Below are 110,425 nucleotides of genomic sequence, written 5' to 3' on the forward strand. Positions count from 1 at the left end.
ACAATTTAGCATCTAATTTGTGTCCTGTATGGTTCTGTCTTACTGGCTTTCCAACAAGATCATGAGCTCCTAAGGGGTTTAAACACCATCTGGGACAGTTGCTCCCACCAGTCCTGGCTGTATTATGAATACTGAAAAATCATGGCTGTGTCTTCCCATAGGGATGGCTGATTTCAGAGGCAGAGTGATGAATCCACACCAGGAAGGATGGCCACTGGTGAAATGCTATTGAAGTTCAAAAGACCCAGATAAGGTATGCAGAGCCCTGGGCTGGAAGTGAATTCAACAGTGATGATAACTATGGCTGTGGACAGGTAAAAATACAAAATTTCCTGTATCCCAATAGGAAGAGAGGTTCACAGACGTTGGTGTGAAAATGCAAACTCCTGGCCATCTCTGCACCTCTCTCATTCTACCAAATGCGATTAATCAATAGGTCTGATGCTCAGCAATCTGAATTTTTTTATTTTTTTGAGACAGTGTCTCGGTCTGTCATCAGGCTGGAGTGTAGCGGCACGCTCTGCTCACTGCAGCCTCAACCTCCTGGGCTCAAGTGAGCCTCCTCTTTCCAGAGCAGCTGGGACCGCAGGCACATGCTACCATGCCCGGTTCATTTTATTATTTGTAGAGAAGGGGTCTCTCTACTTTGCCCAGGCTGGTCTTGAACTTCTGGGCTCAATTGATCCTCCTACATTGGCCTCCCAAGGTGATGAGCTTACAGTCGGATTACAGGTGTGAGCCACTGTGCCTGGCCAGTCTGCATTTTTTTGAGACAGGGTTTTGCTCTGTCATCCAGGCTGGAATGCAGTGGTGCAATCTCAGCTCACTGCAACCTCCATCTCCTGGGCTCAAGCGATCCATCCACCCTAGCCACCTGAGCAGGTGGGATTCCAGGCGCATAAAGACGGGTTTTGCCATGTTTCCCAAGCTGGTCTTGAACTCCTGAGCTCAAGTGATCCACCTGCCTCAGCCTCCCAAAGCGCTGGGATTACAGGTGTGAGCCACCGCACCTGGCCTGCATTTTTAACAAGCAGCCCAACTGCTGTGCAGTTGGAGCAGAACCTCAGGTCACAATCAGAAAACCACGCTCCTGGACAGTGGTTCTCAAAATAGTCTCTAGACCAGCAACAACAGCATCACCTGGAAACTTGCTAGAAATGTTAACGTTCTTGGTCTCCCCCAAAACCTATTGAACCAGAAACGCTGAGGCGAGATCTGGCAATCTGATCGCATGAGCCCTCCAGGTGATTCTGATTCATGTTAAAGTCTGTGAATCACAGGCCTGAGAAAAGGTACAATTTCAAATCAGAAGTAAAGGGAGAAAGTTCTTCCAGCTCCTATGGACTAGTCTTCAGTTCCCATCAACACACTGACGCTGGATCCAGCTCCTGCTGTTGGCAGTGCATGTTGGCACTGCAGGGAGGAGAAGGCCCCAGAGACCCGAGAAGGAAGGTAGGGACCGTGGCTTCCTCTTTCTTTATTGGGCGTTTTGTAGATGTCACGCAGGTCTAAAAGTTACACTGCTAAATAATTATTTAAAAACTGACCAGGATGAAGGTCCTGGTCCGGAGCTCCAAACCAGAAGCAAAAAGGAATCGGGGCGGTGGGCTGGGGGTACTCCTCCAACATCACCAAAACCCAGAAAACGAGGATCCTAAGCTCCTCCGCGGGCCAAATCCAGGGCTTGGGCCCTTGGGCTAACCCGCAGGTGCCTCTGACTGCATCACACTCAGAGTAAGATAACCAGCAAGGGGCTGGAGGGAACGGCCAGCCGAGTCCAGACATGGACAGATGTAACTGGAAGGAGGACAGGAAACAGACAGGTACTGTCCAGCTGTAGGTAAGAGAGTGCAGCTAAGGCAGGTTGAGGGGCAGGGGAGAGGCTGGGGGAGCAGTATTGCAGCAATGCAGGAGTGTAGCCCCAGGGTCCTGTCCTGAGCGGCTGGTCAGGTTAGCAGCTGTTAGTTCCCAGATGGAGCTCCTGACCTGAACCCAGGTAGAGGGCTCACACGTTGTGGGTCCTCTTGGTGAGCTGGGGCTCCTCATCCACCAGCTTGGACTTGAGGTGCTCCTTGTAAGCCAGGATGTCTCCAGGCCACTTGGTGATTGTCTGCTTCTCACAGACCCAAATTTCCTGTGCAACCTAGAAAGCAAAACCTGGACTTAATCCTGGGCTAGTCACTGTCCCTGCCTCTGCCCAGCAGACTGTCCTGAGGGGCATCTAGGAAGAAAACTCCGCCCCCCAAACCCATATCCAACTCACTGTCTCACTACTTCTAAGTTATTTGGGATGTTCTAACCCAAGGGTACCATCATCAGGTTTGGAGCCTTCCAAGCCAGGAACTGCTGTGTCACTCCTATTGTCAGCTCCCTGGCAGGGCCTAGATCTATTCAGAGGCTTCACTCTCAGCCTTCTTTTCTCCACCTCTCATCTTCCCCAGAGCTTCAGAGGAATGAACAACAACTTTTTCTCAAATGACTGTGGTAGCTGTCTAATCAAAATCCTCCTTAGAATACTATTTTTGGACTGAAGAATCTTGGGACAGTAGTAAAAGCACCCTGTTTTCTACCCAACTCTCTTTCCCATTTGGGCCCAAAATGCTAAGTTGGTTGACATCTCCAGATAGCTACTGAAGAAATGAAGTGTTTCAGTTAAGGCTTTCTAAGTAGCCCCAAAGAGGCATAAGAACTGGTCCTCACCACCTGTGTCTACACTCTGAGCCCCTTCTCTTAATTCAGTAGGCGGGTATTATGCACCCTCCACATGCCATGACTACCCTACCCAACCCCCTAGAAGCTCTCTGCTGTGCCTCACCCCCTGGCCAGGGCCTCACCTGCTGAATGAGTCTGAAGTCATGGCTGACCAGCATCATACCACCCTCAAACTCATTGATGGCATCTGCCAGGGCGTCGATGGTCTCGATATCCAGGTGATTGGTGGGTTCATCCAGGAAGAGCATGTGGGGGTTCTGCCAGGCCAGCCAGGCCAGACACACTCGGCACTTCTGCCCGTCTGACAAGTTCCGGATTGGGCTCACCTGAGTAGAACCGTGACCTACATATAACTTGGCATTATCCCCGCCAAACAGCACAGCTCATCTCTCCCTCATTTCTCCCTGCTCCTCCATTAGCATCGCCATTTATAAAAAGTGAGGCTCAGAGAGACCCACTAGTCTCTTGAGGCCTGAAAGAGACTCATCCGGAAACCTGAAGCCCTTGCCATTACTAAGCCCACACCTCTCGCTCTCTTGGCAATTAAATCTTAATGAATTGGATCCTTCCAGATCTGAATCCAGAAATTTGTTTTCTAGATTACACGTTCCTTTGCCCTCAAGCACTATGGCACAAGGGCATGTCAGAGACTGGCACGCTATCCTTGCCCCCTCAAAATGCTCCATTACATAACAACCTAGAGTAAAGAAAAGGTAGTAGGTTCTTAGGGGAATCAAATGGAGGAGACTCTGGTTTGGACAGCTTCCAAACCCAGGCTGCCAGGACAGTATCCCCTGACCCACCCAGCCACAGTCTGCCAGCTATCTGGCATCCTCACCACACCCTCCTTTACTGACCTGTTGTTTCCCAGTGAGACCGTATCGCCCAATGATCTTCCTCATTTCTTCCTTCTCCTTGATCTCTGGGTAGCACTTCATCATGTACTCCAAAGGCGAGAGATCTAAGTCCAGCTGCTCTTGTAAATGCTACAGGAAAAATGGAAGCCACCCGGGTGTGACTGCCATCCCGCTTCAAAATAAACCCTACTAGGTAACTTCCTATTTCTATTCCAGGCACCTGTTCTGGGTTCAAGAAGCAGGTAGGAGCCACCTAGGCTGGAATTCCTGCCAGGGGGTGGGGGCGGCTGGCTGGAACTCAGCCAGATACAGCCCCTTCCTATACCCTGGGTAATTCCCCGGATCCCAACCCCAGGCCTGTACCTGATGGTAACGCCCTATCTTGACATGAGAGTGTTTTCGGATCATGCCATCTGTGGGTAGTAGCTAGGAAGAAAAAAGTAGAAACGTAAGCATGAAACAAAGGAAGCCCAGTTAGAAACACAGGCAGAGCAGGCAAACAAACACATGTTCACACTGAACAAGACTCAACTTCCTAAAAAGAATATGTCACCAACTCGCACACTGCTATTCTGGCCACTCTAAAAATATGTAGGAAGATGTACTGAAGCAGATGTTCTCAAGAGGCAAAGATACAATTTAAGTAGTTATGAAATGTCTACTGAATGCACTATGCTGTATAACAAAGGACTTGGGTGTAGGTGCAACATACATTTTCTAAAATTAAAAACAGCTAAGTCCTCAAAGTTGTCACTGTCATCGATAGGTTCTTAGAAACAGAACCTATTTTAAAGTTTCACTTTAAGCGAAACAACATATAACAAAACTAATTTTGCCACAGGCTAACTGATATAAACCAGAATTAGGTTCCTGCAGCATTTTTGGTCACAAAAAAAGATCACCAAACTTCTAAATAAAGATCCAAAGATTCTTTTTTTTAAGAGGGAGTCTCGCTCTGTTGCCCAGGCTGGAGTGCGAGATCTTGACTAACTGCAACCTCTCCGTCCCAGGCTCAAGAGATTCTGGAGTAGCTGGGATTACAGACACCCGCCACCACACCTTGCTAATTTTTTTGCATTTTTAGTAGAGAGGGGGTTTCACCATGTGGCTAGGCTGGTCTCACACTCCTGATCTCAAGTGATCTGCCTGCCTCGGCCTCCCAAAGCACTGGGATTACAGGTGTGAGCCACGGCACCTGGCCAAAAAACCCAGTCACTTCTAATATTCAACATCAAAATACATGTGAGCTATACATACACTTAAGAAAGATTAATAAAAACAAGGTAAGATATTTACCCAATTTTTGGTGAATCAGTGAGTGATGGCAATTGTAAGAGTGGTGGGTTAAACCAAGGAATAAATGTTTGCAAAGGGAAAACTGTGAGGAGCACCTCCTACCACCACACAGTTCAAAAATAATCACGAATGTGGCTGGTTTGCTGACTGCATTTGTATGGTTATCATAAACTTTATGAATTTTTCTTTTACAATATTTTATATTCATTCATTCTATCATTTTCCAACCTGCTTATTCAAGTTTAGGATCATGGGCGGCCGGAGCCCATCCCACAACCCAGGGAACAAGGCAAGAACCAGCCCTGAAGAGGACACCGTTCCATTATAGGATGCACTCACACACCCACACTCATTCAGACTGGAACCACTGAGACGTTCCAAGTAACCTGACAGGTGCAGCTTTGGAATGTGGGAAGAAACTGAAGTACCAGAGAAAACCCATGTAGACGTTAAAGAGAAAGTGCAAACTCCACAAAGAAGGTGGCCCCGGCTGGGAATCATTTCTATTTTTCATCAATATTAATGAAATGACATTACTTGAGAACCTGCAGCATCCCTAAATGCACAGATGTTCCTATATTCTAAATGCTCTGATTGAAAATAGAAACATGAGCCAGGCGCGGTGGCTCACGCCTGTAATCCCAGCACTTTGGGAGGCCGAGGTGGGCAGATCATGAGGTCAGGAGTTCAAGACCAGCCTAATGAACATGGTGAAACCCCATCTCTACTAAAACACAAAAAAATTAGCTGTGGCGTGTGCCTGTAATCCCAGCTACTTGGGAGGCTGAGGCAGGAGAATTGCTTGAACTCGGGGGATGAAGGTTGCAGTGAGCTGAGATCGCACCATTGCACTCCAGCCTGGGCAACAGAGCGAGACTCCGCCTCAAAAAAAAAAAAGAAAGAAAAAAGAAAATAGAAACGTGCTTAAACACATACATGTATTCACACACACACTCTAAGACTCCTCCCTACCTATCCCTGTCCCAGTAAAACAGCCCCCAGCCTCAGCACTGTCCAACCAGACATTCCCCCTCTCCTGTCTGCTGCTCCACCCCTCCAGATGGCTCACTCACCACCAGGGTACTCAGGCCCTCCCAAAGTAGTAGCCCCTGCATCACTCCCCTCTTCCTTAGCCATTGCAAGGCCTAATCTTAGAGGGATCCACGCCCACCTTGGCACCGTACCTCTCCAGTTAGCAGCTTCAGAAGAGTTGACTTCCCTGCTCCATTGGGCCCTACCAGAGCCACTCGTGTGTCAAGGTCAATTCCAAATTCTAGATTATTGTAGATGCAAGGCTGAGGTGGGGATGAGAGAGATGTGGACACAAGGCTAGAATACAGATCTGCTATGACCAGCAGACCAAGCCCGCTGAATTCCCAGTCACCAAGAGAGGAGGAAGGGAGAGTAGCGGGAGGAAGCACTCATAGCAGACCCCGTCTCACCCACTGCCTCCGCCCACCAACCCAGCTGAGTAGTCTTCTTTCCATATACACGAAGAAGGGCCCGCTAGCAGCCTTGGATGAGGCACCCCAGCTGCCACACCTGAAAATCCCCCAGAGCACGTGGGCTAGCAGGTGTGGTCAGCACAGAACAGGAGCAACTCCCATGAGCTGCCACTCACCCTAAGATACACCCCAGCCACCCATGCCCTGCCCTGAACTTACCCCATCTTTTGTATACTTGAAGCTCACATTTTGCACCATAATGACAGGCGGAGGGATCTTGCCACATGGTGGGAAATAAAATGACAGTGTCTAGGAAGAAAAGAGGGCATTTATCAAGTTGGCTCCTTTCTTATCCACCTCACCTTAGGCCACCCAATCACACCCCACCCAATCACACCCCACCTTATCGCTCACGACCCTCTCTGTCAGTCCTGATGCCATCATTTTCTGTAGCGTCTTCTCCTTGCTCTGGGCCTGCCGGGCCAGCTTGGCACTGCCATGACCAAACCTCGCAATGTAGTTCTAAAAAAGACCAAAGAGAGCTTGGAGTATGTGCAGGCGCTCAACAATTCATCTTCAATCCAGGGTAAAAATGGTGATCGTAACTTCTTCCCGACCTCCTCCATCACTACCGCTTCTCGAAATGCCCTCGTCCGAGCCCCCTGCTTCTTTCAGACAGGAGGCCATGAGCCTGACTCTGCAGTCTCCCTACCTTCATGTGTGCAATCTGATCTTGCTCCCAGTGAAACCTCTTCATCTGGTTCTCCTCCAGCTCTAGCCGCGTCTTCACGTACTGATCATAATTACCCTGCATGGAAATGTGCCAGGTAAGGCGGGCAGCTTTAACCTGGGTTTCAATCCTGGATTCTCACTCAGAGTTTAGGGGGATGAGGGATGGCACTAACTTGGCCCTGGCTCTAAGGTTGTGCAGTAAGAAGAGAGGACGTGCATTACAGAAGCATATCCTAACATCAAATCGGAGTCTTTTCAATTCTATGCCCCTCGCTCAGCCCAGCCAGGGCCAGGCTCCAGCACAAATCCTTAGGTTAGCTAGAAAGACACCTGTGGCACTGGGAATAGTCCTGAAAATCATGGTCATACAGACGTCACGAGGCTCAGAGCCTTCCAATACCACCTCCTAGAGGCTGAAGCCCCACAAAAGACTACAAGAGCTGTCTCCAGAGGGGAAAACAGACCATTCAGATTTAGAAGCTGACAAACCCTGCATAAGTGGACTACCATGGTTTCTATCTGCAAACAAAAACTGGACTCAAGCTAAATATCCATCAGAAAGGGCCTAACAAGTTACAGGATAAACACATAACGAAATACTGTGCGGTCACTGAAAAGATTGTGGTTGATTTATATATACTCACATGGAAAGCAGTCCAAAATATACTAAATTTTAAAAAGCAACCTACAGAATGATTATTAAAATTGTAACTGTGGCCAGGTGCAGTGGCTCACACCTGTAATCCCAGCACTTTGGGAGGCTGAGGTGGGTGGATCACTTGAGGCCAGGAGTTTGAGAGCAGCCTAGCCAACATGGTGAAACCCCGTCTCTACTAAAAATATAAAAATTAGCTGGGTATGGTGGCATGTGCCTGTGGTCTCAGCTACTTGGGAGGGTGAGGTGGGAGGATCGCTTGAACCTGGGAGGCAGAAGCTGCAGTGAGCCAATATCACGCCACTGGACTCCAGCCTGGGTGACAGAGACAGACCCCATCTCGAGAAAAGAGAGGCCGGGTGCGGTGGCTCATGCCTGTAATCCCAGCACTTTGGGAGGCCGAGGCAGGCGGATCATGAGGTCAAGAGAGGGAGACCATCCTGGCCAATATGGTGAAACCCCATCTCTACTAAAAATACAAAAATTAGCTGGGTGTGGTGGCACGCGCCTGTAGTCCCAGCTACTCAGGAAGCCGAGGCAGGAGAGTCCCTTGAACCTGGGAGGTGGAGGTTGCAGTGAGCCCAGATCGCGCCACTGCACTCCAGTCTGGTGACGGAGCAAGACTCCATCTCAAAAAAAAAAAAAAAAAAAAAAAGCTGCAATTGTATAAAAAGAAAAAGATTACGTATACATGACATTTTCTACAAATGTGTGCAAGTATACATGAAGTTTCTGGAAGGCTATATTAAAAACTAATACTCCTATGACTATGAATGAAGAGGACATCAATCGTTAGTTTCTTACATGCTTTTTGAAATATAAAATGAAAAGGCAAGGCACAACAGTGGGCTATTGAGATCCTGACCCCCATTCTCCTGTGGTCATGGGAGGTGGGGTAAATGTGTAGACTCCAGTGAAGCAGAGTTAAGAAGGCATTCAAGAAGGCAGAGGGAGGCCTCGTGTGGTGGCTCATGCCTGTTATCCCAGCACTTTGGGAGGCTGAGGCGGGCAGATCACCTGAAGTCAAGAGTTCAAGACCAGCCTGGCCAACATGGCAAAATCCTGTCTCTACTAAATATACAAAAACTAGCCAGACATGGTAGTGCATGCCTGTAGTCCCAGCTACTCAGAAGGCTGAGGTACAAGAATCGCTTGAATTCAGGAAGTAGAGGTTGCAGTGAGCTGAGATCATGCCAGCCTGGGTGACGGAATGAGATTCTGTTTCCAGAAAAAAAGAGGCAAGGCAGATGAGAGCAGGGCCTGCCTGGTCACCGTGAAAAGTCAACTTCTTTGCCACAAGGCAAACATACACCTTGTGTGCACAGGCTGCCAATCCATGGCCTATGGCCTGAAAGCAATGACTTTGGGATTAAAATAAAACAGGTGGTAGGACTCCTTGTCCATATCTTTTTATAGCAATAGGTAGAAAGGAGCTAATAGGTAGGTCTGCTTTTTTTTTTTTTTGAGATGGAGTCTTGCTCTGTCACCCAGGCTGGAGTGCAGTGGTGTGATCTCAGCTCACTGCAACCTCCGCCTCCAGGGTTCAAGTGATTCTCCTGCCTCAGCTTCCCAAGTAGCTGGGACTACAGGCACCTGCCACCACGCCTGGCTAATTTTTTTGTATTTTTAGTAGAGACAGGGTTTCACCATATTGGCCAGGCTGGTCTCGAACTCCTGACCTCAAGTGACCCACCCACCTCGGCCTCCCAAAGTGCTGGGATTATAGGCATGAGCCACCACACCAGCCTTTTTTTTTTTTTTTTTTTTTTTAAAGAGAATTTCAGAGAATTGGTATGCACAGAGATTACCAGAAGCCGAGGCCCACTCACCGTATAATACTTCAGTTTCTTGTTGTGCATGTGAATGATATTGGTACAGACACCATTCAGAAAATCCTGGGAATGGGAGACGAGGACCAAGATGCGCTTAAAACTGTAAAGCCAAAGAACCAATTAGTGAAGAGCTCAACCATGGGAGCTAGCTGACAACAGGTGAACTGAAAGTCAGGCCCATCCTCACCCCTAAGCACCTTTTAGATGTGTTGTCCAATTCCTGGCTGTTAGCAAGCACCTAAGCCACCACTGGACAATCTAACTGTAAGGGTATTTGGACGCCTTTCAGTGTGGCGAGACAGCCTGAGTTTCCTCAATCTTCTGTTCTAATTTTCAACAGAATGGGATGGAGACGGTAGTAACAGTGATAGTAAACAGAAACGTGTATGTACACAAATACACCCACGAATGTATCCAAAACTGTGGGTGGGAAGAACTGGTACAGACACAATAAAAAACAAAATGCTTTACTTTTTGAAAGAAGGTACTAAGTCACTGTACCACTAAAAGCCTTCTTTTAAAATTGGTACAATATTCCAGCTTATTCAGTTCTTTAGCTGTAGGACCATGACCATATTGGCTATATTCTCCTTTGTCACTGCATCATGATCTTAGATGGAAGACCTCTTTTTAGCTTTATACAATTAAGAAAAAAAAAATCTTTAATTAAGATCTTGAATTTGAAATACGGACAAAACCAACAAGGATTTTTTTTTAAAAAAAAAAAGCTCATAAATTTCAAACTAAAGAAAAACAATCAAAAGAAAAGGCCAGCCTTAAACAGCCCTAAAGGTGCTCACTGCTTGTCCAAGAAAGTGAACTCTGTCCTTCCTTCAGTTCCTTTCTCACCGCTCTAACATCAGTGCAGTTTCTGGGCATCCATTTTCTAGATTCCCCCTTTGGGACCTGCCCACTCACATCCCCCATTCCACCCTCTTACGTTTTTAGTTCTTCTTCCAACCACACGCAAGCATCTAGGTCCAGGTGGTTGGTAGGCTCATCCAGGAGCAGCATGAAGGGCCGAATAAAGAGGGCTCTGAAGGACGGTAAAGGAGACAGAAGCACCTCGGAATTATAATGGATGTGACACAGGACGGGACAAACTTGCCTGCTACATGCAATTCTGAGTAGGCTCCTGGCTTGAGTCTTGAAATCAATTTTAGGCTCTATACCTCAGAGGGAAAAGGAGAAGCAGGACAGAAACAAGAGTCGAAGAGAAGAGATTAAAGAGTAGAATACGGGGCTCAGAAGCATATAAGGACAGTTCGAGGCAAGGCTGTAGAAGTCTTTATGAGTTTATGAGCCTTGTGCACTGAAGTTGGAGACTACGGAGAAGACAAAAAAATACAGAGGAAATAAACTGCTAAAACAAATTAGACCTATCTGAAGGTCTGAAGATGGACCTATCTCGTGGGGTGGCCAGAGTCTAGCAAGGGATAGACTCTAAAGCTCTGGTTCCCAAACCAGAAATCTGTGTTTTTAAAAGCTCCTTGGGTGAACCGGAGGCAGCTAATCCTTGCTAGCATGTGGAACCACTGTGCTTATACTCTAAGGCACATGCAGGCAACTTTCTAGAGAAGTATATCAAGTCTTATAAATTCCCTTCACAGAGAATGATGGGGCAAGGAATTACCTGTTTAGTGACTCTGGGGGGATTATTGGGGGAATGCTGGTCTATGGAAACTCACTTTGAGTCCAGGCCACAAGAGAATAAGAACGACAGCTATCATAATAGCCGTCTAACATTTTATCTTTACAGCTGGAATTAGCAGGACCAGAGTACAAAAAGGGTGGAAAGGGAATCCCGGTGGGAGGACAGAAACAGACCTACTCCACCGTTTTACCTAGGACTACCCCTAGGATCTCTAAACTCTGTGCTGGGTGCTAAGAATCCAATAGAAAACTGAGTCACTCTACCACTTCAGCCAGGAAGCTCTCTCTCTAGCCCATACACAACAACCCCCTCCACACTGCAGATGTCCATGTCTCATTTGACACTTACCGCTGACTCCTGTTCCAAACAGTTCCACTGGAGTGAACACTAAACACTGGAGAGATGGGGGAGTTGTGGGGGTAGGGAAGGAGGGAGGGACTCACCTGGCAAGGGCAACCCTCATCCTCCAGCCCCCACTGAAGTCTTTTAGCTTCTTGCGCTGCATGGCAGGTGTGAAACCCAGTCCATGCAAGATCCGCGAGGCCCTCATCTCTGCCTTGTCGGCATCCAGCTCCTCCAGGCGCTCGTAGAGCTCCATGAGCTTCTCACACTCCGCTGTGGACAGTGTATGGCCATGAGGCTCCTGGGGGCCTTTCTGGGAGGATGCCCACCCCTATGCCCAGGTCTGGAGCCCTACCATCCTCATGAGCCAGCCGCTCTGCCTCTTTCTCCAGCATGGCCCGCTCTGTGTCGACTTCCATCACACAATGCAAGGGTGTCTTGTCACTAGGGGGCATCTCTCGAGTCAGATGGTAGATGTCGATGTGCTCAGGGATGGGCACTTCACGCTTCCCAATAGCAGAGAGCAGCATGGACTTTCCTGAGAGAGGAGAGCAGCAGACGCTTGGTACAGTGAACTCCCGTATCCCTCTTCACCACTAGTTCTTCCACCCCAGTCAAACTGGGACCTCATCCATTTTTTTTTTTTTTTTGAGGACCTTTCTTCCCTTCATTCGTTCAAATCTTGCCAGCCCCCATTCTTGGGATTCCTTTCTAACTTTCCTCCAATTCTTGCCCCACCCCTTCTCTGAAGCTTTTTTCACTTACCACAGCTTCACACGCCCCTGACCAACTTCTCCAGCACCTGCTGTAACTACTCATGTGGTACAGGGTGGACGCACCCTAATCTGAAAATCCAAAATGCTCCAAAATCCAAAATCTTTTAAGTGCTCACATGATGCTTAAAGGAAATGCTTACTGGAGAATTTCAGGTTTTTGGATTAGGGATGCTCAGCCGGTAAGTATAATGCAAATATTCCAAGATCCGAAACACTTCTGGTTCCAAGCATTTCAGATAAGGGATACTCAACCTGTACATAACACATACTGCTCTGCGTTGCTAGTTCCTTTCCCCTGGACATAATCTGGTCTCCCATCCCTATTCTAAATGCTTTGCTCTGAACACAGTTGATGCTAAATAAATACTTGTGAGTGACAGATGAGCTAAGGAGAGATACCTCCCACCGCCCCTTCCAAGGCCTCACCAATTCCATTTAAACCAATGAGGCCATAACGACGGCCTGAGTTTAATTCCAGTTTGGTGTCACTGAGCAGCTCTTGACCATGAAAGGTGAGTGAGAGGTTGATAATGTGAACATCAGTACTGTTGGGGTGAGAGGCCAGGACGCCAGTGACAGCTCGAGCAGCAGCTTTCTTCATCTCAAAGTCCTCTAGCTCCTTGGTCAGCAAATCTACTTCTGCGGATAGAAAAGCAGTTTGGGAAGATGGCTGTGAGACAGACTCGGCTCTCCACAAAGGTAAACATCCTGAAGGACCAGGCTCCAATCCTGCTGAGCACTCAGATGTTTCCCAAACTTTACAGAGTGCACAATGACACAGAGCTGCCCCGACACCCTGCTTGCCCTTGTTTTGTCCTCCCATATCTGTTTACTTACTCCCATCACTCATAACTTCTGTCCTCCACTACTGTGGCCAGGAATAAAACTTCCCCACAGCCTGACTTTATTGCTCTTTCTAATCGCTTTCTAACTCCCCCTTTTCTGAACGCCTATCTGTTACAACTTGCAGACTAATTCTCCTTTCCTCTTCAAACATTTACTTAGTGTCTACCTGAGAAGCAAGTCATAAAAAAAACCCAAGACAGGATCCTTGCACTCAAAGATGAAACAATTTAGACAAAGAAACAGGAGATACAACATAAAAAGGTAAGTAACACTAAAAGACAGCAAAAGGGTATAGAGAATGGAAATACTGTGGTCAGGTTTGACTGAGAGACGCTTCACTATCTTGAGCTGGGCCTTGACAGAAATGTCAAATGTAGCTAGCAAAAACATGATGGTATTATAATTCAGTGTGTGAAAGGACAGAGATGTGGTGACTATGCAAGAGATAATAAATAGTCTGGATGGAGCAGAAGGCTGTTTAGGGAGTTTTCAGGGGGCAGGGAAGAGGGCTGGGATTGGACTGCCAAGGGCCTGGAATAGTCTTTACCGCATATGGCCATGTTTCCCAGTCTAGACGGTAAGTTTTTGGAGGGAAGACGGTAGTGCCTCAGTGTATAGCACCATGTCTAGCACTTGAGAAATAATAAATATTTCCCAAAATATAAATAACAGAAAGGGAGCTCTCTCCCAGGAAAAACCCCGTAAAACAACTCATAAGTTACTCTCTTGTAGGTAGAGCCACTGCCCCTGTGAGAGGACAAGCCTACTGTATAATGTAGCAAAGAACCTGGCACATTGGTCACCATGCATAGAAATGCAAACTGAGAAAGGGGCAGGGAACTGACCCCCTCCTCACAGTCTAATAGAGCAGCAAGGCAGCTCAGCAACTCTCACATCCGCTTGCCACTGAGTATGTGAGAACCTCGTCTTCGGCTTCCTTGCGCAATGACAGGGTGGCACAAATTCCAACTCTACTGATTTGATTCATCATGAAAAGTTGCATGACACCAGATACATTCTCCACTGTCCCCAGCATCAAGATTCCAACTCTGGCTGGGGCATGCATTAAGTCTTAGCAACCATCCCCAACTCACCCCTCCCTCAATTCACCTGTGGTCTCTCTGCCATTGGCCTCATTCTTCTCTGCCACCTGTGGTTCTGTGACAACATCTCCATTTTCTTCATGTCCTTTTCTGGGCCGCTGTCGAGCTTTGGCAGCCTCCTTCTTTTTGGCTGCCTTCTTCTTGGCCAGGTCGGAGGGCATAATGATGACCCACAGGGGTAGGTTACTGTTGTTTCAGGGAGCCTGAAGGAAGGCAAACAGATACCCCCAAACCCTAAACTTACTAGTAAGAATGCCTGGGCCCTGCTCCATCCCTCTCAGGAATCTTCGTATCAACATCAAGCCTCTGATGCCCTGGCCTGCCCCCGCCTCGTCTGTTCCAACTTGGTCAGGGTCTCTCAAACCAATGCCGATTCTCAGCGGCTCTTCTAATCTTAACATCTCTTCCCACAGGCACCAGTCCCCCACGGACTGCCTCATTTTGGAAACGCTCCTTCTTTCAGGGCCTCCGGCTGGGGACCAGGTTCTGCCCCTCAGCGGAGGTCTCCGTCTCCGGTTTCCCTACAACTTGGCGCTCCGCACTCAGCTAGCCGCCTCACTTTCCGGGCTTCCTCCTCCCGTCCGTCTCGGGCCTCTTCTCGATCGTCCCTCTCCACATCACCCGGCCGTCGAGCCCAGCCTCTTGCCGGGACGCACTCGTCCTCGCCCGCGTGAGTCCCCTCCGAGTCTCCACGCTCGTCACCCCCGGGTCCTCCCCCACCCCGCCCGTCAGCTTCTCTCCCTTAGCCCTATCTTCCCCCTCGCAGAGCCCTCCATCCAAACCCCGTCCCTGCTTCCTCTTCTAATTCTCTTTCCCCCTCACCGGCGGGGACCCTCTCCCTACAGCTCCCCTTCCCCTAACTCACTGGGCCTCGCTGCTCGGCCTCTGTCGCAACAGAGCTGCTCCTTAGGATCCTCCGCGTGCGGCCGGCTCACCAGCCAATCACGGCCTCGGGTGGTTCTCGGCGCGCCGCCGCGCTGCCTCCTGGGAAGTGTAGTCCTCAAGTTGCAGCGGCCAAGAGTGAGACCCGCCTTGAGGACTACTATGTATCCCAGAGACCTCGCGGGGCCGCGTGACGCCATCAGGATGCGCGAGGCTCGGGGAGGGGGCGGGATTAGAGTCCAAGAGCTCTCTGCTAGCGGGCCCACTTCGGGCGCTGGAAACTGCAAATCCCAGATTGCTCGTCGGATAAACCGGCTGAGCCTTCTAGGCTTTACCCCACCTCTCGAAAATCCATTGAGCTGTTGTGGAGTTACGAGTTTTTAGAGCTACCTAACCGACTCAGGCAGCAGGGCGTGCAACTACACTTCCCAGCTTGCCTCAGCGGGAGTAGGTCGAAACAATGGGAGAGGAGAGGTGGGAGCGTGAGGGGAGGACTAAAATGAAGGGGGCGCTGGGCAGGGGTTCCAGAAAGCGGGGCATCGCTGCGAAGAGGTTGCCAACGGAATTCCTTCACGAAAGAAAGCGCCTTGGTTTCATTAAACCTTAATTTTAGAGGCTGGTTCATTGTTAAACTTTTAGAAGGTGCCAGACGTTGTTTTGGAACCTCGGCCGTTTAGCCTCCCCACTGCCGAATTGTTAGGTTTCCACTGAAGCCGTGCAAGTTTGGTGGAAAGGGCCCCGAGATAAAAAGGCCCCTTGGCTGAGATTTGTTTTATTATTAGTTAGCCATGCTACCGGGCCCGTTACTTTCCCTTTGAGTCTCACTGTTTAAAATCTCTCACATGACATTTTGGGCTGGATGGTTTAAAAATAAATACAATCTCTCACGGACTTCACATTACCTACATTGTAAACTCCAAATGTTTAGCCTCAAGTACAAGGCAGGCCCTTTGTGATCTTTGTTACTTCTCCAGGCTCCTGTGCAGCAGAAGCCTCACCATCAGTGACGTTTGAGGAAGCAAAGGAAGCTATTGCTCCCTGTGAGCATATTCTCCAAATGTGGCACCTTTTCGCCCACAGTCCGTGACTCAAACAATGAGAATTAGTTTTTCTTCTCAAACTCATACTTCAGTAGAACTTACCTACTTAAATAGTTCGGAGATTAAGCATGCTATTTTACACCTGCATGCCTTTGAACATACATTTTCCTAGAATATCCTCCACCAACGAAGTGCCTACTATCTGTCAGGCTCAGATATATGTGCTGGAGTTGCAATGGTGCAAAGTCACTCCCTGACCTCAGGGAGCTCATAATAAAGAAGGAACATGTGAAAAGTAAACAAGCCGGGTGTGGTGGCTCACACCTGTAATCCAAGCACTTTGGAAGGCCGTGGTGGGAGGATCATTTCAGCCCAGGAGTTCAAGGCTGCAGTGAGCTATAATCAAACCACTGCACTCCAGACTGGGTGACAGAACTAGACCCTGTCTCCAAAAAAACAAAAACAAAACAAAAACAAAACAGACCTTGACACCATGAAATTAAGTGCCCTAAAAGAAGTGACTTTCGTGTGTTGCTGGGGTACCTAGGTGGAGACCTCACTTGGCATAGCATAATTAAGAGCATAACCCCAGTTCTACGCTTCATTGTGTGGCCTTGGGCAAAGTACATGTTCTCCTCTGTAAAATGGGAATGATAGTTACAAAAAGAATACAGTTAAATGACTGCAAAACCCTTCTGTATGAAGCAAAAGAGTTATTTATGGGCCGGGCACGGTGGCTCACGCCTGTAATCCCAGCACTTTGGGAGGCCGAGGCCGGCGGATCACGAGGTCAGGAGATCGAGACCATCCTGGCTAACACGGTAAAACCCCGTCTCTACTAAAAATACAAAAAATTAGCCAGGCATGGTGGCGGGCACCTGTAGTCCTAGCTACTCGGGAGGCTGAGGCAGGAGAATGTCGTGAACCTAGGAAGCGGAACTTGGAGTGAGCCGAGATCACGCCACTGCACTCCAGCCTGGGCAAAAGAGCAAGACTCCATCTCAAAAAAAAAAAAAAAAGTTATTTATGATTGCGGATCACATAAAAAGCACTCATTTGGCTGGGTGTGGTGGCTCATGACTGTATTCCCAGCACTTTGGGAGGTGGAGGCAGGTGGATCTTTTGAGCTCAGGAGTTCAAGACCAGCCTTGGCAACATGGCGAAGCCCTATCTCTATTAAAAAAATACAAAAATTATCCGGGCGTGGTAGCGCATACCTGCAGTCCCAGTTACCCAGAAGGTCAAGGCTGCAGCAAGCTGAGATCGTACCACTGCGCTCCCACCTGCGCCACAGAGCAAGACCCTGTCTCAAAAAACAAAACACAACAAAGAAACAGATTCAAGCGCCTGTGCCTCCTGGGAGAAATATGCTTCTCCTTTCCCAGCCTCGTTTAAAAATGTGTGGTTACAGATAACAATATTTATTATGCTTTTTCATTTATGCCATCACATTAAACTCCCCACCCCCAACAAACTCCGAGGTGAGGATTATTACCATTTTACAGATCAGGAAACTAAGGTGACAAGCAGCTCTGGGCAGCTCTGTTGCCTAGGCTGGAGTTCAGTGGCACGATCATGGCTCACTGCAACCTCGACCTCCTGGGCTCAAGCGATCCTCCCACGTTGGCCTCCCAAGTAGCTGGGACTACAGGCAAGCACCACCATGCCTGGCTAATTTTTGTGTTTTTTTTCAGAGATGAGGTTTTGCCATGTTGCCCAGGCTGGTCTGGAACTCCTGGGTTCAAACGATCTGCCCACTTTGGCTTCCCAAAGTGCTGGGATTACAATTCCAGGCATGAGCCACTGCACCTGGCTACAGTTTTTAAATTTTACATAGAGATGGTGCCTTCCTATGTTGCCCAGGCTGGTCTCAAACTCCTGGGCTCAAGAGATCCTCCTGCCTCGACCTTCTGAAATGCTGGTATTACAGGTGTGAGCCACCATCCCTCCCCCTGCCCACCCCGCCCTGGGTTTAGCCAGAGAAAAGAACTCGGGATGAGGGAAGAAGAAATAGGGAAAGAGAAATGGGAAAATGGGGGAGAAAAGGAGGTGAGTAAAGAGAGAGGAGAAAGGGACTGGCTAAATTTGAAAAAAAGCACAGAAGGTCAGTGCTGGAAACAAGAACATTTGGCTTAGACTCTGTTTAAATTATGAAGAAACGGAGACCCAAGGAAGGAAATGTCTCTTGGAGAATTACCTAGGAACTTAGTAACTGAAAAGGATCTGGACCTGCAGTGTTCAGTATGGTAGCCTCTGGCCATATGTGGCTATGGAGCACTTGAAATGTGGCTAGTCTGAATTGAGATTTGCTGTTAAGTGTAAAATACACATTGGATTTCAAATATTCCATATAAAAAAGAATGTAAAGTATGTCATCAATAATTTTTCATATTGACTCCATGTTGAAATGATTGGGATATATCTAATAATACAATAAAATATTAAAATTAATTTTACCTTTTTTAACTCTAAAAAATGTGGTTACTAAAAAATTTTAAACAACATATATGGCTCACATTTGTGGCTTGCACTAGATTTCTACTGGACAGCGCTGGTCTAGAAATCTTCTGACCTTGAGCTAAGTGTATCTGCTGTTTCCCAGAGTCTCTTCCAACAAATCATTTACAGCCTATCATGTGCCAGCTGATGAGAACAGATTCAGTTGCAGTCTAAGGATGAGACTAAAACAGGGGTAACAGGTGCTGGTAGGCAATATCAGTGAGTTCTATCTTATATACTCCTAGAATGGTATCTATAAGGTATACATACAAGATATTCTTGAGTGGTTCTTAACTTTACCAGCCCCAATGTTCCATTTTAATAACATTTTTATAACTCCCCATTTACTATTGTGAAATGAAGTTTATAGATAGTATAGCCTAACTACATACATAATTTCAAAAAAAATTATAGTGTCTGAACCAAAGCAGAAAGAATAAAAGGAAATCCTTTATAATAAGATAATACTTTTCAGTATGCTAGAAAGCATAATTAGTCAGATGCTAGTAGTTATGCATAGGAGCACCTTGAATGTGACAGTACAAATGCAGACTGAACGCTATGAATAACACTGCTATCAGTGACCCAGTTCTCCAAAATGGTGAGTAATTCCTAATAAATTCCTGAACACAACAAAGTATAATCTTCCTTCTGTTAACATGGTGGTTACATTCCTTAAAAATTCAGCACATTTTACACCCCTACAAGATTACTTTGTTTTTTGTATATAAGACACAGGCACATCAGATGATTATAACCAGTTTTTTTTTTTTAACCAATATGAATATTCAGTAGGACATGTGAAAGCTGTGTGGGATCAGGGCAGTTTTCTTGTGTGATACCATCTTGCAATGTGCAAGACACGGAGCCTCCTTGGCTCCTCTCCCCCAATCATTTGACAACAAAATTGCCCCGAACATTTCCAAATTGCTCCTTAGGGAGGGTGCCATTCTGGTTGGGGAACCACTGTGGTGGTCTGAATGCTTTACCTGTTCCCTGTTCCCCAGCCTTACCTTGGGCTGTTCTCCCCTCACCAGGCTCAAAGATGCCCTGGGCCTTCCCAGTTCTTCTCCAAGCCAATCTCTTTCCTCTCTCAGGACATTCTGGTGCTCTTTTCTTTGCCTGGAAAACTGTCCACTTCATGTCTGGATAACTTTTCCTGAACCTTTGGATCTCAGCATTGCCAAATTCCCAGTCTAATTTAATACTTTCTGTTTAGTTTTTCCACAGGACTCTGTGCTTTTCTGCAATGGTACTTATCAGACTGGGATTTCTACCTGTTTTATTCTTGCTATTTCAAGCGTGTTTATTACCTGTCTCCCTCAACTTTCAGTTCCCTGAGAGCAGGGACCATGCCCATCTCGTCCACCGCTTGTTTACCCAGCACTCACGAAGATGCCCGGAACTTAGCATCCTTAGATGAACGTACGTGCCTGGCAAACAACAAACATTTCTTAGGCAACTGAAAGGCTGATGGGATTCCACAGCCAATTGGGAGAAAAGCGCTCTCGAGGGTGGGGGTATGCTTTTTCCAGGGCAGATGGGGTTCAGCCCAAGTTACGGGGCAGCTTTGGTCCACTCTGGATTTGCCTGGATTCGCGTATGTGGGGGCGAACGCGTCTTATCGGGGGGCGGCCGGTTGGGGCCAGGCAGCCCGGATCCCAGCCGAGGAGGTGCGCGGTGCTGAGAAACCGTGGGAGCGACCATAGAGAGCGCGCGGGCGGAGCGAGCGGCCGGATGCGGTCACCATAGAGACGGGTGACTGACAGGCAGCGGAAGAGGAAGCTGCGGACAGGGGCTGTGAGGTGGCAGCGGCTGCAGCGGCGGAGCCGGCGCCTCAGCGGGCACTGGGGTCTGTTCCCCCTTCCCCGTCCCTGCTCCCTGCCAGGCGCGTGCGGGACGCCGCTCTTGGTCCCCACGCCTCCGCCCCGCCCCCTCCCGGGACGCCGGGAGACCCCGGCCGTCCTTTATCCGGTGTCCGCCGGCCCCCGGCCCTGAAACCCGGGCCTCCTCCCCGAGGGCCTTGGGCGTCCCTCCTGGTCCTGCGCTCGCGGCCTCGATGCTGTCTCTGGCGCGGCCTCCGCTCCCGCCGACTGGCCTGAGAACGAGGTCTGTGCCCCAGTCTCCCGGCCGCGACCTCCGACCCCGCCTCGCAGAACGACCCGAGCTGGTCTCCCGAGCCCCCTTCTCAGCAGCCCGGTGACGTGGCCAGTTTATTTCTGTTTTCAGACGAACGGCGAAGACTCGCGTCGGGCCTTCGTTCTAGGGCTAGACTTGGTCTCTGATCGCCGAGAGGTAGCGCAGGGGCTGTGGGCCCCCCGCAGGGGTCCTGTCGGAAGCTGGCCGCGCTTCTGTTTGCGTTCCCAGGACCCTGGCATTGTCTCTAGTTGCTGCTTGTGCTCTCTCTTTGCTTTTGGTTTGCTTCATTTGGCCCCTGGGGCCCTGGTAAAACCAGGCACCGAATCGCTCGCACACAGTAAGAGTTCCAGTCCCCGCCTGCTGTCTCCTCAGCAGCTGGGGTTCCGAGGAGAATGCCCTGCAAGATGGCTCCATCGGCCATGGCGCTCCTGAGAGGCTGTCAGTGCTGAGTCACCGATCTACCTCATTCGGGTGGGCAGAATTTATGTGTGCCATGCGAGTGGCTCCAGACCGCTCCTGAGTGGGAGGAGGGGTTCCTGTAGCCGTTGCGTCTTCTCAAACACGGGGAGCAGAGTAGAAAGAGGCTCTGGCCCCTTCCCTTGTGCCCACCGGGCCTGCCGCAGTGGCTCAGCAGCCCCTTCAGTAGCCCGCCTGAGGACCGATGCCAGAGGCAGGCATTCTTCCGGAAAGGCCCACTGAGGCAGGCTCCGGCTTCTCTGGTTGGGGGCTGTTGTTTTGATGGATCGTGTGTTTTTCCCTTACCTCTTATCGCTTGCTGTCATCTGTTGACTTAGGCCCAGTCTGCAGATGTGTGTAGTGTTCCTTTTTGGGTTAGCTTTGGCAGTATTGAGTTTTACTTCCTCCTCTTTTTAGTGGAAGACAGACCATAATCCCAGTGTGAGTGAAATTGATTGTTTCATTTATTACCGTTTTGGCTGGGGGTTAGTTCCGACACCTTCACAGTTGAAGAGCAGGCAGAAGGAGTTGTGAAGACAGGACAATCTTCTTGGGGATGCTGGGCCTGGAAGCCAGCCGGCCTTGCTCTGTCTTTGGCCTCATTGACCCCAGGTTCTCTGGTTAAAACTGCAAGCCTACTACTGGCCTGGTGCCCATCAATCCATTGATCCTTGAGGCTGTGCCCCTGGGGCACCCACCTGGCAGGGCCTACCACCATGCGACTGAGCTCCCTGTTGGCTCTGCTGCGGCCAGCGCTTCCCCTCATCTTAGGGCTGTCTCTGGGGTGCAGCCTGAGCCTCCTGCGGGTTTCCTGGATCCAGGGGGAGGGAGAAGATCCCTGTGTCGAGGCTGTAGGGGAGCAAGGAGGGCCACAGAATCCAGATTCGAGAGCTCGGCTAGACCAAAATGATGAAGACTTCAAACCCCGGATTGTCCCCTACTACAGGGACCCCAACAAGCCCTACAAGAAGGTGCTCAGGTGAGAGCAACGTGTGTGCATAGTCCCCAGAAACTGGCCCTGTTTTGGGCTGGTGTAAATCCTTGCCTCTGCCTTTCCATTGGCAATCGGCGTCGGGCGACTTGGAGCAATTCTGGCTTACTTTCCATCATGGTTTCTTTCCGTTTTTTCCCTCCTTCTTAGGTCTTAGAAAGTCTCACATTCATTGGTGTTAAATTAGGGTTCGATGTTTTTTGTTTGTTTTTGTTTTGTTTTGAGACGGGAGTCTTGCTCTCGTCGCCCAGGCTGGCGTGCAATGGTGCGATATTGGCTCACTGCAACCTCTGCCTCCCAGGTTCAAGTGATTTTCCTGCCTCAGCTTTGCGAGTAGCTGGTATTACAGGTGCACACCACCACGCCCAGCTAATTTTGTATTTTTAGTAGACACGAGGTTTCTCCATGTTGGTCAGGCTGGTCTTGAACTCCTGACCTCAGGTGATCCACCTGCCTCGGCCTCCCAAAGTGCTGGGATTACAGGCGTGAGCTACCGTGCCCAGCCAGGGTTCGATGTTCTTGAACAGAGTAGGAATTGCATCTAACCTACCTAATCTATCCTTGGTAGACTCCCTCCCCTCCCAAATCAATTCCAGTGTCAGCTACTTAGTGGATACTCAGTTCAGTACCTAATTAATATTGACAAGGAAGGAAGTTTCTCCCTTCTCAGCCCCAACTCACTCCTAGAGGGGGATGTATATTCTGAACAAGCTGGGTTCCTAAAGATTAGGGAGTTGACCCCTGGCACACTGGTCTTTCCACAGGACTCGGTACATCCAGACAGAGCTGGGCTCCCGTGAGCGGTTGCTGGTGGCTGTCCTGACCTCCCGAGCTACACTGTCCACTTTGGCCGTGGCTGTGAACCGTACGGTGGCCCATCACTTCCCTCGGTTACTCTACTTCACTGGGCAGCGGGGGGCCCGGGCTCCAGCAGGGATGCAGGTGGTGTCTCATGGGGATGAGCGGCCCGCCTGGCTCATGTCAGAGACCCTGCGCCACCTTCACACACACTTTGGGGCCGACTACGACTGGTTCTTCATCATGCAGGATGACACATATGTGCAGGCCCCCCGCCTGGCGGCCCTTGCTGGCCACCTCAGCATCAACCAAGACCTGTACTTAGGCCGGGCAGAGGAGTTCATTGGCGCAGGCGAGCAGGCCCGGTACTGTCATGGGGGCTTTGGCTACCTGTTGTCACGGAGTCTCCTGCTTCGTCTGCGGCCACATCTGGATGGCTGCCGAGGAGACATTCTCAGTGCCCGTCCTGACGAGTGGCTTGGACGCTGCCTCATTGACTCTCTGGGCGTCGGCTGTGTCTCACAGCACCAGGTGACAGCTCTTTCAAGTCAGTCCCAGTCCCTGATAAGCTAGTGGGGGATGAGTGATTGGCCTTCCTCCCAGCAGCACCTTAGGGGCCATTGTTCCCCCTTCCTGGCCACTGGCCGCTCTGTGGGCCCTCCGTTGCTCACCTTTGGCAATCTGAGAACCTGGGGCTATCAAAAGTAGTATCTTGTTAGGAACCCGTAAGCAAGACCAAAGGGTGCTCCTACTCACCAGTCCTTCTCCCCTGCCCCCCTGCCCTCCGCACCTCCCCCGACATCCACACTTCAGTTATGGCAGTGTGGGCATGTCTTAGAGATGGCTACTCCCCAGAGAAGTGAGGTGATCACTTTTCCAGCCCAGAGAGCTGCCCTGTTTCTTGTGCTGGAGAAGAGTGGAAGAACCCAGAGGTGGCTCATCCTCTCAAACCAAAGTATTGGGAGGATTTTCTGGCTTGTGGCATTCATTCCCTTGAAGAACAATGGGAATCTTTGGGGGAAGAAAGTATCATTATTATTATTTTTAATATGTTATTTCTGTGATGGCTCCTTGCAGAGCAGGGCTAGCCCGTAAGCAATGCACTGAGAGTAGCCGAGAGTGTCCTTAGTTGCCTACTTGCTTTCTACTTTCCAAAATGTGGGCAGTGAAAGAACTGGGGTTAAGCGAGGTGCTGGAAAGGGTGCCTCTTCTGTCCTCTGTTCTAACGCAGCAGTGCTAACAGATGTGAACACTGAGTATGGTTAAGGGCGGTTTGGGACTGGCAGCTCTTGTGTGTGTCATTGATTGGTCTGATTGTCCCTCTAGGGGCAGCAGTATCGCTCATTTGAACTGGCCAAAAATAGGGACCCTGAGAAGGAAGGGAGCTCGGCTTTCCTGAGTGCCTTCACCGTGCACCCTGTCTCCGAAGGTACCCTCATGTACCGGCTCCACAAACGCTTCAGCGCTCTGGAGTTGGAGCGGGCTTACAGTGAAATAGAACAACTGCAGGTGAGCTGAAGAGGAGCAGGTGGGCAGAGGACCGCAGTCAGAGGGTCAGAGAGAGCCTGAGATGTCCAGGCGTGCAATGAACGAGCAGCTGGCAGTGGGGCTGGGCTAGGCCCTGTATAATGGCAGGGCAGGAAGAGGCCGACCATACTTAAATTTAAAGCAACTACAGGGACAAAGGTCTTTGGGGGTCCAAAGCAATCATAAGGTAAGCTCCCAGCACAACTTGAATGCAGCTAAAGGGGTTTGCAAGTAGACTCTGAGGATCAGGAAGCTCTGCACAGTGTTCAGACAGAATAGTTTTAGCTCCTCAATAGTGCCTGTCCACTGAGGAGGCAAAAACTCTGAAGTTTCTTTACTTCTAGAACTGTCCCAAGAAAGCCCAAGGGTAGAAGGGAGAATTCTCAAGTTGAATGTCGGGCTTGGCAGAGGTGGAGTATAGATGAAAACAAGGGTGTGATTATGAAGAGGATGTGAGTCCTTTGGGTATAGGAGAGAAAGGCTGTTGAGCTTCTATTTCAAGATACTTTTACCTGTGCAAAAAGCACATTTTCCACCTCCTTCTCATGGCATTTGTGTAAGGTGAGTATGATTCCTATTCCATCTGCATTTTAGAGGTGAAGAATAATGTACAAGGGATGCAGTGATTAGCAAGGGACCCCTCACTAAGTGTTGATGGAGTTAGGACAGAGCTCAGCTGTTTGAATCTCAGAGCGCAGGCAGCTGGAGCTGGGTAGGATCCTGGAGCTGGCACTAATGTGAGGTGCATTCCCTTCAACCCAGGCTCAGATCCGGAACCTGACCGTGCTGACCCCCGAAGGGGAGGCAGGGCTGAGCTGGCCCGTTGGGCTCCCTGCTCCTTTCACACCACACTCCCGCTTTGAGGTGCTGGGCTGGGACTACTTCACAGAGCAGCACACCTTCTCCTGTGCAGATGGGGCTCCCAAGTGCCCACTACAGGGGGCTAGCAGGGCGGACGTGGGTGATGCGTTGGAGACTGCCCTGGAGCAGCTCAATCGGCGCTATCAGCCCCGCCTGCGCTTCCAGAAGCAGCGACTGCTCAACGGCTATCGGCGCTTCGACCCAGCACGGGGCATGGAGTACACCCTGGACCTGCTGTTGGAATGTGTGACACAGCGTGGGCACCGGCGGGCCCTGGCTCGCAGGGTCAGCCTGCTGCGGCCACTGAGCCGGGTGGAAATCCTACCTATGCCCTATGTCACTGAGGCCACCCGAGTGCAGCTGGTGCTGCCACTCCTGGTGGCTGAAGCTGCTGCAGCCCCGGCTTTCCTCGAGGCCTTTGCAGCCAATGTCCTGGAGCCACGAGAACATGCATTGCTCACCCTGTTGCTGGTCTACGGGCCACGAGAAGGTGGCCGTGGAGCTCCAGACCCATTTCTTGGGGTGAAGGCTGCAGCAGCTGAGTTAGAGCGACGGTACCCTGGGACGAGGCTGGCCTGGCTCGCTGTGCGAGCAGAGGCCCCTTCCCAGGTGCGACTCATGGACGTGGTCTCGAAGAAGCACCCTGTGGACACTCTCTTCTTCCTTACCACCGTGTGGACAAGGCCTGGGCCCGAAGTCCTCAACCGCTGTCGCATGAATGCCATCTCTGGCTGGCAGGCCTTCTTTCCAGTCCATTTCCAGGAGTTCAATCCTGCCCTGTCACCACAGAGATCACCCCCAGGGCCCCCGGGGGCTGGCCCTGACCCCCCCTCCCCTCCTGGTGCTGACCCCTCCCGGGGGGCTCCTATAGGGGGGAGATTTGACCGGCAGGCTTCTGCGGAGGGCTGCTTCTACAACGCTGACTACCTGGCGGCCCGAGCCCGGCTGGCAGGTGAACTGGCAGGCCAGGAAGAGGAGGAAGCCCTGGAGGGGCTGGAGGTGATGGATGTTTTCCTCCGGTTCTCAGGGCTCCACCTCTTTCGGGCCGTAGAGCCAGGGCTGGTGCAGAAGTTCTCCCTGCGGGACTGCAGCCCACGGCTCAGTGAAGAACTCTACCACCGCTGCCGCCTCAGCAACCTGGAGGGGCTAGGGGGCCGTGCCCAGCTGGCTATGGCTCTCTTTGAGCAGGAGCAGGCCAATAGCACTTAGCCCGCCTGGGGGCCCTAACCTCCTTACCTTTCCTTTGTCTGCCTCAGCCCCAGGAAGGGCAAGGCAAGATGGTGGACAGATAGAGAATTGTTGCTGTATTTTTTAAATATGAAAATGTTATTAAACATGTCTTCTGCTAAACTGTTTTTAGGTCTAGGGAAAATTGAGTAAGGAGAAGAATCCAAGGGAAGGGTATGGGGAGTTGTCCTGAGGGACCCACTGCCTCCCCACCTTCTTCCCTCCCCCTTCCCTCCCCCTCCCCTCCCCAGTTTCCAATGACCACACGGCTGCTGTCAGATGAATGACTTTTAATCCAGCCCCACACCCCAAGGTGGCAGAGGAGTGATGCTGGAGCCCGGGGCAAAATGCTGGAGCCCGGGGCAAAATGCTGGGGCCCGGGACACGGCTGAAAGTTCCGTCGTGCTGCTTATTTTTGGGCTCCTAGGTGTTGCGCACAACCAGCGACTGCTCCAGCTCCTGCCTGCGCTGCTGGATCTTTAGAGGAAGTGAGAACAGGAGCAGGTGTCAGTGTTCTGGTGAGTGATCAGGACAATCCCACCTACTGACACCGCCTGCCCTGAAAGAGCATCTGGGAGCAGGGAGGGCCATTGCATGGTGAGGCAGTGTGGTGAAGCTTTACTGTGGGGAGCTGCGAGGGCTGCCCACGAGCTGAACAGGGAGGTTTCTCTTGGAGTTGAGGATGGGGAAGCCTCAGGGCAAGGGTCCCTGCGTACCTTGCAGTAGAAGTAGCGACTGACGGCCTCCTGGGACCAGGGCTGGTGGTAGAACTCAGCCCGGCGCTCCTCTTCGGGGTTGCCGGCTACATCTGTCATCACCTGGGAGGGAGCGTGGGGTGAGCCCTGAGCCCTGAATCCCCTCACCTGCCCCTGGAGTACAACGTTTACTCTCTTTCCCGCTGTGCTTGTCTTCCACTCCAGTACTCCCTGAGTCTCCCTCTTCACCTTGAGGTCCCGGCTCTGGGAGCGGAGCAGGTCTTGGACATAGCCTTTGGGGTCTCTGGAGAAGCTTAGCATGAAGTCCCTCTGGATCTTGAGCTGGTTTATGGACTCAATCGTCTCATGGATCTGCAGGTAGAAAGATAGATGCTTTCCACCTGGCTGTGGTGATGTGGGAGACGAGGGGAAAGGAAGCGGGTGGGAAGGGGAGGGAGAGGGGGTTTCTTCTGTGAAGGACAACCCCTCAGAGCCCCTGATTTCTCTGAAGTCCCAGGGGAGGAGGGGATGGGCAGAACTAAACTTGGAATGAGGTTCAGCTCCAAGCAGCATGGAAGGGCCATGTGTGTCCCATTGGCCCAGAGTCTGGTCTCTTTTTTTTTTTTTTTTTTTTAATTTAACCCAGACTGCTCATCTGCAACCACACCCTGGTCTCAGAAAAGTCTCCTCTATCATCTCTGGGTTAATGTCCCACTCCAGCTCTGGGCTTGGGCCCCACCTTACTGTCCAGAGCACTGATCTCCTGCTGGTTGGCCGTGGACAGGAGGAAGCTGCTCATCTGCCCCTTTAATGGCTCCTCCACCTCCACGTCAATGTCATAGCACGCCGTCTTCTTCTGGTCTGAAGGGTCCACGCTGCCAGGGAAGTCCAGCCCTTCGTGTCCACAATGCCCCCATACAGGCCCCAGGGCCCCAGGGCTGGGGCAGATCCAACAGGGAGGGAGAAGAGATGGGAGTGGGAGGAGAGGGAGGGGCAGGGAAGGCAGGAACGAGATCATTCCCTGGTCTGAGAAGCAAGCTGGGGCCACCTCACCTGATGACATGGTTGATGACAATTGGGTCAGGGGGCAATAGCAGGGCTGTGAGGCGCTGGGGAATCTCAGAAAACTTCAGCCGGGGACAATCAAAAATCTGAAGCAGGACAATTGGGGAGAGAGAGATCACTCTTCTTGAAGAGATCATCATGCAGCTGTAGATCCTTTTGTTCTGGAAAGGCCACAAGAAGCTGAGAGGAAGTCTGATTCCTCAGTGCGCATGGGGATGGGATTGGGGTGGGCTGGTCTGGTGGTGGAGCCACCGGTATGACTGACAAGGTAGGGGGTGGGTCAGTGTGGGGCAGGGGTTGAGAGTGCGGGCCCTGGGTCAGCCTGCTTATGTATCAGTCCTGCCTCTGCCACTTACTATGCAACCTGGAGCAAGTTAACACCTCAAGGCTCAGTGTCTTCATCTCTAGAGTGGGGATGAAAAGAATACCTATCTCCCAGGGCTGCTGTGAGAAGTCAGTGAACTAATACACATAAAGTGCTTGGGACAGTGCCTGGCACATGGTAAGTGCCCAATAAATATCAACTGCTATTTTTACTCCTCAGGTTTATCTGCCGTATTTATTTTTAAATGCATTAATAAGAATATTCTCTGTTTTGGTGGAATTTTGCTCAATCACTTTTGCAGCAGTTTGATTTTCCTAACTGCCCAGGAGAGTAGATAGGACAGGTATTGTCACTCCACTTCAAAGATAAGGAAACAAGGTTCAGAATCGCTGAGTCACTTACCCAGAGTCCAGACTCAGGACTAGAACCTGGGGATCCTAACTCCAAGTGCCAAGAATATTACATTCCAGAAAGCGGTTGGCTTTGTAGGGTTTCCAGGTCTTCCTAACTTGGGGGGGCTAACATGGATTGGCTGCAGCACAGAGCTAATCCACAGTAGGGCCTGAACTAGAATCCTGGTCGGTCTCTTGGCTCCAAGACCATGACTGTGTACTGCTTCTGCTACTCAGGAATCTAGAAGGGAGGGGTGGTAGTTACCTTGGTAGAGGTACTTCCCCTGCTGGAGAACTCCGCCTGCTCCCCAGATCCCAGGGTTCAGGAGAGAGGTTACCTGCTGGAAATACTTGTCCCCATTGATGTATTCCTTGTCATGGGAGTCCTGCAGCCTGTTGGTCTTCACATACTGCCACAGGGCCTGGACGATGGCTGAGCGGCTCTGTGTGTGCAGCCCCAGCAGCCGGGCTAGGCGGGGATCCAGTTTGAACTGGGGAGGCTGGGAAAAGGGGACTGTGAAAGTTAGACCAAAGGGAGAGAAAGGAAGGAGCCCAGGGCCAGGCCATTCAGGACTAGGGGGATGTGTTGATTGAGGAAACATGCCCCTGGGGAAGGATAGGTTTGGGAGGGGAAGGAGGTCTCTCAAGATGCACCACTTTGGGACCTAGCCCTGCCCTGAGGGCCTTGTGTGGCGTGTATGGGGCAGCATGGCAGGTGCAGACCTGGTAGTCCAGCATGAGGAGCAGCGTGCAGCGCACACTCAAGTCCCCAGGCCGTTTCACCTGGAAGCCATCCGTCTCCTGGGTCGTGGGTGTCCGATGCCACTGTCCAGGAGAGAAGAGCTGTGTCTCCCAAAGGCCCATCTGGAGTGGTGGGGCCCAGGACTCTAGGGTGGTCCCTGACCCAAATCTGTGCTGGTTCTTCAGAGATTCTGGCCTGTGGGAGGGTGGCAATTCAAGGGCGGAGGGGCTCTTGGTCTTACCTCAACGAGGTGGTTGTCAGGGCCGTAAAGATCTTTGTCCAGCTCGATGACCAAACTCTTGAAGAAAGAAGAGAACTTCCGCTTCTGTTTGCTGGGCTGTGGGAGAGCAACAGGGACCATGGGGGCAGAACAAGGACGAGGTGGGAGGAGCAGAAGGAGGCCAAGTTGGCAGCAGACAGGGCAGTGGGCTTAGATGAAATCCTCTGCACTTGGAATGTCTCTAGGCCTGCCCCCCAACCCAGCCTGGGCTGACTCCCTAGCCCTTAGTGCAGACACCTTGTTCTGTTCTCAGTGCAGCCCATGCCCACCCCAGGACACCTGGAGAGACCTGGGCCGGGACGTACATCATCCAGGAGCTTCCCCTCCACCCGTAGCTCCCAGGAGGCAATGCTGCCGTCAGAATCCTCAGCATCAGGCTTCGCAGGGTTAAAAGTGTTGGAGATATAGAGTCGCAGCTTCCGCTTTTGCTGTAGAAATAGAGTGTAGAACCGGGCGAATGCTGTGTGCTCCCACCCCGACCATCCTGCTTCCCCATCCTGGTCACACGACTCTAGAGTCCCCTTCCTACCCCCGAACTAAGGCACCTTCATGGGCCTCTTCAGAGCCTCCTGGATGTCCACCCGCTTCCGCATGATGGTTTGATCCAGTTTCCTCTCAAATGCCAAGAGGTCCATGTAAGCCTGGGACTCGGGGACCAGCTCCCGAATCTGGAGAAGGAGGAGCAGGGCAGGAGTCAGAGGCTCAAGTCCAGGGTTGTACCATGGAATGTATGCATGTTGTACAATCCTAGGGTACAAAAGATGTCGGGGGAGCCATCCTACTTTTGGGCATGTAGCTTTGACAGTGGGAACAGGACGTCTCCCCAGGATGCCATTATCCAGCAGTAGGGGCCTTGCTGTGTAGGGATAACAATTGCTTCTCCCTTTAGGAAGTGCCTTGTGTTTCATCATCGGGGAGGAGGTAGCAACAGTGGAGCTCAGCAAGCACTAGCCTTTAGTCTCCTCATCCTGCCATTGTCCATATCATATGCCTGCTGGGCTTCCCCTGGGCCCCTGCAAAGTGCCTAGTAGGGGCTCAGTCCCTGAGACAGTTGGACAGCGGTGCTTCCTTCTCTGCTGGCACCTTGCTCAGCCCCCACACCTGTCCCAACTGTGCTGTCCCCATACCCAGCTGGACTTGGGTCTCTTTAGGATGCTCAGGATCTCTGGCCACCTTCTATCCCCTTCATTCTGCCTGGCAGCTTCGGATCCCCTAGCTCTTGCCCCCTCCTGGTCCCACAGCTCTATGTCTTAGTACCACTTGGATCAAACCCCCTGACAGGCCCCTGTGTTGTGGCCCCAGTGGCTCTGCTGCTTCCCTCCACCTCACCCCCTCCCTCTGGCCTGCGGAGCCTCACTTATTAATGAGCTTTTTTAAACAAAAAGTGAAAGTGACTGTGACGCTGAAGCTCTGCTTCTGAGGGGGGAGGGGAGGGCGGAGCAGCAAAGGGTGGGGGGTGGGCTGGGGGCTGCTGTGAAAGGCACTCACCCTTTGAGGGAGGATTTTGTCAGCCATCTTCCTCCTCTTGGCACTGTACATTTTTTAAAGAAAAAACCAGGTTACCATGGCGACAGATCTGGGAGTAACGAGGCCACCTGCTAAATTATCCCGACATCTCTGCCCGCCTGGCTGGGGTTCCCACAGCCCACTTGTCTGCCCGCCCAAGGGCTATGACGGTGGTGTGTGGAACTGGTGCTCTGTCCTCTCTCAGGACACAGGAGTGACCCATCCATTCTCTGGCCTGGGAGCCCCCTTCTACCCTGCCACATCCTCAGGGACAGAGAAATTTAGACTTAGGAGGGACTGGCTGGTGGGGGCGGTGCTGCCAAAAGATGCGAGCTGCAGACGTGTTTGAGGAAAGGTGGGGATGAGGGAGGACAAAGGAGAGGGAAGCCAGGTTCTGAAGACCTTTTCTGGAAAGCAGGGGGTGCCCTGTCCAAAGGGGCCTAAGCTCAGAGGGAGGGAGAGAGACGAACTCCTTCCTATCCATGGAGCGGGAGGTGATGGTGTGAAGCTGGCGGGACTTGCACCCCTTCCAGCCACCCTGGGCTTGGAAGACAACACTGATGGGCTGGGGGTACTCATGCCCTGGGACTACCTGGCAACAGGGTGAGGGACATGCTGCAGCCATAGGCGCCCAGAATGTGCATGGGTGTGACTTCAGGCTGAGGCCAAACTGACTAGGCCCGGGGTAGTAGCAGCTGGATGTGGGCTCTTTCTGACCCACTAGCTGCTTCTAACTAACCCAAAAACCCCCAGAAAAACCTTGGCGGGTCAAGAGATGAAAACGCAGCCTAGAGAATAGCTCCATACTGCCCCCGTGTGGTGTTCTCAAGCACTGCCCCCTCCCTATGCAGAAATCTAAGGCTAACAAGCGGATTTCATTAAAGGTCTGGCTTGTTTTAAACAGATTATCTATGTGTAACTCTCCATTTATACAAGATAAATCAGGGAATTACCATTTGCTGTACAAAATGACGATGCACTTTACTAAAGAATTCATCATGGGATTCCTATAAGTGGTGATTTTTTCCCCGATGTGTAAAAAATAATAATGAGGTAAAATTGATATTACACCTTTTATAGAAACCCATCTGTTGTGCACAAAAAGCATGTGTATTTGGCTAAATACTGAAACCCAGAGGGGCACTGCTGTTGCCAGGAGCCAGCAGGGGCTTTGAGGGTGCCACCAGCTACTGGAGGAAAGCAAGGAAATGGGCTGGCCCTGGTGGCTTGAGAGCAGACCTGGGCCAGAGTACCTAAGAATTAAGAGCAGGACTGGGTAGAGACCACCTACCCACAGGGCAAATGCCCAAGCTCCACCCCCATGGTCAGAGAGTCCCATTGAGAAAATCTGGAGTGGCTTTGAAACAGCCCTGGGGCCGGCAGGAAGGCTCAGCGGAGAACCACACTTTGGGGAACACAGTCCTACAGCTCTGCCCTCAGTCCCACTGGAAGCCCCGCCCCCACCCCAAAGACTGAAGCATCACCCAGAACCTGATGGGTGGAGAGAAGGACTGAGCAGGTGACAAGGAGAAGGGTGAGGGGAGCGTGCGGGGAAGCTGTACCGGCTGCCGACGGCCGCAGCCTGTCTCTACCGTGGGCACACAAAAGAATCAGGCCGGTGCCCCCTAAGCCCACCTCCCCAGAGGGCATCCGACCCGGGAAGCCTCGCTCCCTGCTAATCATTCTTCCTCGCCCCTTCCAATCCCCGCTACTCGCTTACCTGGTCCCTGCGGGTCCCCCAGGGCCCGCCCCTGCACGCCCCCTCCGCGCCGGGCCTCCCACTCACCTGCGGCTCCGCGCGGGGGCGGTGGGCACCGGCTGGCCCTGGCTCTGTGCCTGGCTCTGCCCGGGCGGGGGCGCTGCTCGCTTGCGGGCGGGCTCCATGCCCGCGGGGGCCAGGCCGGGTCGCACGGCGGGGCTGCCCATGTACGGGGAGCCCGGGGGGCCCATGGGCGCCCCCTGGTGGGGCATCCGGGCTCCAGACGGCATCCCGGGGCGCTGGGGGTGGGCGGGGGTGAAGCAGAAACGGGCGCCCGTGGGTCAGACCAGGGCCCCCCGCTCCAGGCGCGGTGAGCCGGCGTCTCCCCTCCCCCACCAGACCCTCGGCTGGTGACCCTGAGCGCTGAGCGATGGGTGGGAGCGATGGGTAGGAGGGGCAGGGGCGCCGGAATCTGCGCGGCTCTGGCGGAGGGGCTTGGCGTCTGGCTGCAGGAAGCTAACTGAAGCCAGGCACCGCACAGGGCATTGCGAGCCTCGGGGCTGCGGAAGGTACCGCAAAAATGAATATTAATGGCGCCTTTCAACCTTTCAAAGATGTTCACATCCACATGCTCCTCTGCAAGACAGCCTGAGCAGGTCCTTTCATCCCCACTTGACGGATGGGGCCACTGTGGCTCAAGGAGAAAAATGACCTCGCCAAGGTCACACAGCTCATCCTGGCCCAGGCAGCCCCTGAAGGGCTGCCTCCTGGGGGCCCAGGGCTTTGCTCTCTGCGGCTTGGTTGAGGTCCGGTACCCGGCTCCCTGCTCCGACTTCTGCTCCTCCTCCTGCTCCTCCTTCTCAGGCTTCACTTCTTGGGCGGTTCTGCCTGGTACTCACTAGCTCATCTCAGCCACTCTGCTCCCTGTGTCCCTGCTTTTGACCCTTGGGTCCCAAACCCCACTCCCCTCGGCTGACTCCAAGCCCTCACATCCAGGGTCTTCGCTGACCAAGCTGCCCCCATAATTTGCTCCCAGGGTGAGGGCTGGAGGCAGGGCAGGCAAGGGCAGCCTGCCGGGGCGCCCCAGACACAGCCAGGATTCTCTGATTGGGAGAATCCTGTGTTAGAGGTGTTAGAGGTGGGCTGCCCAGGGGGCCTGGGGTGGGTCAGGGCAGTGACACTTGCACTCACATTTCCCTTCCTGTCTGCCCAGGTCAGCAGTCACCTCCTCCTCTTCCCATCCCCACCCCAGTGAGGTCAGCAGTCAGGGTTCACGGGGGCTGTGGAGACTGAGAGGAGGCGGCTCCTCCTCCCTTGCCACTACCCCTGGGTGGTCAGATGGGGTGTAAATGAGATGCAAATGCATCGAGCGAAGTGTTCCAAACCCCACTTGTCCAGACTCCAGAAGGGAGATGGGGAGGGCCAGAGAGAGTTTCAGGGGCTGTGAAACAGAACGAGCGGGGTGGGATGGGGACTGGGACCACGAAAGCAGGAAGAAGATCGGAGGGCAGGGGATGCTGACCCTGGCACTGTTAACATGGACACACCACCCACCTCACCCCCAGGCACGAGGAGGGGCCCCCTTGGGCTTGCTGTTTTCCTTCCAACTGCTACCTCTCCCTCCTGGTCCTCCAGGCTCTGTGTCTAACCCTAATGTCCTCCCACCCTCGGTCAGCAGCTGTCTCTGCCTATCTCTCCTGCAGTGAAACCTGCCTGTCCATGTGTCTGCTTCCCTCACCCCACCTGACCCTGTCACTCACGCCTCCAGGATAGCAGCCCAGAATGGAGCCCAGGCCTGGCCACCAGCTAGGTGGGGCACTGGGGCTCACAGCCACTCAAGAACTGAAGCTCTAAGTTGACCAGATTAAAAAAACAGTCCACGTGTACAGCCTCTCCCCACTAGATGGGCCTTTTTAAAGGGGCTCCCACCAGCAGCCAGGTTAGGACTGGTAACTCAGCTAGCTGACATGGACACCTTGGGAAGTTACCCCCAGGGGTCCCTGGGGCTGGAGGACAGGCCACTCCAGGGAGGCCCCCTCTTCCTGTCAGCTGCTCTCCCCAGTTATCAAGGCCAGGGATACTGGCTCATCTGCTGAAGAGGCCCTGAGAGGGAGGCTTTCAGAGCCCCCAGAGAGCTGTGCCCGCCACCAGCCCCATCCCCATGAAAGGCCAAAATCCTAGGGACTCTGGCCTTACTGAGAGGGTGTCTTCCTTGGGGTCACAACCAAATTTGGCCATGGTAAACCCGACAGCTTCCTCTACACAGGGCCTCCACTCCCTCACCCATCCCAAGAGTCGCAGCCCCTGCTTCTCCCATTCCCCACCCCTCCATACCCCTCCCAGCCGGGCCCTACTGACTCAGCTCCAGCCTCCCGGGCTCCCACGTGCCTTCACAGCCTGCCTGTGGCAGGACAGTGCTCCCCTGTCCCTTCGGTCTCTAGGCCTCATGTCCCCAACTCCAGCCCTTCCTTCACACCTTCGAGGAATTAAGGACATCAGCTTCTGGTGGCTGAGTCCGCCAAGGAGACCCTCAGAGCCCCTAACTTGGGCTAAGTCCCTAGAGCGGTCCTCTCCCCCACCCTAAGGCAGAAGCTCCAGAGCCCTCCCGCTGGGATGCAGAGGTGGCTCAGCCTGCGAGCTTCCCGCTACAGTGCCTCCAGGGTCACCTGCTCCTTGCTCCGGAGACACAAACAGTGACACTGTCCCAACGGATGAACACACAGCCCAGCCCAGCCTCTGCCATGTCCCCATCCCCCACCCCCACCCCCAGGGCAGGGGCAACACCTGGGCCCACAAGGAAAAGAACGAAAGTCAACCTGTCGGCTACAGCGAGGACCCCCCACTTGGGGGGTAGAGTCCCCAAGTCCCACCCCCGCCCCTGACAAGAGCCATGCAAACGCCTCCCTTCCCCGCCTCGCGTCAGACCCGGCCGGCCGCCTGGCGACGTGTTCGGGTGCCAGGGCGCCAGCACAGTCCCGGGGCCGGGCCGTGGGCCATGGCGCCCCCCACTAGAGGGGTGGGAGAGCGGGAGCGCCCTCCCGGCCCCTCCCGATCAGCCCTCCATTCAGCCCGAGCCAGCTCGCTTGCCCTCCCCCGCTAACTTTCCCCCACTCACCACCCCATGGACCAGAAACTCAAAAAGTTTGCTTTTCGTGGCTTTGCGCGCCCCTCCGGCAACTTCGTCCGCGGCCATCGGGGTGGGCTCAGCGGCTCCTCTCACTCTCTCTCTCTCTTCCTCTTTCTTTCCCTTTTCTGCCTTTTTTTTTCCTCCAACTCTCCCCTCTGAGTCCTGCTGGGCTCTCTCACACTTCTACTCGAGCGGAGTGGGGAGGGGGCCCCTTCAGGGCTGCCCTGACGGCCCACGGCCCACGCCGCCGCCGCCCGCCCGCCGCCGCCGCCGCCGCCGCGGCTGCCGCATTCCTGCACTGATAAGACAGAAATAGTCCGGCGGCCCGGGGTCTGCCTGTTGACTCGGCGGGGACGGGGCCGCCTGCCTTTCCAAGCCCGCTGTCCAAACAGCGCAGATAAGCGGCGAGGCGCGCCGACCAGCCCGGCCGCGGGCGCTGGGCAGCAGTGCTGCAGCCCGAAGCCGCCGAGGCCCGCGGGAGGCGGCGCGGGGAGGGGACGCCAGGGGAGGCGGCGGGGGGTCGCCGGCCACCGGCTCTCGCCACAAATAGTTTCTCCGTCAGGGAATTCGCCGTCCGCGCCAGGCAGGGAACAGTCAGTTCCAACTTTTCCCCCAGCGGCTCCTGCTGCATTTCTGAGGCCCTTTCCCCAGAGACCTGGCAGGCCGAGCAGGGAAACATTCGCTGGCAGGAACCGGGGGAGCCCGGCCCGCGAGGCCTCGCGCCTGCCCGGGGCCGGCGGCGGTGGGTGTGCCCGGGCGGCGGCGTGGCCCTGCGTCCACTGCTGTGTGTGCCCTTGTCTCACACGCCGTGTGTGTCCGCGCCCTTTTGTGGCGTGGCAGCTTATGTGCGTGCAGACAGACGCCCTGTATGTGTGTCTCCCTCCACGACAGCCTCCGTGCGCGCTCGCCTGCGTGTGTGGCAGGACATGGCCTGTGCCTTTCAGCTCTGTGCGAGGCTATTTCTGGGTATGTGAGTCTTTGTTTGCCGCTCTGTGAGAAAGTGAGGGCAATAGGGGAAGTATTTCAGAAAGAGGGACAGGGATTGTGCTCATGAGAACAGGAAGAGAATGAATGTGGGGAATGGCGCAGCGCCAGGGGGGTGCTCGGGTGGGTGCGTGGAGAGAACGAGGCAAGCCGGGCTTGGTTTCCTTGGGGTGGGGGTGGAGTGGGGTTAGGGGACCCAGAGGAGTTGGGGCAGCTGGGCTGGGTATAGTGGGTATATTGGGCCGGCCTCAAGACCCCAAAGAGAGGGGTCTTGAGGCTGGGGTGTGGGGTGGGGTGGCAAGGGAGCCCCAGAAGGGGCGTGTGGAAGGAGTTGGCAGTCCCTGGAGTGGAGGAGGGACCGGAAGGAGGAGGGGCAAATCCTGACATACCCAGGCTGGGAGTCCTGGGCCTACCCAGGTCCCCAAAGGCCACGCCCCTTTTTCCTCCTTCTTGGGGAGGAGCCCGTGGGCTTTGGAACAAGGCCCCTTGGGTCAAGTTTGGGGGTCTGCTGGGGCCTCACTGTGAGAATCCAGGTGAGGGCGGGACCATAGCCTAGTGCCTAGGGGAGTTTGTTGAAACACTTACTTGAAGTTGGGCCCTGAAGACTGAAGGGTACTGACCCTAAACCCTTCAGAATGCCTTTGCCCAGGGGGTCCTTTCTGCCCGCAGCCTGATTTCTGCTGGCCCTGGCTGTGCTCTTGGCTGTCACTGTTCATTTAGGTGCCCACTGTCAATCTGAAATGTCAGGGAGGGCATCGGGTCCAGGATGCTCGTCCACCACCCCCAGCTTGAAAGGGGACCTAGAGATCCCCTTGCTACCAAATCTCTCCCAGGGCTTTAGCCTAGACTCCCCCCCACACACCCCCACACACAGAGCCTGGGCCCTGACACGGTGGGGATGGGTGGGTGGCCTGCCTCTGTCTGCCATAGGTCATGCTGCTGGGAACCTGGGGAAGTGACTTGCCCAGTCTGCCTGCTAACCTCCAGAATCCCGCTCACTCCCATTTCTTAGCCCCTGCCCCCGATTCTTTTACCTGGAATGCCCTTTGCCTGCCCACTGCCTTCCCTCTGCTTGTCCAAATCACACCTATTCTTTAAAGCCCAGCCCAGGCCCCACTTCCTCCAGGAAGCCTTCCTTCGTCCTACTTGTATGCAAAGATTTTTCTCTTTTCCAAATGCTCATTGCCATCTACCCAGCACCATGAATTGGCATTGGACTGGCCTGACGTGCACTTTGCTTCAAGGACGTTAGCTTTGCTTTCCCAGAGAGGCTAAGGTCCCCATAAGGTCAGAGACTGATCTTTAACTCCCACTCTTCCTCCATGCCTGGGCACAGGAACTCAACAGCACCCCAGATACCTGATGCTTGCAAAGCTCAGTGAGCCAATGCATGGAGCTGGTACTCTGCCATTTACCTGATGGTGTGAGTTACCATGGGCACCCCTACCCACCACGGGTGTGTCTAGCAGGGGCATGGGAAACCACAGGCCTTGGAGGTTCTGGGGGTTGGAGATAGACACCCCTAGGCTTTGTTAAAGCTCAGTGTTCTCAACTATTGGAGAGACCTTTTGGGAAAAGAAGACAGCAAAGGCGATGCTGGGCGCTCCAGTTTGGGTAGCTGGGAAGTTTGAGGCAGGGCCTGGGAGATCCCGGGCTTGGTCTTGGTGGTGGAAGAGGTTGCAGGAGGTAGTTAGACGAGGGGCTATGGTGAGGCCCCTGTGGAGGAGCTGGTGAGCTTCACCCAAGTCCATACATAAGCCCCCTCCTGAGCCACCCCTCTGGGAGACATCCTTAAGTGTACACGGACAATAGATACACCTTGCACACATACCCTCCCAACACACACACAGCAGGCACACACACCAATGCAAGCGCCAAAAGGTCGAGGAAGCCACATGGCTCTGCACACACAGGCACACCTTGAGCACCTCCACATCCCGTGGTGGGCCCCATTCACAAGGCAGGCCCAGACACATTTGCGTACTGCCTTTAGGTGGGCGACAGGAGGAGCCTTCAGACCAGAAAGCTGGGGCGGTGCCAGTGTGGGGGCCCGGGCCAGGGCTCCCTCCTCACAAAGGCCAGGATCCCCAATGGCTTAACCCCAGAAGGGCGCTCGGTGTGCCACGCCGCCGATGGCTCCTGCGGGTGGGAAGGAGGCCCGGGAAGAGCCTGGATTCCTCCCAGCGCAATAGGGCGCCCGCCGCACTTGGGGCAGGCCGTGCGCCTGTCGGGGGCGAGGGCGGCCGCCCGGCGCCCGGCGCCGCAGTCCCCCCTGCCGTCCCCCCATCGCTCCTTCCCTCGCTGAAGCACCACCAGCACCAAATGGCAAAGCGCCGCTCCCCGCGCAGGGAGAGATGCGCCGCGGCCTGCGGGACGGGCTCGGCCGCCTCGCCCCCACCGCGCCCGAGCGAGCGGGCGGCGGCCGGGGAGCTGGGGGGGCTCGGGCCGGCCCGGCCCGCGCCGCCCCTCCCTCCGCCCGCGCCGGTCCCCGGCCTGGGCATGCGCGCCGCGGCCTCCCTCCCGGTGAAGGTCAGCCCGGGGCCCAGCTGCAGGACTCCGCGGCGGCCGGGGAGGCGGCGGAGGGAGGAGGGATGCGGGGAAGAGACTTAACTCCTTCCCTGCGGGAAGATGGCCACCTAGGCCGGGCCCCAGCCGCAGTCCCGCCCTCCTGCCCTCCGTGAAGGTCCCACCACCGGGACTCCGCTCGGGGGGCGCGGCAGGAGGAGCGGGAGAGCGGGGAACATGGAAGAAGGGGCTGGAAGGAGAGAAGAGAAGCTGGCGAGGGGATAGGGAGGAAGGGAAGGGAGGAACAAAGGAAGCGAGACTGGAGGGAGAACGGATTGCTTGGGAGAGAGCTCTTTCCTCTATTCCCTTTTCCCTACACCCCCAGCAATAAAGCTCTCCTTAGGAGAATACGATCACCCTCACTGGGGCGGCCTGAGTGAGTGTGTGTGTGTGTGTGTGTGTGAGAGAGAGAGAGAGAGAGAGAGAGAGAGAGAACGCGAGAGGAGAGGGAGAGAGAGAAAGAAAGAGAGAGAGAGAGGGAGAAAGTGAGACCACTTGGCGCTCTGAGGACCACAAAGCCTTGGTTTCGGTGTTCTGGCCATCCCTAAACCAGGCCCCACTTTCCGCCATCCAGCCTACCTGCCCGGGCTAAGCACCAGCCCCGGGGGACCTCTGGCTAGTCCTTGGGGTCACGCCCAGCTCCAGAGAGGGAGGAGGGGAGACTGTACCTCAACCCCCGCCTCTGGTGACGGTCAGCAGAGGGGACGCTCCGAAGGCCAGGCCAGGGGCATCAGGCACCTTCCTCCTCCTCCTCCTGGCTGCCCCCATGCTGCTTCCAGGCCAGGGCAGCTGTGCACTTCCCTATTTGTGTTGGGATGTTTCTGTACCCCCGACACTCTCTGCTGCTATCAAGGGGGCTGTTTCTCTGTGTGACTTTGTCTTTCTGTGTCACTTTTGCAAACATAGACGAAAGAGACAAATGCAATATATAGAAGCAAAAAAAGACAAACTAGGACACCAAAATAATGGTGCGACCTTGGGCAAGTCGCTGTACCTCCCTGTCCCTCAGTGTCCTCAGAAGTGAAAGGAGAGGCTTAAGTCAGAGCATTCCTAGAGCCCTTCCAGCTCTGAAATCCAAGAATTTCCTAAGACAGAGGCAGGAACCAAGGCAGACTGGGAGGAAGGAGGGGGACAGAGGGAGGGAGCAGAGCGACGGAGCTGTGCCGGGAAGCAGACCCGCACCGAGTGAGTGGGGGCTGCTCACCATGAGTGAGGCCTGGTCCCAGCTCAGCACCCCCTCCTCTATGGGGTCCTCAGAGACACGGCCCTCCCACTCACTCCCTCCGTCCTCCCCTCAGAGTAGCTCTCTCTGGGTGGCTCTGCCCCTGTCACGCACACCTGGCTGAGCCCTCACCCCTCCACCTTCAGCATCCAGACAGCAGTGTGGGCCTTACCTTGGGGTCCCCAGGGTCCTGTGCGGCAGGCAGGTGCATGCGAAGGTTAGTGGAATGAATGAGGCCTCCTTCCTCTCTTTGCCTGCGTGGGATTCCTCAGTCTAATGGGATGCTCCTTGACACCCCTCCCACCACACACAACACAATAAACTGCTGGTGGCAGGAGGAGAGCGGGGCTGGGCCGCTGGGATCTGAGCATCCCGCTGGCCCACAGGGAAGGCACATTTTGGATTCACAGCGGGTTTTCTCTTATTCCCCATTAATGAGGTGGTCGCTTGTAGCAGGTCACACACCCCATAAAAACGTGCCACACAGGCCTGGTCCCCATTTCTGCAAGGACAGGGCTGGGCTGTGGGATGATGTTTACATGGGATCCTGAGGGGTGCTATAACTTCTCTCCTACCTTCCAGGGTGTGGCTCTGCCTGGCGGGCAATAGGGCCACATCCAGGGACCCTGAATTGGGCAGTGCCCTGACCTGCTGGCTGTATGGCCCCTGGAGGGAGGGATGGGTCACTCAGAGCCATCCTCACTCTCCTCTCCTCTCCCTCCGGATCAACACCTGGCACATCTGGCCAGATTCAGTGGCTTAGATGTGGCTGAAACCCAGGGCAAACACAAGGGGATCGCATGGCCTCGGGACTCATAGGGTGGTTGAGACTCCAAACAGTAGCCAGTCTTTCCCTCTCCTCCTCCCAGGTGTGTGGGAGCCATCTCTGGCTCCACTGGCCTCCTGGTTAACAGGCAGCCAGGGCTGGGAAGCCCACCCATCCCCATAATATCCCCTGGCTCTGCTAAGGCCCCACTCCTGCCCTGCCCCAGCTGTGTCCCAAATGCCTGAGGTGCCAGGGGAGTCACCCAGTGCATGTCTGAGACATCCTACCTACCTTCCCATCTCTCTACAGATGCTGGCTGCATCCAGATGTTGGCTGCCAGGGATCTAGGGGGCAGCCTTGTGGCTTCTGGTCGACTTGGGATCTGCTCATGTCGGGCTGTGTGGCCCTGGGAATGCCGTTTCCTCCCTGGAGCTCTGTCCTCATCTGTGACATGAGGGTGCTGCTGCCTTCCCTCCAACCTCTGCCTCTGGAAATGCTGGCAAGGCACAGAGTGCTGCCCGCTTCACCGGGGCTTTGGGCCAGGGCCCTGCCTCTTCCACCCTGCCTGGTGTGGGGAGGCTTTGGCCACCCTGCTAGCTGTCTCCACATGTGTCCTGTGTTCCCCAGGCCCCAGCCCTCCTCTTTCTTAGTGAGGGGAGCCCCATTCTGGCACCTCCAATTCTCATCTCTGTCTTTTGCAGCTAACAGCTCCCCATGACAGTGTCAGGACAATCCTGGTGACCCAGCGTCCTGCCCCTCACCTCGGGAAGCTTCTGAGGGCTTGTGAGGCAGGAATGGGCCTCAGCTACTGCTCTGAACAGGTGTTTGGGGGATTCCTGCCAATCACTGCATTCTGGGGTCTGGGTGTCACCGGAGTGAAGAGAAGTGAATAGTTAACAAAAAGTCCATCTGCATTTCTAAACAAATTTTTGGGAATATTAAATCAAATGGCAGCGGGCAGTGGGATGTGTATATAAAACCCCCGTGGAAGTGCTGCGTGGACTTACCGCCCGGCTGTCCTTGCAGGTCTGACACTGCACCTTCCACTCTGCACCACGGGGCCAGGGGAGCCCTCGACCTGCCCTCGGCCTTGAGGGCACTAGGTTCAATCTCATGCTGCCCTTTATCCCCAACTGCATCAGTCACCACAGAAAGCCCCAGACCCCCTCAACTCCTGCACTTTGAGCCCCACAAGGCCCTAGACCCTCCTACAGTTGCCATCTCTCCCCAGCCCCTGAAACCCTCCTACTGTGTTGTCTGTCCTAAGGAACATTTCCAACATGCTCCACCTCTTCTGGAAGCATCCTCTTTGCCTTCCAGAAGCAGATGCCAGGCTCCCTTCCAGCAGTGGCTCAACCACTGGCCTAAGGGTGGGTATGGCCCCCCGTTGCCCCTCACTGCTGTTTCCAGAGCCCTGGCTCTGCATCTTACCCCCAGCTAGGGAGGCTTCCTTCGTGCAGATTCTGGCTCCTGGCTCATGTCACTCTCCGGAGCACCACTCCTGTCCAGCCTGCTGCATGCTCTTCCAGACATCTCTGGCCTCTCTGTTCCTTGGCAGCTCTTTTTCCAGTGATCCTCCCTGTTCCCTCAGCCATGCACTCCCAAGGTCATCTCTTAGATCACTGCAGCAACCGCAGCCCCCCACTTTCAGTCCCATGCACCCTACTCGCTGACCACCATCTCCTCTTTTTCCTCTTTCCAGTTCACCCTGTCCAGCTCCCTGACCTCCAAATCCTGCGACTCCTCTGGAACCTCTGCTTCATTTCACCACTCTGCACCCCTCCCCACAGCTTGCTCTTACACATTGAATCTCCTGGCTCTTTTGACAATGACACATAACACACAATTGACCATTTTAACCTCCCTTGCATGTACTTTTTTTTTTTGAGACGGAGTCTTGCTCTGTCACTCAGGCTGGAGTGCAGTGGCGCGATCTCAGCTCACTGCAACCTCCCCCTCCCGGGTTCAAGCAATTCTCCTGCCTCAGCCTCCCAAGTAGCTGGGACTACAGGTGCCTGCCACCATACCCGGCTAATTTTTTGTATTTTAGTAGAGACGGGGTTTCACCGTGTTGCCCAGGCTGGTCTCAAACTTCCTGACCTCAGACAATCTGCCTGCCTCGGCCTCCTGAAGTGCTGGGATTACAGGCATGAGCCACTGCGCCTGGCTTTTTTTTTTGAAACAGAGTGTCGCCCTGTTGCCCAGGTGGCATGATCTCAGCTCACTGCAACCTCTGCCTCCTGGGCTCAAGCAATTCTTGTGCCTCGGCCTCCTGAATAGCTGGGACCACAGGTGCACACCACCATGCCTCGCTACTTTTTGTATTTTTAGTAGAGACAGGGTTTCACCATGTTGGCCAGGCTGGTCTCGAACTCCTGACCTCAAGTGATCCGCCCACCTTGGCCTCCTGAAGTGCTGGGATTACAGGCATGAGCCACTGCACCTGACCCCTTGCATATACTCTTGACTCTCTTAAGAGGTAAATCCAGCTTCACCAACTCCTCCCCTGCAACCACGCACCTGAATGTGGCCAGAGAAAGACACACAGCCACCCCACCCGGTCTCATTGTGGATTCGGCACGAGCTCAGCTGGCATTGTGCTGCCCGGCAGGCCACTCTTCTCACAGCACAGTCACAAATATGCCCGCTCCCACACCCCGACAGGAGTTTTTTGCAGCTTCTCCCTCCTCTGACTTCCAACCTCTCCTCCATCCTCCTCACTCCCAGCTTGTGCCCCTGTTTTCCCCTTCACTGAGAAAAAAGAAGCTTCCGAAGAACTTCCAGAGCCTCCCACCACACCCTCTGCCTGCCAGCAGCTGATCCCGTTCCTCCAGATGAGCTATCTGTGCTCCCGACTACAGCCAGCCGTGCCTCCGTGTGCCAGCTCCGTCCCTCCTCCACACCAAGGACACTGCTCCAGCAATTCTCTCCCACACCATCATTTCATCAACATTCCCCTCTCTTCTGGAGTTCCCCCAGCAGCATGCACAAGTACTGTTATATCCCCATTGGAATAAGCGCTCTTCTTTCATTTTTTATTACGTTTTAAAAAATAGAGGCGAAGTCTCACTATGTTGCCTGGGCTGGTCTCAAACTCCCGGGCTCAAGTGATCCTCCCGCCTCAGCCTCCCAAACTGCTGGCATTTTAGGCGTGAGCCCCTGCACCCAGCCTCCTGAAACAATCTCTCTTAACCCTACTTATTCTATAGGTTGCTGCCCAGTAGCAACAAAACTTCTGAAAAGAGTTGTCTCATTTGTGCTCCTCCATTCTCCCTGAATCCCAATCCTGTCAGATGCAGCTCCCGCTGCTCCACTGAAATGCTCCTGGCAGGGCCACCGGTAGCCTCCACATTGGCAAATGCTGCCGTCAGTTCTTAATCTACTGCAAACTCCGCCTCCTGGGTTCAAGCGATTCTCCTGCCTCAGCCTCCCGAGTAGCTGGGACTACAGGCACCCGCCACCACACCCGGCTAATTTTTGTATTTTTAGTAGAGATGGGGTTTCACCATATTGGCCAGGCTGGTCTCGAACTCCTGACCTTGTGATCCGCCTGCCTCGGCCTCCCAAAGTGCTGGGATTACAGGTGTGAGCCACTGCACCCGGCAAAGTCACAACACTCTGTCCTCTTTCAAATATTTCCTCCCGTGGAGGGAGGACACTTCCCCCTCTTGGCTGACCTCTTGCCTCCCGGGTTGCTCCTTCTGAGTCCCCGGGGACCATCCAGTTCTCCTTCCCTCTCCATGCAGGAGCGCCAGGACTCAGGCCTGGGTCCTCCTCACCTCTCCACGCTCACTTCCTCGGAGATCTCATCATTTTTGCGGTCTCATCACGTCCAGCACCACCCGTATGTCGGCAGCTCCCAGTTTCCTCCAGCCCGGTCCTCTCTCCCAATCCTTGGACGCATCTATCCAATCACCTATTTGGCATTTCCACCTGGGTCTTCAGTGGACAACTCAAACATGGTCGGTCCAAAATGAGCTCCTGCTCTTTTGCCTCAAACCCCATCCTCCGCCCAGTCTTCTCCCTCCTTCCAGCTGCCCAGGCCCACACCTTGGAACACCCTGGACCCCTGCCTTTCCCTCATACCCTACATCCACTCTGAAGGCACATCCTCTGAAGGCTGCTGGACCCAGCAGCCCACTGCTTCTCACCTCTCCCTGGATGCCGCCCGAGATCCAAACCACGGCTACTGGGTAGCCTGCTTCCAGCCTCACCCCAACAGTCTGTTCTCAACATGGCAACAGGTTCTTTAAAAAGGGAGTCAAGGCCGGGCGCAGTGGCTCACACTTGGAATCCCAGCACTTTGGGAGGCCAGAGGCAGGTGGATCACTTGAGGTCAGGAGTTCGAGAGCAGCCTGGCCAACATGGTGAAACCCCGTCTCTACTAAAAATACAAAAATTAGCCAGGTGTGGTGGCATGCAACTGTAATCCCAGCTACTTGGGAGGCTGAGGCAGGAGAATCGCTTGAACCCAGGAGGCAGAGGTTGCAGTGAGCCAAGATTTCGCCACTGCACTCCAGCCTGGGCAACAGAGTGAGACTCCACCTAAAAAAAAAAGAAAAGTAAAAAGGAGTCAGATTATGGCATTGCTCTGCTCTAAACCCTCCGGGCCTCCCATCTTATTCCAAGCAAGGGCCAAGGTCCTGAAGGTCCTGCAGGATCTGGTCTCATCCTTACTCCCTGTCCCCTCTGCTCTCACCTCTTGCTATCTCCCCCGCCACCTTCTCTCTGCCCTGGCTTCTGGGCTCCCTGTGGTGCTTTGGAAACTCCAGGTCCGTGCCAGCCCAGGATGCTCTTCCTCTGGCAATCTACATGGCGGACTCCTCACCTCCCAAAAGCCTTTGTTCACATGTCTCCTTCTCAATGAGGCACAGTCTGTCTCCCTGATTAAAAACTGCAAGCCCTCTCCCTCCACACGCCCATTTCTTTTATTCCCCTCCACTTTCCCTACAGGACCCTACCCTTCCACCCTTCTATATCATCTACTCCCTTACATTGATGCCTAACTTTTCTTTTTCTCCATTAGAACGTAAGCTCCAGGCCAGGTGCGGTGGCTCACACTTGTAATCCCAACACTTTGGGAAGCTAAGGTGGGTAGATCACCTGAGGTCAGGAGTTCGAGATCAGCCTGGCCAACATGGTGAAACCCCATCTCTACTAAAAATACAAAAATTAGCTGGGCGTGGTGGCGGGCACCTGTAGTCCCAGCTACTCGGGAGGCTGAGGCAGGAGAATTGCTTGAACCGGGGAGGCAGAGGTTGCAGTGAGCTGAGATCACACCACTGCACTCCAGCCTAGGTGACAGAGAGAGACTCTGTCTCAAAAAAAAAAAAAAGAATGTAAGCTCCAAAAAGGTAGGGGCTGTGTGTGTGTGTGTGTGTGTGTGTGTTTCTAAAGGAGGCAGGGCTTTTTATCTGTTTTCTTCACTGCTAAATCCCAAGTACCTGGCACATGGCAGAACCTCCAACATGTGATGGGTGGAGGTGAAGAGAGCCCACTCCGAGCCCGTTCAGGATCTTCAGCACAGATTTCCAAATGCCAGCTGAGGTTACAACCTGAGACTTGTTTTTTTTTTTTTTTTTTTTTGAGACGGAGTTTCACTCTTGTCACCCAGGCTGGAGTGCAATGGCGCTATCTTGGCTCACTGCAACCTCTGCCTCCTGGATTCAAGCGATCCTCCTGCCTCAGCCTCCCAAGTAGCTGGGATTACAGGCATGCACCACCATGCCCAGCTAATTTTTGTGTTTTTAGTAGAGACGGGGTTTCACCATGTTGGCCAGGCTGGTTTTGAACTCCTGACCTACATGATCCACCCACCTTGGCCTCCCAAAGTGCTGGGATTACAGGCGTGAGCCACCACGCCTGGCCGAGACTTGTTATCATAGGAGTAATAACATCGGCTTAGATTTGTATAGGACTTTACCATTGACCAAGCACTTCCACACACAGTAACCTGTCTGATCCCAACAGATAACCCTATCAGGTTCCTGGCAGGGTCCCCATTATAAAGATAATGAAAATGAGGCTCTAAGAAGTTGTGTGACTTGCCAAAATTCACTGTGCTATCACAGGGTGGGGCTAGGATTGCAAATCAGGTTTCCTGTCCTCAAGGTCCCTGGGTTTTCTCCTTTACCCCAAGCTGCCTCCCCAGTATCCCCGTGCTAAAGCTTGCCTGCTGGGGGTAGTGACAGACTAACCAACACACGCACCCCACCTTCCCCAAACACCTGCCTTTTAAAGAAGGAAATCAAGATCCCTGGAAGCCTGCAGAGCTAAGCTGAATTACCCTTAATTATCCTTTTAAACACACCCCTCAAAATCTCAAGCTGATTGTTCGAAACATTGGGAATACAAATTCTAGAAAATGTGCTACTACCAAGGTGTCTGAAATGAATTTCAAATTTGAGAAGGTTCCCTTTGTTACTGTGGAAATATTACTTTTTAGCCAAAAACAAGAAAAAAAAATGAATGCTAGTTAAACTTGGAACAAGCCCCTTGTTCCTCTGGCTTCTGTGGTCCTCACAACCAAGTGTAACTCCTGTGCGACGTACACACCTGAATCCCATGGCGACACACCACCCCGCCCCCTACCTGGAACTCAGTCGGCTATCCTTTGGGAACATGTCGTTACCCCGACATAGCCAAGCGGTGCCCTCGGACAGCCCCCTACCACCTCACCTTGCCTTCCTGGTGCCACTTGGTGCTAGGTTTGGAGAACTTGGAGGATCCAACTGGCCCTTAAGAGGGGTAGGAGAAGCGATGAGAACAGCAACAGGCTCTGTCTAGGCCGAGTGGACCACCAATTTCTTGGAGAACCAGGCAAACGTAAGTGGGATTGAGAAAGAGATGGGGCTTGTGAGGCTTGTCCATGACCAAGGACTTCACAGTAAGCTCAGCATCTTGCCGTCCCCACACAGCACACTAGTAACTCAGCAGACTTTACTCTGGGGCTCAAATGGCTACAGTGGCACCAAGAAGCCTCATGAAGACTCACCAAGGGGTGGGCGGTGGGGAGGCGGCAGATGTTGGGGCGTGCTCTCAGCAAATCCTTGTAACTAAGGCTGGCTGTGCTCTCCACCCCTGCCTGAACCCACTGCCCTGAGCAGGGTCTCTGCAGTCCACAGTATGATGGCTCCTAGCCTGGATTCTAGAACAGGGTTTCTCCAGTTGGCACTGCTGACATCTCAGGCTGGACGATTCTTTACTGTGGGAGCTGACTTGCACACTGTATGATGTCAGGAGCATCCTTGGCCTCTATCCTCTACCCAGTGTGGCAAACAAAGTATCTCTAGACATTGACCCTTGTCCCTGGAGGGTGAAATTGCCCCAGGGTTGAGAACCACAGCCCTTAGGTCAATTGGTTCTGGGTTCAAACCCCACCCAGCCACTGAGTGACCATAACCCTAATCATGTTACCTGACCTGTCTGAGCCTCAGTTTCCCCATCTGCAAAACTGGGGGTCCCTCACGTGATGCATGGGTGGATGTGAAGATTAAAATGTGGTTGAGCATGTGCAGAATTCAGCACAGTGCCTGGCACAGGGTCAACACTTAATGAGCAGCAGCTGTTAACATCAGCTTCCCAGTGGTCCTGCCTGCCTGTCCCACAGCCTGGATTCCCTGTGGCCTTGGCTGCTGCTCATCTGCCTTATCTCCCAGACTTGGATGATCCTGCTGCCAACCAACCCCCAGCTAGGGTGGGGCGCAGTGGAACCAGGGAGCTCTCAGAGCCCTTCAGCGGCAGGCTCATCACAAACGGCATGACGGGTACAGGCGAGGGCCGAGCTGCTGCTCTTAGAAGCCAGCCAGGTGATCATTCACAGTGGCTAATTATGGTGGCTCTGGGAGCCCTGAGGGAAGTGTGGGGTCTACTCAAGCCACTGGACGCTTCCTTGGGCAGAGAGCAGCCACAAGTGTTGTTAGCATGTAGGGGTCATGCCGTGGGAAGCCTGTGGCCCCGCAACTGAGCTGTGGGGGCTGCAGCTTGGGCTGCAGGACAGGAGGGAGACATTCAGAAGCCACCACACGTAGCACATCCACTGCACTTCAACCTTTTTTTTTTTGAGACAGGGTTTTGCTCTGTCGTCTAGACTGTAGTGCAGTGGTGTGATCACAGCTCACTGGACCTCCTGAGCTCAAGCTATCTTCCCACCTCAGCCTCCTGAGTAGCTGGGACTACAGGCACATGCCACCATGCCCGGCCAATTTTTAAATTTTTTTGTAGAGACAAGGTCTTGCTACATTGCTCAGGCTGATCACCAACTCCTGGGCTCAAGGAATCCTCTCACCTTGGCCACTCAGAGTGTTGGGATTACAGGCGTGAGCCACCATGCCCAGCTTTGGGACTTAAATTTAAAAAGACTTTGTAAGGCCAGTTATTGGCCTAGAAAAGCTGAGGTTTGGGAACTGCTGGTAACGGCATCCGAAGAAAAGTAGGGCCTCCTCCCACCCCATGAGCTCCTCTGCCTTCTGTCCTCTACGCGTTTAGTGAGCACCTCTTTTGGGGCAGCTCCTGGGAAGTACTGCCCATTTACACGCATGACATGGCCTCTGCCCTTAAGACCTGGTGGTCATCGAGAAAGACAAGATGGATAGAGGGCTTTGTGCCAGGTGTGTCCTTAGGGCCCCACGGGAGCAGGGAGGAGGGGCCCCTAACAGGGTGGGGCAGGGCTACCCCAACAGGTGTCTCAGAGTAGCGACACCTAAGCAAGACCCTGAGCACAGCCAGGGAAAGCCCCAACTGGGTGGGATGCCCAAGGCTGGCATGGGGTGCTGTGGGTCTCAGGGGCTGTGCCTCCTTGGGCTCCTCTGTGAAGGTCAGGGGAGAGGCACCCAAGATTCATGCTTTATCTTGGCGAGAGTCATGAATAGTGGAAAGGGCAGGACAGGTGCCCTGCAGAGCCCAGCAGGCTAAAACTAGTAACAGGGAAGCCAGCACACACAACTCTTACTGGGAGCAGCCACTGTTTGTTCTGAGCTCAATTAATGTTCACAGTCACCCTACCTTGCGAGTACAATCCTTAACCCACCTTACAAGTGGGGAAACTGAGGCCTAAGGAAGCAAAGTGACTGGTGTAAGGTTGCAGAGCTAGTAGGGGTGGAGCTGGGATTTTCATCCAGGTAGCCTGTGTCTAGACTAGATCCTAGCCCAGAGACTGTGGGCAGACTTGATGGGAAGAAGTGGAATGTGCCAGACACTCCTGCTAAATGTTTTTTTTTTTATTAAAAAAATGTCAAGGGGTGTTCTGAGGGATCTAAATCAAGGCCGAAGCTGTAACCACACCTTCAAACCTGGAAGGCAGCTGGAGAGGGAGGGGAGAGAGAGGCAGGATGTCCATGTGTCCACCAAGGCCCTACCACTTTCACCAAGGGGGCCTCCTCACCAGCCTCAAAGCCCTGTCTTTGCCCTCCCCAGGTTCCACCTTGGAGAATGTCCCTGTTATCCCTCCAAACCTCAATCCTGCCCATCTACATCGCCATATCTTTTAAGCCATCCAATTCCCTCAGCCCAGCTCCAGGGTCTGGCCATTTTCCATGCTGTTCCATGGTTGTTATTATGAACATCTTCTTCTCCCTTGGCCCTCCTATTTAATCCATAGGCAAATTTTATTGGTTTCACCATTTTCTGATCTCTCAGGCCCACTGGTCTCTGCATTTTTTTCTGTCATCACCCTGGACCAGGCCAGCACCATCTTTCTTCTGCACTGATCGTCCCATCTCTCCATTCTGTCTCTCTCTACAGCATGGCCAGAGTGATCTTTTAAAAAATGCAGTGAGGACCATAGTACATCCTTGCTTAAGATCTGACAATGGTTTCACAGCTCTGACAGAATCCAAATTCCTTGCCAGGGCTCACAGGGGTGACTCCACCTTGTGGGTGCCTTCAGCTCCACCAGTCCCTATCTGGTCCTCAAACTCACTGGGTCCCTGCCCACCTCAGGACCTCTGCACCTGCCATTCTCTTGACCTGCAATGATCAGCCACTGGGTCTGAAGGTCAGGTTCCTGAGGACAGGATTTTTTTTTTTTTTTTTTTTGAGACATAGTCTCACTCTGTCGCCCAGGCTGGAGTGCAGTGGCGTGACCTTGGCTCACTGCAACCTCTGCCTCCCGGATTCAAGCGATTCTCCTGCCTCAGCCTCCCAAGTAGCTGGGACTACAGATGCCTGCCACCACACCTGGCTAATTTTTATATTTTTAGTAGAGACGGGGTTTTGCCATGTTGGCCAGGCTGGTCTCAAACTCCTGACATCAAGTGATCTGCCTGCCTCAGCCTCCCAAGGTGCTGGGATTACAGGTGTGAGCCACTGCACCCGGTCAAAGTCAGGATTTTGCCCCAAAACAGAGAGGAGCTAATGTCAGCTCCTGCCTTGGAAAGTGCCCCAGGATGGCAGTGGCTTTTGGCACAGGGTGTGGGAAGAGGAGAGCATGATTGTAGGCCATCCCGAAGCCCAGGGTGAGTGCTGTGAAGATGGTCTCACACAAGAAGCCACCAGACCAGGCCAGGTCAGCACCTGGGGTAGGAACTGTGGGAGTTCCTCTGGAGGACGGAGGCAATCACCCCCTAAAGACCTAACTCCTCAGCAGGCCACCTCCTTCTCCCTGATGCAGAGGTGAGGAGGTAAATGGTGGGATCCATGGAGTTCTGGGGAGCCCAGTGGAGCTGGGCCCAAGCCTCTGCTGGAGGCAGTGTTGGCAGCCAGCATGGGGCAGAAGCGGTGGTGGCAGTGGAGGGGGAGCAGACTGTGGGGCCAGGCCCGGGACTAGCTGGGAAGCTGGCATACTAACTGCCCAGGGTAACTGCCAGAAGGGGAGGCTGGAGGCTGCCCTGTGGCTCTTCATGGAGCCAGGTGGGGAATTAGTGTTCTAGCAGCCCAGGGGCCCAAGGACTGGACAGTGGCAGGGAGTCGACCTGTCCCTCAGGGCGTTGGCTCTTCCTGTGATGGGGATAGCCCAGGGTTTTGAATGCCTGTCAGCTCCCTGAGGCTCTGACCATCTCGCTCCTCTGTTAGACACATCTCCAAATTCTGAAGGCACCTGTCAGAGTCCCCCTGCTATGGGTTGAACTGTGTCCCCCAAAATTCATATGTTGGAGTCCTAACCCCTAATATATCAGAATGTGACCTTATTTGGAGAGAGGGTCCTCAAACAGGTAATCAAGTTAAAATGAGGTCATTAGGGTGGGCCCTCATCCAATAGGACTGGTGTCCTTACAAGAAAGGGAAATTTGGGCACAGAGACTTGCACAGAGAGATGATGATGTAAAGAGACAGAGGGAGAGGATGCTCAACTTCTAGCCAAGGAGAGAGGCCTGAGACAGATCCCTCCCTCACAGCCTTCAGAAGGAACCAACCCCGCTGACACCTTGATTTCAGACTTCCAGCCTCCGACACTGGGACCAGGAATCTCTGTTGTTTAAGCTGCCAGGTCTGCGGTCCTTTGTTGGGGCGGCCCTAGTGACCCAACACCCCCACAGCTCTGCTCTTCAGGACTCCCAGGGCGGTCATCACGAGACCTGCCTGCTAGTCCACCTACCACCTGGGCCTCCCCTTGGAACATCCTCTGGTTTGCCCAATGAAAGCAAGGCCTCCAAGCAGGGTGCAAAGCACAGGGCAGAACCCAGGTCAGAAGGCCTGAGTTTGAGCCTTTATTCCATCATCCATTGACAGGAGGATAAAAGTGCCAAGTCACCGTTAACCTCTCTGATCTCGGTCTCCTCATCAGTGGGTATTTATCATCTTACCTCTCTCAGTGGGTTATTGTGAATAGCAAAATAGTAATGATTTGCCATATGTGAAAATTCTCTTTAAGTCACAGAGTACTGAGTAAAGTCATCATGGCCATTAATTTATCACTCTTTGGTAATCACCCGTTGCACTGTGGAGTTGAATTGACCTTATTGTCAATTTAACCTCAATTTTTTTCTTTTCTTTTCTTTCTTTCTTTGATACGGAGTCTCGCTCTGTTGCCCAGGCTGGAGTGCAGTGGCGTGATCTCGGCTCACGGCAATCTCCACCTCCTGGGTTCAAGCGATTCTCATGCCTCCGCCTCCTGAGTAGCTGGGATTACAGGCACGTGCCACCAGGCCCAGCTAATTTTTATATTTTTAGTAGAGACAGTGTTTCACCATGTTGGCCAGGCTGGTCTCAAATTCCTGACCTCAAATGATCCACCCACCTCAGCCTCCCAAAGTGCTGGGATTGCAGGCGTGAGCCACCGCACCCAGCCATTTTTTTTTTCTACTCTACGCAAAACATGTCTCCCTATCCCCTACTTGTAAAGTTGTCTTTTTGTCTCAAGAATGGACACGGAACATTTACTCCTGTTAATATTCATCTTCTAAGAATTAGCCCATAATTCCTAGAAGGTGAATGTTGACAGCTTTTGAATATTAATTCTGTTCTCCAAAATATTCACCATCTTTTCTGGCTGTGTGTTATTTACAAATCCAGTGAGTGTGACCATCAACCTGCATCTATATCTTTGCTGAATGTATTGAGAAAGGGACAGGAAGCAAGACAAGGCTCTCTCTCTCCAGACTAATGTACACCCTTTGGGGCTTCGTCTTTCTTCAATTCTTAGCAAATTTGCCCAATTATACTAACATCCAGCTAGCAATGTGCTAGTGTGTCATGTCAGCAGCTTAACATCAGCCAATATGGGAGGTTTTTTTTGTTTGTTTGTTTTTTGAGATAGGGTCTGGCTATCGCCTAGGCTGGAGTACAGTGGTGTGATCATGGCTTATTACAGCATGGACCTCCTGGGCCCAAGCCATCTTCCTGCCTCAGCCTCCTGAGTAGCTGAGACTATAGGTGCATGCCACCATGTCTGGCTAACTGTTAAAATTTTTTGTAGAAATGGGGTGTTGCTTTGTTGCCCAGGCTGGTCTTGAACTTTTGGCGTGAAGCGGGCCTCCCGCAGTGGCCTCCCAAAGCGCTGGGATTACAGGCCCAGCCACTGCACCCAGCTAGTGGTATTTATACCACAGGAATTGGCGAACGATACAAACCGGAGTTCTGCTCCCACTCCCCGTCCTGCCAAGAGCCAGTTGTTAAACATTTACCGGCACGCCACTGCATCCAGCCCACGTTTATGTATCATACCCTAAAGATATAGGGAAACACTTTGTCAAACACCTCCAAATTAACACATAGAGCTTCATGGAGCTTAGCCTACAAAACAGTTCAACATGCATTATCCAATTTGGTTCTCTCCACACTCCAGGAAACTGAAGGGATGACTATTACTATATCCATTTTAAAGACAGGAACACAAGGCGTAGAGAGTTCTTTAAAGACTGACTCAGAGCTGGAGAGCGAGTTAATGTCGAAAGTGAGGCTCGAACTCCTGTTTTCTGATCATAAGGTCCGTGTTCTTTCTGAGTCACTATCTGACTGCTCCCCCATTCGTTATCGAATGTACTGCGAAGTCCTCAGGGGTTGGTACTCCAGGTTTAAGACACAGACAAGTTGAGAGGGATTGTACAACAGCCCCTGCCCTTCCCATTGGCAGCCATCATGAGGATTTATGACCACTGCTTCTCAAACTGGGATTCAGATCTGTTCTAGGGGGAGGGTCCTCAAGTTTTTGAAAAGACTCTGCATTTTGTTTATAATTTCATTGTTGACAAGAAGCCAATTGAAGTGACAGCAGGCCAGGTGCAGTGGCCCAAGCCTGTAATTCCAGCACTCTGGGAAGCTGAGGTGGGCGGATTGCTTGAGCCCAAGAGTTTGAGACCAGCCTGGGCAAGATAGCAAGACTCCTCTCTACTAAAATTTAAATATATTAGCCGGGTATGGTGGTGCACACCTGTAGTTCCAGCTACTTGGGGCACTGAGGTGGGAGAACTGCCTGAGCCCAGGAGGTTGAGGCTGCAGTGAGCCATGATTGCACCACTGTACTCCAGCCTAGGTGACGGAGCTGAGATCCTGTCTCATAAATAAATAAATAAATAAATGAAGTGACAGCAATTCTTAATGCAGTGTTTCTCAAACTGGGGGCCCTGAGTTCTCAGGGAGAAATGCTGGTTTGTTTTCTGGGCTGGGGGATAGAAGGGAGGACAGGGGACAAGTGGCAGGCAAGGAAAGCTCAAGGTAAGTGTTACGAACTGGGCAGGGCAGATAGGTTTTGCTCAGCCCTCACTGTGTCCTAAACACTTTAATTAGGCACCAACCTTAAAGACTGAGAGATTTCACATCAAAGCCAGATTTCCAGAATCTCTTAAAAAATGAGAAATTTGGCAAGACCAGACCACCAGTCCACTTAGAGACAATCGGTGGAGCTGAGGAGGGGCTGCCCCTTTTCAGAGGGGCGAGAGCCCTCCGATTTGCCACATCTCCTCCCCATTCCCTATTTTAGGGGTTACAAACTCAAATGACCCTAGACACAGCAGTGAAAGTCAATGAGTGGAACAGGCTGTGTGTGAGATGATAAATGGCCTTTGACCTTGAGCCTCAGTGCTGGGGGCAAAAGAGGAGGGGATGGGTTGAGACCCTGAATAAAGGGGTGGCTGTCTTGTCCCTGTGAGGGCCCCTGAGGTTTGGGCACAGCAAATTTCTGAGGGCTAAATGTGGTGGAGAGACCCCAGTTGGGACTCTTGCCCTGACCACTGGGAAAGTTCCTTCATGCCCTGTGCCTCAGTTTCCTTATCTGGAGTGATGATGATTATAACAGCACTTACCTTATAGTGTTGTGGTTAGGATAAATTAAACCACATAAAATTCTCTCTCTCTTTTTTTTTAATGTAGAGATGAGGTCTCGCTTTGTTGCCCAGGCTGGTCTTGAACTCCTGGCTTCAGGCGATCTTCCTGCCTTGGCCTCCCAAAGTGCTGAGATTACAGGCATGAACCACTGCGACTGGCCTAAAATTCTTGAAATAGTTCTCAAAGCCCACAATGATCCCTCAGTCTTTACTGGCTGCTATTACTCTGCCCCCAGTCACTTCACTCTTTCACTTCCTGCAGGTCACTGTGTTTGTGGCAGCTGCTCTTGAATCTGAGGTGGGGGCTGTGATGGCAGGTGGCGGGGGGAGACATCCCTGCCCACTGAATGGATCTAAAGTGTCTCAAAGACAGACTTTTCTTCTGAAGGAAGAGGCCTGGGTAAGATGCAAGTGAGGTGATGGTGAAGGGGGAGTTAGAAGGGAAACTGAGGCAGGAAAAGGCAAAAGCACAGTGCTGCTTCCTGCTGGGCAGAGTGGAGTGGGTGCTGTAGACCTGAAGCTGGAGCTCAGCTTCTCTTGCATCTACTTAGGCCCCCACAGGGGACACCTTCCCACCCACTAGCACCTCCTTCAAGCCTACGCACCCTCCAGTCCCCTGCTGTGGATTCAGCTGCCAGCCCACCCTGAGCCATCTCCAGGGACCACAGGGCTCTCTCCTGCGCCCTGCTGGCTCACTTTTTCTTTTTTCCAATTAAAAACTTTATGAAAGGCAAAGAAGACAGGCCTTTCACACCTGCAGACTGCATCAGGCTGGATGGGAGCTGTGGGCTGGAAAGATGGGCTAAAGCTAAGATAGCTCCATGTTGGGGCTGACAGATATGGAACAGGAAGAATGGACTTCTGGGTGTCTGGGTGGTCGCCAGTGGCGTATGCGGGCAGCATGAATGGCAGGCTGGGACCTGCAACCAAGGGAGGCATTGGTGGCATTAGATGGTGCTCTGGGGTCCACAGATGACACCTGGAACAGGGACAGCGCTCAGCATCCCACGTGAACACTTGCAGTGGCGAGGGGCGCTCGGTGAACGCAGGCATTGTGCAGAAGGTCCGCCATCACCATTGCTTCTTTATAGAAGGGCTTGATGTCCCATTCTACAGATGAGACATGTCACTCAGAAAACTGAGTACCCCTTCCCCATCTGCCTGGCTGGAAAGGGAGAGCTCACCTCCTAGCACAGGCACAGGTGGCTCCAAGTGTGGGCCATGGCCTTGGGGGGTCTTCAGCGCTCCCCAGGGGGCACAAAGGCTGTGAATATTTGAAAGAGCCAGAGCTGGATGTTCCAAGCGGAGACAGAGCCTGTGCGAAAGCTGCCTCCAAATGTTGAAAGGTGGTCAGATGGCTTGGAGGGAGAAAGGGGTTTCTCCCTGCAACTCCAAAAGGCAAACCCAAGGTCAGAGGGAGTGACATTCTCCCTCACCACAGGAATAACTGAAGAGGGAATGAGCCTGGAGCACTCCTCCAACCACGGAGTTACAGGAGGGAGACGCGGGGCACGGGGCAGCTCAGGCAACAGCAGGACAAGGTTGGCAGGCAAGGAAGGCCCACTCTTGCATCGTGGTGGTGTAGAGAAGGTGAGGCTGACAGCACCAAGAGGGATCTGGGGCTCATTTTAGAATCAGCCGTAGAGCCACCCCCTCTCTGTCCACTGCCTCACACATTTGCTCATTCATTCAAGAAATACTTCTCTGTACTGTGTGGAACAAGACAGATGCAGCCATGCCTTTAAGGAGCCCTGCAACTCAGTATTAGCCACTTTGGTAGGTGCTGCAAGACAGAAGATAGTGGGTCGGCCTTCACGCCCAAGCCGGGTGGGAGAAAGCCTCCCTGGAAGAGGTGGAACTGACGTGGAGGCTTCAAGGATGAGTGCAGTTAGCCAGGTGAAGGGAGCTGGGAAGGGTGTCGGAGGTGCAGGGAACAGCATGTGTGAGGGCCCTGAGTGAGGGCACAAGAATGAAGCCATTAGAAGTGGAAGGCGGAACAAATCAGATTTGTGTTTAGGAAGCCCATTCTGGTTACTGTGCTGGGCTGGGGTCTGATGCAGGGACAAGGCTGAGTATGCGGCACTCAGATGGGGGCAGAAGATCACAGTGTGTGGACCAGGGCAGTGACGTGGGAAATCAGAAGCAGATGGAATTGACACTTATCTAGGAAATAAAATCAAATAAAAGGATGTGGCAGTTGTTCCAATGGAGAGGTAAGAAAGGGGGTGGACTTGGTCACTTCAGGTCTGGACCTGAGCCTCAATATCACTGTTTAGCAATGTGGCCCATCCACCCCACTGCAGAGGGGCCCTACTCCCTTGTCTTCATGTGTTCACAAGGAAACATGTACTGTATTCCCAGGAGAGGAGATACCGGAATGACCCTGGCCCTCTCCCCACCCTTCTTCCCTGCGGGAGGAGGCTTTGTCTGATGAGGTGGTGAGGGCCTGCACCAGCCGCACAATCCCTTTCCCGGGCGGGTGGGGTGAAGGTGCTGAAGGCAAGGCTGCTTACCCTGTGGCCAGCGTTCCTCTTCTAGACGAGTCTGTTTTAGGACACAGATCATCTCCTTCTGTTCCCATGCCCAGGTAAGCAAACCCAGGTTAGGGAGTAGGACCTGCCTTCTACACTTGGGCCTCAGGTTCAAGCCTCTCTTCAGCTCGACTTTCCTTGCACTTAAGTTAACTGATGCCTGTGCCTGTTTTTCCATGGGTTCAGGACCTGTGGGGAAAGACCAGGACTGGTCCCTCCTCATACCCAAACTCACCTGTGGGGCCTGTGTGCTTAAGGAGCTCTTTATTTCCTATAAGGATATTACCCCTACCTGGAGAATGTGACTCTGTACTTAATTTCCAATTTTAAATAAACCTTCCTGCTGCCTGATATTTATCAGAAACATTGTTGTAAATATCAATATAGAGAGTATTTCCTGGCCAGGCTCGATGGCTCATGCCTCCCAACACTTTGGGAGGCTGAAGTGGGAGGATTGCTTGAGCCCAGGAATTTGAGACCAGCCTAGGAAATACAGTGAGACCTCATCTCTACTAAAATAAAAACAAAACAAACAAAAGCTAGGGGGCATTGTGGCTTACACTTGTAGTCCCAGTTACTCAGGAGGCTAAAGCAGGATCGCCTGAGCCCAGGAGTTCGAGGCTGCAGTGAGCCATGATCACACCACTGCACTCCAGCCTGAGCAACAGTGTGAGACTCTGTCTCTTACAAAAGAGAAAGAGGGTATTTCCTGAAGGTAGCAATGCATTCCTCTAGTTGCTCCAAATTTTAAGTTTGGGTTAAGCAATATTACCAATAGGTTTATGGCTGGGGAGTATTGTGTTGGTCCTTGCCTTAGCCCTTAGGAAGCAGTTGTGACACTGTTGAGAACATTGCGTAACTTTGTCACATGGTATCCCCTTCATTTCCTCATACAGGAGAGACCTCCCAGTGGCTCGGGACCAGAAATCACGTGATTTGAGCAAGTTGTTTGATTTTTATCTCATGCACAGTGTAAATCATGTAACTGCTTGCTTCTCTGCTGGCATCGGGGTCTCTGGGCCTCACGGTTTGCATTTGGTGCAGTAGCCACATCCTAGGCAACACCATGTTTTCTCTACTTTATCTCTGTCTCAGTTTCCTCACTATATGTATCTTTGCAAACTACCTGAAACCCTTTTCAGGATGAGGAGGAGCATAAGAACACCTCCTTGTGCCTTCCTCTCCTTCCCTTATGGCACAGTGTCCCTCACTCTAGGGCATTTTCCCAGAATGATCTTCAGTCTGGGAAAAAGGTTCACATGGGAGATGGTCCAAGTTTGTAAATTCCAGTAGGAGGCCTGTGTGGGGCACACGCTCATGAGGCACGTTCTCAAATCCCTGGAAGTAAGTGTAGAGTGCCAAGAATCGGTGTCACAGCTTGGAAAGTCAAGAAACCGAACGCGCTATCCCAAAATGTGGGCCTGGCTGAAGTGATCAGCCCTCCTCTACGGTCCTTTATGAGTCACCAAGGATTCCCACACCCCTCATTAGCAAGGAGCACAGGGGGACACAGCAATGGTCCCTACAAGATGTCCCTCAGCCAAGTACCCGTCAGAGGCAGGCGGTGGCCTCAGCTTGGCCCCTCTGGTACAGCAATTCCAGATGGTTAGGAGTCCAGCCACAGCTGAGGGAAGTCCACTCATCCCCGATGGGTGGCTCAGCCTCCTCCCGGTGACACCTCTAGCTCATTATCTCCACCACTTAATTGTCACTAATCATGAGCACTCACTTGCAGTCACACCGCCAGTTTTGGGGTGAGGACGGACGCCTAGGCACCAGCACCAGGGCCTGTCAGCATCCAAATGCCCAAGTGCCTGCCTGGCTGTCAAGAGCCTGCAACGCACACCGCCGATTGCATGTGAATGCGACTCCGAGATAAGATGCCAAACTTCCACCACCTTGTCACTCTTGGAGCTGGGGCTTCTGACTCACGGCCAGGGTCACTCTGGGGCCAGGTGTCACTAGGATGGACCTACTGCCCCAGGGCTCCAGCTCCAATCTTCACAGGCCTCCTCTGCCCTCCTTCCCCTGTGCCCATCCTGCAGTGACCCTTCAGGAAAGGTCTGGAACAGCCCAAGGCTCCCTCCGACTGCTGCTGGGGAGCCCCTTAGGGCCTAACGAAGGGCATGTCAAATATTAGGAGGACTCTCCACGTGGGGGACCACTTCAGGTGCACCCCTCCAGGAAGCTTAGCTGCCTCCCATCAGCCTGCCCCCCGTTCAACCTGGCCTCTACCCTCAGACACCCCAGAACTGTAGAGTGCTTGGTTTAATATACTAGTTCTCACCTTTTCTTTATGAATTTCAGCTATAACACCAACCACCACAAACTGAGCAACCAGTCCCCAGTTCACCTCAGGTGCTGGGGAGGTGTTGGGGATGAGGGTGGGATGTTTGCTTGGAGGCCTTGACTTTCCTGTAGGTGGACTGGGGCTTCAGGTGTGGGGCTGGGCATGCCGCCACCAGGTGTGTTTCCTTGGTGATGGGTACCAGGTGACTGGCGCCTGCTGCTGCCCTGTGTGGCTTGGATCCTCTGGGCCAGGCCAGCTTCCCCAGCAGCTGGTGCCCTGCCCCATTTTGCCCTGGGCCTGCACCTCACTGGAGGAGGAGGGGCACTGGGGGAGTTTGAAGGGGAACGGGGCTGTCCCTGGCCTTCAGAGCAGCCTGGCAGGAGGATGAGTTCCTCTGCCCACTTCTGAGGAAGGAGAAGCAGAGAAAGCACTCTCATTCTGCCCACAGCCCCAGGCCTCCCCGAGCCTCAGGCTCCTCTGGGCCATTTCCAGTTGCACCTTTCCAGGACTTTCCTGATGTCTCCCTCCTCAGTGCTCTGAGGCCTGTGTGGTCTGTGGCCCTTTGTGCCCAATTGTCAAGGCTGCTCTCCAAGGCCGCAGGCCCTGAGGACAGGGACTGGGCTCCACATACCTTGAGGCCCTGCCAGTACCCACCCTGTTGCCAGGTGCCTCCCACCAGTGAGGCCAGCCAGCATGATGATGGGTGGGGCTGGGCAGGCAGAGCTCAGACCAGACTTCAGTTCCGACCCCTTACCATGCCAGCTGGGGCTCTGGGGCAGGTGGCTTTTCTGCCCAAAGCCTCAGTGTGTCCTTCTGGACAAGTGGGGACTGATGCGGACAAATGCAGACCATCTTCCTCTCACTCCTTGGGGAGGAGGCTTAGGAAGGCCCTACAAGCAAGCAATGGCCCAGAATGCATCAGAGCTAGAGGTCCGCCTGGGGCAGGGCAGGGTTGGCTCCCACTGCGGGCTGTGCAGTAGACGGCTGCCACCTCCCTCCTGCCACAAGCGGAACCCTGCCTGGGGCCCTGCAGGGTTTTTAGAGGTTTCTGAGCACAAGTTGTGCCAAGGAATCAGCAGGTTCCTTCCAGCTCGCAGAGAGCATGTGGTGTGTGTGCATGTGAGCATGTGCACGTATGTGCATGCTTTTTCATGTACGCAGTGAGAGGAGATGGGGTGTTGTCTGGCTGTCTAGGTGGGGAGGAAGTAGAGCATGCCAGAGCCCAGACCATGCTTACATGAACCCAAAACTTGGTTTCAGGCTAGCTTGTCCCTGGCTCAGAAAGGCTTTGAGAGGCAGGACCTAAGGACACCAGGAGGTGACAGGACACGCAGGAAAGGGAGTGTGGAATGGAGGGAAGGACATTAATGACAGGTGTCAGCAGGGGTGGGGAGAGGGACAGAGAGGCCCTGCCATGGGCACTAAGGAGTCCAGCTGGGGGCAGAAATGCCGGGAGGGGGCCATATGGTGGGAGCAGGAGCCGAGAGCTGGCCGACTCGCCATGGGGCCCCAGAGCTTCTGCTCCTGGGCTGGCAGGGGAGGAAGCACCTACCTGTACCACGGTGGGTGGGTGCTGAAGACCTGGAGTCATAGACGGCAGGGTCCTGCACCTGGAGAGTCATCCAGTGCCCCCTCGGTGCCTGGGCCCGGAGCCCACCGCGCCTGCAGCACCAAGGGCCATTCTGAGGATCTGAAAGGAGAGGTCAGACCCTGAGCCCCAAAGTAGATTCAAGGAGGCCTCGGGAAGCTGCGAAGAAGCCAAACTCCCCGGAGTGGAGGTCTGAGGAAGCCAGGACACTGCAGGAAAAAGGGCCTAGGATGGAGGCAACCAGCATGGGCCAGCTGGGGCTGGGGTGGCACAAGGCAGGGCGCAGGTGGGAGCAGTATGTGTGGGAAGCAGACAGAGACCGGCCCCAGGGTCCTGAGGGACAAAGAACTTGAAAGACAGAGCAGGGACCCCAGGCAGAGCCCAAGCCCTGACTGGAGAGGCCAGTTTTGGGGGTGTGGCAATGGTTGGAGGGAGAGAGCTGGGCATTGGAGGCAAAGGCCAGAGGGCAGGTCAGGATGGTAACTGGGATGGCCCTGGAGCCCAGGGGCATGGAGGGACTCCAGAGGTGGCAGGCAGGTAGTCAGCCTGCTCCATGACTACCAGCTGGCCTAGGCGCCTCCCTCCTGGTCCCTGCTAGTACCTGCTCTGTCCTGTCCTGCCCTGCTTCCTTCCTTGCTGGAAGAGCAGGAAGGCCTCCAGCTCGTTGGGTTAGGACCCAACTTATGAACTGAAGTCCCTGAGCAGACGGTGGGGCATGGGAGCTAAGAAGAGAGCAGTGCTGTAGGAGCGGGGTGTGGGTGACAGAGGTGGGGCTTGGGAGTGGCTCAGGGTCTGGTTAAGCCATGTGAGCAAAAGGGGCTGCTGCCCATGGATCAATCCTGAGCAGGGTTGGGAGGAAAGGGGATGAGGAAGGAGGCGGCTGGAGACAGGGAGTGCTGGGGATGGGAGAGCTGGTGGGGTCCGGGAGACAGAGTGGGAGGGGAGGATGAGGAGAGGAAGATGCGGTAGGGGAGGGGCTACCAGTCCAGGGTGGGGGGAGGTGCCCTGCAGGAAGGTGGGGGACAGAGGGACAACCTGAATAGGAGAGGGGTATCCAGGGAAGACGGTGGCCAAGTGGAGACAGAGAAGGTGCCAGGCAGGGGAATGATGGGAAGGTGCTAGGTAGGGGAAGGAGGGAGAGGATGCCAGGCAGGGGAAGGAGGGAAGGTGCCAGACAGGGGGAGTAGGAAGCAGAGCATGCCAGGCAGGAGCAGGTTGAGAAAGTGCTCGGCAGGGGGGAGGTGACAGGCAATGGGAGGAGGTGGTGCCAGACAGGGGGAGGAGGGGAAGGTGCCAGGCAGGAGGGTGCCAGACGAGGGAAGGAGGGGAGATGCAGGTGGAGGGAGGATAGGAAGGTACTGGAGAGGGAAGGAGGGGAAGATGCCAGGCAGCGATGGGGAGGAGGTGGTGTCACAGAGGGGCTGAATGGGAGTCTGCCAGTCAGGGAAGAGGTGCAAGGAAGGGGTAGGAGGAAGAGGTACGAGGTTGGGGTGGGGGTGGAGGGAGGTGCCAGGCGGGGGGACGGAAAGAGTCAGGAGTGGGGGGAGATACCTGGAAAGGAGGAGGGGAGGAAGATGCCAGGAAGGGAGAAGGGGATGCCAGGTAGGGAGGAGGGGAAGTGCCAGGTGAGGAGAAGGTGCCAGGCAGGAGAAGGAGGGGGGATGCCTGGCAGTGGGAGAAGGGAAGCCAGGCAGGGGGAGGAGGGGGAAGCCAGGCAGGGGGAGAAGGGATGCCAGGCAGGGAGGAGAAGGGATGCCAGGCAGGGGGAGGAGGGGGATGCCAGGCAGGGGGGAGGAGGAGGAGGAGGATGCCAACAGAGGCAAGCAGAGACTGCCAGGCAGGGAAGGCGGGGGCGCCGGCGCAGCGCGGCCGGGAGGCGCCTTCGCCAAGGGCCGTGGGGGCCGCGCGGCGCGGGTCGCTCACCTGCTCCCCCGGGACCCCGGCCCGGAGCGCGGCCGCCCGCTCCCCGCTCGGCGCTCGGCTCGGCCCGGCGCCTGCGCCGCTGCAGCCCGGAGCGGGGGAGGCGCAGGGAGCGTCTGCAAAGAGCGAGGAGCTTAATAATGAGTTAGGGACCGGAGCAGGAAGCGTCGCCCCATCCAGCCGTCGGTGTGCTCGCCAGCTCGGAGGCCCTCGGCGGGCCCTGGCCAGACCCGTTGTGATCTTCAGCCTGTACACAGATGTGTCGTAGGTCTGTGCTTGCATCTGCACGCCCACGAGTCACACACGCAGTCAGCATCCTGTGTGGCCGCAGACATCACCTACACTAGGACCACACACGCGCATGCACGTGGGCGCGCACACACAGGCACACAAACAGTTGTGCTCACACAGATTCAGTCAGATCATCCTATGTGGCTGCAGACATTACCTAGACGAGGTCCCGGACACCCATGTGCACCCCCCACCCCCTCAAAACGCACACACCCTGGGAGGCTTTGGGTCCATCAAGCCTCAGGGCGATGTTCTCACTAATGCCAATCTTCTCCTTTTATGTACTCAATACTTAAATCTGGCAGCTTGGAGAAGCCTATTCCCAGCTTCCAGCCAGACAAGCCCAGCTCTGGCCATCTCATGGGCTCTTCCAGGGCCCCGCCTCACACGGCTGAGCTACCACAGTGCCCAGCACAGAGGGCGACCCCAGCTTACCTGCAGAGTGAAGGAGCCCTAGAGAGCTCAGGCAACGGCGGGGGAAGTGGGAGCACCTCCCTAAGCAGCCAGCGGGCAGGGAGCCTGCCAAGCATTTGGGGTCAGGTGGGCCTGGCAGGCCCCCAGTAGGAGGCAGGCAGGCAGCAGGGACCCATGGTCTGAGGCTGAGGTCAAGGTCAGGTCCTTCTCCCTCAGGTTCCCGCCTCTGCCCCCGCAGATATCCAGCCTCTCCCCAGGCCAGGTCACACCCTCAACACTAGGAGTATTTTGGGGTCTGGGCTCTGCACTGCCTGGTTTTGTCTCTGTTATGGGCAGGCCCAAGGCAGAGACAGAGCTTTTCCACCCCTTCCCTTTCTGGTATCTTCCTATCCTCCCTTCATCTGAAAATATTTCTGTTTTATTTTTTTAATTTTTTTTTTTTGAGATGAAGTCTTGCTCTTGTCCCCCAGGCTGGAATGCGATGGCGCGATCTCGGCTCACTGCAACCTCTGCCTCCTGGGTTCAAGAGATTCTCTTGCCTCAGCCTCCCAAGTAGCTGGGATTACGGGCACCTGCCACCATGCCTGGCTAATTTTTGTATTTTTAGTAGAGACGGGGTTTCACCATGTTGGCTAGGCTGGTCTCGAACTCCTGACCTCAGGTGATCTGCCCGCCTCGACCTCCCAAAGTGCTGGGATTACAGGCGTAAACCACCGCACCCGGCATGTTTTAAATTTTTAATTGTGATAAAATAATGTAAAATTTACCATCTTAGCCATTTTGCAGCGTATGTTAGGTTTTGTAAAGTATTTCACATTGTTGCGCAACCAGTCTCCAGAACTCTTTCCATCATCCCAAACTGGAACTCTGTATCCATCTAACAACAACTCCCCCTTCCCCCTTCCCGTCCCCTGGCAACCACATTCTACTTTCTGTCTATAAATTTGACTACTCCATGTACCTCATATAATGCCTTTGTGGCTGGCTTATTTTACTTCACACAATGTCTTCAAGGTTCATCCACATTGTAACACGAGTCAGGATTTTCTTCCTTTTTAAGGCCGAAATGTATTCCACTGTGTGTATACACCCCTGTTGTTGTTATTGTATTAGAGACGGGATCTTACTCTGTCGCCCATGCTGGAGTGCAGTGGCATGATCTAGGCTCACTGCAGCCTCGGACTCCTGGGCTAAAGCAATCCTGTAGCCTCAGCCTCCTAAGTAGTGGGACTACAGGTGCACACCACCACACCAGGCTAGTTTTTGTATTTTTTGTAGTGATGGGGTTTCGCCATGTTGCCCAGTGTGGTCTCGAACTCTTGAGCTCAGGCGATCCACCCAGCTCGGCCTCCCGAAGTGCTGGGTTTACAGGCTGGAGCCACTGCACCGTTGTTTGTCCATTCATTTACTGTGGGACACTTGGGATGCTTCCATCATCTGGCTGTTATGATTTGTGCTTTTACTCCCCTTTTAAAACACGCTGACATCAAACAGGAAGGAAACTGACTCTGGCTTGGCCCAAGGAAGACGTTCTCAGCCTTCCCACGCCCCTTCCCCCAGCACCTGTGTTTCTACCTTCAGGAACCTTACCCCAGGCACTCTTACACCTCTGGCTACTCAAAGGACCCGCTATGGACATTTTAACCACATTTGCTTACTTAATGCCCTTCATCAAAACCGATTCTTCTACCCGTTTTCATGAAGAGGTCTGAGTCCATGGTAAGGAGGAGTCCCTGCTGTCCTTCCTGGGGACACTTCCCTTTGAATGAGGGGTTTTTGGAGGTGCAGTGTCTTATAACCCCAGGAAACAAACCTGGAGGCAGTGCTTGGACAGCAGGTGTGGCAGGGAAGGGAGAGGTGGGGTGGGTATTTTGAGTGGGGAGAGCATTGTCCAGTGAAGTGGGAGAGGCTGAGAGCTTCTGCATGGTGGGTTTTGGTGCAGCTTGAAAGGCTTCCTGGGACCCAGCCCCTGGTGCCCGGAGGTCAGCGCTGGCTTCACTCCCTTGGGCCGAGGATAACCTGTGTATAGGCAGTGTCTGCCCTCTCCCCACCATCTGAATGGCCTTAATGCTGCCTTCCCCTCCCACTGTCACCAGCTGTTAACTTCGCAGAATAAGGGTGGAAAAGCCCTTCCAATGAGACAGGTAGTTAGTTTCAAAAGTGAGGAGGGCAGTGAGGTGGCAGGGTCCTGTCATGGGGATTGGCAGAGCGGGCCCAGAAGGAGAGCAGGCAGCCAAGACACAGTGGGGAGTCGATGGGCACAGGCAGCATCAGACAGACAGGCCTGGCCCGGGTGGTGCAGGGCAGAGCAGCCAGATGGGCATTCGGTCCCCTCTGACCCTGGCCCCACACCCCACAGCCTCCCTTTCTCCTCCTTGGCCCTGAGAGCCTGGACTGGGGATAAGGTTATCAAGGATAAGTCTGTGCCTCCCCAGGTGTCAGGGGAGGGACATAAATTTAGGGCGGCAGGTCTATCCCAGCACTCAAACCTGATTTCTAAATATCTCTTTCCTCATTTATCTCTCCCTCTGAGCTGTGCCTCTGTGAGGACAGGACTGGGGCCCATCAGCCTGAACACTCTAGGGCCTAGCACAGTGCCTGGCATGGAGTAAGAGGAAGATCACAAGCCGTGGTGGGTGCAGGTGGGAGTCCTGGGAGGGTGGGGTGCTTTGGGGACCAGGGAGACCAGGCAGGGGTTAGACTGGGCTATAGGGTTAGGGGTCACGTTCAGGCATTCAGTCATTCAGTCATTCGTGAGCGTCCGAGGCTGCTCACTGCAGCACGGCTTGTATAGCAAGAATTCAGAAATGGCCTGCATGGTCATCAACAGGTGACAGATGACATAAATCCTGTGACAGCTGTAAACGGTGACAGGATAAATTTATCATTCAATGAGTGCTATCAGACAATGGGGAAACTGTCCATATACTGATCTTAGAAGGATCCCAAAGATCTGTCAAATGAGAAAAAGCAAGATGTGCAAACAGTACATAAAGCATGCTTCCACATGTGAGTGTGTGAGCATGTGCTGTGTGAACATGTGCATGCACACATGTGAGTGTGTGCACATGTGGTGTGTGTACACTCCTCCAGAAAAATGCAGAAGAAACTGGGCAGAGTGGTTGCCTCCGGTGAGGCTGGAGGACTGGGTTGGGGGAAGACTGACTTTCCACTGTGTATTCTTTTGTACATTTTTGAATTTCAAATATTTCACCTATTCAAAAAATAACTAAACATTTACAAAAACCACTCGTATCATCATTTAGACTTTCAATATATTCTGAGCACCTGCTACATAAAATCAGACGCACAGCTATGTGCCTTTAACCATGAACCCACACGTGACCATCTCTCTGCTCATTCTCTCATTCATTTTGCATTTTTCCTCTCGAACCTCTGTTATCAACATGTGCCTCGGTAATAGGGGTGAGGATGAATGAGATGCCGCTTGACCTACGGGGGAATTAAGACTTCTAAACAACTGGCAACACCAGCTAGAAGGGGCTAGTGCCGTCACAGAGGCCAGGCCAAATGCCAGAGGAGAGATAGTAGAATGGGACATGCCAGGGGCTGGGGGAGGGGGGGTAACAGTGCAATGAGGACACCGAGCTTCAGTTTCACAGGATGAGGAGCATTCTGTGGGTGGATGGCAGTGGTGGCTGCACAGCACTGTGAATTTCTTCAGTGCCACTGATCTGTACACTTAAAACAGTGAAGATGGTAAATTGTATGTTATGTGTATTCTACCAAGTTTAAAAAAAATAATAAGTGAAGGCTTGGCGCAGTGGTTCATGCCTGTAATCCCAGCACTGTGGGAGGCTGAGGCGGGCAGATCACCTGAGGTCAGGCGTTTGAAACCAGCCCGGCCAACATGGCGAAACCCCTCCTCTACTAAAAATACAAAAATTAGTGCGGCATGGTGGCACGTGTCTGTAATCCCAGCCACTCGGGAGGCTGAGGCAGGACAATCGCTTGAATCCGGGAGGTGGAGGTTGCGGTCAGCCGAGTGCCACTGCACTCCAGCCTGGGCGACAGCATAAGACTCCATCTCAAAGAAAAAAAAAAAAAAAGGGAAAACATGCTAGAAGGATGGAAAGAGTGTTTATTCACCCACCACCTGTTGGGCTCTGTGGCAAGTGTTTGATCTTCCAATGGCCCTGCAGGGTGGACATTATTATTCACATTTACAGACGACAGGACACAGAGCCCAGGGAGATCTGTGACATGTTTGCGGCCACATAACCAGAAAGTGGCAGAGCTGGGATTCAAATCCACATGTGTCAGACTTCTTCCCCCTCAACTGGCAGCCTCTGGGGAAGGGAGTGGGAGCTGGAGGGTGGGGACATTTCACAGAAGAGGCAGCCTTGGTGCTGAGTGTTGAGGGGCCGTTGAGTCACTACCGGTAGGCAAGAAGGGTAGGAGAGATCCTGTCTTGTGAGGAGCAGCCTGAGCTGCTGTCACGGGTGTGAACAGTGCACAGTGTGCCTGTGGACCCACCAGCGTGTTGGGGTGGGAAACAAGGCCAGCAAGGGGCACGCCTGAGGCGGAGGCTCTGAGATGCTCACAGAGGTGTGGGCTTGTCCTGGGCCATGGGGCACCGGCAGGCAAAGCTCTTAACCTCTCTGGCTGGCTGCCATACCTCCTAGAGCTCTTGGGCCTGCTTCCGGAAGACTTTCAGCACCTCCCACTCTATTCCTGATGGTCCCTCAAATATCCCCACAGATCAGGTCAAAAATTCCAGAAAATTTTCTTGAGCCTAGGAGTTCGAGACTGCAGTGAGCTTTGATCATGCCACTGTACTCCAGGCTGGACAACAGAGCAAGACCCTATTTCTAAAAAAAAAAAAGAAAAAAGAAAAAATGTTCAGAAATTGCTCTGAGGTTAAGTCAGATTTATTTTTGATTTAGTGTTTTTCTTTTCTTAAATAGTCCCCTCCCCAGTCATATAAGCTTACGGCCCCACAACCTGGACCTTCCCCTCCCTGGCTGAGCCAGATAGTAAACTATGAGTATTTTTTTTTCCTGGATCCCTTTTGTTTTCCCTGGAGTTAATGACCAGCTTTTTTTTTTTTTTTTTTTAAATAGACTTTATTTTTCAGAGCAGTTTTAGATTTACAGCAAAATTAAGCAGAAAGTACAGAGATTTCCATAAACCTTCTGCCGCTATATAGGCACAGCCTCCTCCACAATCATCATCTCCCATCAGACTGGCTGCCCACAGCTGTCATCCTGGAGTCTCCCTTCACCACAGCCTTGGGGATTCCATTCACCTCTCTTCTGTTCATTTATTTATTTAGCAAATAAGTATTGAGTCCTCACTATATGCCCAGCATTGTTGTAGGCACTGGAATACAGCACTGAACAAAATGAGAAAAAGTTTCTGCGCAGTCAGAACTTATAATCAAATGGGAGAAATAGATAACAGCCAAGAAAAATATGTGAGGTGTTCATTCCAGTCATGCAAGGCTGGTTCAATATTCAAAAATCAACCAATGTAATCTGCCGTATTAACAGATGGAAGAAGGAAAATCACACCACATTGAGCAATGCAGGAAAAGCATTCAACAAAATTCAGCAACTCTTTATGTTAAAAAAAACTCTCAGAAAAATAGGAAAAGAGGGAAACTTCCTCATCATGATAAAGGGCATCTACAAAACACTTTGAGCTAATATCATACTTACTGGTGTGTGAAAGTTATCAGAATCAAAATGGAGTCATGTGTGTTTAAAACCCTGACAAACAGAGCCAGGTAAGGCCACTAAGGGAGAATTCTCACCCACAATGCCTGATAACAAGAACTATCACAAAAGACTGCAAAAACCACAACCTTGCACAAAGCCCATTGTAAACTTACACACACACAAATACTTCTGTGAGGACTTCCACTTGCCAACTGCCTGTCCAATCTCAAATTGGGGCCACCCTTGTTATTGATTTTTATAGCCAAGGATAATTATCTCAAAACAATTATGTTAATTCTCTTCATTTTTCCTTTAAAAACCTTAGTCTTGCCGGGCGCAGTGGCTCACGCCTGTAATCCCAGCACTTTGGGAGGCCAAGGCAGGCGGATCACAAGGTCAGGAGGTCAAGACCATCCTGGCTAACAAGGTGAAACCCCGTCTCTACTAAAAATATAAAAAATTAGCCTGGCATGGTGGCAGGTGCCTGTAATCCCAGCTACTTGGGAGGCTGAGGCAGGAGAATGGCGAGAACCCGGGAGGTGGAGCTTGCAGTGAGCCGAGATCACGCCACTGCACTCCAGCCTGGGTGACAGAGCGAGACTCCGTCTGAAAAAAAAAACAAAAACAAAAACAAAAAACCTTAGGCTTCCTTTGTTTCCCTGAATATGCACATAATTTGCTATTGCGTGCATATTCCCGTTGCAGTGCTCTATTCCCAAATAAATATCATTTTCTTTCAGCGAGTCTCCCTCTCTGTTTATTATCTAGGTTGACAAGTGAAAGACTGAATGCTTTCTCCCTAAAATCGAGGAAAGGCAAGGATGTCTACTTTCACCATGCTTCTTCAACATGCTGCTGGAAGTTCTAGCCAGTGCAAGGCAAGAGAAGGAAATAAAAGTCATAGAGATAATAGAGAAGAAATAAAAGTGTCCCTATTTGCAGATGACATGATTGTCTACACAGAAAACACCAATAAGACTACAAAAAACCTCTTAGAACTAATAAATAGGTTCAGCAAGACCACAAGATATAAAAGGATAAAGGAGTCCAAACACGGTGGTTCACACCTACAATCCCAGCACTTTGGGAGGCTGAGGCAGGAGGATCATCAGAGGTTGGAAGTCTGAGACCAACCTGGCCAATATGATGAAACCCCGTTTCTACTAAAAATACAAAACTTAGCTGGGCGTAGTGGCTCACGCCTGTAATCCCAGCCACTCGGGAGACTGAGGTACTAGAATCACTTGAAACTGGGAGGCGGAGGTTGCAGTGAGCCAAGATCGTGTCCCTGAACTCCAGCCTGGGTGACAGAGCGAGACTCTGTCTCCAAAGAAGTAAATAAATAAAAAAAAATAAAAAATAAAATAAAAGGATAAAGGATACAAAATTATTATAATTATACTTCTGTATACTAACAATGACCAAGTAGATACTAAAATTGAAAATACACTATAATTGACAATTGTCTAATAAAGTGGAAATACTTAGTGCAAATCTAACAAAACACGTACAGCACTTGCATGCTGAAAACTACACAACATTGGTAACAGAAGTCAAGGAAAACCTAAATAAATGGAGAGACATAGCAAGTTGATGGATTGGAAAATTCAACATAGTAAAGATGTCAACTCTCCCAAAATTGATATACAGGTTTAATTCAATTCCTATCAAAATCCCTGCAAGAGTTTTTGTAGATAAAGAGAATATTATTTTAAAATTTACATGGAAAGCAAAGGAACTAAAAATCCCAAGATATTTTAAAAACAGAAGAATAAAGTGGGAGGAATCACTCTACACCATGTTAAGGCTTATTATATAGCTACAGTAATAAGACAAATGTGGCATTAGCAAAGGGATGGACACACAGATCAATGGAACAGAAGAGAGAACCCAGAAATAGACCCATGCAAATAAGCCCAACTGACTTTTGACAAAGGTTCAGAGTAATTCAATAGAGGAAAGATAGCCTTTCGATAAATGGTGTTGAAACAGCCAGACATCCAAAAGCAAAAAAAAAAAAAAAAAAAACTCCACCTAACCTTCACACCTAACCTTCACATCGTATACAAAAATTAACTTAAAATGGATCACAGACACAAATGTAGAAGATTAAGCTATAAAACTTGTAGGGCAAGCATGGTGGCTCACGCCTATAATCCCAGCACTTCAGGAGGCTAAGGAGTTTGAGACCAGCCTGGGCAGCAGAGCAAGACCACATCTCTAAGAAAAAATTGGCCAGGGGTCATGGCATGCACCTGTGGTCCTAGCTGCTTGGGAGTCTGAGGTGGAAGGATCCCTTGAGCCCAGGAGTTCAAGGCTGTAGTGAGCTATGATCATGCCACTGCACTTCAGCCTGGGCAACAGAACGAGAGCCTGTTGCAAAAAAAAAAAAAAAAAAAAAAAAAAAAAAAAAAAAGAACTAAAACAAAAAACCAACTATGAAACTTTTAGAAAAAATATAAGAGAAAATCTTTGGGATCTTGGGCTAAGGGCCAATTGAAGAATTCTTAGACTTGACACTAAACGGCCAATCCATAAAAGGAAAAACTGATAAATTGGATTTCATAAAAAAAAAAAAACCTGTGTTTTGTGAAGACTTTTGCTCTGTGACAGAGGATGAAAATAAAAGTCACAAATAGGAGAAAATATGTATCAGCTACTTATCGACAAATAACTAGTATTTAGACTATAAAGAAGTTTTAAATCTCAGAGGTTAGAAAAAAATCAGATAACTCAATTAGAAAATGAGCAAAAAACACATATAGACCTTCACCAAACAGGACCTACAGATGGCAAATAAGCCTTTGAAAAGATGTTCAACATCAGCAGCTGTTACACTACACACCTCTCAGAATGGCTAAAATAGAAACCAGTAACAACAGCAAACGCTGGCGAGGATGTGGAGAAACTGAATCACTCATACATTGCTGGTGGGAATGCAAATTGGTACTGCACTCTGGAAAACAGTTAGGCAGTTTCTTATAAAACCAAACATGCACTTAACCCAGCAATTGCACTCTTGGGCATTTATCCCAGAAAAAGGAAAACTCATGTTCCCCCAAAAATCTACATACCAATGTTCAGAGCAGCTTTATTCCTAATAGCCAAAATAAACTGTTGCACACTCATACCACGGCATACTACTAAGTAATAAAAAGAAACAAAACACAGTTACACAGGGGAACCTCCAAATCATTTAAAAATTATTTCAATTTTTTGAGTTAACTGAAAGTGTGAAAAAGCCATTTTGAGTGAAAAAAAGCCAATCTCAAAATGTTACATACTCAATCATTCCATTTATATAACACTCTTAAAATGGCAAAATTAGAGAGATGGAGACCGGATTAATGCTTGCCAGGAGTTAAGGAGGGGACAGGGTGGGAGGGAACTGGGTGTGGCTATGAGAGGGCAGTCTAAGGAGCTCTCTTAGACTGGAAACGTCCGGCCGGAATCTTCACTCTTGTGCCAGGCTGATAATGGCTCCCAAAAATATGTCCACATCCTAGTGCCCAGAACATCTAAATGTTACTTTATCTGGAAAAAAGGTCTTTGCAGATATAATTAACTTGAGGATCTGGAGAGAAGATTATCCTGGATTATCTGGGTGGGCCCTAAATGGCATCACCAGTGTTGTTAGGGATTTCTCTCTCTCTCTCTCTCTCTCTCTCACACACACACACACACACACACACACACACACGCACACACACACACACACTGACCCACAGGAAAAGGTGATGGGAAGGCAGAGCACAGAAAGATGGATTAGATCAGCTGCCAGATGCTAGAAGAGGCAAGGAACGGATTCCCTTTGGAGTCTCCAGAGGAAGCACAGCCCTGCCTATACCTTGACTTCGAGCTTCTGATCTCCAGAACTATGAGAGCATAGATTTATCTTGTTTTCAGCCACCCAGTTTGTGGTAATTTGTTACAGCAGCTACAGGAAACCAACACAACTCTCCTCCTTGTGATATCGTGCTATAGTTTTGCAAGATGTTACCACTGGGGACACTGGACAAAAAATACACATCTCTGCATTATTTCTTACAAATGCATGTCAATCTATAATTATCCCCAAATAAAAAGTTTAATTGAAGGATGGGAGCTGAAGGGGAACGAAGTACAACGTCCCTTGATTTTCAGGGTCTGTTAGAGGAACAGCAATGTGGCTGATGGACTGTGAGGTCGGAGAGATAATGGCCTCGATGTGTAGGGGGCAGTGAAGAGGATGGGTTGTACAGGGCTTTCTGCGGGTATTTAAAGACTTTGTCCTGGCTGGGCGTGGTGGCTCACGCCTCTAATCCCAGCACTTTGGGAGGCCGAGGTGGGTGGATCACAAGATCAGGAGATCGAGACCATCCTGGCTAACACGGTGAAACCCTGTCTCTACTAAATATACAAAAAATTAGCCCAGCGTGGTAGCATGCGCCTGTAGTCCCAGCTGCTGGGGAGGCTGAGGCAGGAGAATGGCATGAACCTGGGAGGTGGAGCTTGCAGTGAGCCGAGATCGCGCCACTGCACTCCAGCCTGGGCGACAGAGCAAGACTCCGTCTCAAAAAAAAAAAAAGACTTTGTCCTTCACTCTGAATCAGATGGGAAGCCACTGTAGCATTTTGAGCAAGGATAGACATGATCTGATATTCATGTAAGTGGGCCAGTCTGCTGCCATACTGAGCATAGACTGTGAGGGACACAGTCTATGGCCCTTAACTCAAGGCAGGGAGACCAGTTAGGAGGACAGTGCCACCATTCAGGTAGGAGGCAATGGCTGGTTTGAATAAGATGGACTGGATTCTGAGTATGTTTTGAATAAAAGGTTCGATTCTGAGTATATTTTCAAAGTAGAGCCAGTGGGATTTGCTCTCAGATTGCCCATAGGTATGAAAGAAAGACAGAAGGTAGGATGGCCCTAAAGATGTGGCCTGATCCCAGCTGGAAGCATGGGGCTGCTGTTACTCACATGAGGAAGGTTGGGAGGATAAGTTTGAGATGCTTATTGGACATCCAAAAGAGATGTCAAGCTGGCACTTGGATGTAGGAGGCTGGAGCTTAAGCTGGAAATACACTTTTAGGAGTCAACATTTAGCTGGTAGTTTATACCATGAGACTGGTTGAGCTCACCAAGGGAATGAACATTTAAAGAGAAGAGGCCCAAAGCCTGAGTCCTAGGGCATTCCAACACTAACAGGTCAGATACAGGGAAAAGCCAGGAAAGGAGGCTGAGAAGGACCCACAAGAAGAATGTGGCATCTTAGAAACCAACTCTAGAGGAAGCATTCTAGGGAGAAGAGTGATCAACCATGTCACGTGTTGCTGGTGGCCAAGTAAGTTGAAGACTGAGACTTGGCTGTTGCCTGTAGCAATGAGGAGGTCATTTGTTGACCTTGGTGAAAGTTTTGATGGGTCTGTAGGACAAAGCCAGAAGGGGAGAAGAGGAATTATAGACAGCAACTAGAGACAGCCCTTTAGGGCAGTTTTATTGTGAAGAGGAGTTGGAGGGAGAAATGGGGTTGCAAAGGTTTCTTTAAAGTGGGGAAATTTACAGCATGTTTGTGAGCTGATGGGAATGAGCCAGTAGAGGGAAACATTGATGATGCTGGGGGAGGGAGAAGACAACAGTTGGGGCAGTTTTCTTGAGTAAGCCTGAGACAAAGCAGGAGTCATTCATCTATAGCAGCAGTTTTCAACTTTGGATGTATGTTAGAATCACCTGGAGAAAAAAATCAAGTTGTAAAAAAAATCGCCATTAGTACACCTCAGACCCATGAAATCAGGGTCTCTGGGGATGACTTTGCAGAGAACGTGGGGAAGGAATTTTATATGGGCACCAAACAGGCAGGTGTGAGGCATAGTTGTGGGAGCATGTGGAAGTTCTCTTCTGATGGCTATTTCCTCAGTGAAATAGGAAGCAAAATTATCAACTGAGCGTGAGGATAGGGGAGGAGATTTTGGAGGTTTGAGGAGAAGAGCAGGTGTGGAATGGTTATTTAGGTGTGGAAAGGCTGCAGTCATTGGTAATGATGAGGTCTAGGGTAAGGCTAGGGAGATGAGATGCGAAGGGAGAATAAAGGGCAGGCTCATTGGAGGAGAGGCGGGTAGGAACTGAGAGGCTGGGGTCCTGGAAGGATCCTCTACATGGACATTCAAATTATCAGGAATTGGCCAGGTGTGGTGGCTCATGTCTGTAATCCCAGCACTTTGGGAGGCTGAGGAGGGCAGATCACTTGAGATCAGGAGTTCAAGACCAGCCTGGCTAGCATGATGAAACCCTGTCTCTACTAAAAATACAAAAATTAGCTGGGTGTGGTGGTGTGTGCCTATAATCCCAACTACTCGGGAGGCTGAGGCAGGAGAATCATTTGAACCTGGGAGGCGGAGGTTGCAGTGAGCCAGGATCATGACTCTGCACTCCAGCCTGGGCAACAGAGTGAGACTCTGTCTCAAAAATAAATAAATAAATAAATAAAATAAATAAATAAAAAGCCAAATGATCAGGAATTAAGACGGGGGAGGTGGCAGAGAGAGAGATGTAGGAGGGTTCTGCCTGGATCTCAGTCAATGGAAGGTGGAACTGGGGGAAGGGCAGCCTCACATTCAATGCTTCAGCAAAACACAACTATCTATAGGCCCCAGGTGTTGCGTCAGAACTCTTGTTTCTTGTATTCCATGTCTTCCTCTTTTTTAGTTTAATTCCTTATTGGGGTGATTCTCATAATTGTATTTTATTTGTTATTATTTTGCTAAGACTGGTGCAGTAGTCTCCTTACTGGTATTCCTGCCTCTAGTCTTGCTGCACTTCATGTGGCCTCTGACAAACCTCACCGCTTCTCTACATTTCCTCCAGTGTAACTTCTTGAACTACTAAATTGGCCCTGATCACTTCCTTGCTTAAAATCTTGCCGTGAGCCACCATCCCTAACAATAATCAGCTCAGATTTGTCGATCCCTGGCTGTGGCCGTCACTGTGTTGAGTGCTTTATGTGTGTTCTCTACGTTGATCCTCATAGGCACTCCAAAAGGCATGTCTGATGATTGCCCTTATTCCATAGGTGATGACACTGAGGGTAAGGGAGGTTAGGTAACTTGCCCGATGCCTTGTAGCTGACGTTATCACAGCATCCAAAGCTTCTTATAATTGACCACTCTCCCTATACACTTCCTTCCTTTCTTTCTTTTCTTTCTTCTTTCTTTCTTTCTTTCTTTTTCCTTTTCTTTCTTTCTTTCTTTCCTTTTCCTTTTCTTTCTTTCTTTCTTTCCTTCTCTCTTCCTTTCTTCCTTCCTTTCTTTCTTTCTTTCTTTCTTTCTTTCTTTCTTTCTTTCTTTCTTTCTTTTTTTATGGGGTCTCGCTCTGTCACCCAGGCTGGAGTGCAGTGGCGCAATCTCAGCTCACTGCAAGCTCCACCTCCCGGGTTCACGCCATTCTCCTGCCTCAGCCTCCTGAGTAGCTGGGACTACAGGTGCCCACCACCATGCCTGGCTAATTTTGTTTTTGTATTTTTAGTAGAGATGGGGTTTCACCGTGTGTTAGCCAGGATGGTCTGGATCTCCTGACCTCGTGATCCACCCACCTCGGACTCCCAAAATGCTGGGGTTATAGGCGTGAGCCACTGCGCCTGCCCTATACACTTCGTTTCTTACCATTTCTTCCCACCTTGAACTTTGTGCTTCGGCAAAGCTGAATTCTTAAAGGTCCCAGGACCAGTCAGACTCCTGGTAGGAAGGATGTGGCACAGAAAGAGGGTTTAGTTAAAGAGCAGTAATGAAGGGCCCCTTAACAAGAGGTGGGCAGGGCTAAGGGAACCGACGATGATGGTAAGGCACCCAGACCCCAGCACCAAAGGGAGACCAAGGGGCGAGGAGCAGGGCTGTGCTATCAGCACCATGTTGGAGTTGAGACCATGGAAGAGGGTGTGTGTCATAGGAACTACGGGGACATGCAGCCACTGCCAAAATCAGGATAAATCCCATGACTCACCTTTCCTCCACACCTCCAGTCTCCTGCTGGGGCCTGCATTGGCAAATCCAACCAGAAGCCAGAAGATAAGAGAGCTGGGGTAATGCAGTCTGTAGAGGTCAGCTTGCTTGGGCATAAATGACGCAGGAGAAGGATAGAGAATGGATCAGGAGGGACAAAAAGCATTTCTGTCCCTTGCTTAGAGGAATAAATCCCATGACCCCCACGCAGGGGAAACACAAAGTCCCATCAGCCACTGGATTATTGGTGATTTCAGTTCAATCATACTCCCAATAGGAGCCAAAGCAATAATGTTAGCGACCGACGCTGCTCTTCATATAAAGTAACAGGAAAAAAAGGGAAGGGAAAAAAAAGCTCTATCTTGCTGGTCACAAGACCTAAGTTGATGTTGATCCTTTTGGCTTCCTTCTTCCACCCACTGGTGGAAGCAACATCTCTGCTGCTCTGATTTTACCTCCTTGGCTGACCCAAATCTTCATCCCCACAAGATACAAGTTCTTAGTAGCCCTGTCTTTTTTTTTTTATACGGAGTCTCACTCTGTCGCCCGGGCTGGAGTGCAGTGGTGCGATCTTGGCTCACTGCAAGCTCTGCCTCCTGGGTTCACGCCATTCTCCTGCCTCAGCCTCCTGAGTAGCTGGGACTACAGGCACCCACCACCACGCCTGGCTAATTTTTTGTATTTTTAGTAGAGACGGGGTTTTGCCATGTTAGCCAGGATAGTCTTGATCTCCTGATCTCGTGATCCACCCGCCTCGGCTTCCCAAAGTGCTGGGATTACAGGCGTGAGTCACCGTGCCCGGCCCTTAGCAGCCCTATCTTTATGGGGTTACCACTGTGGCCACTGACCATCACTATTGGACAGGAAGAACTATGAGTCACCCCAGTAAGTGCTCTGGTCCAGATAGAACTCTCTTTACCCCTATTCCACAGCAGCAGCCAATTCCCCTTGGTAACTGGGTACCTGAGCAGTACGGTGACCCCCTTTGACACCTATGGATTCAGCAGCACGAGAAGCCCAACCTGGCCAGTAAGAGGCTTCAGCTTCCAATGGAGTGAAAACAAGATGTGTTCTCTCTTAAAAGTGGCTGAGGCTGGGCGCGGTGGCTCACGCCTGTAATCCCAGCACTTTGGGAGGCCGAGGTGGGCAGATTACCTGAGGTCAGTAGTTCGAGACCAGCCTGGCCAACATAGTGAAACCCTGTCTCTATTAAAAATACAAAAATTAGCCGGGCATGGTGACACACACCTGTAATCCCAGCTACTTGGGAGGCTGAGGCAGGAGAATTGCTTAGGCCGGGAGATGGAGGTTGCAGTGAGCCGAGATCGTGCCACTGCACTCCAGCCTAGCCAACAGAGCGAGACTCTGTCTCAAAAAAAGAAAAAAAAAAAAGTGATTGAGAGAGAACACTTACCATGGCTCATGCCTGTAATCCCAGCACTTTGGAAGGCCGAGGTGGAAAAATCTCTTGGGGCCAGGAGTTGGACACCAGCCTAGGCAACAGAGTGACACTCTGTCTCTAAGAAAAATTTTTAAAAGTTAGCCAAGCCCAGTGGCACACGCCTGTAGTCCTAGCTACTCAGGAGGCTGAGGTGGGAGGACTCCTTGACCCCAGGAGTTCAAGGTTGTAGTGAGCTATGATTGCACCACCGCACCCCAGTCTGGGAGATAGAGCAAGACTTTGTCTTAAAACATGGTTAAGATGATAAATTTCATGTTATCTGTATTTTACTACAACAAAAAATATTGAAAAAAAAGGACCCAACTCACACCCATTATATTGGCTAAAATCAAGAAGACTGACCAACCCAAGCACTGGCAGGAAGGCAGAGCAAATACTGAAAAAGGCTTGGCGGCTTCTTGACATGTCTCCCATATGACCCAGCCATTCTACTCCTAAATGATTATTTCCTGCCTTCTCCACACTCTTCAAATCTCCAGCATCTCCCTCAGAACAAATAAATTGAGTCTCCAGGAATACTCTCTCAAAGAACAGGAACCAATGTATTCTGGCTATAGGGGAAACAGCACCATATTTTGGCCATTGGCTTAAAGTATCTACCACATCGTCTAGGGGAGCGCCCCAGCCTCACAGCGTTCTGTCCTCCACTCGGTGCCATAACTGAGCCTTCAGTGGGCCATTTCCCAGATTCACCCACACAGTTGCAACTGAGCGATAGGCACAGTGTAAGACCAGTGGATTCTCTGGGCATAAACTCAGTGCCACAGGTCTTTTGTTATTATGAGTTCCTTGGTTGGAGATGATGTTGTAGGGGTTACCATGACAATAAATAGGGCATTCTGGAAATCTTCAAACAGTGGGACTGGCAGAAGCAGTGCAAGTAGGGAAAGCAAGTCTGTATCTGGAATAGGACTCCACTCTTCTTTTGTTTGTTTGTTTTAATAATAAAATTCTGTTAGTTACTCCAAAGGACTCCATTCTTAAGAGGACAAATTGATAGCCGCCTCATGAAGGAGTGATACAAAGTTAGCATCAACCTATTTCCAGGGGGCTGGCTGGTTCCTGTGGATGGTGCAATGTCAGGGATTCAATGTTGGTTATTTCTAGTATTTAGCAGTTTGGGAACTCAATGGTAATGGCATCCATATGAGCCCCAGTGGCGGGTACCTACTGAGGAAGGATTGGGTAGGGGAAAAACAAGCTGGCTGACATTCACAGGAGGAATTGATCATTTCATCAGCCTCATCATTGAAAGCCTCCTCTGCAGTGGGTGACTCTGATGGGAATGTGCATGATACATGAGTATCTTCATGTGGTGCCCATTCTGGGACCTCTGTCCACATACCTCTTTCCAAGACTTCCTGGTCACCAGTCTTCTGGCTTTGACCAAAGTTCCTGACCAGCCACACAATCTATTACCCATTACCCATTAGTCAATGTAGAGCCACACCCTAAGCCATCTTGCCTCCAAAGCAAAGCAGACAACTAGATTGGCTAAAATTTGTCTACTGGGAGGCTTTCCCTTCACTACTGTCTTCTGGGCCCATTTCTGCATGGAACTTAGTGCAGTGGTCATATGCTTCCATCTGATGACCCTTCTGTAAACAATAGATTGATTTTTCTTCATCATCTATTAAGTAGGCAGAGGGAACTCACTATGAAGCCATAGTTGTGAGTTGAGGGAGAGGTAGCAAAAAAGTAGGAGTGGATACCATTAAAGTTTGAGCTGCTGACCCGGGCAATTATTTGTACCTTCTGGACCTGAGCGAGCTTATTCTTACAGCTGCTATGCAATGCAAGCTGCACACATTCAGCTTTATGACTTGGTGGATTAGATAAACTCAGCTCACGATGAACAGCGCATGCCGCACCGTTACTTGGTACTCCAAGGACAGGCATTTAGTCCTTACAGGATCTAGATTTAGATTTTCCCACCTATTTATTCTTTCCCAGGATCATTATTCTTTATTGCATTACTGTGCTTCCATCTGGTATCATTTTCCTTCTTCCCAAATAAATTGCTTTATTATTTGCTTTAGTGCAGGTCTGCTGGTAAAAATTCTGTTGGCATGCTTATTAAAAAAAAGACAACTTTATTTTGCCTTTATTTTTGAAGGTAATATATCTTTTTCTTTTTTCCTTTGGCTGTTTTTTTAAGATTTACTCTTTGACTCTGGCTTTTTGCAGTTTTACTACAGTGGAACCAAGCATGGTTTTCTTTGTATTTATCCTGCTTACAGGTCATATGGGACTTCTTAAATCTGTGGCTGAAATCTTTCATCATTTTTTGAACACTCTTGACCACTATCCCTTCATATGGTATTTCTGCTTCAGTGTCTCTCCTGTCTTTCTGGGGCACCAGAATCATGTATATTAGGCTGTTTCACTGGGTCTCATGTGTCTGTTATACCGTTTTCTATATCTTACTTTTTTCTCCCTTGTCTATGTCCTTCAATATGAATATTTTCTACTGAGCTAACTTTTAGTTAACAAAGCCTCTTATCTGCAGTTCTCGTCTGCTGTTGAATTCATCTACTAGAGTCTTGAATTTAGCTATTTTATTGTTCAGTTTATGTTTTTTATTCTCTTTTTTCAGATTTGAGGTTTCTAACAATACTTCCCACCTTTTCCTTCCTATTTTCTTGAAAATATTATTTTAAAATATTCTTTAATAATTATTTATCTTCTCGAATGTATGCATTAGTTCATTCTTACATTGCTATAAAGAAATACTTGGCCAGGCATGGTGGCTCATGTCTGTAATCCTAGCACTTTGGGAGGCTGAGGCAGGCGGATCACCTGAGGTCAGGAGTTTGAGACCAGCCTGGCCAATGTGGTGAAACCCCATTTCTACTAAAAATACAAAAATTAGCCAGGTGTGGTGGCACATGCCTGTAATCTCGGCTACTTGGGAGGCTGAGGTGAGAGAATCGCTTGAACCTGGGAGATGGAGGTTGCAGTGAGCCCAGATTGTGCCACTGGACTCTAGGCTGGGTGACAGAGCGAGACTCTGTCTCAAACAAAACAAAACAAAACAAAACAAAAAAACTTGAGACTGGGTAACTTATAAAGAAAAGAGGCTTAATTGGCTCATGGTTCTGCAGGCTGTACAGGAAGCATGGCTGGAGAGGCCTCAGGAAACACAATCATGGTGGAAAGTGAAGGGGAAGCTGGCATGTCTTCACAAGGCCAGGGCAGGAGGAAGGGAGGGAGCGGGAAGGTGCTACACACTTTTAAACAACCAGACCTCAAGATAACTCACTCTCACTGTGACAACACCAAGGGGGATGGTGTTAAACCACAAGAAACCATCCCCACGATCCAATCACCTCCCACCAGGTCCCACCTCCAACCTTGGGGATTACAATTTGACATAAGATTTGGGTGTGGACACAGATCCAAACCATGTCAACATATTTATTTAAAAATCTACATCTAATAACTCCAATATCTAGATCACCTGTGAACCTGTTTCCATTTTCTATTCTCCCCTTGGTTCTCTCTCATTTGGTCTTGTTTTTGGTACGCCTAGTAATTTTTTTACAGCTTTACTGAGGTATGATTGATATGTAATAAACTGCACACATTTAAAATATACAATTTGATAAATTTTGGCATATGTATTTATTGTGAAACCATCACCACAATCAAGATAATGAATGTGTCCATTACCCCCAGAAGTTTCCTTGTGTCCCTTGGTAATCCATTGCTTTCTATGTCCTCCCCCACCATCCCCAGGCAACCACTGAACTATCAGTATAGACTCATTTGCATTTTCTAGAATTTTATATAAATCAAATCACACTGTATGTGTTTTTGGTATGGCTTCTTTCACTCAGAATAATTATTTTGAGACTTATTGTGTAATTGTATATATCAATAGCTTATTCTTTTTTATTGCTGAATAGTATTCCATTGTGTGGATATACCACAATTTGTCTATCCATTTACCTTCTGATGAACTTGTGGATTGTTACCAGTTTGGGGCTATTAAAAAAAACAAAATGCTGCAACATTCTTGTACAAATCTTTTTGTGAAACTATGTTGTTGTTGTTTTAGACAGTGTCTCACTGTTACTCAGGCTGGAGTGTAGTGGCCTAATTATAGCTCACTGCAGCCTCAACCTCCTGTGCTCAAGCAATCCTCCTGCCTCCGCCTCCCAAGTAGCTAGGACTACAGGTGCAACACACAAGGCCTGGCTAATTTTTACATTTTTTTGGGGGGGTGGGTAGAGATAGGGTCTTGTGTTGTCCAGGCTGGTCTTGAACTCCTGACCTCAAACAGCCCTCCCACCTCAGCCTCCCGAAGTGCTGGGATTACAGGCATGAGCCACCATGCCTGTTTTCATTTCATATGTTTTCATTCCTCTTGGATAAATACCTAGATGAGGAATAACTGGGTCATATTGTAGGTGTATGTTTTATCTTTTAACAAGCTGCTAAGCTGTCTTGCAATGTGATTATACCACCACCAGTGTATGAGAGTTCCATTTGCTCTACATTTGCAGTCAGTCTTTTTAATATTAGCTACTTCAGTGGGTGTGTAGTGATATCTCATTTAAATTTCATTTTTGGCAAGGCATGGTGGCTCACACCTGTAATCCCAGCACTTTGGGAGGCCGAGGCAGGTGGATTGCCTGAGTCCAGGAGTTTGAGAACAGCCTGGGTAACATGGTGAAACCCCATTTCTATAAAATACACAAAAAATAGCCAGGCATGGTGGCACAGGCCTGTAGTCCCAGCTACTTGGGAGGCTGAGGCAGGAGGATCGTTTGAGCCTGGGATGTGGAGGTTGCAGTGAGCTGAGAGGGCGCCATTGCACTCCAGCCTTGGGAACAGAGTGAGACTCTGTCTCAAAACTAAATAAGTAAATAAATAAATTTTATTGTTCTTAGTGACTAATGATTTTGAGCATCTTTTCATGTGTTTATTTGCCATCTATATATCTTCTTTGGTGAAGTGTTCAGATCTTTTGCTAATTTTTTTCAAGGATGTGTCTCGATGGTAATTTTGATTGAATTCGAGACATTGCATGTGAAAAAGAGGTTCTGGATGATATGTATTCCTACTTTATATTGGCAGGCAGATGGAAGATGGGCAAATCACTTTGGTGCAGTTAAGGGTGGGCTGCTGGCTTTGCTCAGGCTGGCCTTCCTGGCTTCTCTATTTGCCTACAGCATAGCCCTTCAGTATCCTTAGGTGAAAGGTTGTATTTCATGTTCTTTCTGTTCTGGAAGACACTGAACCCCATATTCTGTCTCCTCTCTATCTTGACACCACTGAATGACTGTGTTTCAGCCTCTAACCAGATGCTTGCTGTTTGATTTCTTGCCCCTTGTTCTGGAAGGCCAAGGAGACTGAAGAGCCATCATGGGTGTGGCCACAGCTAGAGCCCTCTCAGCTCCAGGATCTTGAGGATAGCACAACCCAGTGAGATTCATGGTGGCTCCTGGTGAATCTGTATAATCCCCCAGGTCTAAGGTCCCAGGAGCCTCAGAAGCACCCGTGGAGGTGGGATGGATCCTGCCAGATCATTTCCAGTCCAAGCAGGTAGGGAGAGGTGTGAACTGAGTCCTGTTCCTATCTGGGATCTTCGTGTTCTTCCAAAAGTAAGACTCCAACCGGGGAGGCACCAAAAGCAGCAGGGAAGGGGAAGAGGTATGCTGATGGAAGAATGGTGACTGAAGGACTTCACCCCCCACCCCTACCCCTGCAGTCTAGAATGATCCTTTCATAAGCAGGATGAGTGGAACTTCAGGATTCTGGTGTCACTTACAGCGCTGCCTTAGTGAGCCTTGCTCAGGGTCACTCGCCCCTAGCAGCTCCTGTGGGAAGGTGACCTTCCACTCCTGGGGGAGCAGGCAGAGCAGGAGGTCTCGAGGAAAAGACAGGAATGGGAGCATTTCCTTTGGGTTGTTAGTAACCCTGGAATAGCCCCTATGTCTTTTGTTGTTTAATATTTTTAACTTTTTCTTGTGAAAAAATTAAATAAATACACAAGCTGACTGGGTAGTCTAGTGAGCCCCCATGTACCCATCACCCAGCTTCAACAAGATACAGCCAGTTTCGTTTCATCTATGCTCCTACCCACTTCCCCCTTCTTGTATTACCTTAAAGAAAGTCCTAGACGTCATATTATTTCATTTGTAAGTACGTCAGTGTGCATCTGTAAACAGTAAGACTTCTTTTTATATATATGTAAATATATATAAAGCCATAATACATAATATATCAATATTCGATATTATTATCATATTAATAGCTAATACATTATGGTTTTCTATACATACAACCATAATATCAATATATGTAACCTATATATAACCATAAAACCATCATCGCACCTAAAAAATTAAAAATACCTTCTTCATTTCATCAAATATCCAGGAAATGTTTAAGTTTCCAGTTGTCTTCTAAACTTCTAAACTATCTTTTAAACTACAGCTTGCTTATTTGAATCAAGATTCAAATAAGATTTACACATTGAGATAATTTGATCCGTCTTTTAAGCCCCTTTTACCCTGTTTCTTGCGTCTGTATGAGCATGCATGTGTGCTTGTGGGTGTGCATGTATGTGTGTGTGTGCGCGCACGTGAGCATTTGCATGAGTGTGTATATGTGCATGCATGAATGTGTGTGCATGTGTGTGTGCGTGTATGTGTGAGTGTGTGTGCGTATGCATGCATGAATGTGCATATGCATGTGCGCCTGTGCATGTGTGAATGTGTGTGCGTGTGTGCATATGCACACAAGAATGTGTGTGCATGTGTGCATGTCCATGCTGAATGTGTGTGCACATGTGCATGTGTGAATGTGTGTGTGCTCGTGTGTGCATGTGCATGTGTCAATGTGTGTGTGTCTGCATATGCATGCATGAATGTGTGTGTGCATGTGAGTGTGTGTGCATATGTGAATGTGTGTCTGTATATGCATGCATGAATGTGTGTGTATGTGAGTATGTGTGCATGTGTGAGTGTGTGTGTGCATATGCATGCATGAATGTGTGTGTGCCTGTGTGCATATGCATGTGTGGATGTGTGAGTGTATGTGCACGTGTGTGCATGTGCATGTGTGAATGTGTGTGCATGGGTGAGGAAGCAGGGCATTTGTCCTTCAGGGTTTCCCATGGCCTGGACCTCGCTGGCTGCACCTCTGTGGGGGGCTCCTGTGCTTTTCCACCAGGAGGGGCACCCTGTGGGGTTGTCTCTCCCTGTGATATTAACTGCAACGGATAGTCAACAATAGATTCATTAATTCAGCATTTGGTCCTACACTAGTGGGCCTGAAAAGCTTCCTCTTGGAGATGCAGGAGAAGGACAAGGCAGGCTCCTGTGTCCTCTTACTTCTCTCTCCCAAAACTCTGCTTCTCCAGACCTGCCCCAAGGGGTGCAATCAGAATGGTTCTCTTCTGCCCCAGCCCTCAGGGCCCCGCTTTTGGTGGGTCCTGGTGCCCCACCCTGTAGAGGGTAGATCCCTGCGGAATGAAGAATGAGGAAATTGATGAGACAGCAGCTGCCATCTCTGCAGGTCCTCCTTCCAGGTTACAGCCCAGGTGCTGGGTCAGGCCAGGAGGGGAAATGCCTTAAGGCAGTGAAGCTTTCTCAGCATCCTCAACTCAGGTGGCCTGACTGCTTGGTGACAGGAGTTGAGGATGGAACAAACCATCCTGATGGTGGCCCCTGAATAGAGACTTCTGGGCCACAAGGGAACAAGGATGTGTTGAGTGACAGCATGGTTCCTCAGGCAGACCCGGGTCCAGACACCAACTGCACCACCTAATCGGCTGTGTGCCATTGAGGACATTACTCCTGTCCCTGTCATAGGCTGATAGACACCAGGTCCCCATTGCTGGTACCTGTCAACCTTACCTTATTGGAAAAGGGTCTTTGCAGATGTGATTAAGTTAAAGCTTTTGACATGGGGACTGTCCCAGATGGTCCAGGTGGGCCCTAAATGTGGTGGGAAATGTCCTCATAAGAAAGGTAGAGGGACATTTTACACAAGGAGAAGACCACGCGAAGACGGAGTGGAAGAAGATTGAAAGACGCTGGCCATGCAGATAGGAGTGATGCAGCAACAAGCCAAGGTAAGCTGGCAGCCACAGGAGCTGAAAGAAGCAAGACTCCACTCTAGAGCCCCTGGATCCCTGATTTCAGAGTTCTCCAGAACTGGGAGAGAATACATTTCTGCTGTTCTAAGCCACCAAGCTTGTGGTAATGTGTTACAACAGCCACGGGAAACTAACTCATGCTATATGCCTCAGTTTCCTCCTCTGCAGAATGTACAGTGGGCCCCTATGGCGGGGGAGAAAACCTGGTGGGAGGCTAGGAGGTGGTAGCTAGCAGGAACCCAGCCCTCCAAACTTGCCCACCTCCTCTCTTCACCCTCACAGTTGCAAGGTTTGTCCCAGTGGCTTTTGGTACAATGTGACCCACCTTCCTGGCCATGGTTGATGGTCCGAGGAGGTAAGCCAGAGTTCATCTGATTGACTCGGTGTCTCCCCAAGTGGCCAGGCCTGCAGCAAGCCTCCTCAGCCTTCCAAAGACACCCCGTTTTATGCCATGTGGGCCAGAGGCGTGGAGAAACCAGCAAAGGGAGAGAGGGGGAGAGGACACTGAAAGAAGGGCCAGGGAACAGGCAGTGTGCCCTTCCCCTGAGATGTGGCCTGGGGGCGCTGGGAGAGGTCCCATGGTTCCCCAGGCAGGTGCTGGGCGAGTTAGGTGAGCCTGCCTCAGGCCCTGCAACACGTCTCACTTGGAACCCCTGTCCAAGGCCATGGTCTACACCTGCACTGCCTGTCATCACGGCGAGGCCCGTTTCCTCTTTGGAGTATGGCTTCTCTGTGAGGGGAGATTGGTGCTAGTTGGATTGCTGCAGCATCCCTAGCACCTCGCACACAGTAGGTGCACAATACGTATTTGCCAAGAGGATAAATGAGTGAACAGAAAGAGATCTGGAGTGAAAATGGACAGTCTGAGGAGAGCGTCTGGCAGAAGCTTGTTTGACAAGAACATCACTTAGGGAGGCATTGGGTTCAGCGTTCAAGATTGTCATGTCACCTTGAATCCTCAGACCTGCTCTTGGTGCCACTGTCCTGGTTCCAAGATCTGTGTCCAAGAAAGGTGAGGTCCTCTGCCCAAGACTGGCTGGCTTTTCACACACAGCTGGTCCTCAGCCTCAGCCTGTGACCCCACCTGCCTTGGAGCTCAGCGGAGTCTTCTGATGGAGATGGGAGACAAATACAGCGAGAGTGGTCCGGAACGTGGGCACCTCTCTACTCATGCTCATGGCTACCTTGTCTGTTTCCTTGGATGGACTGTCTTGGAAACGCAGGTGGCATGAGAGAGGCGGCAGGACTGGAGGAGCCACGCTGCCTGGGGCCCTCCCCTGTGGCCGGTCCAGGGAGGAATAGCTCCAGGAGGGAGCCTCGGGGTGGCAGCTGAGGGCCAAATGAGCAGGTCAGTTCTTCGAGCACGTGTGACTATTGGAACAGAGCAACGACCTAAGGTTTAAGCCTTAAAAAGGGCATTGAAGTTAAGGGACTAGACACAGCAGCCCAAGAAGGGACCTGTTATCCACGGCACCACTCACCGTCCGGCTGACCGAGTAATGTTTGGAGACAAGAGAGAGAGGTCCCCAAGTGGGGAGGGTGTGGGTGGGACCAGGGCTCCCCAGCCTGTCCCTGCCCTCTCCATCCGACCTGGCTCTTCCCAAACCCCTGTTCCCCCAAATATGCCATCCTGATGCCCGCATGTGATACGCCGGCTCTCCATCTGCCTCTGGAGCAGTACTGGAGCAGAGCTCAGGGGGAGTCTGTCTTGTTCCTCTGCACACAGCACCCCAAGACTTTGCAGGGAAAACTTGTCACAAGGCTCAGATTCCCGTCCCCTCTCGGGCTCAGATTCCTGATCCAGGAACCCGCATTTGTTAAACGTGTGTGGTCACGACATAGGGACTATAATTTTTTTTCTTTTTTCTTTCTGTCTTTTTTTTTTTTTTGAGACGGAGTCTCCCTCTGTCGCCCAGCCTGGAGTGCAGTGATGTGATCTCCGCTCAGAACAACCTCCGCCTCCAGGGCTCAGGTGATTCTCCTGCCTCAGCCTCCCGAGTAGCTGGGATTACAGGCTCCCGCCACCACGCCCGGCTAATTTTTGTGTTTTTGGTAGAGACACGGTTTATTCATATTGGCCAGGCTTGTCTCGAACTCCTGACCTCAGGTGATCCACACGGCTTGGCCCCTCAAAGTGCCGGGATTACAGGCGTGAGCCGCTGCGCCCGGCCGGGACTATACTTTTTTTAGAGTCCTTATTTTATAGAGTTCGGAACTGAGATATTTTCAGATGCAATGATGGATCGTCTGGGATTTGCTTTTGAGAGAAACAGGCGGCGGGGCTCCGCTGGAGGTGTAAGGGAACCTGGACTGGCTTCTTCGTTACATCCGGTCTGCTTTTGAATGTATTTGAATTCTTTTGGAAACCATTTCCCGCCCCTCGGAGACTCTGAGGGAGGGGCGGGAGACCCAGGACCCTGGCCGGGTTGGGTTTGGCGTTGGCTGGCGGGCACCGGGGCTGGCAGGCGCAGGGGCTGCGGCTGGGCGGCCTCTGGCGCCACCTGGCGGCCGTCGCGGGACCGACGCCCCTTGGAGCTCCCCCGGGCCCGCGGAATCAGCCGCTGAGCAGCAGCCGGGAAGGGGCGAGGGAGCCCCACTCCATGCCAGGCACTGGCCCACGCCTGCTGCCCTGACCCTGGAAGCCCCTTCAGCGCAGCACCCCAGCCAACTGCGCTCTCCCAGGGTCCACCTCGGATTCTCACCCCCTACTCCCGTCAGAGGCCGCTTGGCCCCGACAGTCCTCTGTGTGGATGACAGGTCACGACTTGACGATGGCGGGGTCCTCCTGCTGGGTGGGAGTGGGCGCGCCTGCCCGTACGGCACGGCCAAGCAACTCGCTAGGGCCCTGCTTTTTGTAATTTCAACCAAGTTACACCGTTTCAACAAGAGCTTTGTGTGGTAAGTTTCTTTCTTTCTTTCTTTCTTTTTTTGAGGCAGAGTCTCGCTCTGTCGCCCAGGCTGGAGTGCAATGGCGCGATCTCGGCTCACTGCAACCTCCAGCTCCTGGGTTCAAATGATTCTCCTGCCTCAGCCTCCCGAGTAGCTGGGATTACAGGCGCGCACCACCACGCCCAACTAATTTTTGTATTTTTAGTAGAGACGGGGTTTCGCCATATTGGCCAGGCTGGCCTCAAACTCCTGACCTCAGGTGATCTGCCCGCCTCAGCTTCCCAAAGTGCTGGGATTACAGGCGTGAGCCACTGCGCCCGCCTTTTTCTTTTCTTTTTTTTTTTTTATAACATGAAGGACACCCGGCAGTGGCTCTCAGTGGGTCCCGGTGCTGGCGGGAGCGTGGTGGGAGCAGGCTCTGTCTGCGTGCGTCTTTCAGGGGTCCTAGGGCTGACTCCACCTGAGAGCCCCGTCTGGGGCTGTGTTAAGCACCTTTTGTAGAATTGTATTTTTATTAAAACATCAAGGCCGGGCGCAGTGGCTCACGCCTGTAATCTCAGCACTTTGCGAGGCCAAGGCGGGCGGATCACGAGGTTAGGAGATCGAGACTATCCTGGCTAACACGGTAAAACCCGTCTCTACTAAAAATACGAAAAATTAGCCCGGCTTGGTGGCAGGCGCCTGTAGTCCCAGCTACTCGGGAGGCTGAGGCAGGGAAATGGCGTGAACCCAGGAGGCGGAGCTTGCAGTGAGCTGAGATCGCGCCACTGCACTCCAGCCTGGGCGACAGAGCTAGACTCCGTCTCAAAAAAAAAAAAAAAAAAAAATCAAATCCGTGTTCCTGTAAAAAAAACAAAAACAAAAAACCAAGTTACACAGTTTAGAATCACGTTGTTACAGGAGATGTCTGAAAAAAAGCAGTTCCCACCTCCCACTTCCTGTCCTGCACAGCGGGGCTCTTCGCTCTTCCAGCTGATTCTCTTCTGTTTTGCCTCCATGTCTCTAAACAACAGATTTCCATCGTTAGCGTTTCCTACTGGCTGCGGAAGAGGAGGACTTACCTCCTGCTCACACCCACCCCACCCCTCCTACCTCCTCATCCGCCACTGAATTCTTACCTTGGGTCAGATGGATGTTAATGGGTTAGGTAACTACTGTTCACAAATGAGCGGTGGACTATATATTAGGACTATTTTTCCTTTCTGCCACACCTTTTTCTTTTCTCTGGATTTAATGATTGTCTTGAACTTCCTTTCACTTAGTTCTCCAGATGTTTATGGCTATTTTATCACCAAATTCTTCCCCAGCTGTGTAACTCTCTTTCTGATAAATTCCTGTCCGATAGTCTGTTCATTTCAGTGTTTTGAAGAACACTTTCCCGGGGCTCTGCCCTGCAGCCCAGAGAGGCCCTTGCCTCCCTCTTGGGCGGCAGACCCTGGTTCCTGGATCGTTTTTCTTGTTTCTTCCTTTATTCTCCCATTGTAATTGAGTGCGCCCTTCCATAGCTTCCTGAAAAAAGATGCTTGAGAGGTAAACTTTTGAGAGCCTGTATATCTGACCCTGTTTTTATTTTACCATAACACTTGCTTGGTAGCTTAGCTGGGTATGTAATTGTTATCCGGGTATCAGTTTCCCTCAGTTTTGGTTTTTGATTTTAGAGACAAGATCTCACTCTATTGCCCAGGATGGAGTGCAGTGTTGCTCACAGCTTTGCAATCTTGAACTCCTGGGCTCAAGCCATCCTCCCACCTCAGCCTCCCAAGAAGCTGGGACCACGGGTGTGCACCAGCACACCTGGCTAATTTTCTAAACTTTTTTTTTTTTGTGAGATTGGGTGCCTTACTTTGCTTCCCAAGCCGGTCTTGAACTCCTGGCTTCAAGTGATCCTCCCACCTTGGCCTCCCAAAGTGTTGGGATTACAGGCATGAGCCACTTCACCCAGCCCCCTCAGAGTATTGAAGGCATGGCTACCTTCTAGTGTTATAGATGAGAAGTCTGAGGCCACTCTTATCCTTCAGCCTTCCTATTACATCTATCTATATGTAGGATTGGAAGCTTGTAGAGTCTTCTCTGTACTCTCAATATCCCCAGAGTTCATGACAGTGTGCTTTGAATGGGCCTAATTTTACATTGTACAGAGTATTTGGGGCATTATTTCAATATGTATTTCATAACTTTCAACTCTGAGAATTCAGGAGAGAAATTAGAAGTAGAAGATAAATCCAGGATGTCCAAGTTGGAGTTTTGGGAAAATGAGTATATAATAGGAAGGAAGTTATTTGTAAACATACATGAAAATTTCCCAGAACTGAATATCCTGTCTGCAGATTGAAAACTCTGGTAGCATTTAACACGGTGAGTGAAATGAGACCCACAGCAAGGCATGTGGTGGTGGCATTTTGTGGTTTGTATGTTTGAAGCTGTGTTTAAATATCACATAGAATATGATTTGAACTTCAATATACAGTCCAGGCAATAAGTATTGTGGCTGAGATGGAGGAGAAGTTGATACTTTTTGGCTGCATCAAGATACATCCAGGAGTGCTGGGCGCAGTGGCTCACACCTATAATCCCGACACTTGAGGAGGTCAAGGCAGGTGGATCCCTTGAGCCCAGGAGTTCGAGACCAGCCTGGGCATCATGGTGAAACCTTGTCTCTACCCAAAAAAAAAAAAAAAAATTAGTGATGATGGTGTGCATCTGCCATTCCAGCTACTCGGGAGGCTGAGGTGGGAAGATCACTTGAGCCCGGGAGGTGGAGGTTGCAGTGAGCTGAGATCACACCACTGTACTACAGCAGCCCGGGTGATAGAGCAAGACCCTGCCAAAAAAATATAAAAAATGTATCCAGGAAGGCTTCATGGAGATGAAACTTCATCTGGTTTGTAAAAGATGGACAGACAGCAGGGCTGCAATCTCTCAGGGGCAGGAAACACTGAGCTTGTAATGACCCCCGAGGTGTGTGTGTGACTGTGCCCTGGGTCAGGTGATGGGGCTGGCCCAATACTCAAGGGCTGACGTACAGAAGGTATCCCTATTGTGAAGGCTGGTTGAGCCACCTCTGCTCCTAATCTGAGACATCCTATGGAGAAAACAATGGCCTCACTGTATTCACCTGAGCCCAATCACAGCCAAGAGGCTTGAGCAGCTGAGGCCCACCAGGTAAAGATCGAAAGACCAATAAGCAGGTAAAGGTGGGGACACATCCTGCTTCCTCCAGGGAACTGAAGGGCGGAGGGTCCTGCTGTATAGGTCCCCTTGTGGGGATTCACCAAGCCCTCCCTGTGTTCCCCCATAGAGTCAGAATCATGGCACCAGAAGGGACCTTAGAGCCACCCAAATTCTGAGCAAAGGGCAGAGGGAGGTGGGATTGGCCCAAGGTCCCGCTGCTTATTGGTTGACAGGGCTGGGTTTAGAACCCATGTTTCTAGACCCTCACTCCCTTTGTCCTCATGGGGAGGGGCAGCCTTTCAGGAATAAACACTCAAAGACATTCATCTGAAGGTCATCTGCACTCAGCTCAGGGGCATCGCAGGGCGTCCGGTTGTGGGAAAGGGGACAGTGGGCCAGAGGGGAGGGGTTGCCATTTGCAGTTTGACTTAGGATCTGCATTTTGAGCTCCTGTTGAAGATGGAATTCCTCAGGGTCATTACGCATACTCTCCAAATGTTCACATCTCCCTGTTCTGTATTTTCTGGGTCAGGGTCCTCAGGACTGTCCCCTGCCTGAGGGCCCTGAGCAGCCCTGGGGGCAGATGCCTCCCAGAGAGACACAGAGCCAGGTTCTGTTCGGAAACACCTTGGGCTTCCAGTTTTGCGTAAAGTTTGCTGGTAAGTGAGGCTGGCAGCACTTCTGAGGCTGGAGTCAGCTCCGTGGAGGCAGGGCCCTCATCTTATTCATCCCACCTCCCCTCAGAGGCTGGCACAGTGCCTAATACACAGAACGGGCCAAATACGCTTGTGTAGAGTAGCCGGCTCTTACGGGTTGTGTCCCCCAAAAGATGCCAAAGTCCTAACCACCCATATCTATGAGTGTGACCTTATTTGGAAACAGGATCTGTGTAGATGATTAAGATAAGTTGTGCTAATCCAATATGGCTGTGCCCTTTTAAAGAAGGGAAATTTGGACACAGAGACAGACATGCACACAGGGAGAATGCCATGCCATGTACAGATTGAGTGAGTGAAGCCTCTGGAAGCTGGGAGGGAGGCCTGGGACCGAGCCTTCCCTAGTGCCCTCAGAGGGGGACTAGCCCTGCCAACACTGTGATCTCCAACTTCTGGCCTCCAGAACCAGGAGACCATACATCTCTTTTGTTCAAGCCAGTAGGAAGCCCCAGGAAACCAATGTATGGCCCAAAACACTGCCTGGTTTCCGCCTCCTGCCTGCCAGGCTGGTCTGTCTGTCTCCCGGCCTGCTGTGGATGTTTGCAGCCCAGCTGCCAGGGAGCAACATCAGTGAGACTGGGGTCATGGGTCCTGTGCCCCATGGACTGCATGTGGGACCCAAGCACTCAGCAGCCTCCCCAACCCTTGTGCCTCAGCAAGGGGAACAGCTGGAGGAAGAGAGCGCCCTGGCCAGGGTCGCGGAGGACTGGGCCTCTATCCAGTTCCGTTATGAGGCAGGGGTCCCTCCATCCTGCTTTGGCTCTGTGACCCAGTCTCTGACCACTTTCTTATTTAAGGAAAGACAAATAATTCTTGTGCTCCACAAGTCCTTGCCAATTTAATGTCATTTTCATTTGCAGCCTTTTAGGCTATTTAATTTGTAAATTTCCCTCAATAATTCCAGCAACATTATTTTCAGAGCCCTGATTGCAGCATTTACATTTTTTAGTATTCCATGAACCGCACTCTGAGATGTGTGGCTGCAGCCATCATCAGGGTACAGCCAGAAATCACCCCAAGGGTGGGCGCCCTCCCATCCTGCCTGCAGGCGGTGGCTTGCTGGCATCTGTGGGAACTGCCCGTGTCCATGTGCTGAGAGGAATGACCTGCAGGAATGGGTCCCTCTGCACCCGCTTCCAGGACTGCATGCCAGCGTGCAATTCCCCATCTGCTGCTAAGACCTTCCTGGATCAATATCCCTTATCTGGGTCATCCAGGGAAGCTTTTGCACGTGGTTTCACACTTCTCAACTCCAAGCCCTGAGGGGCTGGTTATTCTCCTTTCTCCCCACCCCACCCTACCCCAGGTTCATTCCCAGCGCTCTGGTCTGCTCTGTGTCTCAGGGCTGGCCCCAGCGGGTGCTCAGGGTGAAAGGAGAGGGGCCGTGTCTCCGAAGCTCCCTCCCACCTCCTTGCCAGTCGTGGGCAGCAGCCACATTCCTCAGGCCACTGTCCCTGTTTTGTGATCTAGCCTCAGCGGCCACCTCCATTATTGTTCGAGGGGGCTGGAACTGGCCCTGCAGCAGCCTCTGGAAACCTCGAAGCTACACCATAACCAAGTGAGCCTGCGGAGTCCCCACCTCCTTCGGCCACTAGCATCTGGCTTGTGGTCTGGGAGGGTGCATCTCACAGATGGAGCTTTGACATGTGTGGGTCCTGCCACAGCCAGGGAGGCTAAAAGAGTGAGTGTCTGGCATTTCCTGCTTGTACAGTGGGAGGTGATTTTTGCCTGGTAAGAGGGTTTCCCTAGATCCATGAAGACTGAAGATATGTGATGATAGATGAAGAACTTCCGATGTTGGAAGCCTTAGTGAGTGCCAAGGAAGTTCCGTGTAGCCCAGAAAAACTGAAAAACCGTCATAAGTTCTGACTTGTCTGTAGCAGACCGTGTTGGAAGTGCCAACTGCATAGCCCTTCAGCAGAGTAGACAGGGCACATCTTTTCTTTTCTTTTTTTATTCTTTTGAGGCAAGGTCTCAGTCTGTCACCCAGGCTGGAGTGCAGTGGCATGATCATATCTCACTGCAACCTCGACTTCCCGGACTCAAGTGATCCTCCCACCTCAGCCTCCCTAGTAGCTGGGACTACAGGCATGCACCACCACGTCTGGCTAATTTTATTTATTTATTTATTTATTTATTTATTTATTTATTTATTTTGTAGAGACAGAGTCTCACTATATTGCCCAGGCTTCTTTTTTGATGGGAATGGTATATTTGATAAAACTTTAATACCACCTTTTAGCTACAATGTTAAAAAATGGTTTTGCAACATTGTAATAAAACCATTGAGAAACTGCAGACTCTAGATTTGGTTGTACAAGATACCTTCTGTCATCAATTTGAAATTAATGAAATCTGGAACAAAAGTAATAAAGATGACAGATAAAATTGATAGAGGTTATTTGGACATTGAGAAGCAAATTGTAACAAAACCCTTTTCAATCACATAAAAAGCAGCAATTGATTCAGGAGAAATGATACATTTTGAATAGAAACAATGAATAAGCTTTTGGGTTCTTTGATAAACCAATGAGTGAATCCTAAGAATATATGGGAAAAGGATGGAACTTCTTTACAATTTGACATGAAATGCTGACATTGAGGCAACAGTGTTTGTAGAGCACCACGTTGCAGAGGACACCCTGCCACGCATTCAAAGGGTTTTTAAGACTAGCCACTAAGCACAAAACCCATGAAATGCCCTGGAATCTTAAAACTCATATATGAAACTTGACAGGTATTTTCCCAGATTTGAAAATAATATTTCAGATATACAATCATTATGACCAACAGACGGCAGTAAAGCTGTACTAGCCAGGTTCCAATCAGGAGACAGAAACCACACAATAATTTGTACAAGGAATGTTTCCCATAGATAATTAACTTTAGGCCAGGCACAGTGGCTCACACTTGTAATCCCAGCACTCCACCCAGCCGAGCCTGGTGGATCACTTGAGGTCAGGAGTTCGAGACCAACCTGGCTAACCCATCTCTACTAAAAATACAAAAAGTAGCCAGGCATGGTGGTGCATGCCTGTAGTCCCAGCTACCTGGGAGGCTGAGGAATGGTAATCGCTTGAACCCGGGAGGCGGAGGTTGCAGTGAGCCGAGATCGTGCCACTGCATTTCAGCCTAGGCAACAGAATGAAATTCAGTCAAAAAAAAAAAAAAAAAAAAAGAATTGACTTTAACAGGGGATTGCAGTAATAAGGCCTGGCTAGAAAGAAGTTAAGAGAACTCTTGAAAAATGCAGGAATGGCAGATAGAGGCACAACCATCACTCTTAGGGCTGAGATAATGCACCCCAGAAGAAGGTCCCTGCCAGGGTTGAGATCCAGACCTGATGGGAGACATCATGGCAGAGAAGTCACTGAGGTGCCAGGTTGGCAGAAGCAGCTGGAAATCTGCTCTCTGGGGTATCAGAGGAATCACCCAGAGTGACACATCATGCCTCAGAACAGTCTGCAAAGCCACAGGAGAAAATGCTGGGGGAAGCACTTCCCAGGACAGTGCCCTACTGGCCACAAACTCCTGTAAAGCTGCCCAGGGGGCTTCCAGAAAAAGCTACTGGTGGCTGGGAGTTGGAGTTGGTGCTGCAGTAGCCACACATGCTGCTGGAGCTGCCAGACACTGCAGAAGCTGGGTGCCTTGCAGGAGCAGGTGTAGAGAAACCTCATGGGCAGCAGGAGCCTCCCAAGAGGAGTGCACCAGACAGGGAAGAGAAACCCCTTTCTCCTCCCGTGTCTCTTCAGCGCCCTCTACTGACAAAGCTTGACATGCAGCTGCAGGCAAAGAGCAACTAATTACAAGGCTCAGCTCAATTCTAGGAGGGCAGGCAATGAGGGACATATTAGGAGCTGAGATACAATAAGTTGACAACTGGCACAGAAGCTAAAATAAACTTTTCTAAATTAATAAATCACTAAATTTTAACTCACCATGCTAGAGCAAAGATCGTCTTTCTAATTTCTCTGATAAGATTGTCATTTAAAGAGTCAATTAAAGAGCCTATAGCCAAAAAATGAAAAAAAAATTATAGATATGTGTCAGACAGTTAATTAATAAAAATATTTTGTTATTTTTCTGGATTTTGTAATGTTTGTGGTATTTTTTACCTTTTAAAATTTATAACTTTTTTCTCATTCTTAGTAATATTTATTTTCATTCCTAATATTGTATTTGTGGCCCAATCTTGGCTCACTGCAACCTCCGCTTCCTGGGTTCAAGTGATTCTCCTGCCTCGGCCTCCCAAAGTGCTGGGATTACAGGTGTGAGCCACCGCACCCGGCCAGTATTGTGTATTTAAACATAGTGAAACATGGAAAAGGTACAGTAAATGTACGGTATAATTGTATGGGTCCCATCATCTTATGGAACCACCGTCATGTATGTCGTCTGTCATTGGCCAATATCATTATGCAGCACGTGACTGTGTATTTGGGAGTGGAATATGCCAGTATTCCATTTAGGGGGGTTCAAGACGTTCGTTGTGGCATGACTTGGAGGGCATCTCCCGCTTCCTCTATTAGATGATAACCTCCTTGAAGGGCAGAGCTAGAATTAACGCTGGGGCGGGGGGCTCAGAGGCATCATCTAGTCCAATCGCCTCGTGTAGATGGGGAAACTGAAGCCCATAGCGAGGCAGACCCCTGAGACCCTGAGAGGCAAGACCATGTTGGTGTCACGTTAGAGCCCAGGGCTCTTTCTAGTCTTCCACAGGGTGTGTGTGAATGTGAGAGTGTGAGTGAGTGTGTCAGTGTGTGGGGGCTGTGTGTGTTTGTGAGTGACTGTTGGGGAGTGGTGTGTGAGTGCATGTGTGTGGGTGTATATGAGTGTGTGAAGGTATGTGTTACTGAGTTTGTGTGTGAGTGCGTGGGAGAGGTGTGAGTGAATGTGTATGGGCGTGTGTGGGTGTGTATGAGTGAATGCGTGTGTGTGAGTGTGGGTGTGGTTGTGAGTGGTGTAGGGGGAGTGGTGTGAGCACGTGTATGGGTATGTGTGGTGTGTATGAGTGAATGTATATTTGTGAGTGTGTGTGTGTGGTGTAGGGGGAGTGGTGTTTGAGTGCATGTGTATGGGTGTGTGTGGTTGTGTATGAGCATGTGTGAGTTCGTGTGTGTGGGAGTGAGTTTGGGATGTGTGGGGAGGGTGTGAGAGTGTGAGTGTGGGGGAGTTGTGTGGGGGAGTAGTGTGTGTGCATGTGTATGGGTGTTTGGTGGGTGTGTATGAGTGTATTTATGTGTGTGATGTGGGGGAGTGGTGTGTGAGTGCATGTGTATGGGTGTGTGGTTGTGTATGAGTGTGTGTGAGTTCGTGTGTGTGGGGGGTGTGGGTGTGTGTGTGAGTGTGGGGGAGTGGTGTATGTGTATGGGTGTTTGGTGGGTGTGTGTGAGTGAATGTGTATTTGTGAGTGTGTGTGTGGTGTAGGGGGAGTAGTGTATGACTGCATGTGTATGAGTGTGTTTGGTTGTGTATGAGTTCATGTGCGTGAATGTGGGTGTGTGCGTGACTGTGGGTATGAGTGTGTGTGTTTGTAAGTGTGAGTGTGGGTGTGAGATGGAAAGGGGGGCAGGGGTGGAGAGAGATGAGGCAGCCTGAGCCCCGGGACGCTCCCCACCCGTTGACCCAGGAGGCTGAGTCAGGCGCCAGTCCCCACTGCCCCCGCCGCCTCCCAGTTCTTGGCACAGGAAAGCTTGTGCTGGGAGCAGAGCCCCAGAGGCTGTTCTTAGAAAATGGCAGTGGTTGGGGACATGTAACCAAAGGCTGGAGAACTCGCTCCTTTTCAGCAGTTAGGACAGGGGCTCTCAGATACTCTAACCCCAGCGCATCTTACCAAGGTCCTGACGGTCTCAGCAGCAGGCTGGGCCAGGGTCCCGACGAAAGCCTTAAAAGAATTCATGGGTCAAAAGCATGAACTGAAAAAATGTTAATATTCTTCGTAGTCCGTTAAATTGTACCAGTTTATATCCTCACCAGCAAAGTATGAAGACATGTATTTCCCGGTTCCTCCACCCATGGCAGCCTTGGATATTATCAGATATTTAAACCTATCCCAGCTTAGGAGCAGGCAAATGATTTCTTGTGGTTCATTGTGTTTCTTTAATTACTGGAGGGGATAAACCTCTTTGTAAACGTTTGTGGGTCACTTTAATTTTTTGGTGAATTTCTGTGGTCGTTAATTCGTGTTGGGTTCCTCTTTTGTTTAGGAACTTCTTCACACTTCTTAGAGAGAGATACAGAGGGCTTTTAGAAATGGGTGCCTGGCCCATAGTGGGTGCTCAGTAGACGTCCGTCAAGTTAATGAATGACCATGGAGGATCTGGCTTGATGAGGGGTGCGGTGTACTATTCTCTCAAGGTTCTGGGCTTAGAGGGCCAATATGGTCAAATTTTATAGTGACAGGCCGGGCATGGTGGCCCACGCCTGTAATCCCAGAACTTTGGGAGGCCGAGGCGGGCTGATCATTTGAGGTCAGGAGTTCGAGACCAGCCTGGCCAACATGGTGAAAACCCGTCTCTACTAAAAATACAAGAATTAGTGGCGCATGCATGTAGTCCCAGGGAGGCTGAGGCAGGAGAATCACTTGAACCCTGGAGGCAGAGGTTGCAATGAGCCGAGATCGCGCCACTGCGCTCCAGCCTGGGGGCAGAGAGAAACTCTGCTTCAAAAATGAAAAAAAAAAAAAAATTACAGTGACGATTCCAGGAAACACACCAAGAAGGAAGGGGTTGGCTTGCAGAACGTGGTGCTTTTAATTCTTGCTAGGCAGGTCTCCGGGGCTGTGATCTAACACAAATTCTGAATCTCACCACCAGAGGGAGCCCTAGACTCAGGAATATCCCGAGGCGGGTGGGGTACCGCTCAATTCTTAACAGCTGTGTCCTCAGAGGTTTCCATTTTGCACCTAAAAATTTTCCTCCAGGTTTAATGGCTGAAAAGCATGCAACTTCCAGCTTATTAAAAATATTAATATTTTGAAAATAAAACATGTGACTCTTGGCTGTGTGTTCAGTGATATGCAGGCATCGTATCACTCTGACACCCACCATTTAAACATACGTAAATGAGTTCTTTAACCATTCTTTCCATCCACCTCCCTCATAAACTTTTATCCTAATATATGTTATGTGTGAAAGTCATATGGCTTATACCTCTCATACTTCTCAGCAATGAAAATATGTTTATACACTGAAATTGAAGGAAGCGGTACCTTTGTGATCAGGTCTGTAAGTGTGGAAATGTTACCTTCTGCTTACAGTTATCATCACCATTATGGATATTTGATTAAAACAGAATAAATATGTGACAAACTAATTAACAATTGTTAAACATAAAAAGTACGTTTTTATTGGAAATGCATCTCTCAATGAGGTGAATGAAGTTGTTTTTATTTCCTAGCTTATGTATCTCTGTGCTAGAGTAAGACGCATTATAAACATCGATTCTAGTTCTTCGTTTTTTTATTATTATAGATGTTGATGGTGAGACTTTTTTTTCTGAGACAGAGTCTCAAAGAAAAAAAAAAATCAATGCTTCCTGCACTTTTGCTAATTTCACTCCAGTTTGTCGTCCAGGCTGGAGTGCAGTGGTGCAATCTCAACTCATTGCAGCCTCTTCCTCCTGGGTTCAAGTGATTCTGTGCCTCGGCTTCCCAAGTAGCTGGGATTACAGGTAAGTCTGTCTTCTAGCTAACACAAACTTAAATGACCAGTAATAGGGTACGATTGACTAATCTATGGTTATGTCCACTTGGGGAGATATGAAGTAGCTACTGAGGTTATATTAATGAAGGTATGAAATAACATAAAAGATGCTTAAGGCCGGACACAGTGGCTCATGCCTTGTAATTCCAGCACTTTGGGAGACCAAGGTGGGCGGATCACTTGAGGTCAGGAGTTTGAGACCAGCCTGGCCAACATGGTGAAACCCCGTCTCTACTAAAAATACAAAAAATTAGCTGGGTGTGGTGGCGGGCGCCTGTAATCCCAGCTACTCGGAGGCTGAGTCAGGAGAATAGCTTGAACCCGGGAGGCGGAGCATGCAGTGAGCCGAGATTTGCCACCGCACTCCAGCCTGGGCAACAGAGCGAGACTCCGTCTCAAAATAAAATAAAATAAAATATGCTTAGGATACATTAATTTAAAAAAAATAGGTTAAAAATTTGCACACCTGGGATGATGACTGTAAGAAACGCTCTTATTAGAGAGAAAACTCTGGAAAACTTTAACATGTTATAATGGTTCTATTTTAGGTAAGGAAAATTACTTAAAATATAATTTTCTCATTTTCTTCTCTCATTTTATTTTATTATTTGAAAACAATTTTAATAATGAAAAAGTAAGAAAAATGTATCAAATAGCATTCTCAAGATATTCAGCAAATCTTCTCTTGGGCCAGCCTTGCATCCAGGTGGTATAGGGATCTGCTGGTAATCCAGGCATCGGCCAGTGGAGTGGGGAAGGAAGGAAAGACGCCCCTCTTTCCCAGCTCCCACCAAAGCTCCCTTACAAGCCGTCCTGATGTCAGCAATTCTGTCCCTAACACGGACTCCTCTGTACTACTCCTTTGGGGGTACCCCACTAAAAATCGGCTACATGAGGATAAATCACTTAGACGCTGCAGCAGCGTGGTCATTAGTGGCTTCAAGATGAGCGCACGGGTGGGGGTAAGGAGGTCGGATGGGAGGATGGGGGAATGTGCACACAAGAGCGAGGTCATCTGAAGCTCTGTCTGAAGCTTTGTCTGGAGTGGGTCCTTGTTGATGCAGCCTGGTTGCCTACTGAGCGCCCATTCTCTTCTTCCTTGCTCACAGATTACCTTTTTCTTTTTTTTCCTGTAGTGGGTAGGCAATGATTTCCCAAGATCCCTTGCAATTAGGAGTGTCTATGTGGCATTTTTCTAGGCAGTCAGGTGTGAGGGAGTCTAAGGGATGGGGATTCTGGACGAGCTACTATTTGCCTGACAAAAATGGGCAGACTTGGTGGGCAAGTGGTTTCCATTCTTTGCCCTCCCCGCTTCCTCTGGTCTGAACCACAAGCACGATGCCTGGATGCGCAGTTGCTATCTGTTGTCCGTGGCACAGAAGCATTGAAAGACAAATTTCAGGGAAAAAAGTAAAACCATGACTCTTCTTCAGGTTAAAAATGAACACTGTTAAGGGTTTTATTTAATTCATGTGGAAACTAGGCAGATGACATAACCATTTCAAAAGAGGAGTCAAGGCTGGGCATAGTGGCTCACACCTATAATCCTAGCCCTTTGGGAAGCTGAGATGGGTGGGTTGCTTGAGCTCAGGAGTTCAAGACCAGCCTGGGAAACTTGGCAAAACCCTGTCTTGACCAAAAAATACAAAAAAAAAAAAAAAAAAAAAAAAAAATAGCCAGGCATGGTGGCCTGCACCTGTGGTCTCAGCTACTCAGAGGCTAAGGCATGAGAATCACCTGAGCCCAGGAGATGGAGGTTGCAGTGAGCAAGATCACACCACTGCACTCCAGCTTGAGTGAGAGAGTGAGACCGTGTCTCAAAAAACAAAAACAAAAAACAAACAGAGAGGAGTCAAGAAGCACAAATTCATGTGGAGTCATGTGGTGTGAAGGAATGTTGAAATGAGTGGCAGGTAGAGGGTAAGCCTATTTTTCCTACCGTTGGTTACAGAGTTGTGAAACAGCTGCCTGGAATCAGAATGTGACTGTGATGCAGGTGGAAGGCCATGCTGTCCACCGTGCATGGTTTTCCCTGCAGCACACATGCTTTCTCCAGAGGGACTACATACCTCTGGGAAAGAAACAAAAACAAACAAACAAAAAAACCTGTATTTTCTGAAATGATAGTTGTTAGGTTTTGCTAAATGCACCTGACCACCACCTTAATTGCTTGAGCTGAATGTAACATGATTCAGTTATTGATGACAAGCCTTCAGACACTGCAGGGCATTAAAGAAAATTTATGGGAGGCCGTCAGTTTGGACTGAACTTCTGTGCTAGACCCCAACGGAGAAGCAAAATGGAGTCACTCATGCTAAAGTTCCACATCACCAAACACAAACTAAGTTGTTTATCTGACCCTCTAAGAAATCAGAAGAGAGACATGAAACTAAATCCCTGAAAGGGCTAGGGTAGCCCTCATGATAAGGAAGTTTCCTTGGTTTTAACCCTATAAGGAAAGGACAGTAGTTCTCCCTTATCCATGTTTCACTTTCCAAGGTTTTAGTTACCCACATTCTAAAAACAGGTGAGTACAGTTGAGTAAGATATAAGGTATTTTGAGGGAGAGAGGGAGCACATTCACATAACTTTTATTACAGTATATTGTTATACAGCACAAATAAACCTATGATCTGGTCCCTATGTCCTTATGTCTAGGTGAAGAAACTAGACACATATGCATAAAATATAAGGGCAATTTGTGAATGTTGTAAGAACAAGGGTGCAGCCCAGGTGTTGAGCACAGGTTCTGGGCAGAGCTTTGAGAGACGGTTAGTGAGGCCTTTTGTAGGTGGACAGGGAAGGGAAGAGTGACAGAATATGTTACTGAAATGCCAGGGGTTTGGTCTAGGTCAGGGGTGTCCAAGGGAAAACATACAGTCATGGGTTCTTAGTTTTTTTTCTGGTTAGGCCAGTAAAGCCCCTTCCTCATCCCTCTTTTCCACTTATCACTGGAGACAGAAACTAAAAACCATGGCTTCAGGCTGTTAAAGGCCTAAAACAAAACAAAATAGAACAACAACAGCAATAACAACAACTAAATAAAGTGGGTTGTACAAGCTTGGTCTACATCCTGCTGCTCACTGCACAGAAAGCCAATCACTGAGACAACAGGTATTGCCAAAGAAGAAGGCTTTAATTAGGTGCTATAGCCAAGGAGATGGGCAATCAATCTCAAATCCATTCCCCTGACCAACTGAAATAGGGGGTTTATATAGCAGGAAAAAGATGTAACTACATGCAAGAAAACAGGAATTAAGAAATGATAAGGAAGGGGGAAATCCATCAACAGGCAGCAGGTGGTCTGTTAGGCAATCATGACAGGTTAGAGGTCTGGCATCTCATTGTCCAGAGGTGGGGATCTGGTAAGTTTTGGTTTGTTGACCCTGTCCGGGAGGCCTGGTGGTTGGTTTCCTGAGAAAGGAACTCAGATAAGACAACTGTAACTTTCTTAAATTTTAAGACTGGGAGGGTTAACTTGTATGCTTATTTAAAAGAGACCAAAAACATCAGTTATATGGGAAAATTGGACTGGTTTCAAATACATCTCTGACCCCAGAAGGTCTGCCAAGATGAGGCTGTTGGCCCCATCCTTTCCAAACCCCAAAGCCCATCCCTGGACCAGCTCTAGCACCGTCACATGTGGAGCTTGAAGGTACAGGTCCTAAACACACTGCTTCAACAGGGAGGTGGGCCACCTGGGTGAGTTCCTTTCTGCTCTGCCTCAACAGAGATAATAATGACCCTACCTGTGTGCACTGTTGTAAGCATTCAGTGAGATTGCAAATGCAAAGTGCTCAGTAGCTGCTTGCTGCCTATCATTATTATCCATTTTTCCTGATCGCCTCCTCCACCCAAGAAATGTTCTTTGCATAGCTTCACTTATACTAATTAACTAGTCCTACTTTTGTGAGATTTTGAAGAGTAGGGTTGTAGGATCCTGGATATTGCTTGCCCAGTTTGTGAGAGTCAATTCCAGGATGACGAGCTTAGCCATGAGATGCATGGAGAAGCCAGATGCAGGGCATATAATTGACGGCAGTGATAGGCCATCTGGAGTGGCCACTGTCATCATGCTGGCCACTGCAGGGAGGGTTTGGGGAGGAAACAGACAGTCTCCCTGCAGCCTGCTGCCCTAGGGGCCACCATGATGGGGCTGGGCCAGGTTGCTCACAAGCAGGGGAGCAGCGCAGTTGGGCAGAGAGGACCCTTGAGGTGGAGCTGGCCCAGGGCAGTGCTGTACTTGCACATGGAACATAGGGGCTGGGCCCAGTGTGCAGAGCTGGGGCCACACTTTGGGGGCCTGGGGCAAGAAGTGAGAATGACACCCACTTCAGGGACCTGGCCCACTCCATCAAAGGTGCTGGGTTCCTGTGCCTTAGGAGGAAGCTCTGTGCAGGGCTGCCCGGGGCTGCTTCCCTGGGATCTACCCCATGTTGGGGTGAGCGCTGAGCCTGACGCTCCTGATAGCCAGGCCTGGGGCCCATGATCCACTCCACCCTGGGCCTCCTCTGAGCACCGGGGAAACAGGAGGAGCTCATGGCAGTGTTGCCCCTGCCCCAGACACTGGCCTGGGCCCAGTGAGGACCTGGATCCCCAGCCCCAGGATTCAAGGAGCTGGCAGGAGCCAGGAGCAGGCAGCAGTCCTGCCCTCCTGGGCACAGCTGCAGCCACCCAAGTTGGGGCTGTGGACCCAGGCCTCCATGTGCTCTTGGGGCCTGGGAAGGCCCCTCTGACCCTTGCAGGCTCAGAAGTTCCTGCTCCCACTGCCTGTATTCTACCTGCTGTCAGCACCTGCTTCAATCTTGGAGCAATGTGGGGCCACGCCCGGGCACTGTCACAGCCTGGCTGGGGTTCTTGGGGCACCACTGACATGCCAGCCCCCCAAGCTGCCTCAGCTCCCTCTGGACTTTGGGCACCAAGAAGCATTGCTGTGGGGAAGCCAAGGTGGGGATTGAGGGAGGTTTGGTACTGGCCTGCAGGTGTCCCTTGGCATGAACAGCCTGGGCTCCATGGACAGCAGCAGGGGGCAGACAGGCTCCTGGGTGGAAGGGGGCAGGTCTCCAGTGAGGCCCCACCTTCAGGCCAGGGAGGGTCTGAAGGCTGGGGACTGGGCTGCCAGTCCCCATGGACTGGAGTGGGGGCTGTTGTGCCTTTTCTGGGCCCACTCATGGCCGCCCATGGACCAATTGGCATGCATTTCCTCCCCTCTGAGGCTCATAAAAGCCCTGGGCTCAGCTAGAGCAGAGCAGAGGGCAGAAAAATGTCAGGACGACCAGCTGCAGAGAGGAGCTACCCTCCCCAGGGCCTCCTCTCTGCTGAGACTCAAGCAGATGTTGGGATGACCAGCTGCAAAGAGGAGCTACCCACTCCAGGGCCTCCTCTCTGCTGAGACTCAAGCAGATGTTGGGATGACCAGCTGCAGAGAGGAGTAACCCACTCCTTCTCTCTGCTGAGAGCTGGGAAGATGACAGGACAACCTGCCTGCAGAGAGCGGCAACCTACTCCAGAGCCTCCTCTCTGCTGAGAGCTGGGAAGACAATGGGATGACCTACCTGTAGAGAGGAGCAACCCACTCTAGGGCCTCCTCTCTGCTGACAGCTGCAGAAACGATGGGACAACCTATCTGCAGAGAGGAGCTTCTCACTCCAGAGTCTCCTCTCTGCTAGGAGCTGAACACTCATTGGGACACCCTGGCTGTGGAAAGGAGCTGCCCGTTGTGGGAGGCTGGGCTGTTCTATTGCTCAATAAAGCTCCTCTCATTTTGCTTACCCTCCACTTGTTGGTGTACCTCATTCTTTTGGTCACAGGACAAGTACTTAGGACCCATTGTATGGCAGGGCTAAAAGAGCTCTAACACAAACAAGACTGAAATATGCCCCTTGCTCGCCACATTGTGGGTGAAAAGGAGAGAAGAGCTGCGGACCTTCAGGGAGCCCAGACCTGTGACTCCCTCTTTGGGGCCCTGTGGTTCCTGGCATCTCCAAGCTTCTAGGTGCCACTTCATTCCCCAGTGCCAGCCAGGGAAGCTGCTTACAGGGCCCCTGGTCCAGCTGCAGCTTTGCAGAGAGCCAGTGCCCATGCCAGCACCTGGAGCTGCCCATCCTGTGGCAGCAGCCAGCATATCTGACTGTGCAGTGGCCGGACCCCATACTCACTCACACACCCCTTGCTGCTCCACACCTGACTTGCAGTCTTCTTGGAGGCATGGGATCCAGGCTGCTGGCATGAGCTGAGTGCAGCCGGTCAGGCCGAGTGGGCAGAAGGAGCCCCGTGGGCTCGAGCAAAACTCAGCCAAAGGTGCCATGAGCCACAGGTTTCCGACCAGAAAAGCGACACCTCAAGGATCCCATACACAATCAAGAGCTTATGGAATGAACCCAGGTGTGAAATGACAAACTGGATTTGACTGTAGACAGAGCAAAAAGAGAGAGAGCAAAACACCAAGAACTGTGCAATGGAAACACGGTCAGGACTTCAGGGTTGATACATGTAGAGGATGAATAGGGGAACTGGTTCAGTGCAATGCAACTGATAATAGTGGGCCCTGGATACCGGAGAAGTCTGAAGTGCCCTCTGCTTTCTAAGGGACATGTTAATCAGCATATGTTCAGTGGAGTTTCGGTTATTAAGTGTAACTTATCTCCTTTCTTTGAAAATTGCTAGGCCTTGTGTACTGAAGAGGAGGAGGCTTTACTGAGGGAATGACAAGGTGCTCCCTCAAGCAGATCCAATTCTATTTCCAAAATATGTTGCGCAAACTCAATAGAAATGAAAATATTACTAATTATCTAGAAATTTTCCATCCCACACTCACCATTACCTCCCCCAGTCCCTGGCACCACTAATCTACTTTCTGTTTCTATGGATTTGCCTAGCCTGAACATTGCATAAGAATGGAATTATATAAAATGTGGTCTCTTTTGGTCGGCTTCTTCTACTGTTTTA

At 51.1% G+C, this 110,425-nt stretch overlaps 3 protein-coding genes across 9 annotated transcripts; 1 reads left to right on the plus strand and 2 right to left on the minus strand.

The window, feature by feature from the left end:
• Positions 1–442: 442 nt before the first annotated feature.
• Positions 443–15,560, minus strand: ABCF2 (ATP binding cassette subfamily F member 2). Of its 4 annotated transcripts, none has more exons than XM_008967955.4 (15): positions 15,116–15,560; positions 14,258–14,453; positions 12,728–12,940; positions 11,881–12,063; positions 11,627–11,798; positions 10,470–10,565; positions 9,527–9,629; positions 7,023–7,118; positions 6,713–6,832; positions 6,530–6,619; positions 6,050–6,160; positions 3,933–3,995; positions 3,570–3,698; positions 2,835–3,038; positions 443–2,143 (listed from the first exon to the last, which is right to left on the minus strand). In XM_008967955.4, the coding sequence occupies exons 2-15, from the start codon at positions 14,409–14,411 to the stop codon at positions 2,006–2,008; spliced, it is 1,872 nt and encodes a 623-aa protein (XP_008966203.1). In that variant the 5' UTR covers positions 14,412–14,453; positions 15,116–15,560; the 3' UTR covers positions 443–2,005. The 4 variants fall into 4 exon arrangements, with proteins under 4 accessions (XP_008966203.1, XP_008966204.1, XP_034821164.1 ...); XM_008967956.6 differs by having other exon boundaries at positions 14,810–15,126; XM_034965273.3 differs by lacking the exon at positions 10,470–10,565 and having other exon boundaries at positions 15,116–15,266.
• Positions 15,561–19,192: 3,632 nt separating this feature from the next.
• Positions 19,193–26,793, plus strand: CHPF2 (chondroitin polymerizing factor 2). 2 transcript variants are annotated; one of them, XM_008967957.4, is made up of 4 exons: positions 19,199–22,245; positions 23,022–23,586; positions 24,382–24,564; positions 25,345–26,793. In XM_008967957.4, the coding sequence occupies exons 1-4, from the start codon at positions 21,983–21,985 to the stop codon at positions 26,650–26,652; spliced, it is 2,319 nt and encodes a 772-aa protein (XP_008966205.2). In that variant the 5' UTR covers positions 19,199–21,982; the 3' UTR covers positions 26,653–26,793. The 2 variants fall into 2 exon arrangements, with proteins under 2 accessions (XP_008966206.2, XP_008966205.2); XM_008967958.4 differs by lacking the exon at positions 24,382–24,564 and having other exon boundaries at positions 19,193–22,245.
• A 152-nt stretch (positions 26,794–26,945) lies between these two features.
• Positions 26,946–65,274, minus strand: SMARCD3 (SWI/SNF related, matrix associated, actin dependent regulator of chromatin, subfamily d, member 3). 3 transcript variants are annotated; one of them, XM_034965275.2, is made up of 14 exons: positions 65,070–65,274; positions 63,111–63,248; positions 33,462–33,673; positions 31,658–31,700; positions 30,715–30,837; positions 30,475–30,597; positions 30,131–30,226; positions 29,871–29,972; positions 29,486–29,647; positions 28,419–28,516; positions 28,105–28,240; positions 27,615–27,737; positions 27,387–27,488; positions 26,946–27,147 (listed from the first exon to the last, which is right to left on the minus strand). In XM_034965275.2, exons 2-14 carry the CDS (start codon positions 63,147–63,149, stop codon positions 27,094–27,096), a joined length of 1,413 nt encoding a protein of 470 aa, XP_034821166.1. In that variant the 5' UTR covers positions 63,150–63,248; positions 65,070–65,274; the 3' UTR covers positions 26,946–27,093. The 3 variants fall into 3 exon arrangements, with proteins under 3 accessions (XP_034821166.1, XP_034821165.1, XP_008966207.1); XM_034965274.3 differs by lacking the exons at positions 63,111–63,248; positions 65,070–65,274 and adding an exon at positions 36,490–36,699; XM_008967959.4 differs by lacking the exons at positions 33,462–33,673; positions 65,070–65,274 and having other exon boundaries at positions 63,111–63,250.
• Between the last annotated feature and the right edge of the window lie 45,151 nt (positions 65,275–110,425).

Source organism: Pan paniscus, chromosome 6, assembly GCF_029289425.2.
Source record: "Pan paniscus chromosome 6, NHGRI_mPanPan1-v2.0_pri, whole genome shotgun sequence".
NCBI lineage: Eukaryota > Metazoa > Chordata > Mammalia > Primates > Hominidae > Pan > Pan paniscus.

Coding starts and splice junctions, on each gene's coding strand:
- CHPF2 (XM_008967957.4), top strand. CDS start 21,983: ATGCGACTGAGCTCCCTGTTGGCTCTGCTGCGGCCAGCGCTTCCCCTC. Junction 22,246..23,021: donor CCCTACAAGAAGGTGCTCAG/GTGAGAGCAACG, acceptor GTCTTTCCACAG/GACTCGGTACATCCAGACAG. Junction 23,587..24,381: donor GCTGTGTCTCACAGCACCAG/GTGACAGCTCTT, acceptor TTGTCCCTCTAG/GGGCAGCAGTATCGCTCATT.
- ABCF2 (XM_008967955.4), bottom strand. CDS start 14,411: ATGCCCTCCGACCTGGCCAAGAAGAAGGCAGCCAAAAAGAAGGAGGCT. Junction 7,119..9,526: donor AGAAACTGAAGTATTATACG/GTGAGTGGGCCT, acceptor ATTTCCATGCAG/GGTAATTATGATCAGTACGT. Junction 3,699..3,932: donor AGATAGGGCGTTACCATCAG/GTACAGGCCTGG, acceptor TTTTTCCTGTAG/CATTTACAAGAGCAGCTGGA.
- SMARCD3 (XM_034965274.3), bottom strand. CDS start 36,567: ATGGCCGCGGACGAAGTTGCCGGAGGGGCGCGCAAAGCCACGAAAAGC. Junction 30,838..31,657: donor ACAAAATCCTCCCTCAAAGG/GTGAGTGCCTTT, acceptor CTCCTTCTCCAG/ATTCGGGAGCTGGTCCCCGA. Junction 28,241..28,418: donor GTCATCAACCATGTCATCAG/GTGAGGTGGCCC, acceptor CTTCCCTGGCAG/CGTGGACCCTTCAGACCAGA.